Below are 140,205 nucleotides of genomic sequence, written 5' to 3' on the forward strand. Positions count from 1 at the left end.
TCATTGCTCTAAGGACTAATAGGATAATGAGCATAAAATGCTAAGGACGGTGCCAGGGACGTGGAAAGCCTTTGATAAATGTTAGGGATTTTTATTACTGGGAGCCCCACTTCATTCCATAGTTTGAACTTAGAATTGTAGACTGTCCAAGTGGGAAGAAGTGGCCTTGATGACCCGAGGGAGGGGTGAGTAAAGGCCCAAGGCTAGGAGGGACTTCCCCTGGGACAGACCCCCAGTTGAGGGCAAGGCCAAGGGCCACCGTGTCTGTTTCCTGGCAGGGTTTGGGGAGAGGCCCTGGGATGTGCGCACTGATCACCAGCCTTACACCCAAGTGCTGTCCATGGTTGGAGCTAGATGATTGCCCGCCATCCTGCATGGGCATCCACCCCTATCTTAGCAGAGGTGAACAGATCTGAGAGAGCAGATTTAATAGACATGATTTTCCTTCTTTCTACTGGCAGGAAGGAAAAATCTAAACAATTATTACTCTGGGTTAATTATCTCTGATGGCAAACCAGAGCTGAATGGAAAAAACCAGAACTGGGCTTCCCCAATTTAATACTAACTTTTACAGTCTAAGCAGCCACAGACTGCAGAGGACAAGCCTGTGGTTCAATAAAATCAAATTTATTGACTTAAGGCAGCAAGGAAGTATGGAATGTCACTGGACAAGAGGCAAGGTTGTGCCTTTTTCTCAGGGTTCCCACTGAAGAATTCTGGAAAGGCCCGAGGGAAGTAGGTTAGAGGACAGTTCTGGATTGGTGACTGTTTCTGAGGGAGGATGAGGAGAAACAGGGATTAACCAGGGGACAGGGGCAAGGGCGGCTTAGCAACTGGCTATCCCCAGGAGTAAGTCTAAATAGCAACATAGCTCTGGGGGGCTCATCGGTAAAAAAGTGTCACTCAAAGAGGGTGCGATTACTCACAAGTATTGCATGACCTGGGGCAAACCAGCATTTCCTGTTAACGTGACAGTTGTCTGGTCTGCATCTGTCCTCTAGCCTGATGCACCGCAGGACCACTTATGTTGTTTGCAGTCCCAGCTGATTTTCACACTCTTAAAATCCTGGTCGGGTTTTTACTCCACACCCAAGTCAAGCCAAAAATAGGACACAATTAGCATCACAGCATCTCCGTTGCTCTCTTTATTTCCTTTTGCATATTGAGATGGCCCAAAAGAAGTACAAGTAGTAAGGAATGGGTCACTGGACACTCAGCGAGGGTCTCAACCAAAACCACGTGCTTCATGAAGATGACCCCAGAGATGCCATGATTTGGCCCCAACCGAATAAGGATTCCAGGAACAGATACGTGCCTTGTTTTGTGAAAGTGGTGCCAGGATAGAAGTTGGGCAAAGAGAAGCCTAAAAATCTCTCAGGGTCTCCCCAGTTTGGTGGAAAGAGAATGTAGACTCGTGGGTGTCCAGATGGCACCAGGTATTTGTCACCCATTAAGGATAAAGAGGATCTCAGATGGAGACAGAAGAACTGCTGAGAGGCATTCTCCACCCCCAGGTGGCAGGGAGAAAATATGCAACCAATTTAAGTACTCTGTGTTCATAATCTCGGATGGCGAACAGAGGCTGAGTGGAGTGGAATGAGCAAAGTGCTGGACCACAGCAAAAGCAAATAAAAACTGGAGGCCCTCCGACCTAAGTGGGTGGTGGGCTTTTGCAGGGCAACTGTTATAGGACTAGTAAGTAGAGTTCTGGGTTAGGATAGGATATCCTCATACACAAAACAGGAGCTTCATTGTTTTAAAAACAAAATTACATCTGAACAAACATGTTTTTTCAAAGCAGATACACAAATGGAATAAGCACATGAAAAAATGCCCCACATCATGAGCCATCAGGAAAATGCACATTAAACCACAGTAAGAGGGGCACCTGGGTGGCTCAGTTGGTTAAGCATCTAACTCTAGATTTCAGCTCAGGTCATGGGCTCTGGGTCATGGGATAGAGCCCTGCACTGGGCTCCATGCTGGGTGTGGAGCATGCTCTTGCTTGCTCTCTGTCAAAAAAAAAAAAAAAAAAAAAGCTACAGTAAGATAACACTTCAACTCACTAAGATAGCTATAAGTATAAAAAAGACAGATATCAAGTGTTGACAGAATGTGGAGAAATTCAAGCCCTCCTACGCTGCTGGTGGGAATATAAAATGGTACCGTTGCTCTGGAAAATAGTCTGGCTGTTCCTGAAAGGGTTAAACATGGAGTTATCCTATGACCCAGCCATTGCACTCCTAGGTAGCTGCTCAGAAGAACTGAAACATATGCACACGCAAAAACTTGTACATGAATGTTCCTAGCAGTGTTATTCACAAAAGCCAAAAGGTAGAAACAATCCAAATGTCCATTGGCTGATGAATGGGGAAATGTGTGGTATGTCCGTAGAAAAGAATAGTATTTGGCCATAAAAGGAATAAAATACTGTGACACACTACAACATGGTTGGATCTTGATAACATTATGCTAAATGGAAGAGGTCAGACACAAAAGCACATATGTTATGATTCCATTTATACGAGAAAGTCAAGAATAGGCAGATCCAGAGACACAGAAAACAGTTCAGTGGGTTGCACAGGGCAGCCGGAATGCTGAGGGAGACGGAAAGTACTAGAGTTTCTGTTTGGAGTGATGAGTGTTCTAGAATTGTCTGTGTTGCACAACTCTGTGAATGAATACTAAAAACCGTTGAACTGTAGAAGTAGGTGGATTTTGTAGTTGTGAATTAGATATCAATGAAGCTATCGTATAAAAACACTAGTGGGAGAAACTTCATGGGAACTCTCTGTACTACTTTCACAAATTTTCTGTAAACCTAAAACATGAAAATTAAGTTTGAAATTAAGTTTGAAAATTAAGTTTATTTTTAAAAACCTATAGATGAAGAGAGCAGAGACCTAACTGATTTACTGGCTTCCTGGGACCCAATCTTTTCCAACCTCTCTGTCCCAGGCAAGTTGAAGAGAGAATTAGGGAATATACACCAGCGACACTCAGCCCTCAAGCTAATGTTCAGAGGGGAGGATGCATACGGGGCCCAAGTAAACAAAAAGGAGAATTGCACCCTTTTTGCAAAGGGAAGGCTTTGCAAATGTTCCAGATCCAATGTAAGCAAGAGCAAAGTAACTGGTATGGTGCCTGTGCAAGAATTCTACAGGAAAAAGAAGAAAGGAGGAAGGAACCAAAGAAGAAAGGAAAGAAAGAGAGGGAGGGAGAGAGAGAGAGCAAGAGAGAGAGAGAGAGAGAGAGAGAGGATAATATGCAAAGGGAAGATGAAGCCTGCATTCTGGAAGAAGACAACCCCAGGAACTGAAGAAAATATTAGATAAGAAATGTTTTGCATTCTCAAGAAATTAAGGATGACTTGGGCTCTTTGAAACAAGAGCTTGAAGTTGAGACAAAGCAACAGAATGAGTCGGAAGGAGGCTGTGGGGATGAAGAAAGGGAGCCAAGGACAAAAATAACGCTATGGAGGTCATGGTTACAGTAGAGTAATATCAAGGGCGTAGTTGACATGATAGTGAAGTGGAAGACAGATGTGAGAAAAATCACACAGCATGCGGAAGAAATTAACCCAACGTGCAGTAGAGGTGAACTCTAAGATCGCCCTATCACCGCGAGAGAAGGATATACGAGCAAGCTGTTTGACCTTGGATGAATCACTTAACCCCTCTTCTGATTTCTCGCCCGTGAAATTGCACTAATAACACTCTCTACTACGTAAAATTATGGGGCGTGTAGGGTCAGGAGGCTGGGCTCTACCCATTCAAGCTGCCAAGTTTAAATCCTGAATCTGATTCTTATTACTTGTATAACTTTGACCAAGTCACTTCTTTTTTTCAGCTCCTTATGTGTAAAATTGTCGTAACAGTCATAGTATCTACCTCATTAGATTCCAGTATGGGTTAAACACTTAAGAACTGGTCGCATAGTGGAAAAAAAAAGAAAAAAAAAACACTTAAGAACTGGAGGATACTTCTCTTTAAAAAAAAAAAAATTATTTATTCATGAGATACACAGAGAGAGAGAGGCAGAGACACAGGCAGAGGGAGAAGCAGGCTCCATGCAGGGAGCCCAACGCGGGACTCGACCCAGGTCTCCAGGATCACGCCCTGGGCTGAAGGCGGCGCTAAACCACTGAGCCACCTGGGCTGCCCTGGAGGAGGCTTCTTGACATAACTTTATGAATATGTGATTATTTCAGTTTATAGATCCTTCATAGGTAAACATGTTTAATGATGAAAAATGAGAATGATTCTCATTAAATACTATTAAAATGCCCACTGGCACTATTATTATTAATTAAAGATTTATTTATTTATTTTAGACAGAGAAAGAGAGCATATGCCTGTGTTCATGGGGGGGAGGTGCAGACGGAGAGAGAGAGAATCTCAAGCAGACTCCCCACTGACGTGGAGCCTGATGCCAGGCTTGATCTCACAACCCTGAGAGCATGACTGGAGCTGAAATCAAGAGTTGGGAGCTTAAGTGACTGAGCCACCCAGGAAACCCTGTCATCATTATTATTTAACATTATTCTCTGGAAGTATTAGCTAATGCAGTTGGACAAGAAAAAAAAAGATATAAATATTGGAAGAGAGGTGTGGTCTGATTGAGACTTTTTACAAAAGAGTTTTGACAAGCACAAAATCAGGTAGCCTGGAAAGACATGATCTTGGTGGTTCTGGGGACAGAACTCAGGATTGAAAAGCCAGGAAATGTAGTGAGATCTCTGTTACTACCGTTGTCCAAGGTGAAGTTGGGTATCATGTCTGGGGAGCTCCAGTGAAGGCTTCCAATGGGCTGGGAAGGCTGTTACAGAACTTCTGAGGTGTCCAACGATGGGATTCTAAGGCATTGCTAGTGAGGATTCGAGCTTTCCCTGCCTTTGCCGTGAGTCTCCAGCCTATCCTTATCTATTTAAGGGGAGTGAGGTGGGAGAGGGGGTGGTTGTTGAGCTAGAAAACTGGGCAAGGAGGTGACCCCCACATGTGTCTTTAAGCCAGGAGTCCCAGGGGTGGCTCTCTATTCTTCGAACTGCAATATGTTCTAGGCAACATTTCCAAAGTGTGGCAAACTCTGGTGGTACGATAGATGAATTTAGGTGGTACGTGGAGGAACAATTCTGATACACTTATATTTATCCTCATTGTGTATGAGGAACTTTAATAAATAACATCAAAAACATGATGCCATGGGATCGTATTGCTTAGATAAAAACTATATTCAAGGAGAAGTATTAAAAAGGTACATTAAAGGAAACTTTAGGAACAGTTGTAAGAAATTTGTGATGGGGGAATGAGAATGGTTCAAGCTTGGGAGCCAAGGGCTCTTGTCCGTGACTCTGGAGTCTGACAAACCTAGATTTTAATCCCAGGGGCTCCACTTACTAGTTGTATGACCTTAAATGATCCAGGCTCCCTTGTGTCATGTGACATAAAAATCAACTACTTTTGTGCACTTGTGTTCTTGGCAGCACTATTCACAACCCAAAGGTGTCCACAGATGGATGAATAGATAAACAAAATGCGACATGGACATTCAGTGAAATATTATTCAGCTTAAAAAAGGAAGGAAATTCTGATGTGTGCTACCACATGGACGAAACTTGGGGACACTGTGCTTAGTGAAACGAGACAGACACTGAAAGGCCAAATGCTACATGACTCCACTTACATGAGGTACCCGGAATAGACAAATCTATAGAGAGTTTCGAAGAAGGATGGTTGTCAGGGGCTGAGGGGAGGGGACGGGGAGTTCGTGTTTAATGGCTGTAGAGTTTCAGTTTTGCAAGATCAAGAGAGTTCTGTGGGTGGATGTGGTGATGGTTGCACAACATGCATGTGTTATCACCCAACCATACTCTTGACAATGGGTAAGGTGGTCAGTATGATGTAAAAATGCATAAAAATCAACTACAGGAAGTAATTTTATGGACTCGGATAATGGGGAAGGATGGGGGACAGTCAGGGGCAGCGGGTGTGACTGATGCTTTATCCCCTTGGGATGATGATGACCAATGATGGCATCCTGTCAAAAGCCAATAACCCCTCCTCCCCCTCAAGTCCAAGGACAGTCTGTGACTGGCCCAGCTTGGGTCATATACTTATTCTACTCCAGATCACCGTGCCCACCAGGGATGGGGTGTTGTGGCTGGATGGAGCTAGTTTCAGGCCCACCCTAGAAGGAGGGTGGGGGACATCCTGGGCAGCCCCAAGCAAAGGCTACCACAGTAGCTAAGGAGATTAGATCCCAAGAAGGACCCAGAGCCATGGGGAAGAAGATTGGAAAGGGAAAATCTGTCTTCATGCTTCAGGCAGAGAGGCAGTGGGGAGGGGGAAATTTCAGGGCCTGGTGCCAGGGGAAACTTAAGAACAACCCAGAAGTGGCCATGACTTCCTGACACCATAATAGCCAAATAGGCGCCCAGCCACTGCAGACAGGGGGCACTGCAAAGCAAAGCATAGAGACTGCACAGCCCCTGGGGCTTCCACCTGGGAACCAGTCTGGCCTCCAACCCATGTAGGATCTGAGGGCACAGGTAGCCCAGTGCAGGTGACGAGGAGGCAGGCTGGATGCCACTGCCGTTTCCAAGAAGGCCAGCAACTTCTCTGATCAGTGCTTTGCTATGGTTCTGGAACCTTCAAGTTATCCCAGCTCGCTAGCCCCCTGGGGTTCAACAGTAATTCCCTTAAAACCTGGAAAGAGGACGTGGGCCTGAGGAGGGACTGCGAAGAGTCAAGGAGTGAGTGAGAGCAAACCCTGACGTGCTCCCTCTCTGAGAGATGGGGGAGGAAGACCGGGGAGGAAGGGTGGGTGAAGTGGCTGTGGCAGCGGGGCGGGGAGGTGGCCTGCAAGAGGGCAGTGTAGCAGAAAGGACAGAGCCGACTGAGAAGCCCCGTGGCCCTGCGTCTGATCCCCGATTTATGGGCTACGTGAGCTCTGATGTGTTACTTTTGCTCGAAGCCTTGGATGTGGATAATGATGCCTGCCTTACAGGCTGTCGTGAGTGTCACCTGAGGTCAGGTCGTCTGTACAGGCACAGCTCAGCCCTCCCACGTGTCTGCAAGACAGCAGTTTCCCACCAGTGTGCATCTCGGCGCTCTTTCCGCACGGTGTTTATGTGTGCACGCTTCGGCTCAGCCCCTTGATCTTCCTTTGTCCCGAAAGACCTCAGGGCTGCAGAGAACGAACTGTTTGCCATCCACCCTCAAGATACAGGAGTAAGAAGCCAGGCCCAGCCCACCCTGTCTTTAAGCACAATGACAGTGGCTGCAAAGGCCAGGCAGTGCCACAAGCATTTTGCAGGGAGTTGCAAAAGCAAAATCAATCAATCAATCTGCGGGACAGGCTGAGCCGCTCTGAGGAGAGGTACGCTCTTTGGAATAAGAAAATCATGAGAATCTGTGACCGCAATTATTAACCACTCAGCAATACTCCCTAATCAGTTCAAGGGAAGATAGAAGGATGAGCAAAAGGGCCAGGTGGGGTTTTTTCGTGCCAACAAGTATGATTTATTCTGGAAGCAGGTGTCTTCTAGGATTTTTTACAATGTGGATTGTTAAAAATTATTCCTAATGGAAGAGAGAGAGACTGTCATACCTACAACTGCCAAGGGGCAAGGACCCTTTTTCAAGAATGGACCTCTAGGTCGGCGCCTTGATGGGGCTGGACAGGCCAACGTGGGGCTGGAGAGTCTGGGAATGGGGCTGGTGGGAAGCCGAGCTGGTGCGTTGGAAAAAAAAAAAAATCAGTGTGAGAGAAAATTCCTACACACACTACAAACATGGGGGAGTCTCGAGGACATCCTACTCTGTGAACTAAGCCAGTCACAAAAAGACAAATAGTTTGTGGCCCTACTGATATAAAACAGCCAGAGCAGTCTGGTTCACGGGGACCGAGAGGAGGCAGGTGGTTGCTGGGGGCGAAGGAAGGGAAATGCAGTCAGTGTTTAAGGTGCACAGAGTTTCAGTTTGTAAGAGGATGTGAGTTCTGTGGACAGATGGTGGCGATATTTGCACAACGACGTGAGTGTACTTAATTCCACCGAACTGTATACTTGACACATGGCTAAAATGGCTAAATTTTATGTTATGTGGATTTTACCACAATAAAAAAAGAGGAGGGGAATAAGGAGAAGACAAATGAATGTGGGCTTTGTGGTGAACTTTCTGTGGGCTTTCTGGTGGGCTTTTCTGGAAAACTGGTGACAGGGGTGAGCACAGGGAGGCCGAAGCCAGCGATGTCACAAGGCACAGGGCTGTAATAAGAGATGCTGCTGCCGGGGGAACATCCTCAGTGGGAGAGGGGATTTTAAGAACACAAGATGGTTTAATGTTGATGTGAAGCTGTTGGCTGGACTCACAGCAAATCCCCATCCAGCCCCTGATCTGGGCTGAACGCTGCTGCACATATAGGTTTTGTGTGGGGTGTTTGAGAAAACCCAGAGGGACCGAATCTGAGTTGCTGTGAGGTAGAGCGGTGTTGCCAGCACAGGAGGGAGCCATAGTCTGGGGACCTCACTCAGTGGAAGTAGCAGCTCGGAGCCACAGGTGACCATGACACGGGGGATGCTCAATGCCTCCCATATCTCCCCACCCTGGCTTTCCAGGGAATCTGCAGAAATCTCAAGGAACACACTGGACTTCCAAGAGGGTCAAAGGCTATCTTCTCTAGATTTTAAAGGACAAAAAAACCCCAACTGGGTCACATTTATGGAGTATCTCTTTCCTCCTTGATCTTGCCAACCACCATTTTGCTAATGCTTATGATTTTCAGACTGCAGCCACCACCTTGGGTGAGGGGTAGAGCACAGCGGGGAAGAAAGAGCAGGGTTCCCGAGCCAGACATGCTGGATTTGGGTCCTGGCTCTGCCACTCACTGTGTGGCTTTGAACGAGTTAGTTCCCCCATTTGAGCCTCGATGTACTCACCTGTAACATGGGAGTGATGATATTAATAGTCTACCTCACAGAGCTTTGGGGGAATCGAATATTTGGGGGAATTGAATATGGTACTGGCAGGAATTCAACAGTGGGTAGTGACGGTTACTTTTCGGAGGCCTGTGGGCTCCTGACATCTGCTCTAACCTACCCGGATCCCCTGTGTGTCTTGGCTCGGGTGGGACAGAGCTTCTTCCTCAGGCTGCCCTTCAGCTCTTAGGAACATAGAACCAGCAGGTAAGCCCCGTGTGGGCGGTAGCACTTGGGCTTTCTCCAAGGGAGCCGGACGGTTCCGTGCAGCCCATCCTCGCTCTTGGAATAAACCCCCAAGTACAGACCTCCTATAGAGAGTGGAGTGGAATTGTCCTCTTAGGGGGAAGGCAGCCTTTTAATAGGTTCCGTGTGATAGGAAAGTCGGTGTTGCTGTTGAGGTGGGTGAACTGGGAGCAGCCCCGAACCTGGGGACAGCTCCTGAGCAAGGTGGCCAAAGGGACTCAGACTCCGCATTCTGCCTTTGGCTTTGAATTTCTGTCTTCTGTGTTCTGGTTCAGATGCATCCGGAGAATTTGTGCTCTCCCGATGTACTCTGGGAGAAGGGAAGACATCCGTCAGCAGAGGACAGGGATGGGCCAGGTCCCTAGCTGGGAGCTGCTCTGGGGACCTAAATGGACGTCTTCTCCCCGCGAGGCCCCAGGCAGAAGTGGGTCAAGCCCAGCTGGGTGCTGCTGGTGACCCGGGAGGAGCTGACTCCCTTCTCTGAGCTTCACCTCCACCTCTTCTTTCTACATCCAGACAACAAATACCTAGGGAGTGCCTACCTGTGCCGGATGCTCACCTGGGACGCCTTACAGTCTAGTGGCAGAGAATACGGTACGTGGTGGGTAGCTGTCCTCTTCTCTGCCCCTGCCCTGGCCGAAGACACCAGGAGGATGCAGCAGCCTCCTGCCTGGTCTCCCCTCAGCCCCTCTTGCTCCCAGTAGTCCTTCCTCTACCTGGTAGCCAGAGGGGAACTTGTCTGGACACCAGGCCCTCTTATAAGCCTCCAGTGCACCCCCATGTCATCTGGGTGAGACCCAGGCTGGCCCTGCCCACCTCATTTCTTACCACCAGCCTGACCCATAAGGCCCCAGCCACCTTGGCCTAAGTACGCTTTCAGCCACACAGCTGACAGGTGAGAGCCTTATTTCTGGGCTCTCCCGAGGCCCGCCCTGGGCTGGAACTACCTGTCGTTCAGGCCAAGGAGCCCTCTCCCCACCCTGCCAGTCCTTTTTTTTTTTTTTTTTTTTAATTTTTTTTTATTTATTTATGATAGTCACAGAGAGAGAGAGAGAAGGCAGAGATGTAGGCAGAGGGAGAAGCAGGCTCCATGCACCGGGAGCCCGACGTGGGATTCGATCCCGGGTCTCCAGGATCGCGCCCTGGGCCAAAGGCAGGCGCCAAACCGCTGCGCCACCCAGGGATCCCCCTTGCCAGTCCTTCTTACTGCCCGTCACTTCCCCTGCTTTATTTTCCTACCAGTACCTATCCCCCTCCGATGTTTGGATTTGCTGTCTGCACTCCTCCTCACTAGGATGTGAGCTCCATAGCAGCAGGAACTTGTCTGGACTCTTCCCCAGAGCCTAGCTCACAGCTGCTAAGGAAGTCTCTGTTGAATGGATGAGTGAATAGATGAATGGGTGGAATGAGCAGCTTCCTGGGGCAGAGACTCATCTCCAGTGTCCTCGAATCCCCCGAGGCATACAGCCAGGGTGGGCCTAGGGGTGGGGGTGAGGGTGGGGGGGAGAGCCCCTGGGATGATCTGCTGCATAGAATCTTACCTGGTTGGTCGCCTTTGGGTAGTGGTGGGGTCTTCGTCTTCTTCGGGGATTGGCTATAAGGGACACAAAGGGAATGTGAGGCTGGAGCCCACTGCAGCAGAGTGGCAGGGTGGGTGCGGTGGGGAAACAAGTGCTCCAGGGAGCCCAAGAGCCCAAGGCGCCTGGCCCCTGCTGGCACCACCCCCAAGTGGGACCTCGACAGACAGCTGTGACTCCACTGCCTGCCGTGACCACGAGGAACCTCCTGGGCCCTCTTGCCCCAGGAGCGGTAAGGGAGGCCCCCGCCCCAGCCCGCCCCGGCCGTGCTTGGCTCCTGCTTCCTGGCAGAGAGGAAGCCTTCTCCTGTGAGTGGAGAAGCTGGAGCTCCTGCTGCCCTAACGGAGGACTTCCGCTTTGCACCAAAGCAGGCCTTTTTATGCACTCGGTCTAACTGTCCTCCCTACAACGCTAGGAGAGTGGTTTTGAGGGGAGCAGCTGAGGCCCATGGTGGGGGCAGTGGCTCGCCCGAGGTCACAGCGAAGCCTGCCTTCCTCCCAAGTTTCTCTGGTCTCTCAAAGCAGAAAAGAGAACCCAGTTTAGGGCCAGAGCGAGAACCCAGGCCCTCAACAAACCTAAATGAGCACAAGCACCTGCCCCCTCTCACCAAGCTGCAGCCACCCCCAAACTTAACATTTCCTAGACTGAGCGCGTTCCTGCCTTCGCTTCCTGACGGTCCCCAACCTCTCATTTGCTCCTTCAAATCCTACCTGTCCCAGCCACGTTCCGCAAAGCTCTATCGGGGAAAACCAGGGAGATTGTCAAAGTGATGCATCCCCTGGCTCATCCCCCACCTGCTGTTAGAATCTCCAGGAATCTGCATTTTTAACAGGGTCTCTGGCAAATCTGGGTGCTGCTGGGCTTGGAAGTTAGGCTGGATCCCAGCTCTTCCGACTAGCCAGGTGACTCTAGGTAGTCTCAGCTGTTGCTGAGTTTTCTAATCTGTGAAATGGGGGTAACGCTGCCTCTTTGGGTGGTTGTGTGGACTCCAGTGGTGTCCGGCAGAACAGTTGCCACACTATTGCCAGGTCCCTTGCTGACACCCTAGCCCTACCCACCTGCTTGGTGAGGGCTTCCCACTGTACCCTCCCCCTGTGTCCTCCAGCCGTCCGTGACGGTACTTCTGCTCCCCTGTGTCAGCTTCCCCTCTCTACTGGCCTTCCCCGAGACTAAGAGCTGGAGGGCTAGCTGTGGCTTCTCCGGCCCTGTCTTGCTACAGCTGACACAGGTCACCCCTCGGGCATCCCCCATAGTCAGCCGCCGACATGTGGGCTGCCAGAGGGGCCCTCAGGCAGCAGGGGCTGAACCGGAGGGTCCCTCGGGGAGGGCGCTGGGCCTCCTCCTCCAGCACAGGCTCAGTGAGCCCAGTGCCTGGATCCCGTTTCCAGACCACCCGGCCTCACCGGGGAGGACAAGTGGCTGAATGGGAGGGAAGAGCTCTGGGAACAGAGGGGCAGGTGAGGGGTGTGAAGCTCACCTGTAGGGCGGCTGTTTCTTCTCTTGAGATGGCTCTTGGAATTCCTGGAGCTGATGGAGAAGTTTTTCCAACGGGATAGAGGCTAGGGGCTGTGGAAATTGCTGAGCCACGGCTGTTTGCAGGAGTCCCAGGGCCAGGTCTTTCTCTGTAAGCACAGCCAGGGGGCATGGTCCTCAGTGGCCGGACCCACCCTGTCCTGTCCCCGCTAGGGACAAGCTGGAAGCAGGGCCTCGGCTCTTCTGCCCAACCCTGGCCCAGGGCAGCTCTCTCTAACCATCTCTCATTTTGCTTCCAGGTCCACTTTGGGGAGGCCCCTGTTCTATCTTGGCCCCTGTGTGTGCAGAGCACCCAGCCCCTCCCCACCTTTCTCTCACCACACAATCACATGCATGTTCCTTGTTCTCGGCACCTGCTGGCCCACCCAGTGGTCATGCCTCTGGGCTCTCTCTGCAAAGCCCCCTGGACACCTGCCTCCTGCCCTCCCCCTCCCCTCCTCCCCCACTGTCTCCGGCTCCCATCACCACCCCTCAGCCTCCCACCCAGATAAACCTTCTGCCCACCATTCCAGTGTGTACAAGGACGTCCTTTCACGGTTCCTGTGTGTGTGTGTGTGTGTGTGTGTGTGTGTGTGTGTGTACGCTTCCCGCAGTGGTAGGTGAGGGGGGCATGTCTGCTAAATATATCTTTGGATTTTTCCCTCCTGGGTGCCAAGGGTGGTCAGTGGTCAGTATAAAGTCCCCTCCAAGAAGCAGGGTCGAGGAAATCCTGCCGAGGAAGGGCGAGGAGGGAGCAGCGGCCCTATCCCGCTGGAGACAGGTGCATTCGGGGCCCAGAAGGAAGGCCCTGGCTGGGAGCCCAGTGACATCCAGAGAACAAGGCCCTCCGCAGCCTCCACTCCGAGAAAGCTCTGGGCCCCGGCTGTGTCCTCACCTTTTGGGGGAGCGTAAAGTAGCCAGAACTGGATAGCGCTCAGGGAGTCTGTCTGCAGGATCTGACAAAGGAGCTCCAGGACCTGTGGGCAGGAGGACAGGCCCCGGGTCAGTGAGCCTGGATGACACGTCCCAGCCAGCAGCACAGGCCCTGCTCCTACAACATGTGCTCTGAGAACCACATGCTTGGCTAAACTGGTCCCCACCATCGTCCCTGCCCTGTGACTTTGCATTTTACACAGCACTTTCTCTCCCCCAGTGGAAGAGTCTTAACCTCCTCACTGGACAAATGAGGAATCTGAGGCCTTGAAAGAGGACGACCCCAGCAGGGAGAGTGTGACACAACAAAGCTCCATATCACGTATGTGGATCCCTCATCCCTGAGCCCTGCGTGGGCTGATTGTACCCCCAAAGTCCCTCACTGGGAAGGCAAAGTCAGAGCTGGCTGCTCGGAGACCCACCGAGTCCCGGATCCCTGGGTCCTTGGCGTGGGGGTTTCAGGGACCCCACGGGCCTCCCCACCCTGGAGCTCCCAGGGTCTGGAGACACTAGCACAGAGGTGGGGAGATCCCAGCGGGCGGGCTGGGGGTCAGGGCTGGCTGATGCTGCAGATGACCCCGCGTGGGGCTCCATCCCGCCAAGCAGCATGAACGCTTCACCCTCGGCCGCTTCCTCAGCCTCTGGCATCTCTGCCACCGCCGGGCCCTCTTTCCCCTGCAGCCTCCAGTCTCGTATCATCGGGGGGAGCTCCAGCTCTGTGTAGCAGCATGGGCTACGGGGGCTCCCTAGGCCAGGCTGCTGACGGTGGCTGTGGCTACGGTTGCCTGGAGTTGGGACCCGTGGTAGGAGGTGTAGCCCCTGGAGTCCTAGGAAAGCAGGGTCCCCTTAGTGCTTGGCAGTCGGTCTTCCCAGGACCTGAGGGGGCCTGTCAGTCCCCAGCAGGTCGGCCTCATCCTTGGCAGAACAGGAACCGGGCTGAACCCCTTCCCGGGCCTCTGGCTGCTAAGGTGCCCCCTCAGCCCCAGATACCCACCTGTTGCAGTGACTCCCCCCGCCCCCTGGGTCTGCCCCTGGGCCCTTCTCCATTCTCCCCGTCCGACTTACCTGCCCGGGGCCCCCTCCCCACAGGACCCGAGAACCTAATTCCAGGCAAGATGAGGCCGCCCTATGGTGGAGAAAGTGTCGTTCTAGTCTCCGCTATGCTGCTCCCTCTCTGGGGACCTGGGCCACAGAATGTCACCTAGCAGGGCCTTAGCCTCCCCATCTGTGGAATGGGGATTCTGGGCCCTGTCTGCTATCCACTTCACTGGACCGTTGTAAGTCTCCAAAGGGACTGCATGCTTGAAAGCACGGGTCACAGGGAGGGTGTCAAGATGCTGGCTCGGGGACTAACCTTCCCTGGAGAACATGTATGCATTTTAAAAGGAACCACAGGTAGCCTTAACCCACCAGCATCGGTCACAGACTCATCTCAGGCCTTGGCCGGTGAAACTTAAACATCAGAAGATAGGTCTGTGCTTCACTGTGGCACCCACCAAACCCTGCACAGTGTGGGGAGACTGGGCTGGGACTGGCAGGGCTGGCCGCAGGCTGCAGCACACCCGGGTGTGGTTCGGGGACACACTAGGCAGGACGTTCTTCTATGAATGTCATCCAGCCGCCGTAGCTCCCTTCCTGAACTCATCCAGTGCCACAGCTAGGATAGCCCTTCAAGACAACATGTGCATGCTCCCAGCTTGCGTAGATCGTGGAGCTAAAGCCCCAAGTCGGGGGAAGGCGTTAAAAGAGAGGGAGAGCTCCCCGCAGAAACCTGGACACGGCAGAGGATCGGATCCAGGTGCTTGACTCCCAGGTCAGGAGTTTCTGAGGCTGATAGCCTCAGGTACAAGTATCCTGGGAGAGGCCACACCTTTTTTTTTTTTTTTAAATTTATGATAGTCACAGAGAGAGAGAGAGAGAGAGAGGCAGAGACACAGGCAGAAGGAGAAGCAGGCTCCATTCACCGGGAGCCCAACGTGGGATTCGATCCCGGGTCTCCAGGATCGCCCCCTGGGCCAAAGGCAGGCGCCAAACCGCTGCGCCACCCAGGGATCCCTGTTTTTTTTGTTTTTTTTTTTTTAATTAATTAATTTTTTTTTTTTAAGAGAGAGATGGGGAGAAGGCAGAGGGAGAAGGAGAGAGGATCTTGATCCCATGACCCTGAAATCATGACCTGAGCTGAAATCAAGAGTTGGGCAATTGGGATCCCTGGGTGGCTCAGCGGTTTAGCCCCCGCCTTCGGCCCGGGATGTGATCCTGGAGTCCCAGGATCGAGTCCCACGTCAGGATCCCTGCATGGAGCCTGCTTCTCCCTCTGCCTGTGTCTCTGCCTCTCTCTCTCTCTCTTTCTGTGTGTGTGTCTCTCATGAAAAAATAAATAAAATCTTAAAAAAAAAGAGTTGGGCAATCAACTGACTGAGCCACCCAGGCACCCTGAGAGGCCACACTTTAAAGCAGTTTGTAAGCGTCCTAGCTGGGACTGCTGGGAGCCTGGGAGCAGCGACCACATGTTCTCTGCCCTCAGACCAGGCCTCTGTTGGGCCGTAGCTCCCAGCGTTCCCAGGGCCTTACCAGCAGCTCATGATCCTTTAGGAAAACAGTCTGGACTCCTTCATCTTTGCCAGAAGAATACATCCGTGGGCCCTGGCGGGAGTGGCGGCGACCAATGACTCGGGTGGAAGTGGGGATGAGCCTCCCAGTCTCGGCCGAGTACTTTGCCCCTTGCTCCCGCTGAGGCTCCTCCTTCTGCTGGGAGCAAAGTGGCCAGAGACTCCAGGCAGTGAGAGAGAGATTGAGAGAGAAAGAGAGAGGGAGAGGGAGAGAGGCTCGAGGAAGAAGGGGAAGAGAAGGAGGCCCAGTCACACCTCTGGGGCTTCACCTCCCCTCCTGCAATCCCAGCATCGCAACATTGCAGGGACCTGGGAGGATGACCAGGCCAGCCCCACCCTGTTCTGGACCCCTCTCCCCAGCCAGGGACTCTCCCCATCCAAAATGCTTCCTTCTGGAACTTCTTCAATGCTGGAGACCCTGGTGGTCCTCTGAAGTCTTCATTATTCCTCCTAGGGAGACCTGCCCTCCCTTCCCCTCACCCCTGCACCCATCAGAGATTGGAAAGCAGTATTTTAGGCCAAGACCCCCATTTCCTACCTTAACTCCAGCTCAGCTATCCCTCAGATTTGTCCCCTAGAACTTGGCATCCATTCTTTGCCCTGGGAAAACCTCCTGAGCTAGGCCTATTGGTATGAGGCCTGGGACCTCCTACCCCTGCAACCCCAATTGAGACTGCTAGTATACTTCTCCCCACATTTATTTGTTTATATTTTCACTTTTTTTTTTTATTTTAGAGAAAGCAAGTGAGAGAGCATGTGCGTGGGAGCAGGGGTGGGGCAGAGGAGGAGGGAGAGAAGCAGACTCCCCGCTGAATGCAGAGCCCGACGTGGGGCTCGATCCCAGGGTCCTGAGATCAAGAGGTGGATGCTCAGCCCACTCAGTCACCCAGGTGACCCTATACTTGTCCCCATTTTAAAGATAAGAAAACTGAGACCCCGAGAGCTTAGCCGAGTTGCCGTGAGCATTGCAGTGAGTAGGCCACAAATCAGAAATGAGAACTCTGCTGCCCAAGAGCAGGGCAGGGCCAGACTGTCCCAAGGGCCAGACCTGTCCTGCATCCAGTACCAACTACTTCCATGCTGCCTCCCAGTTGTCTTTACTGGATTATCAGCAGATAGCACCCACGAAGTCACCCCATCCTGTTTGAAATCCTTCAGTGATTCTCTATTCCCTATGAGACTGGGTGCTACAGGAAGTTCAGAAATGAAGAGCAAGCTCCTCCTTTTTGCCCACATGCAAAGTCAACCCCTTCTTACCTTCCCCCCCACCCCCAACCCCACATGGCTGCCCGCTTATGTTGCCCTCTTTAAGCATGTCCTGCATTTCCCAGCTTCTGAGCTGCATGTGTCCATTAGGAACGCCTCCCCGTCCCCATCTGCCCATCCCACCTCTGTTATGCACCCTTCTTGGATCTCCCCACCTAGCCACCTTCTCTTCTCTTTTGAGCCCTTGCTGGACCCTCCTCGGGTGGGGAGGTGGATGTTCTGCAGCCCTCTCCTCCTGGGCCAACAGCAGCACCTCTTGTGGACACTAGTTCTACTGCCCACGAGGGGGAACCCACTTGGGAGGGCTTTCATGGACCCTTTGGATCTCTTCCCAGACGGCTCCTGTGATCTGCACCCACCTCTTTGCTCTTCAGCTCATTCTCCTTGGTGAAGACGGCCACCCGGGAAGCCAGGTCTCTCAACTCCTTCTTCCATGCCTCTGGGAAGACATTGCCAGCTGAAACCCGGGGTCCTCCTGCCTTCCCTGTGGTACCCGGCATTGAGAGGCCTGGGAGTGGGGGGTGGGGGTGGGAAGAGCCTGCTCACCTCCCCAGCCTTCCGCCTGCCTTGTATCTTAAAGGGAAAGGGGGAGGCGGTGACCTTGAGAGGAGAAGCAGGAATCTCGCCATTGAGGGGGTGAGCGTGGTCACTACTCGAGGGGGCTGATGTTGATCCTAGCCTGTGGCTTCCCTGGAAGCTGCTGGGGATGCTTGGCTACCTGCGCCAACATGTGTGCGGGTTAGTGTAGCTGCGCCTCTTTTATGCACCTGAGGCCAGCACTGAGCCTCAGTTTCTGCAATGTGCCAGTCCCTCAGATACCGAACTGCTCTTGGCGAAGTTGGGGAGATGCGCTGCGGCTAGCTTCCCAAGCTGCTCTGCCCTGCACAGCTGTCCTGGTCCCCACCAGTGGGCTTCCCCTGGACCCTGACGGAGGGGAAGGGGAAGCGCAGGGGCTGCCAGAAAGCTGCTGCTTCAGCTCCAGCTCCATCTCTGGCCAACTGCTCCGACGGGCTGGTGCCCAAGCCTACAAGCTACTCGACATTTCCCATATCAATCCTGTCTGTGGCTGTAAGTCACATGACTGTTGCCCCACTCTGTCTGTCCTCTGTTATCATGCCTCAAACACCTCAAATCTGAGTAGGGGCCCCATTTCTGAGGACCTGGGGGGTGGGGAATAGTGCAGATGCTGCTGTCTGAGGAAATGAGGAAAACCGCAGGGGACCCCACCGACCTAAGAGCGCTGGCTCTTTCCTTCCCAGGGACCTGCCTTGAGGGAGGGCAGCCCCTGGGGAGAGGGGCTGGTGCCCAACAAGTACCCACCAGAAGAAAGCCGGGGTTCCCGATTAGACTGCGGGTCTCCGATGGGGACAGAGATGGTGGGCAACCCCATCAGACAGCGGGATAAAAGTGTGGCTTGAGGCAAGGGGGCCACAGAGAACTCGTCTCTGACGACACAGACGGGCTTCCCGGTGAGATCTGCGAAGGGTGAGAGGCTGTGGGAAGGAGGGCCTGGGTGGACCCCAGGAACACCAGGAGGCTGGGAGGAGGCTGGTGGGCAGGGAGAGTATGGACCCCACTTCTTCCCTCCCATAGGTCGCTAGAGCTGGGCCCTCCGGCCACAGAGGCCTTACCCAGGGGGACACTAAGAATGAACAGTGATAGGCAGTGCTCAGGGTCACCCAGCGAGTCAGGGGGAGGTGAGATAGGACTCTAGTCCTGGCGTCCTTCTGATTTTCTATGACAGAGTGAGGAACTGCAGGTGTGAGCACATGGAGGTGGGCAGCTTGAAGAGGAGGACACGGGGATGGGGCATGGAGCCATAGTCTGTGACCAGAAAGGCCTGGGCTCAAATCAAAAGGAGCAAGGTTTAACCAGACCCCTTGGATAAAACTCCTTGCCATCTGTCAGCCTCTGCAGGGCAGCCCAGAGATGGTGGCGAGCTGCTTACACATGAGGACCCTTCTGGCTTCAGGTCTGTGTGACCGTGTATTAGCATACACGGTGAAGCTTCGAGGACCAGGCTGGTTAGGTCCTGGCATGCTGGCTCACTCTGTCCTTCCTGAAACATTCTCCTTTTTGGCTGGTGGGGGTGGGGGGCTCATTCCCATGGTCCCTCCTAACTCACAGGCTGCTCCTCACCTCCTCTGTTCCTTCCTTCTCACCTCCTCACCCTCTCAGGCTTGGGGTCCCTGGGCTCAGCGCCAGACTCTCCTCTCCTGCATCTACACGGACTCTTGGCTTGCCCATCCAGGCATGGCACTTCCAATGCCGTCCCTCCTTGAGTGGTGGCCAGATTGGCATCTCTCGCCTGAACTCCGGCTCCAACTGCCTACTTTACTTCTACCCCGAAGCCTGAAAGATGTGTGGAATCTCACATCTCCCAGATTCCCACCCAATTTCCAACCCTTCCCTTGCCCTGCACTGATCCTTCCTTCAGGCATTTTTTTGCCTCAGTTAATGTGATTCTGGTTTTCTAATCATTCAGGCCCAGCACCTGGGAGTCATCATTGACTTTCCTCTGCCTTTCCTACTATTTTTAACCAGTCTGCAAATCCTGTTGGTTCCACCTCTGTATAGCTCTAGAACAGGGTCACTTGCTCTTCCATTGCTACCTCCTTGGTCTATATCCCCCTCCAGACAGCAGCCAACATGTCACTCCCGTCAGTTTTTTGCTTTCCACCTTCCAGTGGCTCCCATCCATTCAGCGAGATGGCTTAATGGTAAGTGGAGTGACCTCTAAGGCCCACATAATCTGGACTCCCACCACCTCTCTGGAGTATCCCCTTTCTCCCCCTCTTTACTCAGCTCCAGCCACACTGGCTTCCTTGCTGCTCCTCCAGCAGAGCCAGAATGTGTGCCTTGGGGCCTTTGTACTTGCTGTTCCCTCTGCCTGGGACATTCTTTCCTCCACTAGCCACACAGTTCAATGCCCTCTCCCCTTTAGTTCTTGGCTTAGATGCCATGCTATTGATCAGGTCTCCTCCCTTCTAGAGCCTTGGCACTTCCTACACTCTGACACCTCATCTATTTCCTAGCCTTTCCCAGCAGAGTCAGCTCCACAAGGTTAGGAACTGTTTCACTCACTGTCATATCCCTAGGGCCTAAATAAGTGATTGATCCATTGTTTGCACTCAACAGATATCTGATGGACAGATGGCTAAGTGGATGAATTGGCCTGAGTTAGAGAACAGAGTGCATTTCTGGGGCAGAACATTCATCCCTTTATCTGATTTGTAAAATGGGAGGATCAGCAATGAAGGAATGGTCTAGGGCTGCACAGTCAGCCTCAGAGCCTGCTTCCCCAGGTCAAGTCTTCACTTGATTGAGTGCTTGCAAGTGGCCAAGCAGTTCTCTCTCCCTGACCAAATCCCCATCCTCTCTGGGCCTCAGCTTGGAAACAGAGGCTGGATCCTACTTTTCTGGTCATCAGAACCGCCCCACCACCTCCAGTCAGGCCCCTACCTCCCCAGGGCCTACCTTGGATGTGGGTCACACGTTGTGGGTGAGGGTGGTGCCGGGAGAAGAAGGAGTGGTGGCTGAGGCGGCCAAAGCGGTAGGCCCCAGGGGTCTGGGGCTTGGGGGTCTTCAGTGCTGTTTGGATCAGCTGGAAATCCACGATCCCTGGGATCATCAGTTCTTTCTGTGGCCCGTTGTCCCCGTGGCTCCTTGGCCTGTGCCCTGACTTCTTTTCAGGCTTCAGCTCAGCCCTTGGACTGAAGGAGAAAGTCAAGGAGAAATTAATGGAGCTTCCTGGCATTAGTGCCCACCCAGCTCAGAACTCAGGGCTCAGATGGAGTCTATTCCTGAGACACTCTGAAATTGGTTTCCAGGAGTTCACTTCCACCCCATGGCTCCCAAAGCCAGGCCTCTCCTGGGGTCCTCTCCCAACTAGTCCAATCCAGTCCCAGGGAGCTTCTGTCTTCATAAGATGCCTTAGCAGGGAGCTAGGATCTATTGGAGAGAACTCAGATAGCATCTCCCAAGACCTCAGTTTTCTCCCAGAAACCCTCTCTAAAGCCCTAAAAAGAAGCCATAGACCCACCTACTCTCCAAATACCTGGGTTGGAGCAAAGGTACCTTATATACACCTCCAGGGGCAGGGGCAGACACAATGAGGACCTCACCCCAAGCCAACTGTTGGCAGCCCAGGAGAAGCCAGCTATGGGCAGTCCCCCTGCCCCCGGGCCCCCCCTCCAGGCAGTCTTGGCCCAGACTTCGCGTCCAGGGGCTGAAGCTGGAGCACCAAGGCCAGATGGCGCCAGCACGTCCTCTTCCCTCGGGAGCCCCTCCCAGGAGATGCAGAGCTGGTGGGGCAGCATTCAGAGTCCCAACGCTGCAGGGAAGCGTCAAGCTCTTGTCGGCTTCACTGGAGACACGTTTCTCAGGTTGTCTGTCCTCCACCCTGCACCCCTTCCCTCTCCTGAGGATGCCGGGCCCTGCCTCTGGAGGAGCCCGGGGTCGCTCCAGCATGGATCCAGAGGTGGGGTGATCTCCGCTGGGGCCTGGTGGGACCACCTGCCTGCTGGCTGTCTGCATTCCCTTTTCCCGGTGGCCCTGGCTGAAGGGAGGCCCTCTGGAGAAGAGGTGGGCTCTGGATATGCTAAGCAAGGGCCTCGGGGCCCTCTGAGGATTTCGCTGACCAGGCCCCTGAGTTTTCTGTGCCGTCCTCCATTGGCCTCTAAGGCATCTGGGACTTAAAGAAATAAAGCAAACCTTCTCTGAAAGTTGCAGTTACGTGGCCTCCCTACCCCAACTGACAGAGGAAGTCGCCCCTTAAAAATCTAGGAATTCTCACGCAGGTGCTTCTGTTCCCTGCCACCATGTCCTCCTCCCTCCAGGGAGAGACCCAGTTTGTGACCTGTGCTAACTCAGGCCTAAGAACCCACTGGGGGCTTGGCTGATGGTAGCCGAAGGTGAGGAAGGGCTGCCTCTCCTGGACCCTCCATCTGTTGGGTTCCCGCCACGCCACTTTTGTCTCCCAGCCTGCCCTGCCTTCCCCCCACCCGCTCGGATCAGCAGGGTGGGCACTTGGGGTCTTACCTCATCAATGGATGTTCAGCCAACTGGGTCTTCACGTCTGTGGCCATCGTCGACTTTCTAATAGAATAAAGACTAGTACACTTAACACTGGTGTTGAAGATGGATAACAGGAAATCTCATACGCTGGCGGTGGGAGTGTAAACCGGAACAGACACTTAGAGGAGAAAAATTGGCAATGTGTGGTAAAATTGAACATTTGCAAGCTGTAGCGCTCAGCAATTCGTCTCCCAGACATATACCCAAGAGAAGCTCTTGCAGTCATATGACTGGGGCTGTTTGTAATATATTCAGACTAACATTGTTCGAATTAGCAAACTCCTGGCAACTTCCCAAGTGTCCAATGGCAGAAAGAAGGGGTGAGTGAGCGGTGCTACATGTGGGCAATTGAACATCGTACTGCAATGAAAATGAACCAGAGCTACCCAGAACCACGTAGATGAACCTGACAAATATTATGTGAGGTCAAGGAAAGCAAGGCCCAGAGGGCCACATAGCCTGAGATTCCTTCTTAAAAGTGAAGCTCAAAGGAAAGCAAAATTATCATAAATGTGATAAGGGAGGGGAAAAAAGGCAAGAAAATGCTAAACACAAAATTCAGCTAGTGGCTCTTTTTGAGGGAAGTCAGGGATGGGGGATGGGAGGGAGGGGAGCACATAAGATGTGTTAATGGTGCTATTCTAACTCTTGGTTTGAGAGGCCCGTTTGCTGGTGCTCATTATAATATGAAATAGTTCTGATTCAGTGAAGTGGATGAAAGCTGATAGGTGTTAAAGTCAAGAATTGTGATTGGTCTGAATCGATGGACCTGAATGTAGCTGGATATATAGATACGCATAAACAGACACATATACATACACATGCATATATAGATCTATCAATCTACCCGTCTATATCTCTCCAAAGTGCAGGGCTTGCAGGTGCTAGGGATGGGTTTGGGACCGGGAGTCAGTGCATTCTGAAAATGAACCCTCGAGTTTACAAAATCTGCAAAGGACCCCAGACATGCCCAGGGCCAGCTGCTGTCAGGTTCAGGTGGAAGTGAGAGGCAGCAGTCCTTGAGATGGGGGAAGGGGAGACCTGAGGTCACACAAGGACCCCAGGCATCCTGACTCCAAGTCTCCCCCGATCTTTTCTCTAAAGAGAAAAACAGTTGGTAGAACTTCCTTTGAAGGAAGCTTTGGACATCCTGGATGACGGGGGCTGGGCTCTAGAGCACTTACATGCTGCAGGCTTGCGGACAGGCCATTTGGAAGCCCAAACCCATCTGCCTACAGGAAAAAGTACTTGTTAGAACACAGACTTTCAAATGCTTTTGACTGTGATCATCGTAAGAGACTCATTCGTGGATCAGATCATGATCTACACACGTGTGTGCACACATTGGTGTGTATGTGAAACTGAGGCAGGAACATCCTAAAGCAATACCTACCCTACGATGCACAGTGCTATTTTCATCCTACTTTTGGTTTTCATTCTGTAAATCTTAGATATGACCCATTAAATTGATTTTATAAGCCACAATTGGGTCACAACCTGTAGCTGCAGTAGAGGTCAACAAGGACTGGGTCAGGCCAGCCTTTTCCAGAGTGGGCCAGGCTGGGCTCCACTGTGTCCACCTCTGTCCTCACTTCCCTCTCTGCCTGGTCCCCAACCAGCTGGACAGAAGGGGTCTGAACGCTCACATCAATCCTGAGACAGAACTTTCCTTGCCCCATCTTGACCTCTGTAGGTGCCCCCCGGCCCCCAGTCCGGCTCTAGTGTCCGTTTCCCTCCGCAGGAGATTGATCTCTCCATGGATCTCGACTCACCGAGGCAAATGCCTGCTACAGTCTGTGTGTGAGAAGTCCCTGCTGCCTGAGCAGAGGAGCAAGGGGAGCTACATCAACAGGAAGGCTCGCTGCTTCTGTGGGCAAGCCTGCTGGCTTTGTGACCATGTGAGCCAGTGGTTGCTAGGTTACCCCTTCCCCACAACTCCAGAACCGCTCTCCAGCACCCCTCTCCTCACCCCCACACAGCTCCTCTGATCCCTCCAGGTTTCTTCCAAGTTCCCACTCCACCTGGCAGTCAGCATTTTCAGTGGGGGCCAAGGGAGATGATGAGAGTCCGGGGCTGATTTGGGCCACAAGCAGCGGGCAGGGAGACAAAAACTGGCAAAGAGGTTGATGGAGCTGGGTCCCAGCTCTGTCAGCCTGCCTGGGCCTGATGCCACCATAGAGGGCTCTTGCCCCCACACATCCTGTTTCTGGGGATGGATTTGCAGACAGCTGTCCCTTAGCTGGGGAGGAGGGAGGCTGCCCAAGTGACCCAGATCATCCAGCCCTACTCTAGGCAGGATAGTTGGGTGGGAAGACCCTGGTTTTCAGTTGGGCAGAGGTTTCAATCTGATTCTGACACTTCCTAGATGTGCCACCTAGTGCTAAGCCACTCGTCCTGCCAGAGACACAGAACAGTGGTAAGAAGGCTCGGTTTGAATACCAGTGCTGCCACTTCTGAGCTGTGTGGCCTCCAGTGGATTACCTGATGTCTCTGACCTTCAGTTCCCATATCTCTGAAACAGATGTGTGACTTACACTTACTCTCACGGGACTGCTGGGAAGACTGAGTGACTTCGTGCATATTGAAGTGTTTAGGACAGTGCCAGGCACTAAGTAGGAGCGCCTACCATTCATGCCTTCTCGGAGCCTGCAGCCGCCTCTACTCCTGGTGTCTTTCTGAAGGACAAGTGAGTTCAGGGAAGCCAGGTACCTGGCTTTTACCTGGCACACCCGAGATGCTCAAAAATAGTAATAATAATGCTCATTAATATTGGTGTCTTGGGGGATCCCTGGGTGGCTCAGTGGTTTAGCATTTGCCTTTGGCCCAGGGCATGACCCTGGAGTCCCGGGATGAGTCCCACATCGGGCTCCCTGCATGGAGCCTGCATCTCCCTCTGCCTGTGTCTCTGCCTCTCTCTCTCTCTCTCTCTGTGTCTCATGAATAAATAAATAAAATCTTAAAAAATATATTGGTGTCTTGATGGAGTAGGATTTTATACTATATATAGGTATATAGGTGGGATGAGTCCGTAGTCCGAAAACTGCCTTGGGTAATTCACCTGATGGCTCTGAGACTCCACTGGGACACCAGTAAAATGAAGTGAGGATATCCCTCAGCCATGGTGTGTGATGAGATCAGGCGCTGTGAGGGGTGTAAACAGGTTCTGTAAACTAAGGGAAAGTGCTTGATGCGTTGTCTTCTGCTAGGAAGGAAGAACAGGAAGGAGGAAAGCTAGAACAAACCTACCTCCTTCAAAAGTTCTGCTTCTCCCAGCTGAGGGTGGGGATTCAAAGGACGGTGGCGTCCCATTGCGGGGTCGTCCCTGATCTTGGCCTTGGCCCAGATGTCCCTCCATCCGTGCAGGTCAGAATGGTCTCTTTGTAAGTGTAGCTTTTCCTGGGCCTGTCTCTGCAGGAATGAGGTGACCCCGTTGAAACCATTCTGCAAGCCCCCTCTCCCTTGCTTCTGGGAATCCTGGCTGCTATTATGGTAAACAATACCGTGTTTGAAAGAAGAGAAAGCTTGCTTTCTTTCTGCCCTGTCCCTTCCTGCTGCTTCCAGCAAACTCTTGGGGGGTTTCCCATCATGTGAGCTGTTGCCACTGAAACTAAAGTCCATCTTCCCCTTCTGATTGTACCTCTTATCCCTTCCATTGTATTCTTCAGAACCCAGCATGGGCACTGCATACAGGTTGCCGCTGTGAGGGTGAAAGGAGTACCTTAGGGAATGCCTTCAATACTGGTTTGTAAGGTTGATAACCTAATTGCTAAGCAAACCCTTCTGACATCTTCCTTATGGAGTGTTCAAGGCAGGAGGGTCTGTCTGCCTGGAAATGCATCAGAGTTTGGTCCTCCTGCTTGGATGCCTCTGTTACAAGAGCAGCAATATAAAATTTTATGGAGCACTTGCTATGTGCCAGGCACTGTGCCAATCCTTTTAGATATGTTATCTCATTTAACCCTAGAGATGGGGAAATTAATGATCAGAGAAATCCTAAATTACAAGTGTTGCAAATATTTCTAAAATTTCCATTTCGTTCTTTATAGCTTCTATATCTTTGCTAAAGCTTTCTATTTTTTCCCCTCACTTATCTCAAGCGTGTTCCTAATTGCTCATTGAAACATTTTTTTTTTATCATGACTGCTATAAAATCTTCATCAGATAATTCTAACATTACTGTCATTTTGGTGTTGGCATCTATGGTGTTTTTAGAGGAATTTCTCCAGAACATTGACATTTTCAAGTTTATAGTGTGGGTCGTATCTTTGTATTGTCTCTAGGAACTATGGTGATACTCTCGTTTCATTCCAGAGATTGGACTGGATTTGTTCTCTCTCTCTTCCTTGATCAATCCTGTCAAGGGTTATTATTTTTATCAGTTTTTTTTTCTCAAAGAACAAATTTTTTAGATTTGGCCCTCTTTAATTTCTTCTACTTTCTTTGAGTCTAATTTGTGTTCTTTTTATAATTTCTTGATGGGGTACTTAAGTCATTGACTTTCTGTTTCCTTCTTTTCAAATATATTCTACCTTTAAGGCCATAATAGCTGCATCCCACACGTTCTTCAAGTTTGTGGGAGACCCATGCTACCTTCATTTGGCTTTAATTTACATTTCTTTTTTAAAAAATATTTTACTTATTTATTCACGAGAGACACACAGAGGCAGAGACGTTGGCAGAGGGAGAAGCAGGCTCCCTATGTGATCCCAGGACTCCAGGATCACGACCTGAGCTGAAGGCAGCTGCTCAACCACTGAGCCACCCAGGTACCCCAATTTGCATTTCTTCAGTCAGGTGGAGCATCTTTTCCTATGCTTAAGTGCAATTTGAGTATGTTTCTTGCAATTCCTGTTCATATCTTTTATCCACGTTTTCTGTTTGTTAATTCTTCTTAATTGAATATATGCATTTACATATTAGAGAGGTTATCCCTTTGTAACATGAGTAAGAAGACCTTTTTTTCTGGTTTGTTATTTTTCTTTGACTTTGTATATGCTGTGAACTCAGTTTTAGATCTTTCTTCTGCTAAACTTCTACTCTGCTGAGGGCTTACTCACCTACTTTTGGACTTCAAACAAGAGAGCTCATTTTGATCCACTCTGCTTTGTTGGGCTTTCATTTATCTCCACGCAAGGTCAACACAACAGAGGCCAGAAGCATAGGCTCTGTAGACCCTTGGACCTGCCATTCCCTAGCTATGTGATCTCAGATAAGTTTTGACAACTTCTTGGCCTCAGTTTCCTCTTCTGTAAAGTAAAGATAATAATAATTCTGCCCCTTATGGGGCTGTCTGATGCTTAAGTAAGATAATACGTATATAATCACCCAGCAGGGTGCCTGGCCCATTGCATAGCTTGAGGCATGATATTTTTATTATTATTATTATTGTTTGCCCAAGTCATGTGAGCATTTCATGAATAGCTGCTATGTTATCCTAGTGCTATCCCCCAATAGTGCAGGAGAAAATCCTGTGATCCCATGCCTCTTGGCTCACCTGCTATGTCTTTTCTTCTTTGTACACAGAGTTCAGGATTGTGGCCAGGACCACTGGGTGCTTTGATGGCTGCCCTGAAAGTGGAGAGCCTGCCAGGCTCCGGGGGTTCACCTGTCATGGCATGGCCAGTGCCTCTATTGTCCCAAAGTCTGTGTGCCTAGCCTTCTGGTGGTCTTTTAGAAAAGAGAGAACGAAAGAAAGGGCATGACTAAAGACCACACATGGCTCCCCTGGGATGATCAAAGTTACCTGGTTACCTGTCAGCTGAGCAGAAATCTGAGCTCTGGAACTGACGGGTATAGACTGGTCTAAGCCAGCACTCAGGAAGGTCACCCAACTGGAAGAGCAGGCATCACAGAAGAGGGAAGAAGCCTGAGCTCTCTAGAAAAGTCTAAGGTCATGGAACCACACAAGCTTCCTCCCATTCATCCTTGCTCAAGTTAAATATCTCTCTGACTCCCAGAGAGCCCCAGTTGTCCCCTCATGCTCTCTTTTGACACCCCGTAATTCACACGATTGCGTGTCTCTCTTCTGCAAAGCTCTGACAGGTGGGAGGCGGAATCTGCCTTGTGCATCAGCTAGCATAGGCTCTGCTCTCACTCTGCATGGTGGTTACGTGGGTGTGTTTGTTCTGTGCTAATTCATTGAGCTCCTGGAGCAATGCCAGGTGCCCAGTAAATACTCATGAATGAATGGATGCATGAATCAGAGTATAAGGTAGTTATCCAGGCCATTCACTCACTACACACCTGAATCCTTACCTCAAAATTCCTACCAAGTATATACTAGTATCTGTCAACAAAACAGTCCTAGTGGCAGGGAGCTCTCTACTGTTCAAAGCTGCCTGTTGATTTTGTGTAGGCCTATTGGCTAGAAAGTTCTTCTTAATATTGAGCTGAAATATATTTCCTTGAGGCTGTCAGTATTCTTGTCCTTCCCTCATGGTCTCACAAGTCAAGTCTAGGTCCTCTTTGTAATCACAACCCTTTAGACAGTTGAAGTTGGTGGACACATCAACCTCTTCTCCAGGCTTATTACAAAAATCATTGATTAGACACATATTGCATACCTGCAACATGGAATAGAAAACACAAAGGTGAAAATATATAATACCTGTCCTCAAGAGGCTACAGGTCTTGTGGGGAGCCAGGGAAAGAAAGACAGAATGTGATACATCCTGGGGACAGTGAAGACACAGGGGAAGGAAAGCCCAAGCCCACCTAGGAGTCTTGCAGAAGGCTCCGCAGAAGAGTGGGTTATGGAATGTGCTCCAAGTAGACCAGAAGAGGAGAGCATGTGCAAAAGTCTGGGGATTCAAGAGTGCATGGCAGGTTACAGGAACTCTAATTTCACGTGGCTAAGGAGACCAGAAGTCCGAGATGGGGTAAAACAGTCCAGTTTGTACCCTATGTTTCAGAAAACTTAATATGTCGTCCATCTCAGAAGTATCTCATATTGGATAACAGACAATATGGTCACTCTATGCCTGGGAAATAAGGTCTCAGTGTGAGGCAGAAATGGGGGAGATGAAGGCAGAGAGAGGCAGAGGCTGATGATAATAAGGGACACTGTGGGGTCAAGTTGAAGAAAAGTATTCTGTTAACTGAACTTTGTATGGCGTCTTCCCTCAGAGGTCATCTTATCCAGATGTTATCTAATTCACAGATACATCAGTACATCTATTGAAAGATGATTATTGCTATGGGTTGCCATTTATGGAAGACTTACCAGGTAAGTGGTTTCCACATGGTCTGGGATATAACCCAGGCAAACTCTGCCGACCCTTGTTCCTGCATATCCTGTAACTGATTCTCTGCCAGTAGGCCTTAGTGTTGACTTGTTTTTATGGTTTTAAGGTTGTGTCCTGAGACAACATTGGGCAATACCCTCAGGGCCTTCTGTTCCCAACTAGAAACTTTGTTAGGCTTCCCTGGAGGGGGACAGCTCAGGTGGGGAGTAGGTCTACTAGCTATAAATAACTTGCTTTAAGGGAGGGGAATGGTTTGTAGAGACTTGCAAGAATAGTCAAATGAAATGAGTTTAATTGGGTCTACGATGATGTGATAACCAAGGAGCCGTGAGTTAGATGTTTGAATGTGCAGCCAACGGAAATAGTTTCAATATTTGCAATTCTTGAAATACATGAAAAGGTGGATAGAAAGGATGGGCATTTGAACTATGTCCCTGTGAGTGGTTTCCTTTTGTAGTGGCTCCTAAGGAAAGGTATTCCAAAGTAGCAGGTATTGGTTTGTGCTCCAAAATTAAATATAGCAGTCACCTCAAGGATTAGCTTCAGGATTAGCCCTGGTCTCCAGGGCCACTGGGAGCTTCCCCACTCTAATCACTGCTTTGACACTTGGCTCAGAGGGAGCATGAGGCTACTAGGAATGGACAGGTCACCCTGCCCTTCCCATTCCTCCTGTGTCAACCTACTGAAGGTTAGAATGAGTTTGGGAATCTCAGTGTATTAATTTGCAGGGGCTGCTATAACAAAGGACCATAACCTGGGTGGCTTGATCAACAGAAATGTATTGTCTCACAGTCCTGGAGACTAGAAACCTGAGATCAAGCTGTCAGCAGGACTGACTCCTTCTGAATACTGTGAGGAAGAATCTGTCCCATGGCTCTCCCCTAGACTGGTACTTTGCTGGCAATCCTTGGCGTTGTTTGGCTTGGAAAAGCATCATCTCAACCTCTGTCTTTATCTTCTAGGGCATTCTCCCCATACATGTCTGTGTCCAAACTCCGAAATCAAGAGTCACATACTTCATCGACTGAGGCAGCTATGCACCTCAGCAATGCTCTGTGTTTTAATATGAGTGCTGAACACTGATGTTCACTCCCTGAAGATTCATCAAAACTTAGTCTTTGATTTGTGGACTTATCTGTAGATAGGATATATTTCAATTAAGAGACAAAACTTCAAAACAATTGAATAAGTCGCTCAAAGTTCTGGAAGTTCCTTGGTCATATTCCCCTTTATGTCCTTTTAGGTCTCTTGACAATCACTGTACAACTGCAGATTTTTTTCTCTCTCTCTTGGGGGCATGGGGTTGGCGGAGATGGAATTAACACACAGCAGCCATTCAGCAGGTTACATCATGGTCACAAGACGAATTATGGAAATTGGTGTAAGAAAACAACATAGTCCTACAAGATTTTTGAGCTCTTTCTGTCCAGAATTCATGCTGGCTTGCTATTTCCTGTTCCTAACTGAGGATAAAGAGTGATCTATATGCTGCATTTGTCTCCTAGCACCTAGAAGAGATCAAGAGTGTGCTTGAGTGTTAGCACAGCACATCATTCCCCTCTGGATTGACAGTCTCCCCAACAGAGGTTGGGCAAGAGGCAGGCTGTGGGCACCTCCTGTGTCTTCCCTAAGAAACAGGGAGATCAGAATAGCTTGGGCATCTGAAAAAAAGGAAAAGCTCATGGGTAGTCTCTGAATGTTGCTTCTTTGGGGCAGTGACAAGCCCTTTGAGTGGGCTCCATCTCTTGGGGCACTGAAACTATTTGCATTGTTTGACATAAAGCACTAAAGGAGTCCTAGCAAAGAGAAGAAAGTAATCACTGATTCCAGCAGGCCTCTAGGACATCACAATTTTAATATTGAGAGATTTTACCAAAAAGTCTGGATTTATAACTTTCCTTGAAAAATTGAAACGTTGGGCCTACTCTACCATTCTATCTACAATATAACACCAATGACACCTTACCCCATGCCCCACACTTTCTGTTTCCCAGACTGCCTTTTTCCCTTAGTCCTTGGCACTTTCTAGTGTACCATTGTAGTTTATTTATTGTGTTTGTTTGTCTGACTCCTTCTGCTAGAATGCAAGTTGTTTTAGGGAAGGGATCTTTGTTTTGTTCAATGATACATCTCCCACGTGGGATATAGCAACCTAGTATTGAATGGATGAATGAATGAATGATATAATGAATGAGCCTGAGGCGGTCACATCACCTACTTGGGCCCCTGAAGGCATATACATTCTGTGCACCTGTGCTGCACAATGGTCCCTATGGACCTGCACCCCTTTCTGCTCCTGCCACTCGGCCTTGGCACATACAGCACCCTCAGCTAGAACACTCTCGGCATGGTTAACTCCTCTGCACTCAGCTCAAGCTGTCCTTGATCCCTCAGCCAGCTCAACTCCCCTGACCATGGAGAATGACTGCCCTTGGTTTTTATAAAACCTCCTAGAGAAAAGTAATTCCATTTTTAAAGACCAAGGTTTTCATTTGCTTGTGGAGATGGATGTTTTCTCTTCATCCCCTGACCCTGAGCTCAGGATATATACAAAGCTCCCTGGAGTGAGTCAGCCTGGGAACTGGTTCTGCAGGGCCAGGCAAGAAGTAACCACAGGCCAAGGTTCATAATTACCCCCTTGGTCCTCTGTTTACACGGGACTTATATTACCTGGGCCTCTTCATTGCATTGCATCTGTGTCAACACTGGTGGGGGAGGCCTGGCCACCCTGGGCATTCTGGCCACACTGCTCACCCTCCATACAGGACTCAGATGAACACCCTCCCTAACCAAATAACTGCATGATCGAGGGCCTTTCCTGGGAACCTGGGGAAAGAGAGGTGGAGTTTACAAACAAAGGCTTCTGGGAAGTATCACCCAAGTGAGGCATAGAGAATTCTAGACTGACAGAGTTGGAGAGCGGCTTCACCTTCCTATCCAATTTTGAGGTGTGGATATTGAGACCCAGAGAGGGTAAATGGTTTACCTGAGGCCACACAGTGCGTGAGTAACAAAGTTGGCACAAGAACCCAGAGATTTCACTATAATTCCTGAACCTGGGCTTCTGGAGCTGAGGTGTCAGGAACTCTAGGTTCAGTCTCCACTAGCTGTGGGACCAATGCATAGAAACTGATGAGAATGGATAGAACTTGGCAACACTTACCTGTGTTTGAAATACAGATGTCTGGGCCCCACCCCTCTTCCACTGGGTCTGCAGGAAAGCCCTGACATGCAGATTCTGCAAAGGTTCTTGGAGATGCTGATATGCAGGGCTACCTGGGAAGGCTGGGCCTGGTTGGTGCTCAGGTCCCTTCCAGTTTGCAGATACTCAGCTGTAGATACTAAAATGAGGCCCACACTCATGTGCATTCTTGTTATCAAGCCACAGCAGCAGGTCTTAGTGGGATGGCTCTGCTCCCAAGGGCACATCCCAAAAATTTTAAAAAATTTTGGTTTTCACATGATGAGGTTAATTCCCCTGGCATTTGCCAATCTTGCTCTGCAGACATTGCAAGGCCAGCCCCTCACAGTGAAGAATTTCCCCTGAGTCCTGCACAACCTTTTAATAACATCTTGCTAGAACATTCATGTAGGTAGAAAACCAGATCATGGTCACATGAGCCAAAATTTTGACTTTCTTTCTTTCTTTCTTTCTTTCTTTCTTTCTTTCTTTCTTTCTTTCTTTCTTTCTTTCTTTCTTTTTTCTCTCTTTTTTTTTTAAGATGTATTGATTTATTTGAGAGAGTGGGAAGGGGAGGGGTAGAGGGAGAGAGAGAGAGTCTCAAGCAGACTCCATGCTGAGTGTGGAGCCTGCTGTGGGTCACCATCTCATGACACTGAGATCACAACCCTGAGATCATGACCTGAACCAAAACCAAGTAGATACTTACCCAACTGTATCAGTCAGGCACCCCTCAATTTGACTTTCCTTTTTTTAAAGATTTTATTTATTTATTCATGAGAGACACAGAGTGAGAGGCAGAGGGAGAAGCAGGCTTCTTGTGGGGAGCCCAATGTGGGACTTGATCCCAGGACCCCAAGATCACGCCCTGAGCCAAGGCAGATGTTCAACCACCGAGCTAGCCAGGCATCCCTCAAGTTGACTTTCACATAACAAGTGCATTTCTTTAAAAACATGGTTTTATTATACATGCTTCCTGGAGTGCAATCACCATATGGAAAGTTGCATGTAAGTTGACTTACTTTGTTTGAAACTTTACAACTCTTACTCTACCATTGCGGAAAAATCATATAACCAGGACAATGCTGCTTACGTAGTAATTGAGTCACCAAGGTGACACCTCCATACTGGTCTGCGTTTGTAACTTTTCAGTTTGTAATGATTGTACATAATTATATCAAGATCCTAATTTAGCCCTTTTTTTTTCAAATGTCAGGAAAAAAGTGAAAGCAATATTCAAATAATTATTGTTTCCTCTTAAAAACATAGTTACCCATTGTAAGTTCATGCATCTTCCGACGTCTGTATGATTTTATTGCCCTGGATTTCACTTTTAAGGTTAGAACACTGTGCTGCTTTGCAAAAGAATTATATGTACAGGTAGGTATATCCCCTGTTTATAAAAAATATATTTTGTAACTCCCATAAATAGGGAGTCTTGGGTCTGGTTGGTTTGGAATGTACCGATCTATAAACAATAAAACCTGCAGGAGGACCATAGTAGATCTGAGGTTCTTGGACAAGCCTTGAAAAGGCTCAGAGTGCCCTATGGGGCCAGGGACATGTTAGAAAGACTGACCAACTGTCAGGATCAGGTCCTGATGAGGAATGAAGCCAGACCGAGGCAGGGGGCTGGGCTTGGTTGAGCCAGTCACAGAGCGCTGATTGGAAACTTCCCTGAACTCATCCTAGACATGCGTGGAACACATTAGACTCATGTTCTGGAGTGCCTCCTGTAGGCCTGGCCCTGTGCTGGGTACATGTGTCTGCCTCCTGAGGGACACCGTAGCCCTGCGGTAGATGCTAGCCACCTTTGTTTTACAACCAAGGAAGCCCAGGCTCAGGCCATCAGGCTGACTTGTCCAGAGCCATGCAGTGACCTCTGAGTAGAGGCCAGTGCGTCTGTCTGCCTTCAAAGCTGTTCTGGTCACCACAGGCCGCAGCTGGTTTCCTTCTGCAAGGAAGTGTGTATTTATTTGGCTTCTGCTAAGCAGTCACTCTGGTTTTGATGCTTTGCTAGCAGTGATTGTGCCGTCTGGCCAGCAATGGGTGGCTTCCTCAGGAAAAAGTGGGCTTCCTTAGGAAATGACCCTTGTTTCTCAGAGTTCGGCCACTCTGACTTTTGGCTGAATTGGCACCTGGGACACATACCTCACTGAGCCAGTGCACCTTGCTGTCTATCCCGGGTGGCAATCTCTGGGCACATGCTCCCTGGCTCAGGTGCTCCCACGTCTGGCTGGCCCTTAGCTCACCTTGTCAAGGCCAGTACTGTTGCGTCATCCCAACCTGTTGCTGTTGGCTGGTTTCCTGCCTCTCCGTGGGGAAGGCATTTTAGGCTCTATGAACAGAGTTCCTGCAGGGGGCTTTCCTGTGGCCATTCCTTTCCAGGAGGGGCTCAGAGCTGCAAGAACATCTGCCCACAGCCCTGTCTCAAGGTGAGATTCCACAGACAGTCCTCAGTTGGGTGGGGAGGTGTCAGAGACAGGAAAGGAGGTGTGGGTAGCACGTTCCTGATTTTAGAGAGGGGCGTGTATGCTCGTGGATGGAGGGAGGGGTGTTGCTGACTTGGCCATGGACAGCTGCCATTTTAAGCAGGACCAGATTTGCTGGCATGAATTGTAAAAGAAACCATGTAGGGAGAAAAAAAAAATCCCAGACCATATTCCTTCTCACCCTGGCCCCTGCCACCCCAAGCCCTCTGTCATCAGCACAAATTGCAGTCCCTCACCGGTTCTCTATAGATATTTCCAGTCCTTCCCAGTGTTTTGTTATCCTGGAAGGCACCAGAGGCCAACCTGGGGAACATTAGTTTTCTTCAGCTCCCTAAAGAGTCATCAACCTCCCTAAATCATCCCAAGCAAACACATATTCCTAATAAAAACACTGTGTTCTCTCTGTAAGCAGGGTGTCCAGGGAAGCACTTCTCAAACTTTATCACGCACGTACATCACCCGGGGACCTTGTGGAAATGTAGATTCAGATTCATCATCTGGAGTGGGGCTCCAAGAACCTGCATTTCTAGTAAGCTTCTGGGTGATGCCAGTGCGGCCCCTGGGGAGGTCACACTCTGGGTATAGAAGCCCCAGGCAACCCCACCTCAACCTCCCACCAGCCAGCTCAGCCTCTCCTTCTTTTTTTTTTTTTAATTTTATTTATTTATTCATGAGAGACACACACAGAGAGGCAGAGACATAGGCAGAGGGAGAAGCAGGCTCCCCATGGGGAGCCCAATGCTGAACCCCGGAATCACGACCTGAGCCAAAGGCAGATGCTCAACCACTGAGCCACCCAGGTGCCCTCAGCCTCTTCTTCTGAAGCCCCTACTGCAGGAGTGTCTGAGGTGGGGAGAGGGGAAGGAGGTTGGCTTATGTCCCCTCCTTAGCCAATGCTTCTTGCTTTTTCATATCTCTCTTCCCTCTGCAGTATAATTCTTTTATTTCTAGCTCCTTTGTTCTCAGCTCTAGCTTTCTCCCAAGGGACCACCAATATAGCTATAGGACTCCTAAGACCAAGAGGCTGTGGGGATTTTGTTACATGTTGGTAAAATGTGATTCCCCTGTGAAGGCTGAAATTATCTCCCTGAATCCCCATCCATCTTTTATCACTGTCCACTTTCTACTTGATGCTTCTCATGTAAATTCCTGATCTTACTCTGTCGTTAGGGAGGGGGGAGTGGACCAAGAAGCAGGGGGCCTGAAGTGTCTCTCTGTATTTCTGTATCTCTCTCTCTTTCTTTCTTTCTTTCTCTCTCTCTCTCACACACACACACACACACACACACACACACACACACCCTCTGGGCTTTGCCAGGAACTGCCAAGAATCATGTTCCTTTCTGGGCCTCAATTTCTTTATGCATATACTATGGGGTTCAGCTGGCAAATAATAGAAGCCTTCTCTACCTCTAACATTCTTTGAGTTTAATAAATCAACCAGCATACTTTAGGTTCTCCCTACAAAATCTGAAGCCTTCACTTTTTAAAAAAGATTATTTATTTGAGAGAGAGAGAGAGTGCTCAAGAGTGAGCATGAGCACGGATGAGAGGGAGAAAAAGCCTCCCTGCTGAGCAGGGAGCCCAATGTGGGGCTGGATCCCAAGACCCCTGGATCATGACCTGAGCTGAAGGCAGATGTCTAGCTGACCAAGCCACCCAGGTGTCCCAAACCTTAATTTTCTATTCAAACTCCACCTCAATCTTCTGTGCGTCTTTAGAATGATCTTCACTTTCTCTGGGCCTTGGTGCCCTGATTTATAAGTTAGGGGGTAATGAGAATCACCTGATCTGGGCAAGTTAGGACCTAAAGAGAGCTTTGGATGTAAAGGTACCTCGTGTTGTTCTTGGCAAAGAAAGTTTCTTAGTCAGCTTGGGCTGTTATAACAAAACACAAGATAAAGCTGCTGGCAGGTTCAGGTTTTAAGGAAGATTCTTCTTTCCAGCTTGCAAACTGTTGCCACTTCATGGTGTGCTCACATGACCTCCTCTTTGTGTGTGACTGGAGAGAGAGAGAGAGAGAGAGAGAGAGAGAGAGAGAGAGAGAGGGAGCTCTGGTCTCTTCCTTTTCTTAAAAAGACACTTATCCTATTATGGGATTTCTGTCCTCATGCTCTCATCTAAACCTAATGACTTTCCAGAGGCCCTACCATCACACTAGGGGGTAGGGCTTCAACATACAAATTTGGTGGTGGGGGTGGGGGGCAGACAAACATTTAGTCCACAACAATAAGGATTAGTCAATAAAGTTGAATTGGTTGGTCCACCTGGGAAAAATGAGCAGACTGCCTGGTGAGCATGAGGAGCAGTGAAGTTGTACCACAGAAGTGCAGGCAAGAATCAGAGATGGACCCTGTCCTGCGATCAGCTGGCACAGAGATTTAACTTGAAAGGATGGGAGGTGGTAGCTAAGAAGGAGACGTCAGACCCTAGGATCTGAAGAAGAAATAAAGCAGAGGGGGTGGAAGGGGGAAGAGCAGAGTGGAGGAGATCATTCCTAGAATTCTGAAGTAACTCTTGATGAGTGGACATTGGCTGGAAGCCCGAGAACCTCTTCTGACCCTTCCACACAGAATGGATGCCTGCTGGGGGATAGCCGCAAGAGGGGTCAGGGTCTGGGGGTGTCAGCGCCTGATTCAGGAGCTCTGAGTGGCAGAGATGTCTGGGGCTTCCAGTGGGGTGGGGCTGAGGGTGGGGAAGCCCAGACACAACCTGCTTGACTCTTTCAGGGTCTTCGCCATCCTGGCTGGGAGGTCAGGAAGTGCTGAGGGGGTGTGCAGAGGAGGGCTGTTGTGCTAACAAGGGATTTCATCCTGAAAGCACTGGTTGGGGGTAATGATGGCAGCGATGACACTCTGAGTTGGTGTCCTGACAACATTTGCAAGGGGATGGAACTGGGTACCGTCATTAGGGTCATTTTTGTTAAGATTTCAAGATTCCATCTGGGTGTCATTTTTAAATCTGTTGAAAAAAAAAAAAAAAAAACACCGCGTGCTGATCACTGATCAGTTCCGTGTAACTGTGCTCCGGGGAACTTTGCTTCTGCTGAATTAGTATTCTCCAGGCAAGTCATGAAAAACGTATTTGAGGTTTAACTATTTCATCTGAAAATAAAGGGTGACATCTGTGGTCCTGGGGGGCATTTCCCCTCGAATATTAGATGCTTCCCAACATTGCTCATGAGAATAAAGTAATATGGGTAACAATTTTTTTTGCCCAACACCTCGGTCCTGTTCATCATGTCCGAGGGGGGAAGGGGAGGATGGGGAGGGTGAATTCCATTTAGGGGCTTTTCGTGTAGATTTTCTTCTGGCATTATTGACCTCGAGGAAATCCCCAGGAAAGAGAGAAGGGGCAAGGCTCAGTCACCTGTTAAAATCTCAAAGGTCTCTCTAGAGAAGACCCGTCCTGAGCGGCCGCTCTGGCTCAGTGTGTGCGGTGCTCCGCAGGCTGAGTCCCTCAAGGGCTCCAAGGGACCGAGCGTGACCCTAAGTTGGTTTCTATAAAGTGCAACCTGAGGGGGGAGCTGGGGCTACCTGACAGGGAGGGGGGCGGCTCCACCCTCCCCGGAGGGCTCCCCAGGTGCCGGCCCCCGGCCCGGCCAGCAGGCGGCGCGCACGCGCGGTGGGGCCCGGAGGGAAGGCCCCGCCCCCGCCCCGCCCCTTCCCCGCCCCGCCCCTTCCCCGGCCCGCCTCAGGCCGGAGCGTGCGCGCGCTCGACGCCGGGGCCGCGCACGCCGGGGCCGGGGAGCCATTTCCGGGAGGGGCGGGGCGGGGCGGGGCGGGCGGGCCCGCGGGCGGTGGGACCTCCAATCTCGGCGGCGGCGGCTGCAGGGGGAGCCCGCGCTCCGCCGCCCGCGAGTCGGTCGCGTGGAGAGGAGGAGCCGGGCCGGCGACAGGGAGAGGCTGCGGGGAGAAGGAGCGGGGCGGCGGACTCGGGGCAGGGCAGAGGCGGGGGCCGCCGCGGCTCCGGAAGGGGGAAGGTCGGGCTGGGGCGGAGGGCTCCGGGGTGGGCGGGGGGCGGGGGGCGGGCGGGCGGCCGGGGGCGCGGGCTGGGGTGGGCGCGCCGAGCCCCGCGGGCTGGGAGGGCGGCGCGGGGGAGGGGCGGGAGCCGGCGACCGGTGCGGGAGGGCGCCGGGGCCGCTCCGCGCGGTGGGAGCGGACGGGGCCGCCGGGATGCGCTGATGCCTGCGAAGGGAGGAAGGGCTGCGGGTGGGGGCCACGGGGCGGGGCCGGGCCGCCCGGGGCGTCGATCCTCGGCCCGCCTGCGCTGCGGGCCGGGCTCCCGGGGCGTCTGGTCCTCCGTCCGCCTGCGCTGCGGGGCCGGGCTCCCCGGGGCGTCCTATCCAATGCCGGGCTGCGCTGCGGGACCGGGCTCCTTAGGGCGTCGGATGCTCCGCTGGGCTGCGCTGCGGGGCCGGGCTCCCCGGGGCGTCCGATGCTCCGCCGGGCTGCGCTGCGGGGCCGGGCTCCCGGGGCGTCCGATCCTCCGTCCGCCTGCGCTGCGGGGCCGGGCTCCTCGGGGCGTCCTATCCAACGCCGGGCTGCGCTGCGGACCCGGGCTCCTTAGGGCGTCGGATGCTCCGCTGGGCTGCGCTGCGGGGCCGGGCTCCTCGGGGCGTCCGATGCTCCGCCGGGCTGCGCTGCGGGGCCGGGCTCCGGGGGCGTCCGATCCTCCGTCCAGCTGCGCTGCGGGGCCGGGCTCCCCGGGGCGTCCGATGCCCTGCCGGGCTGCGCTGCGGGGCCGGGCTCCCGGGGCGTCGGATGCTCCGCTGGGCTGCGCTGCGGGGCCGGGCTCCTCGGGGCGTCCGATGCTCCGCCGGGCTGCGCTGCGGGGCCGGGCTCCCCGGGCTGCGGGCGGAGGTGGCGGCGGGCGGGGCGCTTCCCCGGGCGTCCACCTGGGGGGCTCGCTGGGCGGGAGGCCGGGTCCGGATTCGTCGGGTCAGCCGTGGGAGGGGAGCAGGGTGCAGCAGGGCCCTGATTGGGCGGCTCGGGTGCTGGGGGCGGGGCGCCCTAGCTGGGAGTGAAATCGGAGCTCTCAAAGGAGGGAGAGAACCATTTCTAGACTGCTGCCGGGACTCTAGGCGGGCCGGGAGACGGTTTAAAGCTTTGGAAGTAAACAAACCCGGTTCCCTTTTGCAGAGGGGAGGCGCCGCGAGCACGGCCGAGGGAGGACGATGCCCGGTACGGACCTTCTGATGTTGGTGAGTCTTTCCCAAACATCCCCCCCACCCCACCCCCCCACCCCGCCCCCAAGATGAGGAGCTCGTCTCTTGAGTTTTATTTTTAGATCAAAGGATCTGAGCTTGTAGATCTCACTTCTGATGCTTGCTTCTGGTCGCTGAGCGTTTCTGCTGCCTTTTAATTTCGGGGTTACTGGTTGGGATGGCTAAATGACTGTACTAAATACATGAGTATATTTATATTGAATGGATATGAAGAATCTTTTACAGAATTCTTGCAGTTGATTTTAATCTTTCCCTTCCCATACTTCCAGAACAGTTTAAAAACTTCTATTAAATTTTGCCTGGGGCTTCCATTTATTCGTTTATAAGTGTTTGCCTCCCAGACTAGAGTTACGATTCCTCAGAAAGCAGTCATCATGTCATTATTTGTTGAAAGATGAATAAACAACTGTCATGGTGCTCTGTGTATAGTAAGTGCTTAGCAAATGCTTGTGGAGTTAAACTCATTTGAATTTAAGCTCTTTGGTTACGCTGAAGAATATGCCTGCTTTGGAAGACACTTTTTTCTCTCCAGATCTTTTTGTGCAGTTTTTATTATTATTATTATTATTATTATTATTATTATTATTATTATTATCTGAGCAAGGAGAATAGCATTGCCAAATGAGTGTTTACCAAAATGAGGTTTTATTCTTGGAGCATTTATGATTCCATAGAGGCTCTTCATTGTGAGTATTGCAGGGAGCTCATGGCTTTCCAATAGCTATCTTGAAAAAGAGCATTTTGTTTTTAATAAGCTGATTTTCTCTGAGTCTCATGTCTCTTTGTACAAAAACATTGATTTCAGAACAGTTTTTGTCCCTCTCCTTATCTCACTACCCCAGAGAGCTGGTAGTGGTCACTGGGAAATTGAAAAACAAAACAAAACAAAACCCAAAAAACCAACCTAGTAAAAAAAACCTGGGGGTTTCTTATACCCAGTGCTGACTTTCTGTGGTGGCAAAACCTATAAGGTGTGTGGGAGGGATAAAGAAGGAAACTAAGTTCTGTTCTGAGGCAGAGAGCAAGGATGACTTTAGAGACCTAGGTAAATACTTCGCTTATTCACAGATCCTGATAAAGAGTTCGCTTAAAATAGCCTCTTGCCTCAAATTTCATGGATTGTCAGTAGAGATGATAAATAGCCTTATGTGATTTTAAATTCTTATTTCAGGAACCATGTGTTAGAAAAATTGAGAACTATACATAAACAAAAGGAAACAACCCCCAATAATTACACTACTCAGAAATAACCACCTAAGTGGGCCAATGCAGAATGATTTGTAACAATTGGCAATTTGTTTTTCCTCTTACAGATCAGTATGTTTGTGTAAGTTAAGGTTTCCGTCTTGGGTGTAAGTAGGCTACACCTTCATACCCAGAGATGTGCTTGGGACTTCTTGGGCCTGTGGGCTCTCTTAAACAGTCTGACCAGTCAGTGCTTTTTTTATTCAGAATATTACCTTGGGTATCCGTTTTGTTTTGAAGTATTTCTTTAAATATTTTTTTTTCTTTATTTATTTATGATAGTCACAGAGAGAGAGAGAGAGAGACAGAGGCAGAGACACAGGCAGAGGGAGAAGCAAGCTCCATGCACCAGGAGCCCGACATGGGATTCGATCCCGGGTCTCCAGGATCGCGCCCCGGGCCAAAGGCAGGCGCCAAACCTCTGCGCCACCCAGGGATCCCTGTTTTGAAGTATTTCTGTAGCCACCACCATTACTTTTCATTTCTTCATTTGATGATCTAGAATATTTAGGTTGTTGATTTGCTTGTTGGTGTAAGGAATTAATTCACAGATAATGACTGGCTCTCAAGAATACTCAGGATCTGAGGATACTGAACATATTTCTTGAGGAGCTTTTCTGGAGAAGTTGTCATCCCTTTTGTGCCCATGCTGTGCTCTTTGAGGCCAAATGGTAAAGAACTAGTGGCCAGGCCCAGGTTGTCGCGGGGGGGGGGGGGGGGGGGGGGGGCAGTAAACCATCATTATCTGCATTCTTTAGCTACTTTGTATGAAGTGTGAGACATCATATTCTGGGCCCTCTAACTGGGAAGAAAGGACTTCAGTTAATAAAAGCTATCTCCATGCAAGGCAGTGTATTGTAGAGCCTCAGAAGTAGAAGCAATCTTAGCGGCTGTATGATGCAACTTCTTACTTGTGTTGTATGTGAATCCTTTTTAGAGCATCTCTGATGAATGGATATCCTGTCATCCATCCTTTCTGCTGGGGGAATACAATGGGCATAAGCTAGGACACAATCCAAGGTGGATCCAAGAATAATAATATAAGTCTAATAGCTAACAGTCATTGAGCAGATTTCACATGTTAGGTGCAAGAAATAGATATGCTACATGTTCATTTAATTTTCACAAAAACCCTTTGAAAAATATGCTGGCATCCTCCTTTTGTGGGTGAAAAACCAGGCTTAAGGAGGGTACCGCAGCTATGAGGTGGTGGAGCCGAGTTTTTACTATGACTGGTCTGACTTCAAATCCCTCCTTCTTACCTGCTCTGTGATGCTGTCTCTGGGCCACATTGTCCTTAAGAGACAGAGGTTGCTGAGCTTTGTGACTGATGGGAGAGGGTTTGTGTGGAGTGGGGCGGTGGGGGTGGGGGGTGGAATAGTTCTGCCCTCTGAGGGGCCACTTTGGAAGCATGGCTGTGGGGGTCCTTTTGTTTTCTAGTATGGTCTTGCCTGAAAGTATGTTTTATTTTCCAGGTCTTTTCATTTATTTTCTCTTACTTAGAAATTAGGGCATCATTTTGAAATTTTAAAAATTATGCTCATAGAGGTAGTCTTTGAATTCTGTTTCAGAATGATAAAGGGGCATATAAAATATTTGTTCTAAAAAGAGGTCATTGAGTTTGATAGGGTTGGAAACTACTTGTGTGGACAGGGTACTGTGACACTAATGCATGAAGATGAACTGGAGTCTGTACATAACAAGCCTCAAATTCCAGACCACAGAGCTTGGGCTGTCTGTCTTCAGTGCCATCCAGCCCTTAGCTTTGCCCTCGTTTGATAAGGGTGGTTTGCCTGGCTTTTTCCATTTGCTCACTCATGTCATGAACTGTAATACTGTCCACCTGTGTCTCGAGAATAAAAAAGGTAAGAGTGTTAGTTGGAGACTTGCGATGCTTTCAGAAGGATTTCAAGTCTGAAAATTTTTTTTTAGCAGTTAACTCTCCACTTTGGCAACCATTCACTTTGCTAGGGAATGGTGTCACTTTGTAAGTTGTCAAAGACAGCATTTAAGAGCAGGGTACTTTATAAAGCTAAGTCTACTGCTTTGGGTGGCTTTTCTCTTTTCCCACCTGGTGAATCATACACTCCATGGTAGTGCTGGGTGGGGTTTGAGTGATAGTTTATCTAGGGTCAAGGTTCTTAACTGTGATTTTGCTCCCCAGGAACATTTGGTAATGTCTGGAGACATTTTTGGTTGTCATACTTGAGTGCTAGAGGTCAGGAATGCTGCAACTCAATGTCCTACTATGCACACAGCCCTCCACCACCAAGAATTATGTGGCCTAAAAGTCAGTAGTGCTTGGGTTGAGAAACCCTGGTCTAGGGTTCCTTAAAATAGGTCATAGCATCTGGGTAGCCCTTGCTTTCATATGGGTGGGAGAATGAGCCTTTTTTTTTTTTTTTTTGAGTTTAGTGGGTCTGTTACAGTATTACTTGGGGTTATTTTGCCCATGGATCAAGTCCTGCTGCTTTGGAATGTATATATTGGACGGTATGCAGCATAATCTTCTGTAACACAGTAGAAGCTTAAGAAATGCTTTCCTTTGCAATATTTCTGCAGCACTCTTGATTTGGAAACAGTAAGCCTGTCTCAGTTTTGTCTGTTAGGTTCAAAATGGAATCTTTCCAGATCTTAGAGCTTTATCTTTGAGCCTCAAATCTTTATCAGGCATGCTTTCTTTCTGAATGTCAGCTGGGATTTGAGCAATAAACCAAAAGATGGACACTAAAAGCTCATTTCTAGTATTTGAATCTGGTGTCTTTTTTGTAAGATTGTCTAGAAGGAAGGGAAAATTCATGGGAACTGGTAGGACCTTTAAAATTTTATTGACCATTTGTATGGCCCTTGTGAGATGAGCACTATATTTGGCACTGTTCCAGTCTTACTAGTAAAGCAAAATGATAATAACCAGTTTAATAATTTCTCTAGCCATCAGTCTAAAGGAAGGAGGGGTTATAAATAGATAAACCTCAAATCCCAGTATTTGGCTTGGCTTTGCAGTCTGTGTGTCAGGAAATTTTTAGTAACATTTGCTTTCTTAATTAGGCTTTGCCCAATATACTGTTATATACAGTTTGTACACATTGGTGGCAGAACTGGGAATCGTTTTGGGATTAAGAATTTTCCATAGGGAATTGATTTTTAGTGAATCAGTCTGTATAAAGAAACATACAGAACACAATTACTGAGAGAAAAACCATGCTAGGGGGTGAGGGGAAATAGGCATCTGGGAAGATGGAATAGTGCAGGCTGAAGAGTTGGTTGGACCTATCAGTTATCTCCTGGCACCCACCAGTAGTGTGATTGAGAAGATAAAAGACTATTTACAAAGCTGGGCAGAGTTAAGAGACCTGTAAGGGTGGTGAGACACCTCAGGGCTAAGAGCTATTATCATTCTTAGGCCTGAAGGGGCAAAGAGGGAGTAGTTTATGGAACCTTGGAAGTTTAGCTGGAGGAGAGAGTAACCTATAGAAATGCTGCCACTGCTAACTGGGAGCCTAGCAGGAAGGGAATCAAGGGGGATACATAGCTCAGACTCTTTCTTTTCCCACCCTCTGATCTAATGCTGGAGCCTTTCATCTGCCAAACCCAACTGGAAACCAGAGGATAAGTAAGGGCCTGGGTGATTTAATTCATAGAACGCAGGCCTGTGAGGCACAGAGAAGTGGAGAAGGTTGGGTGGAGGATCTGGAGGAGCCAAGGGAGCATAGCCAGCATGCTAAAGTTGAGGTCAGGTTGGTTCTGAAAGGCACATAGGAAAAGGTAGCTTGTTAGCAGAATCTTGAAGAACAGATAGAACATGGAATGTTCTAGAAAAGGAATGTTCTCACTGATAACAGAAGGATAGATTCAGAGGCAAAGTGTTGCCACGGCTTTGGCAAGGCTGGATGGAGCTGCTTTTTTCCAGGAGTAGCCTTAGAATCTTAATTGCCTGAAGGGCTTTTAGAAATCCTGCAGCCCAACTTCCCTTGCTGTGTGGAAATCCTTTCCACCGTGCTCTGCCAGGGGTGGGTGCAGAATGCTTTCTCAGGGAGTTCTTTCCATTGTTGGACAGCTTTAATTGTAGGAAGTGTTTCATTTGTCCAGATCACCGAACATATCCAATAGGGTTAGGTTTGGCTGTAAAGAAGAGAAAAACTAAAGTAATAGAGATTTTTAAAAGGTAGAAATGAATTTCTCTAAAGTAAGAGAAACCCAGAGTAGACCCTTCCTGGCTGATACGGCCATTCCTAGGCTCCACACACATGGTGCATCCCCTTCTGGTCCAGGATAGCTGCTCTGAGCTTGAGCTGTTAGGTTCATGTTTTATTTGGTAGGAAGAGGAAAAGCAAGGAGAAGGGATTGTCCTCCTTTGTAATTAATAATGTTTTCATGTGAAATTCATTAATACATATAGAGAGCTATTATAAGGCACATACCTACATTTTTAAGAAAAACAATAAAACAGTCATACATCTATCCCCTAGGTTAAGAAATAGAATATTTACCCCTAGTCTCATGTGCCTCACCCTGATTATATCTCCTTTCCTCCCCTCTAGGTGTAACGGTTCTGATTTTTGGAACACTCTCTTGCTGTGTTGAAAAAAAAAAGTGTTACCATCTATGTATATGCCCTTAAGTTTAATTTTGTTCATTTTTTAACTTCCTCTAAATCAGTTTCTATGTATTTTTTGTGAGTTTGCTATGTTGCTCAATATTTGTGAGATTCATCCATGTTATGTGTAGTTCATGAATTTTAGTTCATTCATTTTCATTGTTGCATAATATTTTACTGTATTACTACCACAATTATCCAATCCATGGTGATGGACACTTGGGTGGTTTCCAGTTTGAGGCTTTTTTGAACATTACTGTAATGAACTTTCTTGTATATGACATGTGATTAAAAGTCTAAGTTTTTCTGGGATTTATTCCTGGGAATACAATTGCTGCATTGTGACTTCACTAAATAATGCCAGACTTTTCAGAAGAAGTTGATACAGTTTATACTCCTAGCAACAGTGTTGTGTAAGACTTCTTGTTCCTACACAGTTTGACAAACTCGGTGTATACAAGGCTTTTTATTTTTTTGCCTATCCAGTAGAGTGAGAGCTAATTGATTCCCATATGCATTTCCCTGATTACTGATGAAGTTAAGTGTCCTTTTCATTGTATATTGACTATTTGGATTTCCTGTTTTGTGGATGCCTCTTCTAGTCCTACGCTTTCTCAATTATGTATTTCTGTGTAGCTCTGTTAGATCTTATTGTACGTATTTTGAGATTTTGTTGCTAGGTGCATACAGACTTAAAATTGTTACATCTTACCTAGTAAGTTGCACTTTTAATCTCAGTGCTTTTTGACTTAATATACCTATGTGAGCTTTTTGTCATGAAATGGGCAACCTGTAAATGTTTGATGAATGAATGACTTGCCTGTTGCACAGGGAGAAACTGCAGAACAGTCTTCCTTCTGGTCTGTTCTTCTGGCACACTATTATTTATGTGGCCTATTATCCCATAAAGTGGATAAATCACTTTTGAATTAAAAAAAAACAGTAGAGTTTTCTTTTTTGAGGTATAACTTGCATTAACAGTAAAGGGCACAAGTCTTAATTGTATAGGCTGATAATATTTGCACGTGGATGCACTACTTGTTGCCCAGATACCAAAAATGTCCAGCATCTGGGCAAGTCCTCCTATCCCTCCCATTTGGTACCCACAAAAGGTTATCCTTCTCACTACAGATTCGTTTTGCTGATTTTTGAACCTTATACAAATGGGAACATACAGTATATTTTCATTTGCGAGTGTCCTTTTTGCCGAATCTGTGACATTCAGCCATGCTCTTATGTGGCAGTGATTTTAAAAATTGGGGCTGCGTAGTTTTACCTGTATAAAATACCGCAGTTTATTCATTCTATAGTTGATGAGCATTTCTGTTTCTAATTGTTGGCCGTTTTGAATAACACTGCTACATTCTTGGACATGTCTTTGGGTAAACATAACATTGCCAGGTCCTGAGTCCTACTGTCTGACAGGTTTCCCAAGTGGCTGTACCGATTTATACTCCCACAGGGTTTTCTTAATGCATAACTTGTGCTTTTAGCTTTTGGGGAGCAAACCTTGTATTTCTGTTATCTGCACACTAGACGTGGGAGATAGCATTGAGAACTCTTTCCTAAAGGTAGGGTTGGCACTTTTAAAGTGTGGAGTGCCCTTCCTTTTTTCTGTGATTTCCCTGGAGAGTGAATGCCTACCGAGTCCTTATTTATCACGTCTCTAACTATTAATAGACATTTGAGGGAAAGAGAGCAACCATGGTTCTCTATTAGGGGCAGAGTTTAGATTTGTAAATCACCATTTGTAGCAGTTAATTCAAAGGTAAAACCATAGTCCTCTGGAACTCTTTGAGACCTATGCAGCTATTGTGGTATATTTACACTTTGCACTCCTTATTAGGGAGACCTTTTTTCCTGGAGGTTTTTCTGAAAGCATTTAAATGTATTCCTCTGAAATGCATTTTGGGAGATAGGACTGATGTACTCCCTTTTAGAATCATCTTGAATTCTAGTCTTACTAGTGCTGAGACAGTTGAGGCAAGTAGAAAATTCTCTTTTCAGACCCTAGTAGGAAGGTCTGGAGGATGAACACAAGCATGCTGTGGCAGGTAGGGGTGGGGGGCTGCTCCTTGTCTAGCTGCATTGCAACCAGGGCAGACAGCGGCCTAAGGGTATGTGTGCAACCCAGCCCTTTTTGATAAACTTGTGATTTCAGATGCTTTCCCAAGAGTCATAACTATAGCAGTCAACAGCAGTCTATCCAGATCCCTGAAATCAGGCTTATGATCTGTAAACATGAGTAGGTAACCAATGTAATCCTGCTTTGTAGGTAAGAGAGCACTTGCAACCTTCTGATTGAATTAGCTAGTTGAAGGCTGAGAGTTGATTTAATATCTGTCTCATTAAACTGAGGAGCAGCTTGTGATGAGCATTACGATCATCTCTAAGAAAACACAAGTAGACATGGGCAGCAAACCACTTAAAGCCTCTTCAGGCTCTGCCTGTGGGACTTTGCTTGAGGTATTACAAAGCTTACTTTTCCTCGTTGCTTACTGAAGAGGAAAGGAAAAATGTTTATCATCAGAGATTCAGGTCATTAAATATTTAGTAGTTATTATCTGCAGTCGATCTGTTACTACCTTACTGCATTGGATATTCACAGCAACCCTGTAGGTTGATTGAAGGGAGTATCTCTTTTTTGCCTTATGAACTTTTTGTTGAATTATAACAATGGCATCTGTTTTTGCAGATGAGCAAAATCCAGCTGCACAGAGGCTCATGTGCCAGAGGTCACACAGAGCTAAAATTAGAGTAGAAGCCTCTGATTACCAGTCCAGACTTTCAAGGGCACCACAGCTGCCTGTAGAACACCAGTAACAGGATGCTCAGAGTCCATAGGAGTAGTGATGAGTGTCAGTTCAGAACAACACTTAGAGCTGGCTGTCCTTTTTTGATATCCTGTGTAGTGGGCTGGAGTAGAGTGCATGCTTGTGAGCTGCCAAGGAAGTTTTAAAAAAATTTCATCATTTTAGCACTTAGTAATTCTGTTTATAGACTCTTAAAAATGTATACCTTAGACAATAATGACCTACATTGTCTAGTTTATATATAATTGCTCTACAATTTCTTAAGTTATTTTTAGATACTTAGGATTGCTTTCATTTGGAGTCCAAAGCTTTACTCTCTGTTCCTGGAATTGCAGAGTTTCTGCTGGTTTTGGCCCATATGGAAACTTTTTTCAGAAAGGCCTTTGGGTTTTGGTTTTTTTTTTTTTTTTTTTTTTGTTTTGTTTTCTTTAAAGAAAGCCAGTGAATCTTGGTGGGTGGTTGGTCTTAGTTGAGAAAACATTTGGTAGACATAATGGAACTGCTGGGTCATAATGCCTTTTTTTTTTTTTTTAAAGCATACAGCTCATTGGTTTTTACTATGTTTGCAGAATTGTGCAACCATCACCACAGTTTTAGAACATTTTCAGAAGAGACCCCAAACCCTAGCAGTCCCTTCCTTATGTCCTCCTGGTCTGCTAGCCCTAGGTGACCCCCAAACTACTTTTTGTCTGTAGATTTCCTTATTCAGAACACTTCAAATAAGTGGAGTCCTATGATGTCTGGTCTTTTGTGATTAGCTTTTTTCACTTAGCGTGATGTTTTGAAGGTTCATCCTTATTGTAACTTGGATCAGAATTTCATTTTTTGTTATAGTCATAAGTCTCTTCCTGGAGAATTTTAAGTAATGGGTAATAGTTCTCATCTATAGGCAACATACAGGGCTTGGGTTTGCTCTACATATAATAGGATACTTTGTCATATTACAGCTACATTATTATTCATTTTAAAGAGGGGGTATTGGGGCGCCTGGGTGGCTCAGTGGTTGAGCATCTGCCCTTGGCTCAGGGCGTGATCTCGGGGTTCTGGGATCGAGTCCCGCATCAAGCTCTCTGCAAGGAGCCTGCTTCTCCCTCTGCCTGTGTCTCTGCCTTCTCTCTGTCTCTCATAAGTAAATAAATAAAAATCTTAAAAAAAAATAAAGAGGGTGACATTAACCTGGGGAATATGGGCCCCAATGACTGGCCTTCAGGATGTCCTGAACCCTTTGTAATTATTTGCACATTTCATGTTCCCATTTTTTGGTGGGGGAGTTTGGGGACCTAGAGATTTTAGCTTTTGTTAAAAGATGATTTTCAAAAAAAGGTAAAATCATGATGCTGATACAAATATAAAATGAACATGTGAAAATTTTTATCTTGCTTATAATGAGGAAACCAGGCAGGTGTTATAACCAGGTCAAAGGAAAAATGCAAAGAACAGACACATTTATAGATCAGGGATATTAAAATGAATATGGAAACAGTACCCAAACTGGTTTCTTCCCTCGTGGAGAGGGAAGTCACTTGAACCTTTATCAGACTTGGCAGATTTTACATGTTTATAGATGAAGAATAGTTTGAATTGCTGTAATTATTTAGAACTTCCAGGGTTGTAAAATTACTTCCTTAGAATCAGGTAACTTAGGGGGAGGGCCTCGATCATGTATAGTTTTCCATTGGAAGAACACATCTTCTGCACTTTCAACAGATTATCAAAAAAGTCAGAAACTTCCAAATGTTAATGTTAAATTTAGAGTCTTACTTCAGTTTTAAAAAGTAGCTCTCTTGTAACTAGATTTTGAAGGTAGATTTTCCAGAGGGTGTTTCTATCAGTTGAGGGCCAGTCAGAGGCCCAGGGATAGGTCTCTGGTTTGTGCTTTTGAATAAGATTACATGTTAGAAATCTCCAGGGAAGTAGCCTTTGCAGCTTAATTTAGGTTACACTTCCCAGCATATACTCAGTGTTTCTTATCTCTGATAGCAGCATGACTGTTGAAATAGATATTTCTATAAATATAATTTGGAAAGTCTAGATGACAAAGGTAGAAATACTATTAGGAAGGAGAAAAACCCATATGACTTCTTCCCCAGCTGCGGTATGCTCAGGGAAGCCAAGACTTCTCCTTTCTGTGTGAAGCCTATGGGATTATTTCTGCTGGTCCTTGCTTATAATCTAAGGAGTTCCCATTAACCGCCCATAGGATAGTGAACTCCTTTTGTACTTTGAAAGGTAACTTCTGTATATGCGCACATTTAGCTACTTACCATAAGAGGCTCTGGGAGTGCAAGGCATCAAGTTTGAATAGACCTTTCCCCCCACATCTTCCCTCCCTGCCCCTGGGTGACCATGTATTTAGCAAGGAAACCTGTAATTGCTCTTATCTCAGCATCCCTCAGCCTGTTCCTCTGCTTACTGAGCTTGGTTTCCTGCATGTCAGCATTCTCTCCTAGCTGAAGCTCCCTTTCTCTCCAAGAAAGATGCCTTTCTTGATGCATTACAGGAGAAGGGCTCCAAGTCTTCAGTGACAGAATCAGCATCAGTTTTCACTTGATGCCTTGCCCTGCCCACAAGTAAATAAACACAGAATTTACAGACCCATTTGGCAACGTTTAGGGCTGTCAGTGTTTATGAGCTCAGAAGCTTTGATTTTTTTCCAAGAGTACACTTCTAATAACTTGAGAATATTGAACGTCTGTCCCCTTTCTGAGGCCAAGATTGTGTCTCAGTGATGGGCAGGTGCTTTGCCTGAAGGCTCTGGTGCTAAGCATAGAGCAATCAGACTTTTTAAGTGTTTGTGGAGTAGTACTGAGTGTGTACCTCACTCGAGACATGGCTAGAAGGGGAAACGTGGCTAGAAGGGGAAACGTGGACTGTTAAGCTCATTAAGATGAACTTGATTCACATAGTGGAATTTTGGAGGAGGTACGTGGTTTGCTCTTTACCATCTAAGAAATGATGATTCAGGCCCTTTGAACATTTCTGTAATGCAGTCAGATGGCTGTTTGGTTTTGTTGCTCAGTTCTTAACTTCTTTAATGACCCAAGGGAGTTTTTCCTTTGGGCTTGTGATCTGGTTTTGCTGATAAACTTTAATGCCTTTTAAGGCTCTAAAAACAATAGTGTTTTCTTACCTGTTTACTTTGCACTTTGAAGTTCTCTGGAATGTGATATGAAAGAGAACCAGATTTAATTTGCTTTGTTTTTTTGTGTTTTTAGGGCAGAAGTGAAGTAAGAAGGACTATATTAACTCTTTGGGGTCTTCTGTATTTTTAACTCCACTCCTTAACCTGAGTCCTAGGCTTTAGATACCATCTGATCTTAAGACATTAAGGCAGTGGGTGAACTTGGGCGGGTTTTCTTTTCCTCACTAGCCCATTCCTGCTTTTAAGCTCGGATTTCTGGCTCTCCTGGAAAAACTGTTGCGTGGTAACATGTGTAGTTGTATTAGATGTCAAGTGAAAGGAAGAGGAAAACAAATCCCCTTTTCTCTGCAGCATTGGAGGGTGGGAGATTTTGATTTTCATAGTATTTGGCTTAGGAATAAATACTAGCCAGGAGCAGTGAGTTGGTCTTGTGGACTGACGTGGCTGGGCCCTCACTAACACTTTTCAGAATGTTTGGGAATGCCTTTACCACTCATCTAAAAGACGGATAGCCTCTGAGTTTGGTGATTGAATCTCAGCAATATGTTAAGTCAATTATTGGGTGATTCCTCTAAAAAAGAAGTGGATGGGGAAGCTGCGTGATCTTTGGACCTCAGTGTGTTCATCTGTGAGGGATGGAGAGTGGTCATGTACTGGTCTTTAACCTCCCTGTTGGCTCTGGCGACCGATGACATGATGTATCTTGTGAGTTCATCTAAACGGTGCCTGTGTGTGCAGTCTGGTTCCAAATACCAGCCCTTGTCCTCTGCGAGTTTGAGCCACTGCCACCAGGAGAGATGTGGGAGAGGCAAGGTGGACTCTTCCCGAGGATCCTACAAAGCAGTCCTAAGTGTATGCAGTATTACAATTATTTCACTGTAGTTGAATAAATAAATGTTGTGTTCCTGCCATGTTGAAGGTGGTGTAGGAGATTGAAAAATTAGCCTTTGCTGTTGTTTGCATTCTTCTCAGCACTTGGTACCAGAAGAGAGATCAGGTATGGAACAATTATTTGGTTATTCTTCCCCAACCTGGGTTGAGTGCTTTGCCTCTGGAACGCATTAACTCACAGAGCTGCAGTTGGCTAATGCAGTTTGGCCCTGGTTGACTCTTGAGAAATAACCTGCAGTGAGGCATACTGGATATTTGGCATAGTAGAAATGCAAAGAAGTCATTGTGCTGTGATAGGGAGGTGAACCTTTTGTAGAAAAGTAACTTTCCCAGAATCCCAGTTTCACAGTGGATCTGTAGTGATATTGTTAGGAATCGGTGTTCTGAATCTTTCCTCCTGTGAGTGACAGGCTTACACTTGAACCCAGGTCTGTGTTGTGGCCAGCAGTCCTCTCGGATGAGCAAGCATTTTGAGAGGCCCAAGTTATTGTTACTGGAGCCGAAGAGAACTAGGGAAGCTAGTCCATGGGCACTTTAGTTTTGCCCAGAAAACCTTAGTAGACTTTGTGCTGGGTAATAATCAACTGAGCAAAATTGCTACATTTTCTTTGGCAAGGAATCCATGTCTCTGTTCAGAAATTATTAGTATAGTCAATCATTCTGACAGTGGGAATGTTTTTCTTTGATCTTTAGCCTGATTTTCTTTGATGTGGGAGGATCAGGAAAGAGGACGTACATTGGAGTAACTTGCTGGTTCCTCTGCTTGGCCTCACAGCATTTTGGTTTCTTTGAGTGTACTCTTCTTTGAGTTCATATTCCTCTGGTTAATGTTTAGATGTATATAATGTGGAACCCAGAGAGATGTTCTCAGACATCTTAGAATTCAACTCTGAGTGTGAAGTCCTATGTTGTCCTGACTTTGCTATAGAGCAAAACTAATCTTTCTTGATTCCACTCTTTACGATATACGAAGTGAAACCATTCTATTTTTTTTTAAAGGTTTTACTTATTTATTAGAGTGTGAGAGAGCACAAGCAGGGGGAGGGGCAGAGGGAGAAGCAGAGCCCCCGCTGAGCAGGGAGCCTGATGCAGGGCGCCATCCCGGGACCCTGAGATCATGACCTGAGCTGAAGGCAAATGCTTAACCTCCTGAGCCATCCAGGTGCCCCATGGAACTGTTCATTCTTCACCTGAGAACCTTGTGAGGTTATGAAGCACACAGAAAATAACATGAAAGCTAGTGAAGATTTTAAGTTATATAAATATCACTGTGTATTCTCTACAGATGAGTTAATGCTTTTCAGTGCTTCGCCCTTTCCTGTGCGTGTTTGTCATGGCACCTTTGGCCTGTTTTTCTTCGCTGTTCTCTCTGTGATCAGGTGGTCACCTAATCTTTGAGTTTTGAAGGGAAGAGAAAGTTTTAAGTGAAATAAATTGGTGATCTCTGATTCCTATAAAATAGCACCATGTGTATAGTAGGTTGCTCAGGAAATAATCTTGGCCTCACAAAAATGTTAAGAGAATAAATCATAAGTGTAAAAAGCACAGGTTGTGTGAAGTACAAAATACCTCCATATTAATACCGTTCATTGCATTACACACTGCATTCTAAATTTAAAGAAGCCAGGAGTAGGATCACAGTAAGGCACCACTTTAAACCTGAAGGTGGTGATCCATTTAGAGGGATGCAGAATCAGTTTAGTGTTTCAAACATTTTAAAAAAGAGGAAATAGGGGATCCCTGGGTGGTTCAGTGGTTTGGCGACTGCCTTTGGCCCGGGGCGTGATCCTCAAGTCTCGGGATCGAGTCCCGCGTCGGGCTTCCTGCATGGAGCCTGCTTTTCCCTCTGCCTGTGTCTCTGCCTCTCTCTGTGTGTGTCTCTCATGAATAAATGAATAAAAATCTTAAAAAAAAAAGAGGAAATAGAAAAAAATGTAAATGCATTACAAGTGATCAGGTGTTAGTTTTTATTTTGGAAACCTTTGTTTTGGTTTCATATCTTTCTGTTACTGTGTGTACTAGAGGTCTAGTTAACCTCATGGTCTAAAAAGTTAACATGCAGGAATGCCTGAGTGGCTCAGTTGGTTAAGTGTCTGACTCTTGATTTTGGTTGAAGTCATGATCTCAGGGTTGTGAGATGAAGCCCCTGTCAGGCTCTACACTGGGTATGGAGCCTGCTTGGGATTTTCTCTCTCCCTCTCCCTCTGTGCCTTCCCAACTCCTCTAACCTCTCAAAAAATTTTTTTAAATACATGAAAAAATAAAAAGTAAGATGCCCAAATTTACAAAATTTGTAGACCTCTGTTATTGTGTTACTTTATTTTTTTTCTTAAAGATTTTCTTTTTATTTATTTGACAGAGAGAACACAGTCAGGGGAATGGCAGAGGGAGAGGGAGAAGCAGACTCTCCACCGAGCAGGGACCCCCAATGTGAGGCTCAATCCCAGGACCCTGGGTTCATGACCTGAGCCAAAGACAGATGCTTAACGGACTGAGCCACCCAGGCACCCCTATTGCGTTACTTTTTTGAAAGTGTCTTGGTCCCTTGAAGTGATTCAGGAGTTGAAAGAGTTCAATGTGATTGGAACTAGGAGGGCCATTAAATTCCCATAAATCCCAGCAGCTGCCTTTTGTATGATAATGATTAGGATTATTGAGTACTATTTTGATGTCTTGTAGGCGTCAGCTAAACCCTAATCATTAGATGGGGAATGGAATAAGTAAGAAGAGAAAGGCCAGTTAGTTTACTCATCTTTATTTGACATAAGCTCCTTAAAGCACTTAATATTTTGAATCTTCATCCTACTGAGGTTTATCTTTTCCATTTTAATACTGTACTTTAAAAAGAAGTAATGAAACTGGATATCCTTTGTCATCATTTTATATACATTTAGTGGGCAAAATGTTTTGTTTTGGTTTTCCTCCAGAGGAATACGTTTTCAGTCTGGTAATAAACCCTAGAAGAAGGACTGCTGCTTTACTTGTGGAAATTTTACCAAAACTGTTAAGGGCTGGAGATAGACACCCACACACACCCGCAGATACACATTTTACACAGACACAGTTTATTTGTTCTGTGACAGTTATTCTGTGTCCCTTCTTCTAGATGCACAGATGCAGTCTAGAAGAGTGGATGTGCAGGTGGGGGAAATATTTGTCTGGAGGGGCACAACAAGCTAGTGGCCTTCATAGACGACTGTTCATGGTTCTTCTATTTCCTGAGACATTATGTAGATTAAATTGAAATAAATAAAAGCCTAAGTATTGTAACTATTAATACATATGCAGGTATATATAGACCAAAAAATGTATTTCTGTAAGTAAGAAAACATGGTGGGAAATAGCAATTATAATTATATTACGTTCTTGTGCTGTTTCTGTCTAGATGTGTTTATATCGGTAGTCATATAGTTTGTTAAAGTTTGTTCTGATCTGTACATGTATCCAGGACAGATTCTGCCAAGAACATAAATTGTGAGAAGGAAACTCAGGATGACACCGAATGGTGATGTGTTAAGTGATCCTCTAACTGTGGACACTTAGAATGAAGAATGGAAAAAACATGGAACCCTGGGTCTTGGCTGGGCTTAGGAGCACTGTCTCACCGTGGGCCTTTGTTTGTGAAGTGAGAATATGGACTTGATCTCTAGGGTTCCCTTCAGCATTGGGATCGTATGCTTCTCTGGGGTTGCAGTGTTGCGTCAGGCTCCAGCCTGGGGCTCGTGCCCTGTGCAAGGCCCCAAGGAGCTGCCTCCTTCTTTTTTCCAAGGAGACAATGTGGATTAGCCCACAGAGCCCTATAAAGCAGTGAGTGTTAGTGCCGTGAGGTGCTTATTCATTGGGGACAGAGCCTAGGTTGTTTGTAGTAACCAGAAGGGCCTTGGGCTGAGGCCAGGACATGTAATTTCTGTGACCAGCTAGTTGTCTATTCAAACAGTTTGCTAGGACCTATCCAAGGACAACGTCATTCTGTCTTTGGAGAAGGAGAATATAGGCATAGATCTCTTCCTAAGGAGATACATTTAAGGGCTTGGAATTTAAGGACTCCCATTATCATCTTAGAGCAATTACCAAGAAAATATGTTCTTGCTGAATGTAATTTTATAAATGTTAGCAAGAAATGCCTTCATGTCATAATAGGCTGTGTAAAAATTGACATAGTTTGCATTTAGCTGATTCTTTGCTCTCTCCTGGATGCTAATTATATTACTTTTTATCCCGTGTACGAAAGGTTGATAATATTTACAGACATCTTTTGAACTAGGTAACCTTTATTTTCTGGGTGAATTAGGAACTAGTATCACCAGAGGCAAAGCTAATCTGCATGATTATTTCTTCTGTCATCCCATTCATATGCGCTATTTATTTATTTATTATTTTTTAAAGCAGGCTTCATTCCCAGCGTGGGGCTCGAACTCACTACCCTGAGATCAAGAGTCACATGCTCTGCTGACTGAGCCAGCCAGGCACCCTATATACACAATTTAACCATTTGGTTTGATCATAGTCTTAACACTACAAGATTTTTTTATAATGATGGCAATCATGATGTAACATGTCTGATGATGGGTAGACTCCTCTGGTCTTCCCTGGGTTCTGACCAGCACTGTCACTCCCATGCAGGATTGAGGTTGTTGGTAGCAACAGTGGGCTCTGGGGAATGGCCAAGAACCTTGAGGGGTGGCAATAAGCTGTGTTTCCATGGATAGCCCTCTAGGGAACCCAGTACTTGCCTGATGTTAATGACCTTATACTGCAGCCTAATTGCTAAAGTTAGAAGAGTGTTTTCAGTAGACATTTGTTCAGTACCTGTCCTAAGCTTTCACGCTCCTGCTGGAACACTGCAGGTAGATATCTAACAGCAGCATAACTCAAACCAGTATCATCTATATCTCAAAATCTCCTTTACCTTCTTCAGCTTCCCTTTCTCTTCTAGTCTACCGTGGTTAGTGGTGACACCACTCACCCACTCTCTCAAATTTGAACTTGAACATTTGGAATTACCTATCCTCTTCCTACTCTATGCTTCCTGTATCTGAAGTTAGCAAACCCCGTTTGTGCTGCTTCCAAAAAGGGTTTTTAATCTGTACTGCTTTTCAGTCCCCATGTCATCCTGCCAAGCCTAGTTTGTTTCTACTCTGGACTGTTTCAGCAGTCCTCTTAACTGAAATTTATGTTTCTGACCTCTGTCTTCCTTCCCTTTATCTCCCATGTAGTTATCTTAAAAAAAAAAAAAAAAAAAAAAAGTACTCTCCTGATTAACAACTCATGCCTTTTGTTTGCTGCTGTTGTTTTTGCCTTTTCTTTTTCTTTCTTTCTTTTTTCTTTTCTTTTTTTTTTACACTCAACATTATGTTCTAGAAATTTGTCTATGTAGTTCATTTAGATTTATTTATTTATTTATATTTTTAAATGCTACGTAGTATGAATACATAAAGTGGGTGTATTATAGACTAATAACTTCTCCATGAGTGGGCATTTATGATATTTATATTTCACTGTTACAAAGAATACTGAAGTGAATGTCCTTGATCCTGTACACATTGAAGCATGTAGATACCAAAAAGTGGAATATGTGGATCCAAATGAATGTACATTTAAAAAATGTAATAGACACTGACAAATTGCTTTACAAAAAGTGCCTATCAATTTATATTCCCACTCTCCAAGTTTTTTTTAAGACCATTTTTAATCTGGACCTAGTGTATTTCTGCCAGCCTCCGTTCTTTGACTTGTGTTCACACCTGCGCTTGGTCACGCTTGTACTGCTGGCCACGGTTCAAATGTTCATGGAGTGCTCTCTGTGTGCTGGGGATCAAGCACTGATGACACGGAGAGGTCCCCGTTGTCATCGCTGCTCTTACTACACAGAACATTTTTGCCATTTCTAGACTTTCTTATGCATTTGCAGCTACTTTTCTCTCTTCCTGGTATGACTTTTTTTTTTTTTCGTTTAACTTCTGCCAAGAGAATTTTCTTCAATAGTTCCTTTACCCTTTTAACTGTATCTTCCCTTTCTTCTGTCAGGTTAGAATTAAACAGGCCTCCCTTAGTGGTCTGTCAGCATTTTACTTAAATCCTTTTTTTTAAAGACTTTGAGAGAGAGAGAGAGCATGAGCAGGGGCCGGGGGTGGGGGTGGAAGACAGAGGGAGAGGGATAAAGTAGGCTCCCCACAGAGCAGGGAACCTGATGTGGGACTTGATCCCAGGACCCTAAGGTAATGACCTGAGCCAAAGGCAGACCTTTAACTGAGCCACCCAAGTGTGCACATAGGCACACACACATACACACACACTCCTGCCCCTTTCCTATAAGATTGTAAGCTCAGTGAAGGCAAAAACTTGTGATGTTTATTGTAAGGCTCCCCCAGGCTAATGCCTTAACCACTGGTGACGCTTAGTAAACATTGAAGAAGTGAGTGAAGAACAGACTACCATCAGATGAACTTGTTTTGTACTGGACACTGTGGGGGCTTGAAATGATGACTAAGGTCTGATCAGTGTTCAAGGACTCAACCACGTAGTGCGGAAGATAAAAACAGATGAGTAGGCTGACTGGTGATAGGCTCTGTGTGGTGGCACAAGGAGATACTTCAGACGAGTTTAATGGGAGAGATGAATTCTCATGAGTGGGGTAGTCGGGTAGATTTTCTGATGAGAGGACTTTTTTCTTCCTTGTGCCAGATATTGTGTGATACAGAGAGATAAGATATAATCTGTGGCTCTCAGAGTTTTTTAGTCAAGTTGGGCACGAGAACGGAGATTGGCAGACTGGTGCATGGTCCAAATCTGGCCTGCTGCCTGTTTTGGTACAGCCCATCGGCTAAGAATGATATTTTACGTTTTTAAAATTATTTTTATAAAAAGAATATTTTGTGATGTATGAAATTATATGCAGTTCAAATTTTAGCATCTGTGATTCACTTTGGTTGTAGTCATTGGTTTCCCGTTGTCTGTGGCAGCGTTTGTGCCCTAGCAGCGGAGTTGAGTAGTTGTAACAGAGACTAGCTGGCCTGTAATACCTGGACTGTTTCCTCTCTGGCCTTCTACAGAAACAATCTGCTGACCCCTGAGTTAGAGGATGGGAAAGATTCAAATAAAGTAGAGAAGGAGGAAAAGATGGACTCGCTTGAGTTAAGAGAGCGGGGTGATGAGTACTGTATACTCATGGTGAAGCTTCAGGGCTGAAATGATGAACCAACTGAACCTTTTATTTTATAGACTTGTCAGAAGATCAAAAACCTTGTCAAAGTCCACCTGACTCGCAAGGGGCAGTGCACACCGGGGTGACTGGAACAGAAGCTTTGAGGACTGTAGAGGATGATAAGATTATTGCTGCTGAGGTGGGGCCAGATCATGAATGGCCTTGCCCTTGAAAAATTAGAGCTGAGGAACAAATGAAGAACAGATTTCTTTCTCTCTGAATATAATGTTTTTCTTTCTTTTTTTCCCCCCTCTTGTATTTCTAGAAGGCTTTTGAGCCCTACTTTGAGATTTTGGAAGTGTATTCTACAAAGGCCAAGAATTATGTAAATGGACATTGCACCAAGTATGAGCCCTGGCAGCTGATTGCCTGGAGTGTCCTCTGCACCCTGCTGATAGTCTGGGTGTACGATTTTGTCTTCCAGCCAGAGAGTAAGTATACTGCCCCCTTTCCTCTGGACAGGTATAGTGGAGTCTCACCAGCTTTAGAACGTATGGCTGATGCATTAGACTAATAACTTCTTGCCTTCTGGTTTGGTTCTGATTTTTAGAATCTATTTAAATGGGAAGTGGAATAGTTGTCTTCTGACTGTAAAATTATAGTAGGACTCTCTACATAAAGTTATAATAACAACTTTAATGTAACTATTATTACTTCTTGATTTTTCTGGATTTCCAGCTTGCATAAAAACTCCTGAGAAATTCATCATTGTAAGGGTCCACTGGTATTTCAGAGTATAGCTTAAAACCTTTCTCATTTTTCATTTCTTGCTTGGAACATAATTGTATCTCATGGAGTTCCCCAAGCAGGAATTTATTACTTTCATTTTAGGCCATCCTTTTGATACAGATTATGTGAAATTGGAACAGCACTCATGCAGTGACTGTGTGGATATCTGCTGTGTGCCAAGCACTGTGCTGGGCTCTGGGGATATCTACACAAGTCATCTAGGGTCCCTGTCCTCTTGGAATTGTACTTCTGATGTTGGGGGACAGCATTTTGCACATCCTGGGTAGTGACTCGGAGAGCCAAATTGATGTGGGTGGCAGGGGAGGCCACCTCTCATGGAGTGCAGAGGAAGGTGAGAAGTCTCTTGGTGGTGAGTTTATAAATCCTCCATCCTTCCTAAGGTCCTGTCCACCCTTCCTCCCCTGCCAAACCTCCTTGTGAGTTGTGTTCCCCTGCAAGTTGTGCTTCCTAAGTAAAGGAGGGCAGTGGGTGTTTTATAACACTGCTCTGCATTCCTTCGCCACCCTTAGTGGAGGGAACTGGAGTTAACTTCCTTGGGATAAAAAACCAGTAACATTGAAGAGAATTGCTTGTCCTGTCTCATTTGTTTAAAATGTCCATGACTGGTTGCTTCCCTGGTAATATCTGTTGGAAGGGGCTCTTTACCTGTATTGTTTCTGTTTTTCTTCTCCCCCCAGGAATGTTAACTTAGGAGCCAGATTCAGTTTTATCTATTTACCCTGCAGATAGGCCCTGAGCTGGTCCAGGAACCGTGCAGTTATGGCACAGTAAACATTGCACTTAATGAAACTGGAAATGAGACCTGATTGCCCTGTGTAAATTTGAGTCTACTGCAGCTGTAAAAATCCTCAGTTCTCCTAGTCCTCATAAGATTTTCCTCATAAACTCTGGTGACTAACCCTTCTGCTGCATCTGCTTCATGGTTTGGAAAGGGACACGACCCATACCTTTCTGCTCAGGCTTGTCCTTTCCTGGGAAGCCCACCATGTTGTCCTTCCAGGTGAGTCCTCTTACTCCAGAGGACTCTAAGGAATAGTGATAAATAGACTTTTCTTTCTCTTTATTTTTTATTGTGATAAAAATACATGTACATAAAATTGACTGTTTTATCCCTTTTTTCAGTACATTCACATTGCTACACAGCCATCCCTACCATCCATCTCTAGAACTTTGTCAGCATTGCACACTGCAACTCTGTATCCATTGAATGATAACTCTCCATTAGCCCCTCACACCAGTACTTCTTCTATGTACTTTTTCTTTTAGGGTGGTGCATTTGTAAAAACCCACATGGTTACAGATCTTGAGATTTTTATTTCCTTGCTATGATTAATAATAGCTTTAAGTATCAAGTTCTGTCTTTAATTCTACAGGCCAGGGTGCCTGTGTGCACTTTGCCCACCTGGTAGTAGAAGCACAGCCACCTTAGGCCCTGGTATGTACTTACCTGCTTTTAGTGTTCCAAATAGAATATGCTGGCCTCTGAGTATTCCGTGAGAAAATTACTAGTAGCAGTGTGTGTTATAAGTATGCGCCATGTAAATTGTTGTAAGCCCAACTCCGAGCTATTTAAGACCTTTTTAATAACATTTTTTCTTATTACAAATATAGTATATGTTCATTACAAAAAATTAGGCAATACAGGTAACCCATAAGAACTAAATGAAACTCTTGCTGCCTACAGCCAACCACTATTTACATATATGTATCCTTTTCTATATCTGAAACCAGTCTCAAACCATACAAAGTGTTTTTGAAGGTGAAAATTTTTTGAATATCAGCAATTTCCTACAGCTTAACACACATACACACAACACATTTTTTTATTTTGTAACTTCTAACTTGAATTTTAGACACAGATCAAAATGTCTTCCATGTAGAGATTGGAGATAACTTTGATAGCATTGCTGTTTTTTCACTACCTTTCTCAGAGAGAAGTATTATACTTATCACTCAACAATTGAGTTATTTTTAGCAAATTGCCCCAGGAGTCTCAAAGTCTGGGCTAGTGGTAAATTTTGCTGATCTTCAAACTCTGAATACACTTCTACGAGGAGAGGATAATTCTAGAACACAGGATGGACACTGGGGCAGATAAAAACTGGAAGGGGCAGGAAGATGAGGGTGGGAGCATGGGCAGGGGTCAGCAGCTGTCCGCCACGTTATCTCTTCCTTAATTCCAATCTGCGATTATCAGCACATGTCATTACTCCTCAACGTTGATTTCACCTGTGGGACTGTTCATAGTTCATGAACAGAAATCAGCATTATGTGGTGGGAGGAGGTGATACACTCTCCCAGTTTCTAGCTGTGGCACTTTGAGCAACACCCTTAAACTCTCTTGGCCTGTGTCCTAATAGTAAGATGGGTAGAAGTGTCACCCGCCTTACTTAGTCATAGGGTAATACAAGTATCGAGAGGTATCGTTTGTGCGAAAGGAATTTGTAAACTGTAGAGAGCCATATATTGTCCTCACGCTGCATTTCCTATTTTATTACCTCAAAACACTATCAGTAACATTGTAATTTCTTTTCTTTCTGTACCTCTAGGGACTTTTGACTTTTGAGATCATCTTTTTAGTTCATGACCACATGATCTTTTCATTTCTAATTTCTCTATCTCTGATGTTGGATTTTCTTCTTTTTCCCTCTCTTGTTTAATCTCGCAGCTTGTACACTGTCCATTCTATCCTCCTCCACCTAGCCACATTATTGTACTTCTGAATAAGTGACTCCATTTACTGAGTTTTCAACCTCTTTCTGCCTCATTAGTTAATTACTTCATCTCTTATGAAGTTGTTCTGAATCTTTACAGCTTTAACATTGTTAGAAATGGTCAAATAATAAGGAGCTTGAATATTTAGCACTATGTTATACTCATTTGTTGGACTATTATGGTAATATTTAAAACTCTGTTTAGGAAGAAATTTTAACATAGAAAATGCTGTGACGAGAAGACAGCATTGTACATACTACAAGATTGTAGCTGTGTGTTTCAGTGTGTGGAACATAGGACTGAAAGGAAATACTCCAAAATTTAAACCAAAAAGTTCTACAAACAAGTGATTTTAATCCCTTTGTCTTCTTACTCAGTCCGGGTCTCAGTCACCTGGTCCTGTCCCAGACATTATGAAGTGTTGACTCTAGGTAGGCACTATGGGTGAGGTGGAAAGGCAGGGTTGGAGCCCAAGCAAGAACAACTAATAAAGATGCAAGACATCATGTAATCAGTGCTGACGAGGCACAGACAGTCTGTGCTTGTTGAAGAGTGCTCCACTGGCCAGGGAAGTTAGAATGCCCACATCTTCTAGAAATGTAGTAGAAGATCATAATCATTTCCTGCCTGCGCAGAAGTTAAGTCTAGATTTCTTATAGACTCATTTGAGATAACATAATTCTTGTTGTGCATTTGAGGCAGCGTAGAGTCCCGGGGGTCTAGGACTAGGAAAATTAAGATTTCAGTGAAATCCCTGCTCTGACACTGATGTGTTGTGTGGCCTTCAGCAAGTTACTGATGCTTGATCTTTAGTTGCCTCTGGATGGTTGATGGTGCCTTCTGTATAGAATGTGAATTCATTAAATATTATGATGGTCTATTTAGATGCCATGTATTTATAATTAGTGCAATAGATAGGATTCCATATTTGTCCTGTGCACTGCCTGACAGAAAGGAGTCTGATTGGTGTCCATGATACTGAAAGCCTTTTGAAGTCCAAAAGATGTTGAAATGTTGTCAGGTGTGTGTTGAATGAGAGACTAGAGCATAGATCCTGAAGGAAAGCATGGCTTGGTCATTTGTTTTGTGGGAAGGAAGAGAGGTGTTGGGCATCTGAAACCTTGGGAAGGTCACCAGCTCTGAAATACATGTCATTTGACCCAGCATTCTGTTTCTGGGAATTCATGCTGTAGGTACACGCTCAGGTGTGTGCTGCAGGGTTATTGATTCACTGCTGTTGGTAATAGGAATTACTAGAAATAACCGAAGCGTCCATCAGGAAGGGGCAGGTTAAATCAGTTATGATATATCCGTATAATGGACTACTTGAGAGCTATAAAGATGAATGAGGGGGCACCTGTGTGGCTCAGTCAGTCAAATATCTGCCTTTGGCTCAGGTCATGATCCCAGAGTCAGGATCCAATCCCACATTGGGCTCCTTGCTCAGTGGGGAGTCTGCTACTTCCTCTCACTTGTGCTTCCTGTGTCTCTCAAATAAATACACTCTTAAAAAATGAATGAGGAAGCCCTGAGCTTTAAGAGAATATGCCTAAGTAGAAAGTCAAGATCTGGTATAGTGTTAGCATATGCTACCTTTTATTTAAAAGGTGGGACAAGTAAGTTTATCTTCATTATTGCTTGTATAAGCATAAAGAAATTCTAGATAGGTATTCTAGAAGTGAGTAGTAGTAGTGTTTACCTGAGGGTAGGATGAAAATCTGGGGAATAGATGAGAGAGAAACTTACAACTCTGTGTGTTTGTTAATTAAAATTTTTTTTTCAAAGATTCTATTTATTTTAGACAGCATGAGCAGGGGGAAAAGCAGAGGAGGAGGGAGAGAAAATCTGAAGCAGACTCTGTGCTGAGTGTGGAGTGACATGGGGCTTGATCTCAACCCTGAAATCTTGATCAGAGCCAAACCAGGAATCAGGTGCCTAACTGACTGAACCACCCAGGCGCACCAATTTTTAAAAATTTTTGAGCCGTGTAAATATATTCCTTACTTGACAATTTAAATTTCAAGTTTGTTTTTTTGTTTGTTTTGTTTTGTTTTGTTTTGTTTTGTTTTGTTTTTAACAGTAAGAAACTACCTTTGCCATTAGAAGGCAGGTGAGATTGCAGAAGGCACATTGAGTAGTTCATACATTATGGTAGTAGCTCATATCCATGGGAATTTATTTGGATAACAGAACTCTTTATTTCTTTTAGGTTTATGGTCTAGGTTTAAAAAGAGATGTTTTAAGCTCATCAGGAAGATGCCTATTATTGGTCGCAAGGTAAGTGGAATCCGTAGATCTTCCTTCCCTACCACCATCCCCATGATCATGACCTCTTCTTTTTATTAAACCTAGTGCAAATTCCTAAGGGCAAGGGGTGATTTTTGTCCCTCACTTCCCAGGAACATCTGACAGTGTTTGAGGACACTTTTGGTTGTCACAACTGGAGGGGGGTGCTTTTGGCATTTAGTGGATTGAGGATGGGGTGCTACTAAACATCCTACAGGGCCCGGCTAAGAATGATCTGGCTCAAAATGTAGAAAGTGCCAAGATTAAGAAACTCAAACCTATCTCCAACATATTTGACCGAAGAAGAAAGGTGACAGTCTATTAAGGAAGAAGTTGAGATTAGAAAACCTGATTGAAGTGGCATGATTCTTCAGAGCAACATTTGTCTGCATTGACTCGAGATATGTGTCTGGGGATTGGGCACTTAATGTGGTTGGCAGACTTTCTCTGTGAAGGACCAGATAGGAAACATTCTAGGCTTTGCAGACCATCCTCTGTCTGTCAGAAGTCTTCAAGTCTGCCCCCTGGAGCGGGAAAGCAGCACAGGGCGATAGATAGGTAAAGGGATGAGCCTGGCTGTGTTCCATTGAAATTTCCTTTACAAAACAGGCAGTGGCCAGATTTTGGCTGTAGTTTTAGGATCCTGTCTTTAGAAACACAGCGAGCACTGTTCTCTTGCTCTTTGTACCTGTCTGCAGCATGCTGTGTTCCCTTCACTGTGTCCTCTGTCCCCTCACCCATGCTGAGGACAAGACAGTCACCTCTGTACCCTTCCCATCGGTCCTTTATCACAGATGAAGATAACCAGGGCAGGTCCCATGCAAGCTCTAAGGAAGGTGCAAGAGTCCTGATGTCCTCATCTCCCTCAGTGCCCTGCCTGCCCCTCAGTTGTCCTTCAAGCGTTCTTTCACTTTTGGCTTTCAATTCCCTTTCCCTTTTCCCCTTTCCTGCCCAGACCAGAAGAGATGTCAGTCATCTTTAGCCTTTGATCAAAATCCATTCAGACTCCTGGGCTAACTCTCCCATAACTATGGATTTCTTTTTAGGTTCATTTCCCGTAGGGAAGTAGAAGTAGTTATTGGGTTATAAAAGGGGAATGGGAATAGATAGGCTTTGATTTGACCCTCAATCATCTTAACCCTAAAATGGAATCTCCTTGAGTCATTCCAGAGTTAAGGGGTAGGGAGAGGGCAGGTGTAGATGGTGGACTGGATCTCAGAGGATACTAATATTTCCCCTTCTCATGCACTGTATTTTTCTGCTCTTTTTCTTCACACATTTCTCCTTCGGTTTCAGATTTTGAGACAAATAAATGCCAGGGTTCCAGAACTCATTCTTAAATTTATAAAATAACAGAATTAGAAGGCACTTAGGAACTATATAACCACCTTTCATTTTTTAGGAGCAGATTTTGAGGCTCAGAGACGCGTTCTTTGTGTTGAGTGAGTGCGTATGTCTCTGTGTCATCTGTTTCCTTACACACACTTACTCAGCACATGGTTAGTGGGCATGCACTTGGCGTCAGGTATGCTCACCGAGTGAGTCCCTGCTCTGTGGAGCTTACATTTCACAGGAAAAACAGAAAATAGATAAGTGAACAAATACGTAAGAATTTCATTTTGCAGAAGTTGCTGTGAAGAAATTAAAATGTGATAGAGGCTCTGAGGCAGGAATTAGGGGAAAGGTACCTGCTGTGCTTTCTAATACGGCTCATTATCATTTGGTGTCTTTTTTATTTTATTGCAGCATCACAGTCTTTGCATGGAAGCTCGGCTTCCATGGTTTGTTCCCATGGCGAGCTCACCATTTGTGCAGCATAGCCCTTCTTGTACAACCTTAAAAATACTTTCATGCCCATCACATGCCTCAGCCCGGCCCTGGGAGTGCAGCCTGTGCTGCCTGCCGCTGCCTGCCCATTGGACTGTCGCGGGCATGTTTCGCAGGCGCGGCTTGCCCTGCCGTTTCACTGAGGGCCACATCTGGGAGGGCCCTCTTGTGTTCTCATCCTCCACAGCTAGAGATGGGAAAGTCGAAACGTCTGGGGTCAGATTGGGCCTCAAACTTTTCACACGGGTCGCTGACACCGTCTCGCTGTAATGCACACAGATTGTGACCTGTAGCCAACTCTTCCGCACCTACCCCACCGCCCCCGGCACTGCCTGAGTAGGGATCGCAGCCCCTCCTCGGGTCTGTTGTGTTCTTAAACTCTGCTCTGTACCCCCAGCACTTTCGTTTTCTGTCTCTGCTGCTAAAAATATGCATCATGAGAATAGGAGTTGTTCTCACTCATACTGCCCAGGGAGACAGGTGACAAGTCCTGCCACCCTTGCCAGTACCACAGAGTACTGTCTAGTGTGTTTTGTTTGCTGTGTGTCCCTGGCCCACGGGGGTAGTTCAGCAACTAGGGAGGGAAGGCACACGGCCCAGATGCTGCAACAGTGAGGATGAGGGTGAAGTACAAATGCCCAAAGTTGATAAACTGTAGCAGAAATGACCATCGCTCCCCTTAGCACTTAAAGGTCAAGGAGTATAGGCAGGGGACACCCTGAGGAGGTAGCATGCGGTGTCACCGGCACCCCCCGGATGTCTCATGCTCGCAGGTGGAGAGTTGTGCAGGGCGTCCACATTCTGGGAGTGCTCTCTGCATGTCTGGTGATGGAGCTTATCACCTGTATCCCTCCTACTGCTGCTTGGCCTGTTTTCTGGCTATGACTCCTGGCTCCACCTGTGTTTCTTTAGCACACCATCTGTGGCTGCTGCCAGGACAGGAACAAGGTCCAAATACTGTGCTCAGGTGCTGACACTTGGTACCTGCAGACCCAGTATAGCAGGGGCGATGTCAGCATGGCAGGGGAAAGGGACAGGGGAAATTGAACACATCTTCGACTTTCAGAGAGAGTGTTGACTTTTCAGACTTCTAAGAGATTGCTGCCCGTGCCAAAAAATAGCTGAGTGGCCAAAACGTCACCCCATCTCTTTAAGGAAAAACTACCATCCGCTCTCTGTAGCACGGGTATGGTGCCCAGCCTTGAGCACTTGACTTGGAGTCGTACCTAGTTCTTCTGCTCCCTGGTCTGTGTTCTTCCATCTCCTGTTAACTTTTTAATGTTCTTACCTTTGCAGATCCAAGATAAGGTGAACAAGACCAAGGATGATATTAGCAAGAACATGTCATTCCTGAAAGTGGACAAAGAGTATGTGAAAGCTCTGCCCTCTCAAGGTCTGAGTGCATCTGCAGTTCTGGAGAAGCTCAAGGAATACAGCTCTATGGGTATGATTCTAGGCAAACACAGGCTGCTTGCTCTCTTGACGTGGCTGGTTTGGTCATCGTTGAATGTTGTTAGAATTGTGAGAATGTTGTAAGAATTGTAAGAATTGTTGTAAGAATGCTTCATCCATGGAACTTCTATATTCATCCTCTTTCAGAGACTGAATTTCTTAATATAAAAATCATATTTAAGTCAGAATTTTAATAGTGTTTTTTTGTGTCGTAAACACACACATGTACACACACATACATATGCACGAACATTTAAGGGAAGGTAAATATACCAGCCAGCTTAATGTTTAAGAGTGTAGCCCTGGCTGGCTCAGTCGGAGGAACATGTGACTCTTGATCTCAGGGTTGTAAATTCAGGTCCTACATTGGGTATGGAGATTACTTAAAAATAAAAAAATAAATCTTGTATTGTTTTTATTTTTATTTTTTTATTTTTATTTTTATTTTTTTAAGATTCCACCCATTTATTCGTGAGAGACACAGGCAGAGGGAGAAGTAGGCTCCATGCAGGGAGCCTGACGTGGGACTCGGTCTCGGGACTCCAGGATCACTCCCTGGGCCGAAGGCAGTGCTAAACCACTGAGCCACCCGGGCTGCCCCAAAAAATAAATCTTTAAAAAAGAATGTAGCCCATGGAATCAGACTGGATTCACATCCTGGTTGCACCACTTAAAGTGTGACCTTGGGGTGAATTACTTACACTATGTCTCGGTTTCTGTCTTTCTACGATGGGGGGGATAATGATATAACTTAATTGAAAAGATTACAGAGATTAAATTAGGTCGTACATATAAATGTATAATACCTGACATATAGTAAGTGCTCAGATAAGTGCTGACTATTTAGAAAAACACAGGTTTGTTACAGATTAAAATCATATTACAAATACTTTTAGGAAATAGGCTTTTTGGTTTGTCATAATTTTAGATTTATAGAGAATTTGTAGAGAATTTATGGCTTCTCCTGATGTTAACATCTAAAGTGATGATGATGCATTTGTTGAAACAGTAGTTGACTAAACTACAAATTCTATTCCTATTTCACCAGTTTTTCCACTACTGTCCTTTTTTCTGTACCAGGCTTCAATCCAGGATACCACATTGCATTTCAACAAATACACTTAAAAATTTCTAATTGATGAGTGTTGAGATTTTGACATTGGATGGTATAAAATTAGCTGCAGTCCAGGATTTTGGGGGATATAAAGCAGGGATCAGCCCTCTGAGACTTGGATGTTAAAGATTTCCATGATTGTGAGGGCACGTTGCCGCCACCATATTCCCTTCCTTTTTCAAGTCATTGTCAATAGCACCAGTTAAAGAACAGGAAATGAAACCATGTATTCTATTTTTTGAGAGGCTGGGGGCCTCTTGTCCGAAGAAATGCCTGTTACAGTTCAGTGTCCTCTAAGGAAAGAAAGTCCTACTGGAAAAAAAAAAAAAAAAAAGAAAGTCCTACTGGCTGCAAGCCAGACCTTGGCAGATTGCTGGAGGATGAGGGGCCTGTCTGGATGTTCACTACTCAGTCCTCTGCTCTCTTGTTGGAGCTGAAGATCTTGCCTTTGTAGAGCCCGTGGCTACAGTTTCCTATTAATATATCTGTAATAGCTTTGTCACACTGCCCACTCTCAGGAGGGCACATCCATGTTGTGGCAAAAGGACCTGAGATACCTGATCAGCAGATGTGTTGATACAACGTAGACTGTCTTTGGAGAAGCACCTCAGATAGGAAATTGTGGTTGGGTTTCTAGGGTCCTGTGTGGGGGCAGGTCCGCTGAAACCAGGGTGCTGATGGTACTTACATCATTGTGGTTTGGTCAGGGATTCAGTTCCCTGGCTCCAACTCTGATGATAGTGTACTGAAATTTCACACTTGGCCTTGCTGTTCTCTGCCAACTCTGCTCATAACAGTTCACACACTTCCTTTGACTAGATAGGAAAGGGAGAAGAAGGAAGCTGTTGCAAAAAAAAAAAAAAAAAAAAAATTTCAAGTTAGCTCTACAGAGACCAGAAAATGAGTATAGGTAAAGGAACAATTTTCTACTGGTAGAAGGCAGTTGGGGATGATGACATCCCCAGTTGGGGATGATGACAACATCATTATTGAATTTTATTATACCTGGATGCTGTTAATATATTTTTACACTGTTGTTGATAGTAATAGAATATCTTTCATCTTTATTTTGCTATGGTAGGTCTTTATTGGAATTCTTTTTTTAATTTAATATAAAAAGACCTTTGGGTTTCCACTTGATTTTTTTTCTTTTGTACCCAGAAGTGTTTCCTCGTACTTTGAGAAGTTCCTTCCTCCTGACTCAGTGGTCTTAACTTTCTTTACAGACATCTTCTGGCAGGAGGGCAAAGCGTCTGGAGCAGTGTACAGCGGGGCGGAGGAGCTCACCGAACTCCTCGTGAAGGTGAATGCCAGCACTCCAAGGGAGTGTGTGTGGTCTCTGACATTTATGCTGCCTCATTTTTTTCTCCTCACTTTTGTAATTAAAAAAATTACTTAAGGAAAGTTTACTGTGAAAAAGAAGTTTAGAAAGTTTTTCTTTACCTACATGTAGATAAATAGGTAGAGACATCTGTGGTCCGTAAAAAAAGTACAATATTACTTATGTTTCAGACTTTATAGGTGCTCTGGGTATAAGGCAGATTACTAGGGAAGGTAGTCAGTCCCCCATCATTTGAGGCTTTTTTTTTTTTTTTCATTTGAGGTTATTAATGCCAGGACATACTTTGTTTGATGAGAAGAGATGAGGAACAGATCCTTGGTCATCATTTCCTGTACTACCCAAGTCTCAGGTCAAATGATCTGAGAATGAGCAGTTGGCTCACTTACAATTGAAATAATTCTTGTGTTTTTATTATTATTATTTTTTGTTGTTGTTGACTTTAGAGTTACCTATAGCTTCTTCCTTTGCTAATCAAATTTATTTCTTAAACCCCACTTTGTCATATAAAATTGGCACTAGACTTACAGTCTCCAAGGTCTCTGTGTAACTATAAAACTGCTCATACCTTATTAATGTTACAGGTTTGGCTCAGCTATATCTTCATATAATGCTCTGATCATACTTTGCTGCTTAAAAATCTTTCAGTGGCTTCCCACTGTCTACAGGATAAAACCCACACTGCTTACCTAGCACAAGATGCAAGCTCCATCATGAGCCAGCTCCCACCTGTGTTTTTCAACCACCTCTGTTACTTTCCCATGTAAACACTTCCACCTTTTCTCTTCACTGAGTGTACCTCTCTCTTGCCATGTTTCTCCCCCTCCTTCATTCCAGATCTTCTAAATAACAAATTCTTATTGCTCTATCAACGTTTAGCTGTGGAGACATCTCAGAGCACTTGGGTGTTTGTTCAGTTGTGTACTTCTGATATCGCACTTAGAACAATAGCTGCTTTGTGCCAGATGCTCCCCTAAGGGCTTTGCATGCCTTCTGTTATTTACTTAGGGCTAGAACCCTATCAGGTAAGTACCCTGATTATCCTTTGAGCACACGAGGACACTGAACCTCAGAGAGGTTATTTGACCTGAAATTACACAGTGAGAAGTAATAGTCAAAGCTAAGATTGCAAACTGGGTCCGTTTGGTGTTTTTGTATGTGCTTGTAACCACATTTATACTTCCTCTCTTACCACACTGTAAAATAACTTAATTGTGTGTCCTTCTCCACTGTAATTTGATCTTCTTTACAGTGGGAACCATATCTTACCATTTTTCCGGTTTCTAGTGTTGTGCCTGATACCTAGAAACTTTTGTCTCATGTATGATTACTTGTCCCTACTATGTATTCATCCTACTTCGTATCTGCTTGCATTTCATTGCAGGCTTATGGAGATTTTGCCTGGAGCAATCCATTGCACCCAGATATCTTCCCAGGACTGCGCAAGATTGAGGCAGAGATCGTGAGGATAGCTTGTTCCCTGTTTAATGGGGGGCCGGACTCCTGTGGGTGTGTAAGTATATGCAGGTGGCCTCCAATAACCTCATGTCTTTATCTTAAAATAGAAGAGTTTGTTGAAAACAATTTGTTATACAAGTAATATGTGATTATTGCTAGGAAGGTTTAGATTAAGAGAATATAAAAATGTTAACTGTTGTCATTTTTAAGTTATTTTATTTTTTAAGATTTTCTTTATTTATTTGAGAGAAGGAGCATGAGCCGGGAGGGAGAGGGAGGAGCAGAGGGAGAGGGAGAAGTAGACTCCCCACTGAGCAGGGAGTCTGATGCGGGGCTCCATCCCAGGATTCTGAGATCATGACCTGAGCTGAAGGCAGTCGCTTAACCAACTGAGCCACACAAGTGCCGCCTTTTGTCATTTTTAGAGCATCAGTATTTTACCATATATTTTTTAAGATCTTTTTTCTTGTCAGTTTTGTATTTTGAAAAACTTTCAACATGAAGTTGCTAGAATACAGAACACCCTGGATTCAGTAACTGTAAATATTTTGTACATCTACTGTGTCTGCTCCTTTCTTTCTCCCCCTCCCTCTTTGATGCATCCAGTAGACTTAGAGTATGTAGGTATTCTCCTATGCCATAGACTCTGAGCTTTTAAGAGACCATCAGTTAAGCAATCCCAGAACAGTTTGGTTTCATCTAGTGAAGTTGAAGTTATATGTATCTCATGACCCTGAAATTTCACTACTCAGGGTATACCCTAGAAAAACTGGTGTGTGTGTGTGTATTAGGATAGATGGATATTCATAGCAGCATTGCCCATGATGTTGAAAACTGGAAGTAATTCAAATGTCAGTCAACAGTGAGGTGGAAAATTCCAGAATATTCCATGTGCTTCAATCAATTGTAGCTGCTACTCTGTTGCTCAAATTAGCACATTTTAACCAGTGGGAGCCTCTTAATTTTGGTGCCTGGGTCCTTTTGTATGATTCAAGTAGACTTTGAAAGCTAGCTTGCTTGCTTTCTTTCTTTCTTTCTTTTTTTTTTTTTTTTGCCAAGATATTTTTATTTTATGAAATATTCCAGGTTTACCTTATGCATTTTCAGATTCCAATTCAGCCATTTGTCCAAAGAGCCCTGTTTCCTTTAGAACTATGTAAAATACTTACATGGATCCTAAGTCAAATTTAAAGAACAAGACTTATAAAAAATCAACCAGAGAGACAAGCAACACAAAAGAGGTTGAGAGACTTGAGGGCTAGAGTGGAAAGGGCTAACACCTATCTGGTTGATGTTTAATTAGCTATTAAGACAGCTGGTGTGGGGATCCCTGGGTGGCTCAGCGGTTTAGCGCCTGCCTTTGGCCCAGGGTGTGATCCTGGAGACCCGGGATCGAGTCCCGCGTCGGGCTCCCTGCATGGAGCCTGCTTCTCCCTCCGCCTGTGTCTCTGCCTCTCTCTCTCTGTCTCTCTGTCTCTCATGAATAAATAAATAAAATCTTTTAAAAAAAGAAAAAAAGCTGGTATTCTCAGTAGCAGTGGCGTCCAGAGCATTTGTGGGTAGAGGAAAGATGGGCTGTGAGGTGATCATTATTGGAGCTGGGAGATAAGTACAGGGGTTTCATGGATTCCCTCTTTAGCTTTGTCACCTCTGCACTTCAGTTGCTCCATTGGTTTTTTTTTTTTTTAATTTTTATTTATTTATAATAGTCACACAGAGAGAGAGAGAGGCAGAGACACAGGCAGAGGGAGGAGCAGGCCCCATGCACCGGGAGCCCGACGTGGGATTCGATCCCGGGTCTCCAGGATCGCGCCCTGGGCCAAAGACAGGCGCCAAACCGCTGCGCCACCCAGGGATCCCTCCATTGGGTTTTTAAATTTTATTTACTGTATTCTTCATTTTTGAGAATTTTGTTTTAATCTGCATAGTGGTTCTTTTTTTTTTTAGACTAGGCTTTTGCTCAAGTTATTATTTTATTATTATTAATAATAATGATATTATTATTAAAGTAAGGTTTATGCCTAACATGGGCTTATGGACTGAGCCAGCCAGGTGTCACTGCATGGTGGTTCATTGTTCCTTTCTTTGGCTTATGTTTTGCTTATTTAAATATATTGCATGTAATTATTTTATATTCTGTGTCTGATAATTCCATTACTCATGAGCCTTGTGTGTCTGTATCTGCTGGTTTCTCTCCTGTTGTCTCGTGTCCTTATATTTGACTTTTTTTTTTTTTTTTACTGTGAGCCACTTATCTTCCTGGGACTTATCTTTGAGGCCAAGATGGAAGTTAAGTTCTTGCAGAGAAGATGTTAATGACTTCTGCCAGTTGCCAAAGACTTGCTGGGAGGTGCTGTCACGCTGGAACCTATTTGAGTCTGATGCTCAGCTTGCTGTTTCTCGTACTACAGAGGTAGTAGGAGTTCAGCGCAGACCTGTGTGAAAGCTGTCTTGTGATCTATTCTTGAGAGATTCTTATTTTTCTTTATCTGAACATCTGGATTGAGAAAGCAGTTTTTCTTGCTGTCTCCTTCTACACCAGTAGTTTATTTCTTGTTCCCCTGAGAATAGGGTGTAGATCCCAAGTTCTCCAGCTGTCTCCTATTAGACTCCTTACCTTAGGAAGACCCTAAATTAACCTCCTATTCATTTGTCACAATGGGAGTTGGTATTCCCTAGAGGTTGGCAGCAACCCTCAAAGTTGAAACCAGCTTTGGCTCTCAGTTATATGGTAAGATTCTTGATTTAGCTTTGTTTAGGTTCAGTATATTCCTTTAGTTCACTCAGTGGTAGATGTAAAAAAAAAAAAAAATGTTTTATGAGGCTTTTTAGTTGTTTCCCATGGGAGGCAGGCTGCCCAAGCTGTATAATCTATATTGCTGGAAATAGGAGTTCTGTGATTTTTTTTTTCCATGTGACCTTTGTCCACTTTATTCTTCTTTCCTTCTGGATCTTCTCTTCCTCACTTTTTTCCTAGGCTACTCAGCTATTCTTAGAGAATATGATTTCACAGATTTGCAACCATGCCTGTCCTTCTTTGAACACCGTTTGGTTTTCTATGTCTAGCTAGATGGACACAGCTCTCCAGGTATGGAGTGGCAGTCCCCTTTCAGTTTTTTTAATCTGGGTTCGCTAAACTTTTTTAAAAAAGATTTTATTTATTTATTCATGAGAGACACAGAGAAAGAGGCAGAGACACAGGTAGAGGGAGAAGCAGGCAGCCTGCCTGATGTGGGACTCGATCCCAGGACCCCGGGATCATGACCTGAGCTGAAGGCAGACACTCAACCACTGAGCCCCAGTTGCCCTTGGATTTGCTAAACTTGCCTGAAACCTTTCCTCTAAGTCCTGATCTTTATTCTTGGCAGTGTTTATTCTGTTCCTTGTGTCCTTACTAATCCTGTGTTAGGGTCATTGGCTACTCTGTTTAAGGTCTGCGGTGTCATTCTTTTGTTTTGGTGTCCAGTCTCTCAGCCCTTGTTTTCTTGAATTCGTGGTCTTATCATGTTGTCCTGTAATGACAAACAGCAGTCAGGAGTTCCCTTCCCCTCCTCAGACTCTTGTCTTTTGAGTTAGGCTTTTATTTTGCATGCTCCTTTTTTCTTTTCTTTCTCTGTGTTTGCGCAGTTACCATGCCATTTTCTTTCATTATGGCTCATGCCATCAGAAAATCCTGTTTTGTTCTGACACGTGCTGGCTGATTTCTCATCAGGGCATTTGGTTGAGGGCCACTTGGTTCCACCTACACTGGAACGTGTGGGTCTCTTCTGGGATTTTGTTAAAGGTTGTCTCTGAGGGTTCACTCCGCCTTATTGGAAGATAGTAATACCCTTTGGGCTTTAGGTCTTTAACCCATCCTGTATCCCTGAAGCCTTCACTTTGAAGGGGTCCATCCCAATGTTCTCTCTCCCCATTTTGCTTGTTTCTCCCTAGCCGCCTCACCTCCCATTCACTGATTGGAAGATAAAGAACCTCCTCCACTAGCTTCTCTGAAGATTTGGGGGGTATTAATGAGAATCCTCAGGGTTTTGCTGGCTCGCCAGACAATTTTCAGGGCTTAAAGGAGGGATTAGAACCTGTGTTTTGCTCTCCACTGCTTTAGAAACTTGTCTCTTTTTTATTGCCAGTATTTGAGGTTTGCTGCATCAGATTTTCTCTGTTCATTTGTTTGGTGGCTGTTACTGCAGGTTTCTGCAATTGTGTTTCTTCTTTTTTTTAAGTATAGGGGGAGAGAAGGTAGCTGCAAGGTAGGTTCAGTCTCCCATCTTAATGCCAAAGTCCAACCTAGGGGTGTTTTTGCATTGCTACAGTTAAACAGTGCCTCTCCCGGTACAATTTCTCTTAGTGGTTGTGTCAGGGGTCGGGAGAAGGATGGAGTGTGAGATCCCTAGTCTTTAGTAATACTTTGACTTTCACAAGAGATTTAATTACCTCTGGATAATTTGTGTTTCTGTTTCTCTCACTCTTCTCAGTCTTTCTCTCTTCCATCTCTCTGTCTCTGTCTTGATGTGCTGCTTCTGGTGAAAAATGTTCAGAGTTCAGAGGTGGGAAATAGGACAGAGCCACATGGCTGGGTGGGCTGGAGCATATTCCTAGCTAAGGTCTTGTACTCTTCTTGTTCTTTGTTCTAAACTCTCTTTCCTGCTACTAACTTCAGTTGCCTCAGTTAAAATGGATGAGAGGTGATTTCATATACTGAAAGAACTTCTGTTGTCACGGGGAACAGTCTTGGCTGTACAAAGGGTCCAAACAACATCTGAAAGAAAATTCTCCAAACAGCTGTGTTCTACTCTTGTTCTCTGACATATTATAGCAAGAGTTTTTTCTAAATGTCAGAAGAAGCTGACTAAAGTACCAAGTACTTACTGAAGCTCTCACCTTCTGATTTATTTCACAATTAAATTTCCATTTTTCTCTGGGCTCAGAAGGTGGAGGGCCATGGGGGAGGTTAGCAGCACGTCTAAACACAGAATTTGGGGATCGGAAATAAAAATAAAAATTGAGGTATTCCTGCTTTTACAGTCAAAAGTACACTGCTGTTTGCCTAACAAATAATGATGTTGATTTGATTAGTTATTGGACTAGAAATAGGGCGTGTGTGCTGAGTGACTAGGGGTTTGGAAATCCTTTTGCTTAGGTCATTACTGGACCTAGAGGCTGACGCACTGGAGACTTGGACGTTGCTGGTCCTCTTCTGACTTGCTTCACACTTGTTTGGCTCCTCATGTGACAGTCTGAGGTTTTATGCTAGACCACAGGGCAAGCTGCTGATTCTCAGAGCTGACCTCCACTATAAGCATTTTCATCTTCTCCAGCATAAAAGTGCAGAGACTACAAACAGGCGTCCTGTGCCCAAGTTCAGAGTATTAACTTGTGGGTGATGGTCATGTGTTTCCTGAAGACTTCCTGAATCACAGTATGACTAACTTCTCTCAGTAATCTTCCATGTAACTCCTGACCTCTGGGATTTTGTAGCCAATGGTGTTTGTCCTCTATGTGGGTATCATAGGAAATTCCAGAAATCCCCCTCTCTCATTCCATCTCATGTTAAGCTCCACTAAATACACAAATGTAGAGAGTTTTGCTTTTTATCAACAGATGCTAAGGGATGGCATTGGGTGAATTATTTTAGTCTTCTTAGGGGCTCAGTTTTCTCACCTGTACAATGAGAATGTTATCTAAACTTACATGAATCTTCGGAGATGAGAAATCTCAGAAAATGGCTACCTAGCTCAGTGCTGTGGCTTTTTTGGTTTGTTCTGAAATGATGTCTTCTTTCTTTTCTTTTTTTTTTTTTTTTTAAGATTTATTTTTTCACTTGAGAGAGACAATCTCAAGGAGACTCATGCTAAGCTCAGTGCCCAATGCAGGCTCAATCTCACAACCCTGAGATCATGACCTGAGCTGAGGTCAAGTTGGTTGCTTAACCGACTGAGCCACCCAGGTGCCCCTAAAAGGATTCATTCTTAGATGTCATCAAAAGGTAGCCCAATGGGTATGATGTGCCTGTGTTGGTCATGGTTTACGGAGAGTCAAATCAGGCTTTGAGAAATGTTAGCTGAGGTTCTGTTAGGTGTCAGCCTTTAGGCTAATGCTTGGAATATTGTCATGAACGGATTGGTCCCCACCTTCATGGGTTTGTAGTCCAGTGAAGGAAGTCAGGCATGTGAAATGACCTTTGGGTATTTAGGTTTCAACCCTGATAAAGAAATTCACCTATAACAGGGGCTAGGCCTAGCTTTAGGAAGACATTTTACTCCATTTAAAAATGCTAGGATTTTTGTTTTGATTTCAGTTAAGTAAGGTAACAGACTTCTAAGTAGAGGCTTCTGCTTTTCTCATTCAAACTTGTCAAAACCACAGTTCACTTTGGAATGTTCTCTTCTTGGTCTTCTGAGCTATCGTGTAGTTTACTAGAATTGTGACTTTGCAATTTCATTCTGCAGTGAGCATTGGAAATTTAAATCAAAGTCTGTAATCCTGATGCTGTTGGGTGGTGTAAAATGTTCTATCCTACCTGCAACCGGACGAGTAGCAGAAGTGTAAACCGACCATGCACTGCTGACATCTGGGGAGATGGTGCATTTTTCCATATGGTGTTATGATTCTGCTCAGTCTTATTTTGTAGTTTTTACTCTTCCGAACCAAGATTGGGCTTAGCCGATAAAGCCACATTTCCTTCCGGAAGACACAGCAGTGTCTGCTCTTCAGAGGGCATCCTAGACCTTATCTGCTGCTGCATCAGACATCACCAAGATGAAGGTGGGACATGCATGCTGATAGCTGCTCCTCACTCCACTCCATGAATGGCGTCTCTTCTTTCTTACAGGTGACCTCTGGGGGGACAGAAAGCATACTGATGGCCTGCAAAGCTTACCGGGACCTGGCTTTTGAGAATGGGATCAAAACTCCAGAAATGTACGTATGTGTGGCTTTCGGGTTTATGTGTTTGGAGGACTGCGGTTGGAAACAACCTGACCATCTGTTTTCTACTATGTCTTTCTTCCCTCTTCCTCTGGCTCATTCATCCTGTCCTGTGCGCTCAACCCTTATCCCTTCACATTCCACAGAATCCTCAGTGGATCAGCCAGTTAATTTTAAAGGTCATGCCCTTTCCCAACCCCCAAGTTTATATGTGGTATGTACTGAAAGCAAGAATGAGATCCTTTTTCTAAAAGTGACAGAGTAACAGGACTACATCTTTGAATTCTGTGGAGTTTATTATAAATAATCTAGAGCCTGCAGAAAACTCTCTCATTGCTTTAAGTTCAGTGAAAGTTACTTAAATAAAATAGGCTGCCTCAGAGTGCTCCCTAATAAGAAAATTTGAACCTGAGGGCTATTTTCTGGGAGGAAAATTTTTTTAAAATCCTTTTGAGATTTATCTGTCATGCCACCCTGTGGATATAACTTTGATATTTGGCTGCATTTTTTTCTCTGGGCCCTTTCTTTGCCCAGAGTATTTATACTATATCCTCTGGATTACTGTTTGCCCACAGGTATCAGTAACTGAGGGTTGCATGTCATCTCATGCTGGGCTTCATAATTAGCCTAAGAGAAAAAGTCAGGCTACCATCTTTCTCCATACAAAAATCCTAGTGCTTGGTGCTTAGTGATAGAGTCTTTCCTTCCTTAAAGGGAACATTGATTTTGAGAGTGCAATAATTGAGAGAAGTCTGAAAGCAAATACTTAACAATGACTCTGTCTCCTTTTTAGTGCTGTTTTTTTTTTTTTCTAAGTAATCTCTATGCCCAGGTGTAGGGCTTGAACTCACAAAAGAGAGTTGCATTTTCTACTGACTGAGCCAACCGGGCACCCCCATTTCAGTGTTATTTGAAGTGCTGCTTCCAAGTGTGTAGGAACAATGGGAATTACAGTTTCTCACAGGCTTGTGGGCTTTCCAAGATGGAAGGAACCACTGACGTGATATAAGCAGTCTTAGGTTCCTGCTTGGCCATGTGTCGTGTGAGACCTCGTGCTCCCAACGTCTCCCTGGCTTTGGATGGCCAGCATGATAAGGCTCTGCCTGATGCTGATCTGATCCCAATTCCCAGTCCCTAGTGTTCTACATGTCAGCCCTAATTTATGCTTTGGATTTCCTAAATCATAGGGGGAAGATTTCTACATAAAAGCAGTTGGCTTCTTGTTTGTTTTTAAAGAGAAAAGTAAAACAATATAAACACTTGTAAAAATGTGAGGAAAAATAATTAGAAGTTTACTGCTCACGGTTTAAATGAGCTGCTAACTAGACTGTCTCTTGAATCCTATTTTTTATCTGAATGTCCTTTTCCTCCTCTTCTCTGTCATTTAGTGTGGCCCCCCAGAGTGCCCATGCTGCATTTGACAAAGCAGCCAATTATTTCGGGATGAAGATTATACGGGTTCCACTGAACAAAATGATGGAGGTGGATGTTCGGGTGAGTTGCCCTGAAGGGCCTCTCTGTGCTGTGGACTGTGAGGAGCAGGGATGCACCTGGCTGACTGGCTTTTTCCAGCGTCACACACAGACAGACCCCAAAGGCCTTTGACTGTAGGCACCAGAGCCGACAAGCTGCCACCAGTGGTGATTGAGTACGGCTCTGTGTTTTCCTAAATTCATGAACTGTGATAGCAGGATGATTCAGTCCCTGACTTGGGACTTTGCACACCTGGGTTTTGCTTCAGCAACATCTCTTTCTCCTCTCTGTAAAATGAGCATGGACTGACTTGCCCCAGGGCTCTCCCTATGGTTTTCATTGGCCCAAAACAATATCTGAATTTCAATGCTGAAATAATAGTAATTGTATTTTTTCAGAACTAAGCTACCCAGTTTATTAGCACTAGCGTTATTTCTGCCTGCCATCTTTATTGACATATTAATTGACAAATTGACAAAAAGAAAACAAAACTGTATATATCTAAGGTGCCATCTTGATGTTCTGATATGTGTATGCATTGCAGACTCATCACCACAGTCATGCTATTGAGCATGCATTCCATCTTCTCAAATAGTTACCATCTTCTTTCTTTTTTTCTTTTTTTCTGGGCTAGAATATGTAAGACTACTCTCTTGACCTCTAGCTGATTTCAGGCACACAGTGCTGTATTGTTAGGCTTGGTCACACGGCCATCCATGAGCGGGGCAGAACTTCCTGTCAGGCATCACTGAAACTTGGTGCCCCTCATCTTCAGCCCCCAGCAACTGCCATTCTACTCTCTGCTCTCAGTTTGGCTGTCGTAGCTGCCGTATGTGTGAGAACATGCAGCATTTGTCACTCTGTGCCTGGCTTACTTCACTGAATCCTCCAGATTCATCCACATCCTCACAAATGGCAAGCTTTCTTTTCTAAGACTGAATAGAAGTCCGTTAGTCATTATTTTTTATATTGTGCCTGTGTGGAGAACTTGCTGGAAGAACGGCATCTGAGTCTTAGGACAGCCCAGGAAGGCTGTAGAAGCCATCAGTAGTTTGGCAGTACACAGGTGAGGAAGCAGTCTGGGGGGAGTTCAGTAGTCTGCCCCAAGTTTCTACACTAGTAAGTGGGGCTGGGACTTGCACAGACTCCTCAGCCTCTTAGCCCAATGCTCTTTTTCCTCCCACCATGATTTGCTGTGTTGTGGCCTCAGACTGTTTTCCCCAGATAGACGCCCTCTGGCCGTGTTTGCGTCCTGCCACCGTGGTGGTGGTGCTGGTGCTGGTGCTGGTGGTCTTCTCCCGGGTTGGAGAGGTGGAGATAGTGCTACAGGAGTGCAAACCCTAAGATGGTAGTCTGGGGTGCTCTTGGCAGCAGCACGAAGAGTAATTCTGACGTGGCTTCTTGTTTTCCTTTCAACTTTAAACCCCTAGGCAATGAGGAGAGCCATCTCCAGGAACACGGCCATGCTTGTCTGTTCTACCCCCCAGTTTCCTCATGGTGTCATAGATCCCGTCCCTGAAGTGGCCAAGGTACGCCAGAGAAATGGGTTGCTAGGCAGTCAAGTTGAGATTTAAAAATGGAATCTAATGGTGTGGTACTCAGCAAGAAGAAGCGAGTTTGAGTTTAGATTTGTGCACAAATTTCCTGATCCCCATAGGAAGCCTGACAGCTCTATTTGGGGCCTCAGGAAGTTCCTAGCTGGGGGGAGGGGCAGCACGAGGAAGACAGCTGTGGAAACTGGATATTCTGAAAGCCTATTGACATTTCTTGAGCCGCATGGAGAAGCCGACCTACCAGAGGGTGGTAGCCAGCAGTGCTGCCCCCATTGCGCGCTCTCCTCGTCACCCACAGTTATTAAGGCAGGACCCTCCCCACCCCTACATCAGAGGCTTGCTGTTTCCGGCTCCATTTTATAGGGAACTTGAGGTCCTGGGTATTTAAATATAAAATACTACATTTCATATGAACTATTTTGAAACTTAAATACATTTGGAAGATGAGCTTATGAGGAATGCCAAAACTAGCCATTTTTTTTAAATATGAAAGATGTAGTATACAGTGGCCTTGTGGTTACAGTACATTTTTCCACCTGTGTCTTGCAAAGTTTTTGTTATGTGGCTATAAATAAAATTCTCTTGTGGTCTTTGTTTTTTGGAACTAGCTGGCTGTCCGATATAAAATACCTCTTCATGTAGATGCTTGTCTGGGGGGCTTCCTCATCGTCTTTATGGAGAAAGCAGGATACCCACTGGAGCAACCATTTGATTTCCGGGTGAAAGGTGTGACCAGCATTTCAGCTGATACCCACAAGGTGAGACAGGGAAGGGACCAAATGTTAATCAAAGTGGGCAGTTGATTATTTAGACTACTATCAACAAGATAAATTCAAGCATTAAATTCTGCCCAAAATGTAAAATTAAATCTGGCTCTTTGGGGGATCCCTGGGTGGCTCAGCGGTTTGGCGCCTGCCTTTTGCCCAGGGCGCGATCCTGGAGTCCTGGGATCGAGTCCCACGTCGGGCTTCCGGCATGGAGCCTGCTTCTCCCTCCTCCTGTGTCTCTGCCTCTCTCTCTCTCTCTCTCTATGTCTATCATAAGTAAGTAAATAAATAAATAAATAGAAAAGAAAAAAAATCTGGCTCTTTGCTCTCATCAGCGTAGCTAGTTCAGGGGACAAAGTATGGTGTTATAGGTGACAGGTAATATTGAAAAGGGACTTGTTATTTTTGTGGCATATGGCTTTCCGTATCCATTGACTGTATGTAGCTGGGACATGCTAGTACAGTGGCCCGTAGAAAAATGTTCCCTGAAGCTTTGAGATTCTTTAGGGTGGGGGGAATGAGTAGTGAAGTTAATAGTGGAATTCCTAAGAGGACGTATGCTAGTGCTGTGGCTTCCACGCTATGGGGGCTCCTGCCCCATGTGACAGGAGCTAGCCAAGGGAGGAGTCCTTTGGAAAAGGGGCAGAACTTTGTGCTCAGGAATGTTCCGATGCCACCACCCCTGGTGGACCTGAAGAGAGTCTAGGTTGGTCAGGAACTCTTTGAAACTACACACAGCTGTGGGAGAAGGAGTAGCAGCCTGAGGAATGTGTGCTTTGTTCTGATTATGCAGAGCTTGTTTTAATCTCAAGTATGGTTGGAGACCTGTTTTTCAGACTAAGTGATGCACGCAAATCTTCCATCAGGATCTGATCTGATTTTACCATGGTACCTGGGCAACCCCTGTGCCCTCGTCCTTCCTACACCTCTCCTGGTGTGGGTCAGGGGGTAAAGTTAGTTCCATGTTTGCAGCAGCGAGAGTTCATTAGGAGGGCACATTTCTATAAGGAAACCAAGCACGTAGGTTATTTTTAAGCTTAATTCAGTAGCTTGTAGATTCTGAACGCCATGATGTTCTTAAAAAGGAAGTACAATACTAAGCAAAAGAGTTAGGAAGGGAGTGAGATCATTATTTTAATTGCTCCAAGTGATGTGAATTCCATCCTTTTCCTGATTTCCAGTGGAAATTTATCTTTGCTTCCATCCTGACGTACCACCCTGGAGTCATGTTTTACATAAGAGAAACCATGTGCTGGGTGAGGGGGGCCTCAGACACCTCATCCCTCAGAGAGAGAGTTTAAACCCCATTCCTTCAGTTCCCTCCACACTTAACATTCTGAGTTTGAATTCTCCGCGTGAGTGGGAAGCAGTGAGAAATGGGCACAAGGAGGAGTTTGCATGAGGAGTGTGGGGCAGGCCCGCCCTGCAGAACTGTGCTCTCACCTGTGTGCTTCTCCCCCTCAGTATGGCTACGCCCCCAAAGGCTCTTCCGTGCTGTTATACAGTGACAAGAAGTACAGGAGCCATCAGTTCTTCGTGGCGACTGACTGGCAGGGCGGCATCTACGCTTCCCCGACCATCGCGGGCTCACGGCCCGGAGGCATTAGCGCGGCCTGTTGGGCTGCCTTGATGCACTTCGGTGAGAGCGGCTATGTTGAAGCCACCAAACAGATCATCAAAACTACTCGCTTCCTCAAGTCAGAGTATGTGTGGAGGACTGGTTCGGCCTCGTCTTTGGCTTTGTCTGCTCCTGGGCTTGAGCCGTCGCCTGGCCAAGCACCCCTATGCCCAGCCCACTCCCCATCCCCTAGGGACCAAGGGCTTAGGACAGCAGCTTAGGCGTGTGGTATGTGGTAGTGGCCTGGGAGGAGAAGCTTCCTTGCTCTGCTGTGCCCTGGAGGGTCAGATCTAGGCTTCATCTGTAGGCCATCGTGTCCAAAGGATGTCTTTACAACTGGTAGCTCTTACCAGATGCTGATACAATGTGCAGTTTAATGCTTAAGACAGCGTTTCTCAAACTCGAGCATGTCTTCTAAGCATCTGGAGGACCTGTTACGACCCAGGTTGCTGGGCCCCACTCTTAGAATTCTCATTCAGTTCATCTGGAATGGGAATGTGGGGACTTGCACTTCTGGGAAGCACCCAGTCGATTCTGAAGCTGCTGGTCTAGGGCCCACCCTCGGAGAGTCTCTGGTGTAAAAGCACCGGAGATGAGGCAGAGGGAACGGGGAGGGTGAGGGGGGAAATGCAGGGTTGAGATGAGGCTAGAATGAGGCTGTACGTTTGTCTGACCCACCTGTTCATGTGTCCCCTGCCTGTCTCTGTGGCTCACCTGGACTGGGGAGGCTTTTTCAGAATCTGGAGGGCAAATGAAAGCGACTAGTAGGCATATGTCATTCAAAAAAAGCCTGCATTTACCCAGCTGATCCACCCATCTGTTGAGAACTGCTCTACCATTTCTTGCTTTAGAGATTACACATACGACTTTTTAAATTGCAGCAATGGAGGGGTTATTTTGCCAGGATTTTTTCTAAAATGCATCTTTTATGCCTCAGATGCCCGTGGGGCATATCATAATTTGGGAGCTGGGCAGACAGGGTACGAGCTGGTGATTGTGTCTCATTGGAGCTCAATGGGGTCTGGGCCTTTGAACATCTGTCATGTTTAGGAACTAGGAACCACTGATCTCCGTCTCACCACCTGGTTTTAAAAGGTGAACGAGCTGAAGCCCTTAAAAGATGAGGTAGTGTCATAGGAGAGACATTGCATGATTAAAGAGATGATGACCTGAGCAGCATCCGTGGCTGAATTTCCTTTCTGTCTTTTTTTGTTTAAGACTGGAAACTATCAAAGGCATCTTTGTTTTTGGGAATCCTCAGTTGTCAGTAATTGCTCTGGGCTCCCGAGACTTTGACATCTACCGACTGTTCAACCTGATGACGGCTAAGGGGTGGAACTTGAACCAGCTGCAGTTCCCGCCCAGGTAAGCGAGAGGAGCCTCCTATCCTTCCTGGGCCCCAGGACTTCCCGCCCGAGCGCTTGGGTAGCAGGCTGACCTGCAGCCTAGAGACTGCTGGTGAGGTGCCATTTCCTCTCGCCGCCGCCCCCCCCCCCCTCAGAATTCCTTAGTGTCAGAAGGAAACGGTTAGCTTTATGGCTCTATGGCTACCCTCTGGCCCTGCCCCCGCCCTCTTCCCTGCCCCACCTTGTACACCACCATCCGATTGCTCTTGCACATGGACTCGTTCCCTGAATCATACTTAGTCCAGAACTTTCCATAGGGCCTCTCACTGTTCAGGCCCACTGCTCTCTTCTATAATATTTTGTAATTAATTTTCCATGATGCCTGTAAAGAAACACCTCACCGGATGGCAGAGGTCTGTCCACTGTCCAGTGTTTCACTTGTGGCGCCGTTGCCAGGCCCATCTGGACTCTGCTGCTTCCTCTTCACAGTCCTTTTTTTTTTTTTTTTTTTTTTTTTTTTTAAGATTTTATTTATTTATTAGAGAGAGAGAGAGACAGGCAGAGGGAGAAGCAGGTTCCATGCAGGGAGCCTGACATGGGACTCGATCCCCGGTCTCCAGGATCACACCCTGGGCCGAAGGCGGCGCTAAACCACTAAGCTAATGAGGCTGCCCTTCACCGTCCTTCTGTACCCCAGCATCCCTCCGGGGGAGGGAGAGCTGCTGCCTTGCCTTGGAGTCCTTCAAAACCCCTCTGGCCCTACACCCTTAAGGGTTTATCGTCTACAAGGAAATACAAGGGAAGCATCTCCTTGGTGGTCATGTGGCTGAAGGCATAGCCATTGGCAGTCTTGGGAGGGGGGAGCGGGACAGAACAGGCAGCTGTGTTCCTCCTGTCAGGATGTTCTTGCTCATGCTGAGGCCTAAGCCCTCGTGCCAGCCCATGCTTGACAGCCCATGTATTTGAGAGCCCTGATTCCCAGGATTGGGAACGCTTGTCACAGATAACACAAAGAAGTGAGTGCTAAACTCCAGTGTGGGAGGGCTGCTTTCTTTTAGAACTTTGTTTTCTTCCCCGAGGTTCACCTGTCTGTCTCTTTGCCCATAGTATTCATTTCTGCATCACGCTGGTGCACACCCGGAAGCGAGTAGCCATACAGTTCTTAAAGGACATCCGGGAGTCGGTCACTCAAATCATGAAGAATCCGAAAGCAAAGACCACAGGAATGGTAGGGACACTTCAAATATTTTTCTTGTGGAAGTTTAGGTGCCATGGGGGGTTTGGAAGAACCAAGTGGCCTCTAGTCTGTTCCTGCCTCTGTCCCATCTCCACAAACCTTCTTCCTTTGAGCAGATGACCTCTGCCTCACCCACTCCCAAGCTGTTTGGTCTTGAGTGAGGTGTGCTGTATAGAAAAGCACCTGGTAACTTGAAAGTGCTATACAAAGGCAGGTGTGGTCGTGCCTTATTGAGAAGAAAATTATGACACAGGAAGGACAATAAGCCTGTTTTCTCTGGAATCTTTGACATAGGCCAGTTCCTTTGGGCAGAAAGGCAGACTGGCACTTACTTGTGAAGAACTGCCTGGGGTGGGCATGGAGCTTGGGAGGGGAGGGACACAGAAGATGGAGACGGTGTGAAGGGGGAGATGGGAGCCACAGCTTCATGTCTGCCCCGGTACCCGTCACCGCCAGTAACGACCTCTCACTGGATTTGTAGGGTGCGATCTATGGCATGGCCCAGACGACAGTTGACAGGAACCTGGTCGCAGAATTGTCCTCGGTCTTCTTGGACAGCCTCTTCAGCACGGACACTGTGACTCCAAGCAGCCAGATGAATGGTTCTCCGAAACCCCGCTGAGCCTGGATACACTGTGACCCTGAGGGGCTCCTGGCCTGCAGAGGTTCCCGGGGTGTGGAACAGGCCACACACAGGTTCAGCATTTGGTCTTGCTCCGTAGAGCACGACGAGACAGACCATGAGACGGCTTGATCCTCAGGATTCTTGTTCCTCCTCTCATCCTTTGTGGTTTTTTAATATGGAGACCCCGAAGGAGTCCAATACCTAATTATTTTTCCCTGTTCCCAGATGTTACCCTAGGAATTGTTTTAGCCATTTCCTTTTCTAACCTTCTCGCTTTCAACTTGACTTAATCTTTGTGTGGCAGCTGTGACCTGTCCTGAGTCCTTAGGGAGGCTGGAGTATCGTTTTTGTGCTAAAGAAGGTTTTCTTTCTTCTCTCAGGCAGATTGGTGAAGCTGATTGGACAGGAAGCGTCCTTGTAACAGGGTGGGAGTTAGGTACCCTCTAAGCACAAGGCCTCCTCAGCCTCCTCTCTGAGTAGGTGAGTTGTCTCATAGAGTCATGTTTAGTGCAACTCAGTTTCTCTTTCTGAGACACGGATGGATAGGCCGCTGTTCCTGTTTTGCAGGATTGGAATGGCCAAGTATATGTATGTGCTCGGTGTCTTAAGGCAGGCTTTGGTGCGGCCCTCTTTTGTGGTTCCCCCTTGGATATTTGGTTGCCACCGTCTTTGGAGATTTGTGTGCGAAATTGTCCTCACATTGGTGTGCTGTTCCCCTGGATCAGGAAGGGAACGTGGTTTCCAGAGAGCGCAGGACCTTTGGGCCCTGGTCCCGCTCTGTGTCGGCCGTGTTTAGAGCACACCAGGGCCCTGTCCTAGGCTGCTGCTGACCAGAAACCAGAGCCTTTACTAAAGTTCTCTGAGTGTCACATTCAAATAGATGTCTCCACCCCGGAGTGGTCCTCCGCTCCCGCACTGCCATGAGCCATCATGCATGAGAATAGGTCTGCTTGAAGGAACCGCTCAGAGCACCTTCACAAGTTGCCTTGACTTACCTGAGGTGGGTGCGAGGAGGGTGTGAGAGAGCCTTCCAGGCCAGGAACCTTCTCTCCCCATTCGTGCGTCCCTCCTGCCTCTTTCCGTATGTTCAGCTCCCAAAGGTACTGTGGCAGTTTACCCTCAGGTACTGGGCAGTTCTCAGCCCCGGCTAGCATGAGACAAACTTTGGAATAGGAAAGCACGATGGCAACTGTCAGTGGGGCCTGGGCCTGGGATTCCTCCATCAGACTAGTTGCTCAGGGTGGTGCAGGGACGGACCAATCCCTGCACCCACTCCCTCCCCTCTTTGCCCCTGTTCAGGGGCCTTGATCTAGGTGGAGCCACTGTCTTCCCCTGAAGATGACATACTGTGTGCCTTTTCCCTCAGCAGTGAGCAGTGCTGGGCTCCTCCTGACCCAGGCCCCAGGGGAAATGGGGCTGTCTGGAGATTTTTCTTTGGGTGGGGGAGGCCTTTAGGGTAAGTCAGGAGAAAATCTCCTGTGTTCCATTCCCCTTCTCAGGGACTCCTGAACCATTCAACCTCTTCAGACTGCTGGCCTCTGGCCTCCCTCACTGGGGATGCTGCCGGGAGGGCCGAGATGACCAGACTCCCCCAGGCTCCCTAGTGGGTTTGTCTGAAGTGGTCTTTAGCACTGTACTTCCTCCACAATAACTGTGAGTCGCTGGCCGGGTCACTGCAGGGCTGATGTGTGTGTGTGTGTGTGTGTGTGTGTGTGTGTGCCTCCTGGGGTGGTCGGTTCCAGGAAGGGGTGGGTGTGTGTGTGTGTGTGTGTGTGTGAGTGTGTGTGTGTGTGTCTAAGATCCTTTGGACACGGGAGCTATGCTCCTTCCAGTCATTCAACTGGTGGGCACCTCCCGAGAGAGGAGCTGTGGCCAGAGCCGTGTGTGAATGCCCTTGGGTCTCCGGCACATTGATGGTGTTGGAGGAAGACCAGGGATCCAGAACCACCCAGCAGGCCCCACTGTGGCTTGCTGGCTGCTAAAATGGAGAAGCAGGTGCCCCCTAGAACGTGCTGTTGCTTCCAGTGTCTGCAGACCCTTCCTCTGCTGTGACAGCACTGCTGGCCCCGGGGACAGTGGTGTTTTTCAAAGGGACCTACTGTAGCCACTTTGATCACAAGCCTTAGTTTGACTCAACACTTGTGGGCTTTCCACTCTATGTGTATCTGTGCATAGGAACACCTAGTCTGGCAGAGGCAGGCCGAATGTCTCCACGAGGTCATATGCTAGCAGATGTCGCATTGGCCTCTGCAGAAGCTGTACTGTCTGGTTTCTATGTTGAGTAAGTAGTTGTGACTGTACTGCCTTGTCACTTTTAATATTACCAGTTTTATACTTGGAAATGGTACTTGCCTCTTTTAAATCTTTTCTGTATTTAACCTCCTTCTTCCCAGCTCAGTGCTCCCTTCCTAATTGCAGCAATAATATCTTAAAAAAGCAATTCAGTAATTAAACGACTGAAATCTTAACTGACGAGCTGGCTGGATTCGTTTGCTTATTTGGGGGCAGGTGGGAGGTCCCAGGTGGGGCGGTGGCCGCTGGTGGGAGAGCGCCCCCTCGTGGTGAAATGGTTGTGTGCGGCCACGGATATTAGGGCACCTTCACAGGGGTGTCACCAGGGGCGGTGGGCATACCTGCTTGGAGGAGGGCTTTGGTTCCCCAGGGCATGGGCCCTGCCTTGTGTTGTCTTCCCTCTTCGCCATCTGCTTCTGCATATACCTTAGTGATGGATTGAACCCTCCTGGGTGGGCTCTAGCCAGCCGGGCACTGGCTTCAAGCCTGCATCTGGTGTGGGAGCCAGTGGAACCCTCCAAATCTCTCTGCACATGAAACTTCTGGGCATCTTGTTCCATTCCAAGTAAGAAGTCTTTCCAAAGGTCCCGGAGGCTGTCACTCAGGTAACCCAGCTTTTCAACCCATTTGTGGACTTTGCCAGAACCAAGGGATGTCATCTCTGCTAGTTTTCTGCTATATGACTCGAATTTCCTGAGCACCTACTTGCTTTGGGGTTAATGCTAGAGGATGAAGCCAGGATATGCTTGGTTAGGAGGCCTGGTCCCCCCATCCAAGAATTGGTGTTTGGATGCTTATTCCTGCTACTTACAGCCTTGAACCCTCTTGCCTCCTCTGTGGGTTCTTGGTAGCAATGAGTCACCTGTAGCCAGACCCAGCAATGGCAGAAGTATTGACAGAGGCCTGACTTGACAGCTACCAACTACAGCTGGGGTGAGCAAAAGTCAGCTGTTTGAGAGCCTTTTCTTGAGTTGGAGTCTTTTTATTATGTTTTTTTTTTTTTTTTTAAGATTTTATTTATTTGACAGAGTGCAGCTGTGAGCACAAGCGGGGGAGTGGCAGGCAAAGGGAGAGGGAGAAGCAGGGAGCCCAATGCAGGACTCGATCCCAGGACCCCGGGATCATGATCTGAACTGTAAGCAGATGCTTAACCGACTAAGCCACCCAGGTGCCTCCCAGTTGGAGTCTTAATTGCCATCCTTTGCCTTGGGCTTTTTTTTTTTTTTCCACAATCTCCCCATAACATCTTCTCTATAGCTTCAGTTATTTGCATGAATTGTAGAACAAACATTTCTGAAAAAGTATTGCTTGTGTCTTTGGCCCACAGAAAAGTCCTTCATAGAACTGTAGCATCCTCTAGGTTGGTGTCTCTCAACCCCTGATCCAGGGTAAGCAGAGGCAGGAAGGTGACCTAACACGTGCTCCATAATTGCATGTCTGGTGGCTTCTGTCCCCTAATCCGCAGTCATCAGAACCAAGCTCACTTAGGAAAAGTGAAGTCAGAAGTGGAGCAGTGGGAGGGAGATCACCATCCGAATCTCCCTGGTTTTGATAGTAAGTTTTCTGAGAACCTGCCGTTGACATAGGTGTTGTTAATCCTTAGATCCTGCTGGTACCTCTTACCAACCGTATGCTTGTTTCTCAGACACCAACCTCTGCCTCTTTTCTGGCCCTTGTTGTAGGACCAACTCATTCAGGGTGACTAGGTTGTGATGTTGCTAAATGTCTGCTTCAAGAGATCCTGGCATTTGCAAGTCAGCTTAGAATGCAGGCAGCTTCAGGTTAGGGGATCATAGATGAGAAGCCATCGGGAGACGGGCTTCAACCAAATCTTGCATAATGGCATATGCAGAATGCCACCCATGTGGCATGCACTGGAGAGAGAGGAGACTGTGCTCTCTGCCCCCCACTCCTCCCAGTTAAAGCATATTAGTGGGAACAGTCTATCCTGGAGGTGGAGTCGTCTATCCTAGGTTGGAGGACTGATCTGTAGGAATCTGCTCTTTAACTGCTCAGATGGTAACTAACCCGTCACCTCCTAAGCTAGGATTTTTGTCCTCTCCCTTACACAGTAAGGGCAAGCAAACCTGGAGACTCTGGCTAAGTCTCTAAAAAACCGTAAGAAGCTATCAGGATTAGAAGTTGTGGACCAGGAAGGGCATAATGCAGCCTCAGACCGCCACACATAAATACAGATGTCCTTTACTTTTATTCATGGCGCCCCTTCAGCCATCCCTGCCTCAAGAATCCCATTCTGATCTTCAAGGCACAAGTCACTGAAGCCTCCAGACACCCCTGTCAATCACTTCATGTTCCCTTAGCTCATTTCTTACCCTTGCCTCTAGCATCGACGTCATTCATCCTGCCTAGTGGTGGTTAACCGCGTCCTGCATAATTCCCCTACATGACCATGAACTCCATGAAGACAGGGTGGTCAGGTCCCACTTTCCCCTCCAGTGCCTCAAACAGTGCCTCCCACGGAGTAAGGGCTTTAAATGCCTGTTGACTCCAATTTGGACTGACCTGTGGAAAAGAAGGTTCTAGAGCCTGAGGCCAAGTGAAACAGTTTTATTTGAGGCATAAAAGCACAGGTGTTTCTGTCACACACAAAGGGGTTGACTTTAGGTTCTGGTTTCTAAGATAAGACAGTGTGCATCTCAGACACCGCTTCCTGGGAAATGTGTTAGGGAGCAGGACACGGCCTGGCAAGGAGACCGTTACTGTGCCGGGAAGTCTTGCAGCAAGGGAAGATGGTGCTGAGCGAGCGTGTGACAGAGCGCTGGGGATGAAGAGGGGTGTGGGGAAGAAAGGTCGGTGCTGGCGCTGGCATCTCCTTCCACAGCAGGGTCCACTCGGCAGTTCTGGCTGCAGCGACATCTCAGGGCTCCCCGATTCCCTCCCTGGGTTCCCAGTTCAGTCACCCCCTTCCCCTGAAGCGTTCAGAGAGGAAGGCAGGGGCCTAGGTCATGGACACCGCTACTTGTTCGATGAAGCTGGCCAGGTTTATGTCCCGTTCCGAAAGGCCGGCACACTCGTGGGTGCTCAGGGTGATGTGGACCTGGAATCAAACCAGAGATACGGGCCCTGGCACCCCTCTCTCCCCTGGGGGCTCCTCCCAAGAGTCACTAGCAGCAGTGCAAACCCTCCCGTCTTGGCACGTGGTGGCTGTTGAATGGCCGCACGCATTCGCCGCAGTCAGTCCTGTCTGCTTGTGGAGCGTGGTTCCTACTTTTTCATTCTTAGCTCAGGTTCCTACTTCTTCATTCCCCCGCACCTCCAGGAGGATCTAACCCATTGGGAGCTATCAGCAGGGACCGTGGCCCCTCCCCACAGCCTTGCCTTCTGTGGGCTCCGCCTTCTTATCGTCTACTTATTGTCTACCCCGCCCGCGAGTCCTCTCAGTGTTTCCACGTGCAATTCTTTAATTTGTAGTGAGCCTGACCGTTTGGCAGGGGTGTTCCTGATGATTCTAGGAAAGAGCCCAAAGGACCAGGAGGGGCAGACAGGCAAACTTTGGTTGGGAGGCGCTGAGGGAAGCCCTAGGAAGGGCCCTCAGAACTCAGCCGGGCCGGCCACGGCAGGCACGCACCGCTCACCTTGTTGTACACGTTAAACCATTCAGGATGGTGGTCCAGTTTCTCAGCCTGCAGGGCCACCCTCGTCATGAAGCCAAAAGCCTGCGGTGGTGAAGTGAGACGCAGGTTAGCACTCTGAGAGGGAGGCCGGTGGTGCAGGGCCTAGGTGCGGGAGCCGGACTGGCCAGCTTCAGTCACCCCCTAGCAACCCATGGCTGGTTCTGCACTGCAGCTCAAGGTGGCCCTTCAGTAGGAGGAACGTCTTGTTCTAGGACCCTGCCTTACGGTGGAAACACCGCAGAGGTGTTGAGTCTTGGCCAGTTCTTGGTTATCTGCTAAAATGTACCTCTGTATCCTACTTGACCCATCTCCTCTGAGGATCGTTTCTAAGAGTTCCAGGTATATGGAGAACCCAGGTCCCAGCTCCCCACTCCCCAGGGGTGACACTCGAAGTCAACCTGACTAGGGTAGTTTGGGTAGCAGGGCTTTGAGGGAGAGAACCCCATCCGCCCCAGTCTCAGACACTGTCCCATCCGCTGACATACCCGATTGAAGTCTTTGAAATGGAACTGCTTGAAGATGGCGTCTCGGCCCTCCACCTCGTTCCACCCCACAGCCCTCAGGTTTGGCAGCAGCTGGTCCCTCTCCTCAGCACTTAGCCTGTGCGCTTTGCCAGCCTAGGAGAGGCAACAGAGGCCCACGGGCCTTCTTTCTACAGGACCCAGGGGAGGGCCCTGGTCACGAGGGGCATTCAGGCAACCTCCGCGGGTGCTCTGGGGGGGCACAGCCTAAAGCAACCACAGGGAGTTGTTGACGGTGGCACCCGGCCCTGGAGGTGGGGCCCTGGCTCACATACTGATAGGTTCTTAGGTTTTGACACTTTGCTCAGAGGTCAGAAAATCCTGAGGTGTGATGTAAGTCACTGGGGCTCAGCAACCCCCCAACCCCTGCTCCCAAAGCCTGACAGAGCCCCGCCCCATAGGTTTCTTATGATAATGAGAGTAAAAGCAAAACCAAGCCCAGATGCAAATGTGTTACTACCCAACTTTTCAGAAAGAGTACCCACGACGGTCTAAGCCTCCTTTTCCTGCTGTGGACTGTATCCAGTTCACCCCCATGGCCACCCTTCTACTCAAGGAATCTAGGCCTGGAAAGGGAAAAAGAGCACGGTTCCCCCCACACAAACACACACGCACATCCCCCTCAGCCCGTGAGCACAGGCATCATTCTCAAAGCGGGTCTGAGTCTGCATCCCAGGCCCCCCAGGGAAAGGAGCCAGCACTGACCACACCTTCCAGCTGATTCTTGGCCACACCACCTCTGACACTCCCTGGAACTACCTCCCAGTGGGTGTTCATCATGCCCCCATGCAGCCTCAGTACTAGCTGCCAGGCCTAGGGGTTCCAGATCCCCACCTTCTCTTCTACTCCGTCAGCCTGGGGAGCCTGAGCCAGAGCTCAGACCCAAAGTGGAAGTTAACCTGGCCGAGGGCGACTGGCAAACCTAGTGCCTCAGCCTGTTGACCTACTGTGTGTGCAAAGTGCCCTCGAGGCAGCCCAGACCTGCAGGGTACGGGCCAAGAGTGGAACCCTCAGGCACAGAAGGAGGCAAAGGCCGGTTCTGTTCCTGGGGGGGTGGATCCAGACCTAGGCACTGCATCAGGGATCCCAGCACTGAAACTGCTGAAACAGAAACTCCAGAGCGCTGAGGGAAAGCGAGCCACTAAGTGGGGTGGAGGATGGGAGGGAGGTTAATTTAGCTTCACAAGCAGCCCTGGGGGGAGTTGGCAGGACTGGTTCAGGCCCCAGATCTGCCATTCTCCAGTGAGGTGGCCCTGGGGCACTCACCTCCCTGGGCTCCAGAGCCAGAAGGGACCCAGAACTTCCACTTTCAGATCAGCAAGAGGAGCCAATGGGACACTTCAGTAAATTCCCCTGTTACTAAGGGGGTGCCATCTGCATCCGTTAAAGGAGACTCCCTGGGGCCGGCTGGCTTGATAGGCCTTGCAGGCCTGGGGTCCAACTGGAAAGCATTGCAGCCTCCTCTAAGTCAATCTTTCCCTCCCTCCTGAAAACACTTGTTTTCTCCTGACTGATCTGGCTTGAGCTTGGCTCTGTGAGATCTGCATCCTGTGCCCAACCCCTGCTCCATTCCAGAGCTGGCCCTTTCTCAGTGGCTGATAAGCCTGGTCAGTGTATCCAGGCAACCTGATGAATGATGTCAGCCCAGGCATCAGAACCCACTGCTTATTAGTTCTCTGGCCCAGAAAGAAGTAGGTGGGTACCGGTGAGCTCCTAGGAGGCACCCCTTGCCCTTGAGAGTCCTCCAGGATCCCCCAAGTTTCACAGCCTGGGGCGGACATGCCCAGCCCCTCTGAGAGCTGGAATCCAAGTGGGGGAAGGGGCAGTGTTTGCTTAGTAAATCACAGGTCAGGCCTGGCCCAGGCCATCTGGGGGAGTGTGCACTCGCTCGGGTTACTGATTACCCACCCTGCCCTGCATCTTTGGGGCCTCTGTGCACCACACAACTGGCCTCTGGCTGTCCCTCCAAGCCACAGCTTTCCAAGTGCCTTCTCAGCTGTCACCGCAGTCCTGACTGCTCCTGAGGCTTCGGGACAGAGACAGGCTGTTTAGAAGAGCCGTCCTGGGTCTAGAGGCTCCTCTCCTCCCCTGCCAGGGCTCCCCTTCACCTCCCCGAGGGTAAGGGTGTTGAAGTAGGGCCCGAGCAGAGGGCCAGGGCCCTCCTGGGGGACACCCAGCCTGCAGGAGCGCTGACCCCGTGCAATCAGGCCCCCCTGGCTGGACACAGGCCTCAAGCGAGGCACGGGGGCAGGCTCTGAGGCCCGGGTGCACGGAGGGCGGGCCCGGAGGGCAGAGGAGCACAGAACCGACCACCCCGCTACTCACACTCAGACACACAGACGCGCCCTCCCCTCACCGTGCAAGAGAACCGGCCTCGGCGGTGGGGGGGTGGGGGTGTGTGTCTGCGGGCTCACCAGCTGCCTCTCCACCCCCACCCAAAACCACGCCCCGCGTGCAGCAGCGGGGCGCCCCGGGACACGGGCGGGAGCAGGGCCGGGCCGGGCTGTGGCTCGCTGTCACCCGGCCGCGCCACCGCCGCTCTCCCGGGCTCAGCTCGCGCTGGGCCACCGCCGGGGGCGCGGGTGGCAGCGGGGCGGGGAAACGGCTCCCGGAGCCCGGGGGCGGGCGAGGGGCTCGCAGGGACGGGCCCCCGCGGTCCGGCCCCGCGATCCGGCCCCGCGATCCGGCCCGCGGTCCGCCCTTCCTCCCCCGGACCCCGCGCGCCCCGACCCCTCACCATGGCGGGCGCGGCGCAGGTGCGGACCGGGCGCAGGTGCGGACGCGGCCGAGCGGCAGGTGGCGGCGGGCGGCAGGGCCGCGGGGAGGGCGGGGCGGGGCCGGGCCGAGGGGGCGGGGCCGGGCCGAGGGGGGCGGGGCCGCGAGGGGGCGGGGCGGGGCCGCGGGGAGGGCGGGGCGGGGCCGCGAGGGGGCGGGGCGGGGCCGCGGGGAGGGCGGGGCGGGGCCGGGCCGAGGGGGCGGGGCCGGGCCGAGGGGAGGGCGGGGCGGGGCGGGGCCGCGGGGGCGGGGCGGGGCCGCGGGGAGGGCGGGGCCGGGCCGCGGGGAGGGCGGGCAATCGCTACCTCGGCCTCTGCCCCTTCCAGCACTTTCTTCCGGGCTCCGTTTCCCGGGAGCTCGGGGGCCGGGGGGCGGCCCCGGGGCGCGGACTTCTGCGTCTGATCTGCGCTCTGCCGCTCACGGGGCCGTGTCCCCCCGGACGCGACATTACCTCTTTCTTTTTTAAAAGCACCAGGTTCACGTGGTGACCTAACTAAAGTGCACAGTTTGATGCCTTTGGCAGTTGTGAGCTCTCGTGCAAGCTCTTACACACCCCGCGTCCCGCGTCCCTGCACGTTCCCTTCCCTCCCTGGCGACCCTTCCTCTCCTTCCGGTCACCATGCGTTAGGTTGCATTTCCTAGGATTTTATGTAAATGCAAACCGTGCAATGTATGCTCTTTGTCTGGCTACTTAGGACTCAACATAATTACTTTGAGGTTCGCCCCTGTGGTTGCATGTATCAATAGTTTCTTCCTTTCTAGGGCTAAGTAAGATTTATTCTGTAGTGTTACATTGTATCGATATACCACAATTTGTTGATCTGTTCACTTGTTGATGGACATTTTGGGTTGTTTGCAGTTTTTCACTATTACACATAAAGCTGCTGTGCACCTTCCCGTCCAAGTCCATTTAGATGCTTTCCTTTTTCTTGGGTAAATGTCTAGGAGTGGAATGGCTAGGTCATGGGGCAGACCGTATGTTTAACTTGTTTTTTTTTAAAGATTTTATTTATTCATGAGAGACAAAGAGAGAGAGAGAGAGAGGCAGACACACAGGCAGAGGGAGAAGCAGGCTCCATGCAGGGAGCCCGACGCCGACTGGATCCCAGGACTCCAGGATCAGGCAGGCCCTGGGCCAAAGGCTGCGCTAAACTGCTGAGCCACCCAGGCTGCCCCAAGTATGTATAACTTTTTTTTTTTTTAAAAGATTTTACTTATTTATCCATGAAAGACATAGACAGAGAGAGAGAGAGAGAGAGAGAGAAGCAGGCTCCATGCCGGGAGCCCGACGCAGGACTCGATCCCAGGACTCCAGGATCGCGCCCTGGGCCGAAGGCAGGCGCTAAACCTCTGAGCCACCCAGGCTGCCCCGAGTATGTATAACCTGTAAGGAAACTGCCAGGCTGTTTCCCAAAGTGGCTGCACCATTTCATGTCCCCACCAGCGGTGTCTGAGAGTTCCAGGTTCCCTACACACCTCACAGGAGCACCAATATTTGTTATGGTCAGTCTCTTTCACTTCAGTCATTCTAACTGGTTATCTGACTGTAGTTTTCCTTTGAGTTTCCTTAATGGCTAATGATATTGAGCACTTGTTCTGGTGTTTATTTGTCATTGGTAAATCTGATGATTTGCCTTCAAATTTCCTGCCCCCCCCCCCCCTTTTTGAGTTGTTTGTGTTCTTCCTGGGTTTTGACAGTTCTTTATTCTGGATGTGAGCACTTCATGAAAGATATAGTTTGCCAGCTTTTTTTTTCTTTGTGTTTCACTCGGTCTTTCAAAGAGCAAATAAATGCCCTTAATTTTAATAAAATCCAATTTATCAACTGTTGCTTCTATGGATTAGTATTTTGGTGTTGCTGCTAAGAAATCTTTGCCTAACCTAATGTCACAAAGATTTTTGTTATGTTTTGTGATGTTTTCTCTTGTGTTTTTTAGTTTTTGGTTTTGCATTTAGGTCTATGATCATTTTTCAGCTAGTTTTCCCTAGGCTTGGAGTTATGGATCCAAATTCGCTTTCTGTGTGAGTGTTCAATTCTTCCCTTCTCCACTGAATTGCTTTTATACCTTTGTAAAAACTCTGTGGAAGGTATACATGTGATTTATTTATAATTGGCCTTAATATGTAGACTCTATCCTGTTCCATTGATCTATTTGTCCATCTTGATGGTAACGCCATACGTCTTGATTACTGTAGCTGTGTAAGTCTTGGAGTCATGTAATACAAGTCCTCTAATGTTCAAAAACATTTTTTCCCCATTAACCTTCATCCCTTCATCCCACTTTTACTCCTCTCCTCCCAATGTGTTACTCTGTGAACTCTAATGTGTTAATATGTATTTTTGTTTTATGTGTTTTACATGTGCTATTGTTTCATCTGTATGTATTTTTATCTTTTGTAAATGAATCTGTGTGCCCTGTCTCATTCTGTTTCTTTCACCCATTTTTGCTATACGTATCTTTAATCGATAGCTTCCAACTGCTGCTCAGTATTCCATGGTGAGCACCCAGAATGGGTAATCATTCCTCCAGTGTTGGACTCAGGTAGCGTCCAACAACCTGCCACCACCACCACCACTACCCACCCCCTAGCATGTGAGTGTGTAACACACAGAGAACAGAACAACAAAGATGATTTTGCAGTGAGTATCTCTTCCAGCTTAGTAGGTCTCTGGCTTGTGGGCAGTTTCTTAGGCAACTGAAATCTAAATCTATATAAATATGTAAATATAAATATCTATCTATCTATCTATCTATCTATCTATCTATCTATCTATTATCTATCTATCTCTTCTATAAACCCAGTAATTCCCTCATGGGTATATATCCCAAATAGTTTCAGATGCTGTGGATAGTGGCTGTGTTGGTCCTTACGTCACGTGCATCATGTGAGGAAGGGTTCCTGTTCCCCTACATTACTTGCACATAATACTCACACTTGGCATTATCTAGCTTTTTAATTTTTGCCAAGTTAACAGGCATAATGATAGCTCACTGTTTTACTTTGCGTTTTCGGATTACTAATGATTCTGAGCACCTCTTCATATGCTTATTAGCACTTGGGGCTTATTGCTTGTAAAGTGCCTTCTAATCTTACTTTTTTTTTTTTTTTTTAAGAATTCACAGTATTCTCTTTTTTAGTTGATTTGCAGGAGTTTATATCTAGATGTTAATTGCTTGTCCGTTTTTGATATCGCAAATATATTCTCCCATTTGGCCATCTGTAAACTAACTTCACATAAAAGGAGAGCTTTCACATTTAGGTCTTACATTTATCTAACCATAAAGTTAACTGAAGAAAAGGAAGAATATTGTCATGGCAGGGAAATTATCAGATAAATCTTCAAAAGCACAAAGTTATAAGGCAGAGAAAAAAAGAGATAAGCCAGTATCCCAACATATAAAATTTCTACCAACAAAGGACACTGTGGAAGAAATGAGTACACATTCAGGGCAGTGGATGAATCCCAAACGTGTTACACTAAGTGACAGCAGCTCAAATGTCTACTTTCTATAATATTATCCCATTTATATAACATTCTGAAAAATACACTAGGCAAAGATTCATGGTTGACTGTGAGGGGCTGCAGGGGGTGGGGGTGGAATCAGACTACTGAGGGGCACAAGGAAACTTTTTTGGTAGGTAATTAAGATATTTTATATTTTGATTGTGGTGTGATCAAATGACTGGATGCCTTTGCCAAAAAGTATGAATAGGTAAATTATATCTCAGTAAACTTAGATTTAAAAAAACGGATCTAGAGTGTGAAATGTTAGGACAATCATTTCCCAATGAAGTTAGTGTCAGAAAAATTGTAAGTGGGCTTCTGGTAATGTTTTCTTTCTGACTGTGTATTGGGTATGTGGGTATGTCAGCCAGGGAAAATTCTTCAAGCTCTACCTCTATGAGTTATGAACTATTTTATATATGTGTTATATTTTAATTTTAAAAATTAAAAAAAAAGCAACAGTGAAGAAATTATTGGAAAAAAAGAGGACTAAGGAAGATTGTCTCTTGAAGTCACCTGGAAGAGAGAAGGGGTACCTATTGAGCATGTGCTGAGCTTGCTAGCTCCTTGTGATAACGCTGAAAAAAAGAGGGAATAGTGAGCTGATTGGTTCTTTTTTTTTTTTTTTTTTTTTTTTTTTTTAAGCAATCTCTCTACCCACTGTGGGGCTTGAACTCATGATTCCAAGATCAAGAGTTGCATGCACTACCAAATGAGCCAGCCAGGTGCTCTGACCTGTTTGGTTTTTGAGCAGAGTTTAGAGAAAACAGGGAGGGCCCAGCACAGCTTTTCCAGCTAGCCAAAGATTCTCAAAGTAAGAAATGACTTCACTGTAAAAATCAAGTCAGGGGTGCAGTTGTAAGACTCTTTGTCACGACCTTAGAGAGATTTAAGGCTGTGTGTCATACTTTCAGATAGGCAACAGGTCTTCTAGAAGAATCTTTAGGATATGACTCTTAGACCAACTTTTCCAATCAGGAAGGCTGTTAAAAATCCTGAGGACATGGTTCTGCAGTGCCCTGACTCACAACCCAAGGTAGAGCAGGGCCTCTCTGAAGGAGATTTGTGGCTGGAAGTTTTGTCTACTACAATAAACCTCCATAAGATTCATAAGAACCTCACACAATTTTTTAGAGTATTGTATTGGTAATAGCACTACCCACTCAGACTGAAAAAGATAGAGACAATTGAAAAGGAAAAGTCCTCGAGGAGTGGGATTCAGACTGAAAAAGCTACTGTATTTCAAATAGGAGCATTTCTTATGAGAACTTAGTGTCCTAAGCCGAGAGCTATGGAAGATTGACTCCCTGGGGCAGGACTGGGCTGCCCGGGGGCAGGACGATCCAGGATCTTATGATGATCATGCCCTGCTGGATTTCAGAATTGCTAAGGCCCACTGACTACTGCATGCCTCCTTCTCCTTCCCTTTTTTTGAGCAGGAATGTTTATCCAGCCGTCCACATGTTGAGTGCGGAAGGGTTAAGAGCAATGTCCTGGTAAAAGTGAAAATGCCCTGTCATCTTCCTGTTGGAAGTGTCACACATCCCTTGCAGCCCCTTTCGCCCCAGCAGGGTATGCTTTGACTCATGAGCCATGCTCTCTGGGGGTAGAATATGAACAGACATCCTAACAAGTAGTCTGAAGGCCTCACATTGGGCTAAGCAGCCTGAGCTCCTCCATTTAACACCTCTGTCAGGATGAGGTGAGTTATGCTGCAGTAATGGATAAGCCCCCAAATCTCAGTGGCTCAACATAAGAAAAGCTTCTTTCTTTCACAATACCCAATGCAGGTTAGCTCCACCCAATGGAGTCTATCCATTGTAATCACAGAGGAACCTAGGCCAGTGGAGGTTTCTTGTCTTCTATATTTCCACAATTACTAATCACTAGAGAGGTGGGATGGGGATGTGATGGATTAGCATTGGATCTTAAGTTTTAGCTCATGTGGCTGTGCCCAGCTTCAGATGGAATGGAGAAGTGCAGTTCTACCCTCTGCCTGGGAAGTGATGCTGGAAATACCTGATGAGTTGCATGAAGGACCATTGAGTTCACCACCTCCATGGTGGAGTACCTAAAGAAGTTGATTGCTGGCTCATGGGATGCCACATCATGTGGGACAGTGGGTCAGGCATATGGAGGCTCCAGGGGCATGGTCTGGCCCAGGGAAACTTTTGAGCCCCCCTTATTGAGTCTAGATGTTCATAATGTCTGGATTTTTTGGGGCTGTCTTCTGATCCTACTATTCTACTCCTAGAATTTCATCCCTCCATTAATATGACTTAATAAATTACCTCTTCCAAGAAGTAGGGGCAGATCCAGAATTTTTGTATAAGTCTAATGTGTATGTAATTGTGGAGGCCCTCTTTAGGCAAAATAACACAAAGTCCGGAAAAAAATCTCCCTGCATGAATTTAAGCTCAAATATGAATTTTTATTCAAAAGGAGAAAGGCAGTCACAAAACAAATTGCAAATTTAAAAGAACTACCATAAACATCACAGAGTTCATAGAAATAATATAATATTTTAATTAGGTGCCTGACACACATCTCTAATAGTTTTTATTTCCTACAATTTCATCTACATTTTGATTGCTTCATACGATGATAGTTTTCATTAGCATTTTAAAAAAGAGAATAGGAAGGTAAATTGTGGTAATTATGTTAGCTGATTATTTTGTTCATAGTTTAGATGTGTAAACTGACCTCACACACGTACAGACTTGCTAGCTGGATCTGACCAACAATGAAATTTTGATGCATTCTATCTGTGCAATACAAAAAAAATAACCATGTATTTATAACTGAATATGTTAAATTATTGAGATTTTGCTAATATGAAGGGAGAAGATGTCTTTTTTAAAGATTTATTTATTTATTTGAGAGAGAGAGAAGAGGGCAGAGGGAGAGAGAATCTTTTTTTTTTTTTTTTTTTTTTTTTTTTTGAGGCAGAGAGAATCTTAAGCAGATTCCATGCCCAGTGTGGAGCCCAATGTGGGCTCAATCTCAGGACGAGATCATGACCTGAGCCAAAACCAAGAGTCAGATGCTTAACTGAATCAGCCACCCAGGAGCTCTGAGAAGATGTCTCTTTCTACCAGAAGTCAAGGAAAAGGAAAATGCTTGAAAATGAAAATACTATACAACTGACAACTGCAAGAATGTTCTAGAGGTTAGATGCTGGCTGTGTACATAAGGAGCCTTCTTCTCCCGCATTAGCCACATGCCCCTTGCCAGGGGCCAAGGGATGCATTCGTGTCATGGTGTCTGACCCTGCATCATTTTGTCTTCACCTGATGAGTCAATCCAGCAGGAGGTAGGACTATTTCTGGAAGGTGTTCCTACAACCAGAATGGCCACCAATAGCTGATCTAGATGGAAGTCACTGAGAATCACATATGTGTACCTATCCTCCTGAACCCAAATTAAGCATTTTCCCCAACTCAGCTTGCCCTTCACCAGGTCCCCAAGCCCACGGGGCATCTAGTCTAACACAACCCAACTTGGGATGAGCAACATCAGGGGACTCCACTGAGAGACAAAAGACTAGGGCCTTAGCCCACTGTATCTAAAATATCAAAACATCTTTCTCTTGCAAATTTCATAAACACACAGGACCAGATTGGTTCCTGGATGGATCCCATTCAGGTGAAGGGCCCTGAGGCTCAGAATCTGTTTTCTTCAGTAAATCCACCCCAGCCTTGGTAATACGGCTGGGCATAAAGAGAAAGGTAAGAGGCACCTTTCCACGCCGCTCTGTGCCCTCTGAGGGTCACTATGCAGAGGCAACCACAGGAACTGGAGCAGCACCTGCCCTGAGGTCCCGCTCTTCCATTGGCCTAACTGTGGGATCTTGGGCAAATTCACTTTTGGAGCTTCGGTTTACTCAACTGTGCAATGGGAGTAATAGTAATAATAGTTGCCTTTTAGGGTTTTTGCAATGACTAAATGAGATATTCTGTGACAAGTGCCTGGCACCGTGCCTGTGTCCTCTCAACCACAGGAAGGTCCCCTGCGCAGTCTGCCCACTGTTATTCTCTGCTCCCTCTGCCTGAGGACGTTCTCGGTCCCTAGAACAAGCTCTGTCTAGACAGATGGAGTAGGAGGGTAATACCTGGCTCTCTACCAATGTGGACCAGGGCTTACTGTGTAAAATCCGCCTCCTTGCCCCCTGGGTGAGCAATCCTGGTGTGTTCTACACGGTGTCTCAGGGGTCCCTGGTGGACTCAGCCCATGGCCCTCGGTGACCTCCTCTTCAACGCACATGCCCTAGACTTTCCTCCCTTTGCCACCAACCTGCCTGCAATCTTTTTTTTTTTTTCTTAATTCAAGATAGTCCTTTCTTATTGATTTGTAGGACAATAGCCCCTCATTTATTACAGATGTTATAAATATTTCTCTGAATCTCATTTGCTTTTTAGCTTAGTGACACTGCGAAATGTTACACTGGCGGCGGGTGGGGTGGGGTGGGGATGGGTGGGTGGGTGGGAGGGGAGCAAGGGGAGAGGCAGAGGGAGAGGAAGAGAGAAAATCCCAAGCAGGCTCCATGCCTAGTGCAGAACCTGACCTGGGGCTCGATCTCACAACCCGAGATCATGACCTGAGCCAACGTCAAGTGTCGGACGCTTAACCGATTGAGCCACCCAGGTCCCTGAAACATTAAATTTTTAGATAGTTGGATCTGTCTGACTTTTCCTTTGTGGTTTCTGGATTTCATGTCTAGCTTAGAAAGAACTTCCTTACACCGAGATGAACAAATATCGGACAGATGGTAAAAAGTGTTCAGGTTATTGATCTCTCTAGAATGGACTTTGGGGCATCATGTGAGATATAGTAACGCTAATAGCAACAACAACAACAATAGCAATACTTACTGTTTCATTTTCCAAGGGGGTAAGGAAAATTCTCACACTATTTGTTGGTATCCCAACTAGCCCATCATGTCCTCCCGCCTGAATGCTGCTCCTGCATACTGCCCAATTCCCATGCTCCCCATTGCATGGCTTCTGGAGTCTTTGTTCTGTTCCTTTGATGCATCAACTCTGCCCCATTTTAATTACTCTAGCTTTACAGCATGTTTTGATATCTGGTAGGTCAAGTCTCATCTCATTTTTCTTCTTTTCTCAAAAATATTCTTGGTGATTCTTCCTTGTTTATTCTTTCCAGTGAGCTTTAAAACCAGCCTGTCAAGTTCTATAAAAATCCCTTTAGGGTTCTGATTGGAAATGCATTGAATTTATAGATTTAATTTGGGAAGAATTGACATCTTCCTATTATCGAGTCTTCCCATCTGGAGCATGATATATCACTCCATTTATTCAAGCCTTCTTTATGTCCTTCAGTAAAGTTTTATTGTGTTCCTTGCATAGGACTTGGACATTTCTCATTAAGTTTACTCTTAGGTTTTTTATAGTCTTGGTTGGCCATTGTGCATAGGATATTTTTCCCATTACATTTCTAATTGGCTATTGTTGGGTGTGTATGTGGGGCATGAATTTTGTACCTTGTCTGCAGTCACACCAATGCTCTGTCTATTCAGTTCTAATGTTTTTCTGTGGGTTAGCAGAAGTCTAACCCGGCCATGCCTGTCCCACATGGGATGGGCTTCCATCAAGAGCAGAGGGCTCTGTTGACCCTGCATGGCAGCAGCTGAGTGCACCGACCCCATTAGGGCTGCTGGAGGGACAGCTGCATGGGGCAGAGCTCTCCACTTGTGGCCCTAGATCCCTTCCAGCTCTAAGCTTCTCTGAGTTCATAATTCTGGTGGCTGTGTCTGTTTTCAGGCACCATCTTCCCAGCTGCATGATAATCAAGGACGAGTTTCCTTCCCTCCCTCCTTCCTTTCCATCCTCACCTATTCTTGTTTGATTTCTCCATGCTGAGCACTGTGACCAGTGGCAGGAAGGAGGGGAAAGGGATACTGAGATGATAGTTGCAGGTATAAATGCTTCACACCCTTGGGATGCACAGGTAGTGTCACCTAAAATATTCTCAAGTTAGAGTGTGATAGAGACCCACCCCTGAAAATGGCTGGAAGTGCAATACATATTCTGGGGGGCTCCCCCTCCACCCCGTGTCCCTGCGTGGACACGAACCCCAGGGGCTTACGGCATCCTAAAGAAAAGCCTCCATTCTCCAGGAGCCTAGAGTCTTGCTTCCTTTTCCAGGTTGCCCGCCTCAACGTCTGCCACAGGGGGTGCTGCTGTCCGGGCTTGGGTCCCTGCTCTGTTGCCAAGCTTCTGTTCTAGCAACACGTCTTTTCTGAGGCCAAAGTGGGGGGTGTCCTGTCCCCCAGCAACTGGGGCTGCTCCCCGAGGACCCTCTCAGCAATTCTCCAGGGGTGCACAGCCTCAGCGCCGGTGGGCAAGGACAGAGGAATCTGCCCAGTGGAAATCCTGAAACCAGCCACCTGCAGGGGGGCCGCTCCCTTCCTTTATCCCCAACACAAATGCCTCTTTGCCACCCATCTCTCCCAGGGTCCATGCTTACCTAGCAGAAAGGGCTGGGACAGTGGTTCTCAATCAGGGTGGTGGCGACAGTGATGATTTTTGTCCCCCAGAGATCAAATGGTCCCTCCCCATTATATTGCTGGTGCTCAGCTTAGCACTTGGCTCAGACAGGCACTCACGAAATGTTGTTGAATGGCAGGAGGTCTGAAGGACAGCTTAGGAGTCACCCGAGAGTCCTGAGCACACTTGGAGGTGGCCGCTGATTTTTAGGAGGTGTCCCCAGGGAGCACTGAATGCCCCCAGTTATAGGGTGCTCACTGCCTTAAGTACTCCATTCTGGGATGGCTCCAGCCCTCTGAGCAGAAGTCCTTGCTGATGAGGGAGGGGGCAGGTCAGCCACCTTCAGCTGTCTGAGGGCCACATGGGACTGGTGGCTGCCATACTGGACAGGATAGTTCTAGACATTAGAAATAGGAAGTCTTGGTTTCTTCCTAAGGGAGATAAAAATTGCCACCTCCTCCTGTCTGATGAGTCAGCCTTCCTCCCCAAGGGCAGCAGGGAGCTTTGGCAATAGTGGTAGAAACCAAACCCACGAGTTCAGTTCTTAGTGGGTCTCTGCCACACTGAGACCAAGTATCCTCTCTCAAGGACTCTGGTCCGGGCAAGGAGGTGGTTACCCCAGTAACACAGGCAACAAGTGCTACCCTTGAGGGATGTGGTTGGGCTGTAGTAGAGTGACACAGTAACTCTGCACGTGGGCGACAGTGAGGTGTCCACATGGAGGGATGTTCAGGGTATGCCTTGAAGACTCGCCAGGAGCTGGCCAGGTCCAGGGAGAGACAAGGTATGCGCTTGAGGGGCCAAGCAAAAGTCAGGTGGCCTGAGGGAGCGTATGTTCCTAAGGAAGGTCTTCAGTGGGTTGACATGGGAGGCCCAAGGGGCGGGAAGAAGAGGCTGACGGTATTGGGCTCTGCGTGTTTCTCTGGCGGGCTTCCCCCATGTCTGAGCCTAGTCAGAGCTCTGCTGCATGACCTACGGGCTTTGAGGGTGCCAGGAATCCAGTTTTGCTTCCACCCATCCCTGCAAAGCTGCTTTCCACCAATAGGGGGCAGGGTGACCTCAGGAAATGATCCCAGTTCTTTGGGATTTGGGCAGCCAGATGATGTCTGGGGTTACATGGAACCTCCCGATAGATACTCCATGGACAATAACTGAGCTTCAGGCTTGGTGCTAGGCTCTGGGTGCATGAAGACAGAGATAAACCCTGCCCCTTGCAGCCTGGGTCCCTAGCTGCGTGGCGTGGATGGTAGGGACTGCAAGGAAGCAGGGAGGACTTCCATCCGGGTGGAGGCCAGAGGAGAAGTTGGGCCTGTTCCTTAGAGAAGGCCATTTTGGGGCTCAACTAAGACCCCTTGGCCGATGGGGCTTCGAGGTGTGCCATCAAGGGGACAGAGCATGGTGCATGGGGGCAGGACATGGGCCGGAGTGTCTGGCTGCTGACTGCAGTTCCCGATCCCAGAGCATGAGGTACAGGCAGGAACTGGGGGCAGGGAGCTGGGACAGTGACGAGTGTGGTGGGGCTGTAGGCACAGGTCCTAGAGGACCCGGGAGCCGTGCTAAGGAGCTCCATCCTGGGGCACAAGGAGGGGCACACAGAATTGCCTTTAGGAACACAATAGCGAAACAACTTTTCATTGTGAAAATGTACAAATATACCCCAAAGTATGTGGTATAATGACTCCCTTGTGCCCACCAACAATGATCACATTCTGGCATGTTTTCATCCATTCTCCCTCCACGTTTTGAAAACTTCTTATTATAGGAAATTTCAAACACACACAAAAGCAGGGAGCTGGTATAATGGTCCTCATAGACACACCACCTGGTTGGCTCGACAATGAACGAATTGCCAGGCTCCTTTCAGCTCTCCCCCAACCCTCAGATTATTTTGAGGCAAATCACATATCATTTCTAAAAGCTAGGGACTCTTTTTTTTTTTTTTTTAAACATAATCGTGACCACATCTGAACGAAGTTCAAAATCATTCTTTAGTTTCATCTCACATCAAGGACTGATTTTTTAAGCCCAGAAATGGCCGGACTTGGGTGAGCATTTTTTTTAAAACATTTTTAAAAAAAATTTCATGTATTTATTCATGAGAGACAGAGACAGGCGCAGAGACACAGGCAGAGGGAGAAGCAGGCTCCATGCAGGGACCCCGACACGGGACTCGATCCCGGGTCTCCAGGATCACAACCTGGGCCAAAGGTGGCGCTAAACCGCTGAGCCACCCTGGGCTGCCCTGGGTGGGCATTTCAGGAAGCTCACCATGGCAGTGTGTACAGGAGACAAATGAGGGGAGGGAGCAAGGGCTGGCATCAGGCCATCAGCCAGGAAACCCTTAATGAGAGCCTGGGGTAAAGCAATGAGGACATGAGCTTGGCTAAGGCCCGGCCGTACAGGTAGGAGCGGTGGAGAGTTTAGCAGGTGCCAGACACTTCACATGCTGTCCTAATCTCAGGAAGCCCACGAGGGAGGTCTCGTCTCTCATTCACAGGTCAGGAGACCATGGCTCAGAGGCACTGAATTGCAGAACAGCATTCCCGAAGCCCTGAAGTCCCTGTCCTGCACCGCAGAGGCACTGCCTCCCTGCAGTCCTCCCCGCAGGGCGCCACAGAATGGGGTGAGGGCAGTGGGCTCAGGTGCAGGGGTGCTGGGGGGAGCCTCTGGCCTGTGTTGGGTGGAGGAGGGAGCTGTCTCTTTCCCAGTTCCCACGGGTGCCCAGGGAGGGTGGAGGTGGTGGTGGTGGGAGGGGCATCCCCTTTGGCTAACCTGTCCCAACAACGCGCCAAGCCCAAGCCTTCTGGCCAATTCTGCCCTTTCCCTGCTTTCCTGTCCCTGTGCCCCAGGGGGACTGTCTAGCCCCATTTTCCGTGTGAAGGAATCAGGGGCCACTGGGCTGCTGGCATCTCTTGGAATCCAACTTACACCGCATTGACTTGGTCCATGGGGGGTGGACACAGTCCCCTTCAGTTGACCTTGTAATACATCCTTCGGAGAAGATATGTTCCCCCCCTTCCTCACCTTCCTCCCCCACCCCATGGAAGGGCCCATCTGTTATCAACATGGGGGCCAGAGGGCCGGTTCTCTCGGGCCTTGAGGCCTTGAGGGAGCATCCCTCCTCGCAGGGCCTCCTGCTCACTCAGGTTACAGACTGGGAGCCAGGGGTGGGGGCAGCCAGCAAGTCCGTGGCCAAGCTCAGGCCCATCCGGGGTGATGGGGTAAGAGTCTCCAGCCCTTTCCGGGCCTCAGTTTCTCCAGCTGTGAAACGAAGTGAGAGGACTGGTCTCACGGAGACTCCAGGGAGATGGTCTGGGGAGATCCTGACAAACTGAAGCGCTGTGCCCGGTGATGGGGAGTCAGGACTAGCTTCCTTCCCCCAACTCTTCTGGGCCATTGGGCTGAGATCAGACCTGCTGGTCCTTCCCTAAGGTCAGAAGGGTGGGGATGGGGCTGCACCCACTCCGAGAGCCTATGAGGCGGCAGTCCTGGGTGCCCTGAAGGCAGCTTCTCGGGAGGAGGCCTGGGGACCGTCGTCCCTCTCCTCATCATTTGTCCCCCTCGAGCACCACCGCCTCCATCTGACTGATCCCCCGGCTCCAGTCCTACTCACCTCCTACCTCCCCTGCAGCCCAGGGGAGCCCATCTGTCTTCCTTAACCAGGGATTTGGGCTGCTAGTGCTGTTTGGAGCTGGCCACCCTGGGCCAGAGCTCTGGGGACAGTGGCTTTGCAAGAAGATGAACAGGGCCTCCTTGGTGTCTCTCTGTAGCCTGGTGGCCCGGAGAGGCTGGGGGGCCGATGTTCATCCATGTCTGGGTGCCCAAGCCAGCCAAGTGTGAGCTGCTCCCCGGGGAGCATCTGTCATGATTCCCCAGGGCCAGAAGGGACACCTAGGTGGTCCTGTATGCAATAGATGAGGAGCAGATGAGTGGAAGGTAAGGGACTGGCCCAAGATCACTGCCGGCTGTGATACGAGGCCGGGCCTCCAGCCTTCTGGCTGAGTTCTCCCCTCTGCAGTGGGTGGACCCCCCAGACGTGTCGGGGCCGCAGGGCTTGCCCCACCCTCACCCCAACGCCCTGGGGGTGGGGGCTCCAGTGGGCCTGACTCAGGGGCCAGACCTCAGCGGCCTCAGATTCAGAGGGAACCCCAGGGCTGATGCCCAGCCCCATCCCTCTGCAGCAGCTGTAGAAATAGAGGCACAAAGAGGGGAGCTGCCCGCCTTCAGTCGGCCCCTGGGGGTCTCCTCGCCAGCTGGGCCACCTCGTTCCTCCTCGTTTTCCTCCTGCCCACCAGATGGGGAGTCCACACACCTGGATTTCGGGGCTCTCCCTGCCGTTGCTGTGTGATCTTTAGGAAGGGGTTTCACTTCTCTGAGCCTCACCTGCATTATGGGAGCAATAATCCCACAGCCCTGCCCGAACCCGGGGATCAAAACTGATAGAAAACACGAGACAAGTATCAGGGGTGGGCTTGTCCTGAGATGGCTGGAGAGAGACCTAGAGAATTGGCGAGGACACAGAAGGTGGGACCCCCGCCCCGGGGCCCCAGCAGACCGTGAACACGGACTCCCGCCCTGTCGCTGATTTGCTGTGCGGCCCTGGGCGAGAGGCCTCCCCTCTCTGTGCCTCAGGGGAGCGTGGAGGGCCACGCTTCTCCCTGCCGTGGTGTTGACCTCCTGGCTACGGGAAGCTCTCAGAGCCTTGGAAGAAAGGCTGTTTACAAACCTATGAGATTATTCCAGCATCCAATAGTCACGCTGTCTGCTAACACAGGTAATGACGCCCTCAAGTTGGGCAGAGAAGCCCGCCCCGACGTCTCGGCCGAGGCTGATCACCTCCGTGTTCCGGGGGCTTTGCCTCTGCAAACCAACCACTAATTAGTTCCTCCAGGCGCCCGGGAGGGAGGCAGGAAGGGCACGGGGTTAGGAAGGAGTTAGGCCCGGGGAAGGGGCGTCTAACCGGGCCACCAGCTGCTTAGGGGCAGGCCGGGCTGGGAACAGAAAGAGCTCCCGGTTCTCAGCGCCCCTGTCTGCCTCTTGCGGAGCACTGGGCCGAGAGCTCGCACCCCCACCCCACCCCCGGGCTCAGGTGCCCCCACCAGAGCTGCCAACGCAGGAAGGCGGAGGCCACCCACCCGCCCGTGTGGCCCGATCTCCTGTGACTCGTGCCCCCACCCTCTCCTCTGCCGTCCCTGATGCTGGGTGCCAGCCTGCGAGGGCCCTCGGAGGCGGGCGGTGTGGTGGTGAGGGTGGCGGGGGGCTGCACCTTTACTTCTGAGCCCCAGGAATCCCACTGGCCTCAGTTTTCCCTTCTGAGCAGTGGGGTTGTAATCCACCCTGCCGGGTCTGGGTGCCCAGAGCCAGCCCGACGCAGCAGGGGTGCGTCCTTCCCGCGGTAGGAGCAGGTCCTCAGCCCCGGGTGGGGGCCCGGGCGGGAGAGACCAGCGCCAGGCGTCCTGGCTGAGGCCTGCGGGTGCTCACCCTGGTCCAGCTCCCCTGCCTCTCGCCTCAGATGCCTGCTCTCATTCTGTCTGTCTTTCACCAGCAACCTATTTTTAACTTTCGGCATGGGGGGGTGGGGGGTGGGCAGGGAGAGCTCTGTGGCAGCAGTTTTTCCGTCTCCTTCCCTTTGTCGTTTCCTCCTGGGTCTTCCCTGCTCTGTCCCCCGCTGCTCCCCTGCTGCACTCATCCCCTCCCTGCCTCCTGCTCCCCATCAGGGTCCCCACTGCCCCCCAACACTCTCTCCTCCCAGGATCCCCCCCCAGCCCCACCCCTGGATGGTCCTGGATGGTGTCCCCTTGGTGGCAGCAGATCATGTAGTGTCCAATGGTTTTATTTATTTATTTTTTTAAAGATTTTATCTGTTTATTCATGATAGACACAGAGAGGCAGAGACACAGGCAAAGGGAGAAGCAGGCTCCATGCCAGAGCCTGACGTGGGACTCGATCCCAGGACTCCAGGATCATGCCCTGGGCTGAAGGCGGCGCTAAACCTCTGAGCCCCCCGGGCTGCCCTGTAGTGTCCATTCTTGCCACAGTCGCTTGCGACCATTGGTGCCCAATCTAGTGGACGCTTTGTGGCCACAGCTGACGTGACCATGCCTTCTTTCTGGAAACCTGATCTTTCCTTGGCCTCTGAGACGTTGACCTTTTCTGGTCTCCGCCCGCTTTGCTGGACAAGCCTGGGGGTGCCACTCTGTCCCTGCCTGTGACTGCTGGTGTTGGCCAGGGAACTGGGCTGCTGCCAGGATGACTTCCCATGGCCCCTCCACCTTCTTTGGCTTCCAACATGTGGATTTTCCTTGGTCCCCCTCCTCACCCACCTCATCTCAGTCCCTGTTTTTTTTTTTTTTTAAAGATTTTATCCACTTATTCATGAGAGACAAAGAGAGAGAGAGAGAGGCAGAGACATGGGCAGAGGGAGAAGCAGGCTCCATGCAGGGAGCCTGATGCGGGACTCGATCCCGGGACTCCAGGATCACGTCCTGGGCCAAAGGCAGGAGCCAAGCCGCTGAGCCACCCAGGGATCCCCAGGCCCTGTTGTTCTCGTGGGCCCCTTCCACCTCCAGGCCTCAGGCCCGGCCAGTGGAAGCCCAGCCTGGGTTTTCACTGGATTAGGAAAGAGGGTGTTTCTTCTTGGTGGGATGCTGCTGGGATGCAGCCTGGAGCTGCCGGGCCTGTTGCCCACCTCAGGAAAAGCCTGCCCGAGGAAGGGATCAGCAGGGAAGAAAACAGAACCTACAATAGGAGGAGAAGAGAATTTCCAAGCCCTCAGCACCTGGATCCAGCTGGGGGTGCCTCAGTGCCTGGCCCCAACCCCGCCCCAGGTGGCTGTCCCCCAGGTAGGAGGCTGTCTGCAGGTGCGCCACGGGAAGCCCCCTGGGGTGGCCAGGGACCAGGACCCACCTAGTGGTGACAGTGATGAGTCTCTGGGCCTCTGGTAGGTCAGGGGCTCCTGCCAGGACCTGTGGGAACAGAGCCTGAGGCACAGGCTGGCCTCAGAAGGTGGGGCCCTGCTCTGAGGCCCCGCTATCCCTGCCCCAGCCAGGAGCACTGCTTTGGGGCCAATTCTACTGTCCTGTCCCCCCAGGTGGGGGAGTGGGGGAGATGAGGTGCTGAGCACTGCTGGCGCTGCCCCAGGAGGGACTGGGGTGAGGGAGAGGGACCCCTTCTTCTGTGTGAGGTGGAGCTACCAACGCCTGCAAGGACTCTGCCCCAGGAAGTCAGTGTGGCAGCTTTGGAGGGGTGCCCTTCCCGCCTCTCTTCAAGAGAAGCTGCCCCAAGAGATGGTTGGCTGTCCTCGCCCAGCAGCTGCCCCTTAGGACTTATAGCCCTTTCCTCTGCCAGGCTGCCCCTGGCCACTGGCTGAGCACTGGGGGTAACAGAGCCGGGGAAGGCGGTGTGACCAGCACCCCAGCCCACAGCCCCAGGCTCCCCTGTCTGACACTGTTGGGGACTCCCCAGCCCAGCCCCAGCAGGTGCTGCCTGGCTCCCCCGGGCTCATCTCCAGCCTCTACTGGCTGCCCTCCTCCTGCGGGGCTCCCTCCCACTCCTGCAGCCCAGGGAACCTCAGCCTTGACTTTCTGTTTGGGGCCTGGCACTGGGCGACCCCAGCGGTGGGCCCGATGGTGCCTTACGCCTTCGTGAGCACCTCCTGGCTCAGACCCCCAAGGGCTGCAGGTTCAAGCCCTGGCTGGCCGTCAGCCCAGCTGTCTGGCTCGCTGAAGTGGAGATAAGAAAGGCCCTGGGCTTTGGAGGCGGGCAGACCTGGGTTTAGGCTGCAGCTGGGCCGGGTGGTCTCTTCGTGTCTCTGGGCCTCTGCTTCCTTGTAGGTAAAATGGGGAAAGTAAAACCCACCTTGGATGTTTGAGGGAAGTGCCTGGGCGGAGTGTGGCTTCCTCTCCCCTCTCTTGCCTGCCTTCGGGCCTGCAGGGCTGGGCACCCAGAGACAGATGAGGTGAGAGGAGGGGATGGAGGGGAGGAGGCCCAGTGGGCTCCACTGGGGAGCACTGAGAGTTACCCTCATCACACCATCCAGCAGTTCTGGAAGCTCCCGCAGGGCTGGGGCTGGCACAGGGGGACGGGAGGGGGCAGGTGAAGGGAGTGAGGGGCAGAAGGAGAGGAGGTGGGACACAGGGCATGAAGCAGAAGCACGAAGGTGGGGAGCCAAGTGGACACGTGGGAACCGAGGCCAGGCACGTGGGAGGCTGCCCGGGGAGGGAGGACCTGGCTGTCCTTTTCCAGATCACAGGCCACGGCTCCTTGTGCCCCCGTGAGTGCTGACGAGGGGTCCCGCCACCAGGAGTGGGCCGAGGCCTGATCGGCGGGGGCTCAGGGGCCCTGGAGCTCTGAGGAAGGGGGCTATCAGCCCCTGCGAGGGGCCACCCCTGCCCGGCCACTCAAACAGCACCCTCGAAGGCTGGGGCCCCGGTAGCAGGCCAGAGGAGCAGCAGGGAGGACACGATGGACTTGCACTCAGGCCAGCTCGTGGGGGAGGAAGGGAAGGACGGGGAGTGGTCCAGTGTCCCGGCTTCTCGGGGATGGACAAGTCCCCTCTTCATTCCACCGCTTCAGCGTGGGCGCCCCCAGGGTCATGCAGCTCCTCACCCCTGAGAAAGCCTGCTCTGGTCCTGAGAAGGTCTCTGCTAGGCTGGTGCTTTCACTCTGGCCTTGGCCATGAGACGTGTGTGTGTGTGTGTGTGTGTGTGTGTGTGTCTGTGCTGGGGCAAGCTGTCAACCAACATATGAGGCCACAGGGCTGCCCATGGGGAGAGAATTCTAGAAGCTTTTGTCTGCATCCCAAGAGGAAGTAGGGGTCTTTATCCTTGGATCCTTTCTTTGATCTTGGGCCCCTGTTGCCCCAAGAATTTTTTCAGAAGAACTTCTGACAAATTCATTTATACTGAGATGCTAGGAAATTATTTTGTAACCTCCTCTATAAAGAGGGCAGTTTTTAACCCAAAGGGACACTTCATTTACGGTGGAATTGACAGCAGTGGGGAGCTGACGGGAGCACCTTAGGTGGGCGAGTACACTCCCTGGCTCCTGTTTCCCACTAGAATCTCCTCCTCTTGTCTTGACTGCAGGTGCTTGGCAGGCGGGGGCTATTTCTTCTGTTTCTCTTGTGGGCCCCACCCACCAGGGCCCAGTGACCCTCCCTTCACCCCAGGGACTCCCTGCGAGTGGCACAGATGGGACAGTACGAACAGCCTTTGTACCCATGAGCCACATCTCCAAGATCTCAACTGAGGTTCAAGTCCTGGCGGTGGGGGGCTTGCTGTGCCGCCTTGGGCAAGTCAATGCGTTCTCTGGGCCTCCGTTATCCATCTGGGAAAGGCAGAGTTTGGACCGTAGGGTCTTTGAAGGCCCCTCCAGCTATGGAAGCCCAAGGTTCTGGGCCTTTGACCCTTCTCAGGTTGCGGTCAGCCCCTGGGCTAGGCTCTGAGTGCACCAGGACAGGGTACGGACTCCAGATGATTCCATAGCCCTGTGCCAGCCAGGCAGCTGGCCTCCTCCAGACAGAAGTGATGGGAGAGTTATTGCTGGAGGCCCAGAGGCTCTCTTGTCTGACTTCTTTGGTGACAGATGGAGAAACTGAGTCCTGAGTAGAGGGATGGCTTGCCCAAGTCCCTTAGCGTATCAGCATTGGGTGGGACCTCTGAACAGGTTTCCTGCCATTTGACGCAGTTGGTCAGGTCTTTCGGATAAATCCTGGTGACTCCCTGTTAGAGGTGGAAACCAAGATAGATTCTGAAGGAAAGCGTGGGTGGAGAATTGTCTCCTGGGGACGGGCCCCAGGGGTAGGGAAAGGAGTGGCATCGTGCACCTGTCCTTGGTCCGTGTACCCCTTGCATCCTAGGACCCTAGAAGCCCCGGCGTCTGAGCCCGCCGTCCTGCACTTGGTCTCCAGTAGGCAGGGATGGAGGGCACCTCTCCCTGTGGTGTGGCTGTCCCTGGACCAGTGGCTGGACCGGACTGGACGTGGCTGTAAATCACCCTTGCCGCGGGGCTGGAGGAGATGGCTTATGCATCCCAGGCATCTACCCTGCAACTCAGGGTGGGCACTGACATGTCATTCTAATGAGGCTGCAAATTTCCTTGGCACCCAGCGCCCCTTGCTCACCCCAGGCTCCCCCAGCGCCGCTCCAGGCTGGGGAGTGGGTTCAGAAGGCGATGGGGCTCCAGGTTCCACCAGGCAGCGTGGGGAGAGGGGAGGCACCGGCCTGGCTTTGGGCGCCCCGCCCCACCTGCCCCTCCGCCTCCCTCTCCTCTGCCGGACGCCTGACCTCACTGTCCTTGAATACGCTGTGCAGGTTTTTCTCTCCAGATCTCGACTTACGACTTACGCTGCTCCCGCCACCTGGAACATCCTCTCTGTTCCCTCCAACTACCCGGGTTCCTCTTCCAAGGCCTAGGTGAAGACGTCTCCCTCTAGGAAGCCTCCTGTAGCCGGCTCAGCTGTAACCCTCAGGCCTCTGGGGACACGTGAACCCCGTTTCGCTTGCTGACTCCAGAGACCAGGCTGGCAGGTGCCCGGAGCAGCAGAAAGGAAGGAGCAGGGAGGCTGCCTCCAGGCTCAGCTGGAAAGAGTTGTGGGGTCTATGAGACTTGTCTGCCAAGGTCAGGAACTAGAGGACGGCAGGGCTCTGGGTCTGCTTTCCCTGCTGAGGCATCTGGGCCATGGGGCCATTTATTTTAACATCCTCATGCGTGTTGACATTAAACCTCTCTCATTTCTTTACCTTCTGTCTACCCAGGGGGGGACGCAGCCTCCTGACGGCTGGCGCTTCCCCGTGTATCCCCTGTGTCCCTCATAGTGGTTGGTAGGCATGTGTGAAGACTCAACAAACCCCAGTGAGAGAGAGGGGCGGGAGGAAAATGCTGTCACGGTCCCTAGAGTTGGGTCACAGGGCTTCAGAGCCACTTACAGGGGAGGGCTGCAGGGACATGCCATGGGGAAGCTCTTCCTCAAGGTCCCAGGGGAAGTGAATGCTGGGAAAATCTCTCCAGCAGACCAGAGGTTGCTGGGTTGCTGGTGTTTCTTGGACCAGCGGGGCAGGGCCCAGCATCCAGCCTGGCATCAGGGGCCCCCAGGTTGTTGCCTATGTCCCCTGGTCCCCACAGAGGCTCCCCCTTTCCTCTTCTGAGGCTCTGGAAGCACTCATTAGTGCAGAGCCTCCCACATGTGAGATCCACACTTGCTATTTCTCCATTTTATAGGTGGGAAAATGAAGGGTGCTCGGGGTTCATGGTGGAACCCCAGGGCCCATCCAGCAGTTTGGGGGTGGCTAGAGTGCCTCTAGGCACTCTAGACCCCAGGCTTGTCAAAGATGCAGTTCTCCCCTCACAGACCCTGATGAAGAGAGTGTCTGAGCTAGAGAGTCACTTACAGATTGTCAGTTCTGAGTCCCCTGTGAGCAGAGAGAGAAAATGAGGCCCAGAAGAGACCAGGCTGGCCCCAGGCCACACAGCCTCCCCTAAGGGACAGATTTCCTGACAACCAGGTGCCCTGAGAATCCAGAATAGAAGGTGAGCAGGGCTGCTTGCCTGGGGCTTTGCCAGGGCCCCACACTGCCCAGACCCAAGGACCCTGAAGAAGGGGACCCTGCAGGACTCCTGCTCTGGTAGCCAGCCTTGGCCAGCACTAGTATATATGCCTTTATTCTCCACCAAGTTAGACACTTTGACTCTTCACCCAAGCAAGACCTTGGCATGAGGAGGTTGTGCAGCACAAAGACCATGGTATAGGCCCAGTGCTCAGAAATTTTCAGCTTGGCCACGGATGCCTAGGGGCATTTAGCTCTCCTAGCCTCAGCTGCTGATCCTCGCCCAAATGACATGGGATCAGGGCATCTCTGCAGTCTGGTCCAGCTTCAAATTCTTACTATAGTGTAAATGACTGATAGAGGACTTTGCTTGAAGCCATATTGACAGGAAGTGGGAAAGAGAGGCCGATAACGGGACCCCAGGGGATGCTGCAGATATGGGTCATGATGTGGTCCAGAGAGGAGGTCTGGAGGCCAGGACATGCTGCCTGCTTCCAAGCCCCCTCCCTGGCTGGCCTTTCTCTTCCTTCTTTTCCTCCTCTGTCTCTCCTCCCTTCTGCCGCAGTGGTTCGTGCAGTCCTCCCCTCAGCACGGAGCACTGTGAAGAGCTGGCCCTTGGCCAGATTGGCATTGGTGGTTTATCGATTTAATCCATCAGGGCCTGTAAAGTGTCCCCTCCCCCGTGTGAGGTTGGGCGGGCTGAGCATCCACAGCGCAGCTGGCTGGCATTAGAGACCCAAGGAGGCCGTTGACCTCAGGTTCAGCCTGTTTCAGGGACCTGTGGTTCCTGTAGCCTTTGTCCCTTTTGGACTCTATTTGAAGTGACATTGCAAGTGGCCGTGACAGCTTAATCAAGCCTGGAGTCTCTGCCAGGGAATGGGGGGCCTGATGGTCAGCAGGCAGGGGGAGCGGGGCCCCCGGAGCCTGGGTCCCACCTCGGCCGCACCTTCTCAGGCAGGTGCCCCACTTGGGGCCCGGGGCAAGCTGATATTTCACCCTCAACAACACAGCGGCGGTTCCAGAGCCCCGTGAAGAGCTTTCCTGCGCCCACTTAAGCAGGCATTTGTCGCATCTCCGGGGGAGATAGGAGTGACTTTGGGGGACCAGGGAGCATTGGCCTGGGAGCCAGAAGCGTGGGCTCCCTGCCGTCTTAGCCCTCAGGGCTGTGTGGTCTGCTTTCCAGCTGCCCTCCGTAGGTGGACGTGAGGGGCAGGGGCAGCCCTGTCTGTGGTCCCTTCAGCTACGTGGTTGTCCTTGGACCACGGAGTGCTGGGCTCCGGGTGGGGGTCCCGCAGCTGCAGGGTCACCTTGGACCACGGAGTGTGGGGCTCTGGGTGGGGGGCCCTGCAGCTGCAGGGTCACCTTGGACCACAGAATTCTGGGTTCCAGGTGGGGAGTCACCTGCAGGGTCATCTTGGACCACGGGTGGGGGCCCTGCAGCTGCAGGGTCAGCCAGTTCTCGCCCCAGCTCTGGAAAGTGGGCGAGCTCGTCTGCGCCTTACCGATGAGCAACTCAGAGGGGTTGGGTTACCTGCCTCGGGCCATACAGCTGTGAAGTGGCAAAGCTGGGTTGGAGGCCAGGAAGTCCTGGGGCTGGGGGGGGTGGTACAATATGTTGATGGGTCCCCCGGCATCCTCCCCACCCTACTGTCACGCCGAGAGGCACTGACTGCGCTCCAGGACAGGCAGTGAGGGTCTGCTTGGGGACAACCAAGAGGCTGCAGGCCGTCTCTGGCCTCGCCTTTTGGTTTTATTTCTGTGCTTTTAAACTCTGGACTACTTCAAGACTTTGCGTCTCATCCCTGTGCAGGGGCCACGCTAATCTCCTCCTCCGGGAAGGAAGCTGGAGGTCCCGGGAGGGTGGCTGCGAGTGGGCTGCAGCTCCCACGGGGAGCTGGGAGCGGGGGCCGGGCGGGTGGGCGGTGGCGGCTGGGTGCGGGGGAGATGCCTTGGTGGCTCAGAGCCTGACAGTGCTGGCAGGTGTGTGAGGTCCATTGCCCAGATGAGAACACTGAGGCCCAGGGCGCACGGTCTGGGTGGGGGTCTCTCTGGGAGTCTGGCCCAGCCTGCTGCTGATCCTCCCCCAGCGGACCAGGGTGGCCACTGCGCGGGTGCAGGGGACAGTCGGCAGCGTCCGTCTCGGGAGTTCACAGCTGCTGGGAACATCTGCTCCGTCTCCCACCTCGGCGCCACCTGCTTCCCTGCCCGCCCGCTCCGTCTGCAGCATTTCTCACTTCCTTGGCGTCTCTGTTCATCCCTGCTCCCGCCTCATTCTCTGCTGTCTCTCAGCAGTGGCCACGTCTGCCCCATCCACTGGGTGCCCGGGACCCAGGGGGACGTGTGACAGGTGAGCGTGACAGGCTGGACTTGGGGACCTCTTCGGTTGGTTCCCTGGCTGCCCGCTCCTGGTTTCCGGCTCCTCCTCTGTGAGTCGGGGACGACAGCACCCACCGGGAGGGCCATCGTGAGGGGAGGGGGCCCAGGACTGTGCCCGATGCCTTCCCAGGCCCCCTCTGCTCCACGCCCCTGCTCAGAGTTACTGCCCTTGTCACACGACCCATCCATTCCCAAACCTGGACGTGCCCAGGACCCCTGGGCGGTCCGAGGAGCCACAGATTCCCAGGCCCATTGCCCCGGCTTGCTTCTGCCTGGTAGCCCCCCCACCGATGCCAAGCTGTCCCTGCCAGCAGGTCATCTGCATTGGGTGTGTCATGGTTGTTAGCAAGGTGGCCTAACAGATTGGGGTGCTGGTGCCACTGCTCAGCCCTCCGAGCCTCAGTGTGCACGTCCGTGAAATAGGAAGACTGAGGCCTCCTTCCCGGAGCTTGAGGAGAGAGCTCCAGTAAAGCTCCTGCCACAGGGCATTGCAGACGTCAGAAAGGCCCAGCAAATGGGTCTGACCATTCTTGTTGAGCCTGCCGGTGTTGGGGGCTCACCCCCTCTGAGGCGGGTAGCGCGGAGCCTGTTCCAGATGACACCTGGGCGTGCTGACACCTTCAAGTGCCTCAAGGAGTCCTCTCCTCTGCCTCTGGTCGAGGCCTTCCTTCTCTTTCCAGAAGTCTCTGCCAGCCGCCCACACTGCTGACATCTCCCTCTGGCCTCCTGCAGCGAGACTGGCTGAGCCTACGCCTGGCACCTGTTTGCTGCTGGCTTACTCATTCTCTCGCACCTGGGCTGTTGCAAAAGCCTCCCAAGTGCTCGCCCTGCCCTCCCTGGCCCTCTCCATTCCACTCTTGAACTTCATCTAGAGGGATTAAAAAAAATCCACCTTAGGGCAGCCCCGATGGCCCAGCGGTTTGGTGCCACCTTTGGCCTGGGGTATGATCCTGGGGTCCTGGGATCGAGTCCCACGTCGGGCTCCCTGCATGGGGCCTGCTCTCCTTCTGCCTGTGTCTCTGTCTCTCTCTCTCTCTGTGTCTGTCATGAATAAATAAATAAAATCTTTAAAAAAAATCCACTTTATTGGGAGGGTATTTCTTAGGATAAAGTGCTCAAATCTTAAGTGTGTGTAGCTCCATGGACTTCTACATGCGTATACGCTGGGTAAATGGCTCATCGATCAAGGTACAGAGAGTTCCAGCAGCCCAGGAGGTTCCCCTGGGTCCCTTGCCAGTCAATAATCTCCCAGAGGTGACCCCTCTTCAGACCTCAATCCCCCAAATTAGTTTCTCTGTCCTCCTTCCGTTCCGCGTTCTGAGATCCACCTCACAGCTACGTGCATCACAACTGGTTGTTCTTCTTCATCGCTGCGTAGTATTTCGTTGAAGGTTGGGTGCCCCCACTTACTCATCCGCCCCACGGCCGATGGGCATTAGAGAGGCCCTCAGCTCTGGGCTCTCATGGTAGAAGCTGCGATGACCGCTTGTGTCACCACCACCTTCGATGGTCACCCGCTTTCATTTCTCTTGGGCGAATGCTTGTGAGTGGCACCGCCAGGTCAGGACACGGGCGTGTGTTTTAGTTTCCGTCAATCCCGCCAAGCAGTTTCCCAAGTGGTTCTTAACATTCCCGCTGGCGGCGTGCGAGAGAGTTCTGGTAGCTGCACGTTCTCGTCGACTCCGGGAGCCAGATTCCCTTTTAACTTCAGCCATCGTGGTGGGAGTGTAATGGGATCTCATTGTGGTTTTAACCTGTATTTCCCCAAGGAGTGATGGGGTTGGGAACTTCCCACGTGCTCGCTGGACAGCTGGACATGTGTTCACTGAACAGCGCCTGTTCATGTCAAGTTTTATTGGGCTGGTTGTTGGTTTTTTCTCCCTGATTTGGAGGTTTTTTTTTTTTTTTTAATAGTCTGGATTTGATTCATCCGTGGGTATGTGTATAGGCTATGTGCTTCTCTAGCTTCATCATTCACTTTCCCGTTCTCACAAACCCCTTGCTTTGCCTCCTTGGCAGGTGGGGTGCAGGTTCCCACCACTGAGTGTTCGTATGTGGGGGGCCCTCTGCCGGCTGGGATCTCCCTCTTCCTCTCCACCTCAGCAGGCATGCTGCCCAAGACCTAAATCAAACCCCTTCCTCTAGAAAATCAGCGCCTTCCTGCCGCTTGGTTGACATCTCCGTATTTGGTCCGCGCAGAGGGCTCAGCGTGATGGGTACAGGAAACGTGTGTGGGGGGTGGGGGCCTCTGGGCACTGGTGTGCACCTCTGGGGCAGGATGATGTCTTCTCTTTGTTACAGGTGCCCTTGCACCTCACACCGTGCTGGTTCTCAACCAACTCTTCCGGGAGCTTTCCCAAAGTAGGGTTGAGGCATGGCCCAGTTTGCCTGGGACAGTCCCCACTTACACCTAGGGACCTGGCATCCTTATTAACAACCCCTCCTGGAGGCCCCGAGGGCGGGGAGCCGGTGAGGCCACCAAGGGGCCTATGGGGAAGAGAACATTCATCTTGGGGACAGACCCAGGTCTAGTGCTGACCTGCCATTGTGAACCAGGTGCTTTCTTATTTTCAACCGAAAAAGAAAAGTCTAGATTGGCTCTCCTAGTGCTCTGAGCTGCTTGTGAGGAGCTACCCTCCTGTCGCTCCTTCAGATGATCGATCAGGCCAGGCTTGTGGGGCTGCTGCAGGCACATGTAGGACTCACTTCTGACAAAGGAGGACGCATGCCCTGTGTCCAGCTCCACACACCCCCGTGGATGCCAGCTGGCTGAGGACAGGTGTGCAAGGGGTGGAGGGAGAGTGACCCAGTGCCCGGGGCACTGCGGGGATGAGGTGCCGGGCTTGGGAAGGAGGCAGAGGCAGCAAGTGACAAAGGCAAGCTCAGCTGATTTCCAGAGACCAGAGGAGGGCCCCGTGGCCCTCATGTCTCTCATTTGCACAGATGGGGAGACTGAGACCCAGAAGCCAGAAAGAACTTGGTCAAAGTCATATGGGCAGTTCTTTTTTTTCTTTTTTGTATATTTTTTTATTGGAGTCGATTTGCCAACATATAGCATATCACCCAGCGCTCATCCCGTCGAGTGCCCCCCTCAGTGCCCGTCACCCAGGCATCCTGTCCTCCGCCCACCTCCCTTTCCACCACCCCTTGATCGTTTCCCAGAGTTAGGAGACTCTCATGTTTTGTCACCCTCACTGGTATTTCCCACTCATTTTCCCTCCTTTCCCCTATAACCCCCTTTCACTATTTTTTATATTCCCTGAATGAATGAGACCATATAATGTTTGTCCTTCTCCAAATGACTTGCTTCACTCACCATAATACCCTCCAGGTCCATCCACATCAAAGTATTTGTTGTTTCTGATGGTTGAGGAATATTCCATTGTATACATGACCACATCTTCTTTATCCATCATCGTTCGATGGATACCGAGGCTCCTTCCACAGTTTGGCTACTGTGGTCATCACTGCTATAAACATCGGGGTGCAGGTGTCCCGGCGTTTCACTGCATCTGTATCTTTGGGGAAATCTTTGCTGGGTCATAGAGCAGGTCTATTTTTAACTCTCTGAAGAACCTCCACACACTTTTCCAGAGTGGTTGCCCCAGTTCACATTCCACGTGGGCAATTCTTGAGGCCAGGCCTCCCCCACTGACCTCACTTCCCACTTGCCCCATGCTTGCCAGGGATTGGGAAACATTTTTCTGGCTTCCCCTCAGGCTTCGAAAGCCTGAAATTGCATAGTCCACCCCCAGGCTTGGGCCAACCTCTGTGTCTTGGATCCGGGGTCCTCGGCATTGAGATCCTCCGAGTCCTGGGGTGTCCCCAGAAGAGCCCAGGGGGTCCCGTAGGTAGGTCTGGGTGCTGGCGCTGGCTCACAGGCTCGTGGAGGTAATTACGGGCAGCTGGTACCTGCAGAGGTGGTGGTGGGAGGATTTGCATCAAGGAAATCGCCAAATGCTCTGAGCCAGAGCTATTCCCTGGCCTCCGAGGGTTGCACGTTTCCCAGCATGCCATTGCACGCCCCGCACCCCCCACCCCTCCAACCCCAACCACAGCAGCTCTGCTTTGTTGGTTTTATACTTTGGGCTCTGGGCGAGATTTTATTTGAAGAGGAATTCCACTGCTTTAAAAAGTTTTGAAAAATTCTTCTTTTTTTTAAAAAAAGAATTTATTTATTTATTTATTTATTTGAGAAAGAGAGAGCATGAACAGGGCGGGGTGGTGGGGGAACAGAGGGAGAAGCAGATTCTCTGCTGAGCGGGGAGCCTGATGTGGGGCTGGATCCCAGGACCCTGGGATCATGAGCTGGACCGAAGGCAGTCGCTTAGCTCACTGAGCCACCCAGGTGCCCCTGAAAAACTATTCTTCTGGACCAATTTATTTGTTGTCATCCATCCTGGATGTGCCAAGGAAATCTATGTGTCAGAGGCTAACCCGGCCTCACTTGTGTGCTCTGAACTGACCTCTGAGTCCTGGGCCAGCCTGGGGCTGACAGGTGTTCCAAACTAACCCAAATGTTCTAGGGTGTCATGTGTCTCTGGACGACCGTGTGTGTGAGTTCTGGGTTCCTGTGTGGCACTGGGCTGACCTGGGCGCTAGTTCTGGGCTAGCCTGGGCTAAGCCCCATGTCCAGGGAGAAGTCGTAGGCCCTGGGCTACCCTAGGCACCTCTTCACGCTCATCTGCAAGACCTGGGGGCGCTCCCACTTCTTCCCCTAGAGACAAGGACCAGGAACAGACTAAGCTCCAGTCCTAGTGCCCTCTTAGATCTTCGATGATGGGAAAGATGTCCTTGGTCTTCCTTCTGCTGAGCACAACCAGCACCAAAGGGTTCCTTGGAGTTCCTTCAGGAGCGGACACCTGGGAAGGCCTCAGGAGTCCAGAGCCAGCCTCCTCCTGAGTTCGTGTAGGTGGAGAAACACACAACCAGCTCTCGCCTGGGTCGGGCAGGCCTGGGCTGGGCAGGTGAGAGACAAAGGGGTCATTGTGGGTTCCGGGGAGGAGGCCAGACAAAGGAGGGCTCCCTGTCCTTCTTGATCCTTCCTGTAGAAGGAAGGCAGGGACCTCAAATAAGTCTTGGCTTCACCCCTAGCCTCATCAAGAGCCCCCTCAAGACGGCCTGGCATTCATGCCCAGGGCTGTGTCTGCCACTGTCACCCCCATCCACTCATGGCCCTATCCGGTTGGTAGGTGGGGCCACTGAGGCCCTGAGGGGCACAGAGGCAGGATGGAATCCCAGGCACCCCTATCTCTGAGCCAGTGCTTCTGAGACCTCATGTTGCCTGTTGGAACCCCCGTCCTGGAGCCTACCCTCTGCCTTGGTCCATCATCTGCTCCTCCCTGGGAGGCACCCGACAAGAGCTACTGTCTCCCGCACTGCTCCCGGCCCCTGGTAACACCCACTCTGCCCCGGACCGGGAGCCTGGGTTCTTGGGATCTGCTGGGCCTGCTGGGAGAGAGTTTTCCCTTCATGTGTGCTCCATGGGTACAGCCACACCATGCTAGACAGAGGCAGTGACAAGGGCGTCAGTGCCCCCATCCCCAACTGATACCTGCACCCTGAATTAGTACGCGCTTCAGCCATCATCCCCATCTGGCACATCTGTCCTTCCCACCTCCCTCCACCTCTGAGAGTCAAACCCGACTCAATCCAACCATCTTTCCACACCAAGTACCTGAGCCCACCCTGAGGGCGGGTGCTGTGCACGCCAGGGAGATGCAGGCCCTGCTCGAAACTTGCCGGCTTTGTTCCTGCCACTTCCTCTACTCTCTCCCGTCCCCTCCTCCAGGGAGCCTTCCCTGACCCCACATAGCACCTGTAAGTCAGCCTGCGACCCCTGGGGGAACCCCCAGGCCCCTTGAAAAGGGCTCCCTTACTCCCTGGGCATCTTGTGGCAGCCCCAGATCCCTCCTTTGTGTGGGTGGGCCTGGGAATACCTTCAATCCAGCCCCTGCCTCTGGGAAGGCCAGCCTGGCCCTCACAATCCCATGTTGGGCCGCGTGGGGCTGGCACAGGGGCCTCTACCCTCACCAAGTGTGTGGGACAGGGAGGCCCCTGGGGACCCTGGAGAGGCAGGCTCTCTGAGCCTGGGGTTTCCAGGAGGACTTTGGTCTCCAGCCTGATGTAATACTTCTGTCTCTGGTGTCTCACTAACTCCTCACTGCCCCTGTGTGGCCAGAATCAGGGGCAGGTGGGCAATCAGGTATGGAGGGGTCCGGGACCCCGAACGATGGGTCTGGAGCCCCCCACCCTGAGGGGTGCTCCTGGTAGCCCTCAGAGTAAAACAGTAAGTGCCTCCAGGGCCCACAGGGCCAGAAGGGTCTTAGCCCGCCCGGCTTCGGGTCTCAGCACACACCACACCCTCCTTCTCTGGGCCCCCTTCCTCCCACCTCTGTCTCCCTCCTAGTGCATCTTTACCCCCCACCTCCCCACCCTCCTTCTCTTTGTCCACGTGATGCAGACTAATTTCTGAGAACACAGATTCAACGCCCTTCCTCAGGGAAGCCTTTTCCATGCCTCGGACCACCTGGGTTCCACTGTCTTTGCTGTGTGACTCCCTCCATCTCTGCTTTGGCGCAGCGATCTTGATGGCAGTGAAGTAATAGTCGTGTCTCACTGGCTGTTTACTACCTGCCTTCTGCACCACCATCCCATCCCCTGCCCTCGCCCCATGGAAGCTTCCCGATGGCGGGGCCTTGCCCAACCTTCAATGAATGAATGCGTGAATGGGAGCTGGGACTGCCGGGGACAATGAGTGAGGAAGTGAGGGGCCTGTGCAGTGGCCCAGGTGGGCACAGGAGGCTGCCCTTGGCCGTGGGCCCCTGCAAAGTAGGCTTCCTCGGGGGGCGGGGGGTGGCAGCAGAGAGGGTGAGGAGTGGTCAGACTTCCCTGGATACTGGAAGCAGCGCCAACAACATGGAGTGGGGGAGTGGATGTGGGGCGTATGCAAAAGAGATTGGCCTAATTAGAGAGGCAGAGGTGCCACTGGGACGGGAAAGGCCGAGGGTGAGCGGGTTTCGGAGGGAGGCCTGGGGTGCTGATCGTTTCAGTGTGAGCGGCCTGTTGGGGTCCCGGGGGAGGACTCTCAGGAGGTGGACGGTGCACAGTGTGAGTCTGGAGTTCAGGGGAGAGGCTTGGGCCCGGGAATGCATGTTGGAGTTGCTGGTGGATGGAACTCGCAGGTATGGGATAGATGAGCTTATTAAGGGCATGAGGGGCCCCTCTGCGGCTTTGGGAGGTCGGGGCCCAGCACGTGGAGACCGGAAACAGCCTCAGGGCAGACGAAGGAGGGGGGCACAGCAGCCTCAGAGATGAGGAGCCTGGCGAGAAGGAGCCAGAGGAGGGCTGGGAAGTTTCCAGGAGGTGGAACACAGGAGGATTTTAGAAGGCGAGAAAAAGTCAGGGAAATGAAGTTCGGGCTTGTTGAGGAGGCTCTGAACATCAGTGCAGAGAGGCCTCGCTTTATGGCCTCGAAAACAGGGGGCTACTGATGAAGGCTGATGGGCGGGAGATGCACGTGACGGGGTGGGCCTTGGGGACCCACGCAGTGGCTGTGAACAGGACAAGGGGGTACCTGGAGGTGGAGACCCAGCTACGCCCATGCTAGGGTCCGGGTATGGGTTTAGGTGACCTGACACTTCAGTTTCCTTTCCTGCCAAGTGCATGAGGACCCTAACCGTGCACAAGGAGGCTGTTTTGGGGGGCCACTTACCTGCCCATCTTCCCGGGGCGCCGCAGCCTGCCGTCCTGACACTGGCCGCTAGGTGGCAGCCAGCCCCCGGCAGCCCCACCTGTAGCCCCGACCTGGGCCCGAGGACTTTCTGGGGTGCCGGCCTTGGCACTGCCACATCTCAGCCTGCAGTTTCTCTCTGGAATCTTCTCTCCTTAGACACTCACTAGTCAGGGGGTCCCGGGGCCTCGGGGCCCAGCCTGTGGGGGGGGCCTGTCTCTGGAGCAGGCCTTTGCCAGGCACAGGGCCCAGGGGCCACTCCGTGGAGGGTTGCACTATGGAGCAACTAAATACAGTCTTTGGGACAAAGTTTTGTTAAACATTATTCATAATTAATCTAAAATTCAAATTTCTCCGGCACCCCTGACACTGGGCGTTGGCCCTGATGGGTGACATGGCAGCTCACTCACACGTCTGCACCGAGTGTGGGGCACGGGCCCAGGCTGCCAGGGCTGAGGGCTTCAGACAGGGAGCTGGCACCAGGGCACGAGACCCAGCTTCGGCTCACGGTCACCTCCCCTGGATGCTGTCCATCTGTCCATGCAGCCATTGGCTCATCCGTCCCCTACCTGTCTATCCACCCATCCAGCCACGCACTCACCCGCGCAGCTGTCTTTCACCCCGAGGGTGTACAGACCACTGGCCACTGTTGTCACGTTCTCACGGGCTCTATCCTCTCCTTCCAAGTCCACTTGGCTTCTCTCTGGAGCCTTCGCAGAGCCTAGAGGCAGAGCTGGGAAGACTCCACGGCTCTTGCCTGCTTTGGGGGCCCTGCCCTCCGTGGTGTATTCGGGCTGGACCCATATGCTCCACTCGCCCCCTCACTGGACCAGTAGTGTGTCCCAAGAGTGTGTTCCCAAGAGTGTGTCCCCAAGGGTGTTGGCAACTACACTTTTACCAGGTAATTGTGTGTGGGAGTGGGACCAGGGAGGACGGAGAGGGAGGGGGAAGCAGGCTGGGGGAGGCTGGCGCTGTGGGCAGGGTCCAGAGAAAAAGGCCTCCCCCGTGGAGATACCACCCATTTCTCCTCACCTCCTCAGGAAATGTGGGGCTTAGGACCCTGCAGGGCAGCTCGAAGTGCCTCTCAGACACCAGCTGGACTCATCTCCTGCACCCTGGGTGATAGTTTGGAAACTGAGTTCCAGAAAGGGCCAGCGAGGGACCTAAGGACACACAGTGTCCTACTCTCTGAGCTTACGACCTTGTGTTCTCCAGGCTCCGATCTGCTCTAGCTCTTGGGCTCCATGAGCCACCTCCTATTCCCCAGGGGTCCCTTGCAGCCCGACACGGGGCCCTCCGCAGTGATGCAGCCCTGTGTCCCGAAGACACGGCCCCCTCATCGGTCCCCTCCACCGGGAAGAGGATTCACGAGGAAGTGAGTTAAAGTAAACTGCAGTCTTTTTATCACCTTGATGGCTACAATGGATTTTGTTTCAGGGAGTCTCCATGAGACTTTAATTAAATCAGGAACTCGGGCCTTGCCAGTTTCCCTGCTTATCAGCTTCTTAAGGCCGTGATTCATTACCCAGGATTATTTTTTTTCATCCCTGAAATAATCTTTAAAGGCCTTCTATCAGAGAGATTAAAGCCATAAGTCATACATGCCCACGTGGACGCTTTGTTTGCTCGGCACATGGGTGGTGTAGAGCCCAGAGGACTGGGCCCCGGCCTGGCTCCCCGGCCCGGTGGAGGGCGGCTGTGGTTGTGGGCGCTGGGCTAGCCAGGGAGGCTGGGGAGGGGTGAGCAAGGAACTCAGCGTCTGGCTTCCCTTTTGCCACAGCCACCTCATGTCCTGGGTAGAAGGGTCAGGCCTGCCACATAGTCAGCCTCTCCTGTCACAAAAAATATACAGACATGATGGGACGGAGAGAGGGACCCAGCAACTCTCTCCACCTGCTACTCTGCTATTGGCCTTTTCTTCTCATTCTTCTTTCTCTGCTTTATGATCCTTCTCCTTCCTTCATTTAAAATATTCATTGGCCCCTGCTCTGGGTCCCTGTGTCCTGGGTGCTAGGCAGGGCAAGACAGACGGGATGCCTAGTAAGGGACACAGAGAAGCAGTGAGCCATGAATCCACATTTATCTCCCCCTCTGCCTCCACGTCTCTCTATCTCTTCGTCCTCACTGCCACCGCACCCCTTGTCTTTCTACGTCTCTCTCAAATTAGAGAAGCAAGAGGCTAGGCCGCTTATTGGGGGTAATGGCCTTTGAGCTCATTTTGAATTGTTCACTGGGACTCTCGCCCAGACTGCGGGGCGGGGCAGTCTCAGTCCAGGTCTGCAGACCCTTGAGGATCAATGAAGTTTATGGTTCAGACTTTAAAATGTGGACACAAGAAAAATAAAATAAAATAAATAAATAAATAAATAAATAAATAAATAAATAAATAAATACGGACACAGGCAACCAGGGCCATGGAGAGAGGAGGGCAGCCTACTTGGCGGAGGTGGTGATGGAGACTCAGGACAGGCTGCAGAGAGCTTGGCTTCCGGAAGGGGCTGGAGTGGATCCAAAACCACGGGCCTCAAGTGCCTGCCTTGTCTCTTTTCTGGGGTGAAATGCAAGTTGCTAAGGTTTAGCTCTTGATGACTGCCCTCAACCTTGTCCTTGTCCACTGCCAAGTTCAGTAAGTTGCTGGTGACAGCAGCGTCTGTGTATTTGTGCAGTGTTGCTTTGAGGTAGGTAGGTAGGAGCCATAGGTGCTGGCTCCTGACTGAGGCTGCTCTGTGTATGTGGGGGCTGTCAGGGAGTGGAACCAGGACAGGGTCATGTGGAGGTCCCGGGTGTGGTTTAAATGGGGACTCTGGGTCCTGCCGCACCTGCTGGATGGGCAGGTGCCCGTTTGCATGAATCGATCTGCAAGGGGAGCGTGTGTGTGAAAGAAACCCCGCGTGTGGTTGTGGGTGATCAGAGATGGGGTGAGGGGAGCCAGGAACCTGGGATGAGGTTCAGCCCCTGCCCCCAGCATGGGGCCTGCAGTGACTCCGCACCCCAGCATGTAGCTTGCTTGCTTTCTTTCTTTCTTTCTTTCTTTCTTTTTCTTCTTTCTTTCTTTCTTTTTGATTCTGTCTTATTCTCTTCCACTTCCAGGCCTTTGCCCAGGTGGTTTCTCTGCCTCCCTCCACCTCTACGTCACATGGACTCACCTGTCTCAGCCATGCCACGCTGCCTGATGAGGCCAGGTCCCTATTCGAGGCCCTTCTAGTGGCAGGACTCCGCTGGGGCCCTGGGTACAACCGGAACCGGTTCCTGTGGTGACCCAGTGGGGCAGGCTCCCCTTCAGGGCAGGGCTGCGGGCATGGCTGGGCCCCTGTGCCTGGCACGGGGCAGGTGGCGGGCCACTCTGAAAAGGACTCTGGGGACGTGGAGCTCCATGGGGGAGATGCTTCAAGTGACCCAGTACGGCCCAGACCTGGAGCAAGAGGCATCCCTGGGCCCATTTCTGCCCAGAAAGAATGGAGGTTCTCTGTGATGCAGAGAACCAGCCGGGGCGGCCCCGGGAGGGGATCAGACTGGTCACCCCAGCGCCTTCCTCACAAGGCCACAGGAGGGGACTGGGCATGAGCATGCTGGGGACCCCCTCCCCTTTGCCGGCTTCCCGGATCTTCCTGGGGAGGGACAGCGGCTGCAGTCACGCAGGAGGCTGACACCACTGTCACCTCCCTCACACCGTAGGCTGGCCAGGCCCCCGGACATTGATATTTATATTGATTTGTGTCACGCCCAATCACTTCATCTTCTGAGACAAAACTCAGAAATACATGCAGAGCCTTTCAAATCCAGGCCACCTCGATTTTCTAGAACATCTGCTCCCGATGTGTGTGCGTGTGCGTGTGCGTGTGCATGGAGGGGCAGGCATGCAACTACACAAAAGCCCTGGACTTTATCAGACAGTGATTGAGTTTCTGGGGCTGTGGGCTGACCTGTGGTTCATCCAGGAGTGGGGGGGTGAAGGCTGACGAGGGAGAGGCGATTAATTTGTGATCTCCAAGAGGGTAAAGGTCTTTCCCAGAAATAATAGCTCCTGTTGATGGAGCACACTCGGTGTGCTGTGGACGGGCTCCCCAGCAGCCTTGGGGGGGAGTGGTCGTGATCCCCAATTCCAGAGGAGGGAGCAGAGAGGACAGGTGCTGCCTCCTTCCTTCGGCCATTGGGTCATCGGACCCCGTGTCCATCAGACTCTCCGGGGGGCCCACCGTGTGCTGTGCGCGACCGGGCTGACACTCAGCATGGCAGCAGCAAAAGGATGACAGAGTAGTGATGCTCTTATTTGTCCTCCTGCCCACAGACTTTACTCGGGGACCCCCGGAGGGAGATGTATAACCCCCAACCCTTCCTGCTGGTGACTGTCTCTGTCCCGAGAACGTTCCAGTGACAGGATTTGGCCCCGACAGGACCTTCCCTGACTTGAGACGGGTGGTGGGCCAGCAGGCAGCAGGCTTAGGGCCGAGAGAGCACATTTTTTTCTTTCCTTTTTGAAGCATGGACCGCAGCAGGTGTGGCGTGCCATCCTCGGGCGGCCCTGCTTCTCCGAGCCACCCCCCCAACGCTGGCGGCTGCTCAGGGCTTTGGAGTCACCGTGCTGGCGTTGACGCCCCAACTGCTCTGAGCCTCAGTTTCCTCATCTGTGCAGTGGGGCTGATGAGAGCTCCCCCTGCACGTGGCTTTTGTGAGGGTTAGAGGTGGTGCATGGAAAGCCCTGGACACAATAAGAGTCGGGGTGAGAGGGATGGGGAGGAGGAGGAAGGCGAGGGCACGATGCCCTTCCTCCAGAAGGTAAGCTAAGAAGCTTGGGAACATGTCCCTGATCGGTGGCACCACGAGTTGGGGGTGTAGGTCCCATCGCCTCCCATCGCCTCCCTCCCTCCTCGATGAGCTGGGGCAGACCAAGCCACCGCCGCCCTGCACAGGGCCTCTCAGCAGCTCCGACAAAGTCGCACACATGAAAGCCCCCTGAAAAGTTCCCGGCGTGGCTCAAATTGGAGGACGATTGGCTTTTCCAGAACTACTAACAATTTGCTCTGTTGTACCTCTCAAGTGATAAATAAGAAACTCCTGCCAGGGGAAGCTTCCCGCCCATGACGATTCATCCCCTCTCTGTGAGGTGCCCGCGGCCTCCTGCTGTGCCATTCCATCCGCACACGGCATGTCCGGGCTCCTCCGCTCCAAGGATCTGCTCCTCGGTTGTCCTATGTCCTTTGACACCCCGGAATCCAGTGCGATGGCTCCCGGGAGCCACAGCTTGCTGGGTGACTGCTCTAACCTCAGAGCTTTTGTCAAACGGTTGGGGTTGTCGGGAGGGGATGGTGTATGGACATGGTGGCCGGCATGTTAACACACAGCGGGTGCTCAGGGAACATCACCCCCTTTCTTAACTCCCCATGCACCTTCTTGACTATCAGCTACGGGGGTTGGAAGGGGAAAGGATGGCAAAGCACGGGGCCATACTCGGGGCCACCTCACACCGGCCAAGGCCAATGGCATACATCACTCATCAACTGGAAGCAGCCTCAGAATCCTTCCTTACCCAGGATCTAGAGAAGCTCAACCAATCAGTTCACGGAGTGCTTGAACTTCTAAGATGCACTTCTAAGGGCTAGAACAGTCTTGATGTGGGAAGGCTCAGAGAGGACAGGGGGACAGGTTCTAAAGTTTGCTGTATAAGAGGAGGAAGGGGAGGAGGAAGAGGAGGAGGAGGATCCCCCTTTGTGCATAAGCCTGGTTGTTTCCAGGCCTCCTCACCCACAGAGGCCCAGTGATGCAGGAGGCCTGCCTGGCAGAGAGATAACAGTCAGGGGCTGGAAACCCCAGGCCTTGGGTTCTGACCCCCGTCGCCTGTCCCCAGGCTGAGGCCTCACACAGGCCTCCATGCACATCCTCGCCACCGTCCTTTACTAGGGACCTGCTCCGAGCCGGCCCCCACGTGGGATACCATCGAGCCACACAGCCACCTGCACCCCCACCTTACAGACAAGGAGGCGAGGCTGAGACACCGTGACTCAAGGTGGCACAGCCAGGCGGGACCCGAGTGGGAGGGGCCCATCTGTTCCTGCTGGATTTGCCCAGGCCATTAGCCAGGGCCCTGACATCAAATGAGTTCTGTAATTTGTAAACGCAGCCGAGTGGCTTTTACCGAGGAATGTCGGGAAGGGATAGAAAGTGTCTTTGATAGATTTGCCGGAGCAGCGGATGCCAGCCTCCTGCCCCCTCCTGCTTTCTCCAGGAGCCACGCGCGACCAGAGAAGGCCCGGGAAGGCTTTTGTGGCTGACGGCCAGGCCTTCCACCGGCTTTTACAAGACAGGTTTACGGTGTGGAGGTGACGGGGGATGCAGGGCAGGAGGGAGAGGCTGCCTCAGTCTAGATCTCAGGCAGGAACGTGACAGGCCAGCGGGTGAAGCCTGGGGGAGGACGGGCCTGTCGCCTCCCCTAGGGGCTGCATGCCTACCCTGCTGCTCCCAATGGCTCCCGCTGCACTTAGGGTGCCCTGCTCTCCAAGCTGTGGATTTTCACCCCTCTTTAGAGCCCCCTCTTCCCCCTTCACCTGGTTCAGAGTGACCTGGAGCCCGGAGACGGCTCAGGTGCCCATCCTTGAGACAGCCTCACAGCCCCCCAGACCTCCCCTCATCTCTTAAACCCCAACTGGGGCTGGTACACAGTAGGTGCTCCATTAATGTGTGTGAAATTTCAGGGGGGTGCAGCCAGGGCCCAATGGATTCTGCAGATGGGGAGGTTGGAAGTGGGGGTCCTGGGAGGGCACGAGGCAGGGGAAGGGCACGGGGATGGCATGGTGGGAGTGGGGCCATGAGATGGGCCCCCGGGGCTGCTGTCTGTCCATCAGCAGCACACCCAGGCTGGATGAAGGGAGAAGGCCTGGAAATCACTCACTGGAGAAGACAGGCCCAAGATGCCCCGGGCGGTGTGATCACAGCTTTCAAGTGTCTGAAGGGCAAGGACCTGGAAGGAGGCACATGTCTTCTGGGTGTTCTCGGGAGTGGGAGAAAGGCGGGGGTCGGGAGGGGGAGAAGCCACAGGAAGGCAGCTGTCAGCCTTCTGTAAGAAGAACATTCTCGCATGTGGAGATGCTCCATAACAAAGTAAGGTTCCTAATGTGGTGGTGAGCTCCCGGGAGCTGGGGGCATTCAAGCAGAGGCTGGTAGGAACGAGCTCAGAGGAGAGAGGTTAAGCTGGTGGCCTCTGAGACTCTTCCCCGTCCTCTGTGACTCCGGTCTGGCCCCAAAGTACATGGAAGCCACTGAGCGATGTCCCCTGTTGGTTGGAGTAGGGTGACCAACCGTCCTGGTTTGCCTGGGACTACAGGGTTCCCAGGGATGTGGGACCGTCAGTGCTAAAACCTGGGAAGTCGTGGGCAAATTGGGACAAGGATGTGTTGGGGGGATCACCCCTCCCAAGCTAGCACAGCTCTGGTCCTCACAAGGACCTCGGAGGCCAGCAGGAATGTTCTGGAACACCTCCTTCCCTGGCACTGTAGCCCGACTAGCTGGGAAGGACAGACATGGAGGCCTCTCGACCAGGAATTCTTCATGATGATAGGCCAGGCCAGCTAGAGGCCCTGCCCCCTTGCTTCCCTTCCCTGAGCCCTCTTTTTCTTTCTGTAACATGGGGACGGGGGTGGCTGGGTGGCTGGAGAGATTGCACCCATCGTTACCCACCACCCTCTGACTAGGAGCATCAGCCTCTGCTTTCTCCTCCTGGCCAGGGATTAACTTCTAGACTTTTAGTCTCCTTCTGGGTCCACATGGGGACAGTGCAAGGAGGGGGTACCCTGGGGTGGGGAGGGTGGTACAGAGGGGCAGGGAGCAAGAGCCTCCCTCTTTCTCAGGTGGGGAGAGGGATGCGAGGCCTGCCCCGGCTGTCTGTCCGCCGTCGCCTGCCAGGGCCCTGGCTGTGCTCCACCTCCCCCTGCCTCCTCCGGCCCTAGCTTCCTGCCGTGGAAGGAGGAGGTGGGGGGGGGGTTGGTCGGGGGGGGCAGGTGGGAGCCTCAGTCTGTGAGAGGTGGCTCTTCACAATGAGAGGGGCAGGCTGAGGGGGCCGTCGGGGGTGCAGAGCGCTCCTTTTAGACCTCAGTCCTCAGAGGGGCAGGGCCGGGGGCCTGGGCTCCCCGTAGTGGGCCCAGGCTGCTGCCCGTCACTCAGCAGACTCAGGGGATATGGAGCAGATGGTCTAAGGAAGGGGACCCCCACCCAGGAGCTGGGCAGCTCAGGCCCATGCCGACCTTGACACGGACCTCGGAAGACCACTGGCCCTCACAGCCTTGGCGTCCTCCTTGCCGCTCTGCCCTCCCGCCACTCGCTGGGTGGCTCAGACCCCTCGGGAGGGCACAGTGGCCGCAGGACTAGTTCCTGCCTCGCTCTCGCTCTCTGGGGGCTGGATCCCCCAGCCTTGCTCCTTTGCCGGGCACACCCTGAGCGATAGCCACGCTCCCTTGTGGCTGCCATCCCAGGTATGCAGCCCCCCCATTCAGACACTCACACCTACCTGCATCCCCCCAAACACACATCTTTGTGCATGCACACAGATGCACAGCTGCACACACCCACACTCACCTCCATCCACACACCCACACCCCTCCATCCACACACACACCTCCACCCACATCCACTTTCATCAATGCACATGCATGCACAGCTGCACACACCTACACCCACTTCCATCCGCACACACACTTTCACCCACACCCACTTTCATCAATGCACACACATGCACAGCTGCACACACTTACCTCCATCTACACACACACACACACACACACACCCCTTCACACACCCACACCCACCTTCAGACCCCCATGATTTCACACCATCATGTACACACACATACACCCCTGCCCCGGAACCAGGATGGAGCAACAGAGACGATAGGCTGGGATGAAAAGCTGCCAGAGAGGCTTGTTCTGGAGCACCGGGGATCTGACGCCTCGGAGAGCAGGGTGCTGGGGAGGTGATCAGCTGGGCACGGGTGCCCTGGAGGTGACAAGTCTGAGTGGACACCTCCGGCCCAGGCCCCTGGTGCCCTCTTGTCTGAGCAACCTGGCAGGGGTGCAGGGGGTGCTGGCTCTGGAAGGTCACCCAGCCCTGCTCCCGCTGCAACAGCCTGGTTCCAGGCAGTGGCTGGACACTTCTGAGTCCACATCCCTGATGCTGAGCTTCAGGCCTCTTTAAGATGCAGGAGGAGACCAGATGGGGGGAGTGGAGGTGACCAGCCCAAGGTCGTGCAGAAGCCAGGGAGGAAACCAAATCTCCCCAGAGAGGCTGCGAGATGTGCTGGAAACATCAAGCCTCCATCGGGAGCCAGAGTTTGTGCCTGCCCTGCCTGGCCATCTCACCTTTGGCCTCAGCAACGCTCCCTGGGCCTTGGTATCCTCCTTAGTCAACAATGGAGTCTGGTCAGGCCATGCTTCTCGGTCTTCTTCCTGCCTCAACATCCCCCAGAGATCCTCAGCCTCACCCCCAGTTGTGACAGGGTCCCAGCTGCTAGGACTCCTGGGGACATGGGGCCTGAATTCAGGGCCACAACAGGTATTCCTGATGGGCCCCTGAGGGAGCACAACCCTGTGACAGTCCCTGTACTGAATGGTCCCCCTCCATGCCCGGCCTCGTGTTCTCAGGTTGCCTGGCTCCTTAGCTCTTTTCTCCACAAAGGGGCCAAGGGGCGGCTTAGATGGCCCCCGGTCAGTAGAAGGAATCTGCTGAACACTTAGTCTGTGGGCCCCAAGTTCATTCTAGAGGCCATGAGATACAGGGGTTCCCTGGCAGGGACGTCAGGTGGCCGGGGGCCAGCCGCTCTGGGCTGCTTCTCTCAGAGGTCTCTCTGTCCTCCTCCCTTTCCCCATTTCCCGGGACAGCTTCCCCCCATTTGCCTGTTCATCCTTCTTGCTATGCACTCTTGCTCTAATTCACCGTATCCTCAGCCCAAATCCCGAGGAGCCCCGTCTGATGGCCTTCCCCCCCTGGGCCCTGGGTGCCCGGCCACATGATCTGCTCCGGGCTGCCCATGGAGGGCCGTGTCTTCATCCCTGTCTGAGCAGTGCCATCTGGAGGGTGTGAGCAAGGTCACTGTAGCTATAAGGGAACACGGCTGTGCAGGCACCTGAGTGACATAGGGACATGGTACAATGCTTTCTGGAAGACAAGAGTTGGGGCTTGATCTTGAAGGAGGAGTTGGGCTTCAAAGAGTGGCGAAAGCCCTGTTCACAGCTCAGCAGGTGCTATTAGGTAGACTGGGGGACAGCCCGGCCAGAAGGTCTTTGCAACCAGGCGTGAGTCAGGGCCAGTGCAGGGTGAGGAGGGGTGGGCTGAGGGTGCAAACCCACTGAAGGAAGGTCTGCACAGCAGGGGTAGAGTGGGAGCCCGAGAGCCCGCTGGGGCAAGAGTGCCTTGAGAGTCGGAGGGTTGGAGTGGGGCTGTGCATCACAAAAGCAAGAGAGGTGGCCGGCAGCCTTGGCTGGGTGAGAGTCGGGAGGCTGGAGAGCCTGCTCAGAGCGCACCCACGGTGTACGTGGGCACGGCCCCATAGCGGGGGTGGGGAGCGAGAGGAAAGTGAGGTGTGGAGATGCCAGGTGTAGACCTCTTGGGGGTTC

The 140,205-nt window shown here is 49.7% G+C and overlaps 3 protein-coding genes and 2 long non-coding RNA genes across 27 annotated transcripts; 3 read left to right on the forward strand and 2 right to left on the reverse strand.

The window, feature by feature from the left end:
• The first annotated feature begins 8,302 nt into the window (after positions 1 to 8,302).
• LOC144312315 (uncharacterized) lies at positions 8,303 to 15,603 on the forward strand. 2 transcript variants are annotated; one of them, XR_013377797.1, is made up of 5 exons: positions 8,303 to 8,558; positions 9,740 to 9,817; positions 13,466 to 13,567; positions 14,335 to 14,526; positions 15,351 to 15,603. It is a non-coding gene; the product is annotated as an uncharacterized LOC144312315 (long non-coding RNA). The 2 variants fall into 2 exon arrangements; XR_013377796.1 differs by lacking the exon at positions 15,351 to 15,603 and having other exon boundaries at positions 14,335 to 15,134.
• Positions 9,309 to 24,120, reverse strand: TBATA (thymus, brain and testes associated). Of its 20 annotated transcripts, none has more exons than XM_077894854.1 (14): positions 23,969 to 24,106; positions 23,381 to 23,428; positions 22,161 to 22,217; positions 21,640 to 21,813; positions 20,598 to 20,833; positions 18,441 to 18,629; positions 17,480 to 17,628; positions 15,817 to 15,990; positions 14,311 to 14,371; positions 13,668 to 14,072; positions 13,208 to 13,289; positions 12,278 to 12,422; positions 10,765 to 10,817; positions 9,309 to 9,533 (listed from the first exon to the last, which is right to left on the reverse strand). In XM_077894854.1, exons 2-14 carry the CDS (start codon positions 23,422 to 23,424, stop codon positions 9,317 to 9,319), a joined length of 1,986 nt encoding a protein of 661 aa, XP_077750980.1. In that variant the 5' UTR covers positions 23,425 to 23,428; positions 23,969 to 24,106; the 3' UTR covers positions 9,309 to 9,316. The 20 variants fall into 20 exon arrangements, with proteins under 20 accessions (XP_077750980.1, XP_077750983.1, XP_077750987.1 ...); XM_077894857.1 differs by having other exon boundaries at positions 22,161 to 22,314; XM_077894861.1 differs by having other exon boundaries at positions 17,480 to 17,559; positions 23,969 to 24,105.
• LOC144312316 (uncharacterized) lies at positions 23,460 to 25,122 on the forward strand. Its single transcript, XR_013377798.1, has 3 exons — positions 23,460 to 24,193; positions 24,562 to 24,612; positions 24,718 to 25,122. It is a non-coding gene; the product is annotated as an uncharacterized LOC144312316 (long non-coding RNA).
• Positions 25,123 to 39,004: 13,882 nt separating this feature from the next.
• SGPL1 (sphingosine-1-phosphate lyase 1) lies at positions 39,005 to 91,188 on the forward strand. Of its 2 annotated transcripts, XM_077894877.1 has the most exons (15): positions 39,005 to 39,095; positions 40,255 to 40,316; positions 60,498 to 60,663; positions 65,907 to 65,974; positions 69,107 to 69,254; positions 71,603 to 71,679; positions 73,100 to 73,228; positions 80,003 to 80,091; positions 81,486 to 81,591; positions 83,001 to 83,099; positions 83,732 to 83,881; positions 85,355 to 85,593; positions 86,727 to 86,873; positions 87,962 to 88,082; positions 88,573 to 91,188. In XM_077894877.1, exons 2-15 carry the CDS (start codon positions 40,290 to 40,292, stop codon positions 88,711 to 88,713), a joined length of 1,707 nt encoding a protein of 568 aa, XP_077751003.1. In that variant the 5' UTR covers positions 39,005 to 39,095; positions 40,255 to 40,289; the 3' UTR covers positions 88,714 to 91,188. The 2 variants fall into 2 exon arrangements, with proteins under 2 accessions (XP_077751003.1, XP_077751002.1); XM_077894876.1 differs by lacking the exons at positions 39,005 to 39,095; positions 40,255 to 40,316 and adding an exon at positions 60,269 to 60,371.
• Positions 91,189 to 93,561: 2,373 nt separating this feature from the next.
• On the reverse strand, positions 93,562 to 97,991 carry PCBD1 (pterin-4 alpha-carbinolamine dehydratase 1). Of its 2 annotated transcripts, none has more exons than XM_077894879.1 (4): positions 97,902 to 97,991; positions 95,129 to 95,260; positions 94,605 to 94,685; positions 93,562 to 94,066 (listed from the first exon to the last, which is right to left on the reverse strand). In XM_077894879.1, the coding sequence occupies exons 1-4, from the start codon at positions 97,902 to 97,904 to the stop codon at positions 93,968 to 93,970; spliced, it is 315 nt and encodes a 104-aa protein (XP_077751005.1). In that variant the 5' UTR covers positions 97,905 to 97,991; the 3' UTR covers positions 93,562 to 93,967. The 2 variants fall into 2 exon arrangements, with proteins under 2 accessions (XP_077751005.1, XP_077751004.1); XM_077894878.1 differs by lacking the exon at positions 97,902 to 97,991 and adding an exon at positions 97,073 to 97,196.
• Between the last annotated feature and the right edge of the window lie 42,214 nt (positions 97,992 to 140,205).

Source organism: Canis aureus, chromosome 4 (assembly GCF_053574225.1).
Source record: "Canis aureus isolate CA01 chromosome 4, VMU_Caureus_v.1.0, whole genome shotgun sequence".
NCBI lineage: Eukaryota > Metazoa > Chordata > Mammalia > Carnivora > Canidae > Canis > Canis aureus.

Excerpts from the sequence above, each read along its gene's own strand:
- TBATA (XM_077894854.1), bottom strand. The coding sequence starts at position 23,424 with ATGGGTTTGGGCTTCCAAATGGCCTGTCCGCAAGCCTGCAGCAT. Across the intron at positions 22,218-23,380 it reads TGTCCGCAAGCCTGCAGCAT|AAAGTCGACGATGGCCACAG; the intron begins GTAAGTGCTCTA and ends TTATTCTATTAG. Across the intron at positions 15,991-17,479 it reads ATGAGCTGAAGAGCAAAGAG|AAGGAGGAGCCTCAGCGGGA; the intron begins GTGGGTGCAGAT and ends TGCTCCCAGCAG.
- SGPL1 (XM_077894877.1), top strand. The coding sequence starts at position 40,290 with ATGCCCGGTACGGACCTTCTGATGTTG. Across the intron at positions 71,680-73,099 it reads TCACCGAACTCCTCGTGAAG|GCTTATGGAGATTTTGCCTG; the intron begins GTGAATGCCAGC and ends ATTTCATTGCAG. Across the intron at positions 88,083-88,572 it reads AAGCAAAGACCACAGGAATG|GGTGCGATCTATGGCATGGC; the intron begins GTAGGGACACTT and ends CTGGATTTGTAG.
- PCBD1 (XM_077894878.1), bottom strand. Across the intron at positions 94,686-95,128 it reads ATTTCAAAGACTTCAATCGG|GCTTTTGGCTTCATGACGAG; the intron begins GTATGTCAGCGG and ends TCACCACCGCAG. Across the intron at positions 94,067-94,604 it reads GGTTTAACGTGTACAACAAG|GTCCACATCACCCTGAGCAC; the intron begins GTGAGCGGTGCG and ends GTTTGATTCCAG.